Here is a 121,896-nt window from a genome sequence, read left to right as displayed (position 1 = left end):
CTTTTATTTTTTCTAACTGAAATTACATGTGTATTTGTAAAAATGTACACATTCATTCACAAACCTTACATATATAGTACAAATTTATTTCTTAAAGAAATGATAATCTTTTAATGGGTAAAAGACTTAATTAACATATGAGAGAATTTTTTATAGTAACTTATAGCGTCATACATTTTGAATGCTCGCCGGAATTAGTAGCAAAATGCTCGTGTCGAACTTGATGAAAATATTCTCAGGTGGAACTGAATTTTACAGTATGCATGACATGGCTGCACGTGCAGTAATTATATACTTCAAACATTCTGATGACTTTCGTTCCGATTAGCCGACTCTTTTACCTCAGACACAGTACCGTATTTTTGCCAGTATTGGGGTTGAGGGGGGGGGGGTGATGGTTGTACCGTAGTGGCGGGGGGAGGGGGGGAGTCTAATTTAATGTATATGGAATTTTTTTTTCCAAAATAACCCAGACTGATGTAGTCACTTTATTATTTTTTTTTCTTTTTTACAATTAACTTTATTATCATTCTCCCATGCAGAGTTGCATACCGTTCGTTCCTCTCTCAGACACCTCTACAAAGGGCTAATGTCTAGGTTTTGACATAACGAAATTCCAAGTATTATTTTAAAGTTCGATGAACAGTACGATTCATAATCCTATAATAAAGCACTCTCTACCATCGGCTCATACATTAATTCTGCTCTGTCCTTGTCTAGCATATATATATCACAGTAATTGATATTATGGGGTGATGTAAATTTACCTTTACAAACTAATATCAATATTGTTGCTGCTGCATGTGTATAAATTTATTGATGAAACCTGTAGATTTTAAATTTCTATGTCATTTAACAGAATTTTCACTTGTATCAATTGTTAAATTTATATTTCTATGTACTGTAACTATTTCAATTGCTTGACTATTGTTATATTTAAGGTGAGGAACCAGTAAGTTAATTGTAAGAAGTTGTTTCCAATCCTTTTGATTCATTCAATAAAATATGTTCAAAACAAAACAGTAATTAGCATGATAAATACTGTGTATTCATCATTGTTCGTTGGGGAGTGGGGGGGGGGCAATGTGTGTGGATTAAATTTCCTGGGTCACGCTTACCCACGAATTTACATCCCCACGAAGGATTACTATTATATCAATGTACATGTGCTCATTGAATGTACTGTATAGGAGTTCACGTACGTGGAACCCCACGAAATGATTCCACATCAGTTCTTTCTTTCTTTTTTTAATTAGTCGTTGTAATTCATGCTTGCTTTAATGTTTGTCTTTTAATTAAATATTGTAGGGTTGAGTATATAACTAATAATGTTCATGCATCATATATCCAAAATACAAATCGATCATACACTTTATGAAAGTTGAAGGTTTTAAATTATATTTAAAAAAAGGTTTGCTATTTGTTTTACCATCCAAACACTGTCCAAATTATGATTACTTATTTCTTCATTAGAACAACATTTACTTGATTTTACCAATCAGATGACCATAAAATAATCACTGAAGCATGACATCAAATGAGACTTATAACCTCTAACTTGTGGGAAATATTTTCACTATTTTTACAAAGAGTTTTATAATTAATTCACGTAAACTGGTCTCTATATGTAGAAATGTGTAGTATTAGACTGATAAAAATAAAAAAAAATTGTTAGTAATTCCTGATATAAATGCCCAATTTAATATTCTTCATGTTAATTTCAAATTTCTTTTATTACTAATTTTTAAAAATTCTGGTAGAATTTAGCAGCACCCGAAAATGTTTGTGTACGAATTGTCTAGTACCGGAATTTGCATTATGCCGAAAATTTGTTCGGGAATCCTCTTGAAACATTATTGTAAGGTCTCACAAATAAACGAGGTTCCCCGCAATCCATAAATCACGTCATCTTCCACCATGCATTTCTGACATTGATTATGGAATTCGAAGCAGACGTTATGTGATATAAACTTGGACACGATCCACCGTTTTCAAAGAGTGCAAGGCAACACCCTTCCGTATTTCTAGTTCTTTAAACATTCCACTTGAAGATTTTCTCTGAAAATTCTTATTTTAAGTCAATTTGTTGTTGTTTTAAGAGGTCTTGTATGCGTTTGAATTATAATGATGAACCGAGTTTCCATCATATTGATGAGATCGATGCATAATTAGATTCATAAAAGACTCAGACTGCAACAATCGTCCTGGTGAAATATGACGACGCCGGCTGACGAATGTGGCATCAAAGTCGTCTGTCGTATCCGGCCTTTGAACTCCTCGGAAGAGAAGGCAGGGAGTAAATTCGTGGTTAAGTTCCCGACAGAAGACTCTATTAACTGTGGTGTAAGTACTCATTTCTGCAGAGAAGCATTTTGGTCATTAAAAAAAAAAATTAATGAGCATTTTCCGTAATAACCTGTAGGTGTGACTGTCTGGGAAAAAAAAGGGTGGGGGTGGGGCTTGTATAGTTACCTCTGATATATGTCTCTGATATACTCTTAAAGTGTTGCATGTCGTTTTGATTCTTTTATCAGTAGGTAGCATGAAACAATTTCCAATCACTTGATTATTTTTCTTAATATGTTGCTGGTGTGACAGTAGTGTAGATGTGTATTAGTTTGGATACCTAATCAGTTTTAAGTTAGACAGCTGTTAGATCAACCTCTTCAATCCTCACAAGACATTTGGAATATCTAAACTGTAACATCATGTGGCGTGATATATTTGGTGCATTACGAAAATGAAGTCTGAAAAGTGCAAATTTTAACAAAGAATGTTTAATCTACTATTAAGTTGCAATATCCATTAACATGTATGAAGGTGATTTTATTATTTTGGTGAACTTTTGCTGAGAATGTAGTTAGCAGCAAGATGTGCATTCTCGTTGTTGAGGGTCTAGAGGTTACTGTAGAAAAAAAAATCATTTGGATCAATGTGCATAGTCCGAATTTTCTCTTTGCCCAGGCATTCATGTCGCTCACTGTGCTCGCTATTAATGTTTAATAGTTGCATCTAGTATGATGTTAATCAATCATGAGATAGTTCAGGCGATTTTTTTCATTCAGTCATATATGTGCAATTAGAGTTGCATCTTATTTTGCTCAGTGAAAGTGCATGCATGCTGCTTAAACATTAATCAATGTTAACTAATTAATCAATGTTAGTAAACTTGATTGTTGGTTTTTTGTAGGGGAAGCTGTTTGTGTTTGACAGAGTTTTGAAACCCAATGTCACTCAAGAGCAGGTCTACGAGACAGCAGCTAAACCTATTGTAGCTGGTTTGTATTGATACAGAGTTAATGTAAACATACTTTTTTCATGTTTTTCCACAGGGTCATAATTAATTCAGCAGAATGACCATTTCTGTCCAATAAGTGGGTATAAAACTACACATTTATTTTTTTGGATTGCCATTTTGTGTCTTATATGCAATAAGTATGCTGTGACAAATTTTTGATCAGGTACATAGCAAAAAATGTATGTCTATAGCACTATAAATGTGATAATTCCTTTATGACCAATTTTTAATGAGTCCAGTTAATAAATAAGTTTACTGGTATTTGTTTCTTTTCTGTTAGCTAATTTCCATGAAGTTCAAAAGTTACACCAGTTCAAGGTGATTTGGATCAATTAGATCCTATTGTACTGTATTTTTCTATCTTACCCATGTAAATCTTTTTAGTTATTGAGATCTTTTCTTTCAGATGTATTGGGTGGGTACAATGGAACAATTTTTGCATATGGACAGACATCCTCTGGCAAAACTCATACAATGGAGGTGGGATTCTTAAATAGTTTAGAGTTATTGCCCTTGTCAGAACTCTTCTAGAAAGAAGATAATCATGTTTTTAAGCTCATGCAAGGGAGATAAATACATAGAAAAAGAACAGAGAGCACTGTTTTGATGGCTTTGAATTGAATAATTGTGTGCTTCAGTTTTAGGATTTTTATGAGAAACGTCCATTTAATATTTTCAAGACTATTTTATGCTCATGCAGTAGGAGAGAAGTATGTACTATGTAATATACAGAGTTCTAGTCCATAGACAAGCTAAAAGATACATGTACCACTGAAGGATTTCTTTCGAATGTATTGTGTATACACAAGTTGGAAATATGTAATTAATTCTTACTTTATGTTGACTATCTTAAGAATTTGCTATTTTCGTCTTGGACAGGGTGTTCTGGGAAATGACAAGATGCATGGAATTATTCCAAGGATCGTTCAGGACATCTTCAGTTACATTTATGGAATGGAGGAAAATCTGGAATTCCATATCAAAGTAGGTGTATAAAGCTAATTTAGGGGTGTAGTAGGGAATGGAATTCCACATCATTTAGGGGTGGTGTGTTGGTGAATTTATAATGGACGACTCATTTTCTCAACTTTTTTTTCTTTAAAATTTACATCCATGTTGACATTCGGAACTCTCTAGATTATTCCTAGTAGTGTAGATTAGAATTATCTGCCCCTGTTTATTTTGCTACCAGAAAGTAATTCGCTAAAGGCTTTTTGGTTACGATAAAAAGACAAAACTTTACGGGTATAATGAAACCAAAAAAAAAAAAACAATGGATTGTTAAAGCAGAAATTGATCGTAGATGCTGACCGGTGATATAGTGAATTGCCTCGGACATTTCAATTTTCTATTGGTTTTGCCGGTAGTACTGATGGTTTTCAGAAACTCTGTTGTAAGAACATGTACATGACTGATGATTTCTTTTATCTTCAGTTTTATTTTATTTTTTCTAGGTTTCATATTTTGAGATCTACATGGATAAAATCCGAGATTTGCTGGACAGTGAGTATGAGTGACCTATAGACATGATAGATTACTGTGAATGTGGATATTAATGTCTTAAGTAGGATAAACCAAACATGGGAAAGGGGAGGGGGTAATCTTGTGATACAAGCATAATTTACTTTTTTGGCTGGATTAAATAAATACATGTATACAAAGGCATTGGTTCTGATGGGGGATACTTACTTGAAATATTTTTTTCCAGGAGACAAAATTTACTTTACCTAGATTACCCCCAAACATAAATTGCCATATTTAAGCACTTATCCCTTTATGCACAAAGCAGTAGTAATGATCAATTCTGATGTCAGAAATTTATCATGATTTGTCTACCAAGAACTGTACAACAAGTCACAGTACTTAGAAGAATTGCAGCATGAGATAAGTTATGGCAATTGATGTAATTTGCATAATAAAGTACATGTATATTTCCATTGAAGAGGGAATTCAATCGTTAAAATTTTTGTTTTTACTAACACAGGTACTTAATACAAGTAACATGAGAGGTATAAATGTAATTATTGACTGTCATAAATTATTATAGTTTTGTTAAGTTTGTGATAGATGATTTATATTTTTTTTTGTAGTTTCCAAGGTGAATTTATCAGTACATGAAGACAAGAATAGAGTTCCCTATGTCAAGGTGGGTTATATTCCACTCTTCCGGTAGAATTGTGGTAAAAATGGTGAAACAAAATGTTTCCCCATCAGATATTTCAATTTTATAGAGGAAACTTGGACAAATGAGTGAGAGAAAAAAAAAGATGGAGTGGCACATTTATCAAGAGAGAGAAAAAGAGACAAAAATCATGAAGGAAAGAAATTTAGTCTCTTGTGGGAAGAAAGAGATCACATAGTCCTGACGTGAGAGAGAGAGAGAGAGAGAGAGAGAGAGAGGAGGTGATGCATAAAAGATGGAGTTGTGATGATGAGAGATATTGAGTTGTTATGTTGAGACACTGAGATTGAGTTTTAGTTTAATGAGATTTAAAAATGAGCTCATAATTGGAATCAATTGGAATAGGATCAGTTGACATGCATTTGTCATTGAACGTATATTTATGAAGGGAGCTACAGAGAGGTTTGTCATTTGTCATTGACTGTATATTTATACAGGGCGCCACAGAAAGATTCGTGTCGAGTCCTGAAGAAGTGATGGAAGCCATTGATGAAGGAAAAGCTAATCGTCATGTCGCTGTCACCAGTAAGTTTTTTATATCAATTTTCAAGTGTCATTTTACAACAGAAATTCATTTTATGATTGAGTGATTAAGTCTAAGACTGCTTCCTGATCCTGGGACCACCTTTAAAAGCTGCTCAAAATGCATTGGTTATATAAAGTCCCGGGCTGTATAAATCACTGTGAATGTTTTACACTATTACACCAGTAGAGCCATGATCTCTATGTATAATGTACTGTAAAAGCACAGGTATTTGTTGGGGATTAAATTTCATTTATTTCGTTGATAACAATTATCAACTAAATTATATCCCACTAGAATTTTTTACATGACTGTATAATTATTGAACAAGGTAGCTTCGGAAACATCGAAATTTAATGTGCACAAAACCATTTTAGATGACAAATCAATGAAATTTCATCCGCAGGAAAATTTGTGCTTCTACAGTAAATGTAGAGGGAATGGAGACTTAGATTTATACGGATGTGACTAAAAAGATTTATTTCTTAATTTCACCAACTCTGACAATACCTTGTACAGTGGAGCCTTGTTAAACTGTACACCAATAATCCAGATGCTTTATCTTCCAGACAAAATTTATGGAGAACAATTTATATTTATACTTTATAGATACCAAGTACATGTTTGTTTCATTAATCAGGACAATTTACTTGGGAACTCAAGCATCCAGATTAAGGAGGTGTGACTGTATATAAGCAACCCCTCCTAGACAATTCAGTGGTTTATGTACAGAATTTCCTCACCCCTAACAATATATGATTTATATTGTAGATATGAATGAGCATAGCTCTCGCTCACACAGTGTGTTCCTCATTAACGTGAAACAGGAAAATCTCGAGAACCAGAAGAAACTTAATGGCAAACTGTACTTGGTGGACTTGGCAGGAAGTGAAAAAGTAAGTTTCTAAAATGACATTAAATACTGTAAAATCACTGACTGTAAAATCACTTACTGTAAAATCATTTACTGTAAAATCATTACTGTAAAATCACTTACTTTAAAATCACTGTAAAATTACTTTAATACTGTGAAATCACTGTAAAATCATTACTGTAAAATCACTGACTGTAAAATCACTTACTGTAAAATCACTGTAAAGTCACTTACTGTAAAATCACTTATTTTTATGGGGCCAAATTTCCGTGGTTTTAGGAAAAAATATGGGTTCGAGGGGATTTGATTGCATGAGTGAAGAAGAAACATCAACTTGTAGTATTGAATTTAAACATTTCGTGGGGGATATAAATTTGAGGGTATCTCCATACCATGAAAACAACAAAAATTAAACCCCCATGAAGACTAATGATTTCACAGTATTTTTCTTGGGATTAAATTTTTGCGCTTTATGGAAAAAATACAGATTTGAGGGCATTTAATCTTGTGGTTGTTGGTCGTACACGATACTGTGTAATTTTAAAATTTCGTGGAGGACATGAATTTGTGGTTCTCTTCATACCACGAAATGAATGAAAATTAAACCCCTTAAGGAAATTTGAGATTTCACAGTAGTACGTGTATCTATGCTTAGGTCACCTGAGTCACTCAGGTGATTTATTAATATATGTTTTCGTCTGTCTTGTGTAACATTTTTTAAGTTAGCTTTTTCTCTGGAATGGCTGAACCAATTTCAACCAAAAAGTTAGAAATTAAGGTGGCCATAAATAGTATGAGAGACATTTTTTCTTTACGCTCCAAGAAAGTATTGAGGTGAATATGATAGACTAACCAATCCTATTCTAGGGTTTCTTTTGTCATTTATCAAAACAGTGTTTTAGTGGGACTGTGCAAATTTATTATCATCTCCTGTAAAACTTGTGATGGAAGAGAGAATTTTCCCCCAAATAAAACAAATTCTATTGTTTTTTTTTCTTCATAAAAAATTATTCATCAACTTTTTCAGGTCAGCAAAACAGGAGCTGAGGGCGCCGTGTTGGATGAAGCTAAAAATATCAACAAATCATTATCAGCTCTTGGGAATGTCATCGCTGCCCTGGCTGACGGGAATGTAAGCACACATATAAGCTTCTAAATATTGATATAAAAAGCTGTAAATACATGTGTAATCATTGCACAGAGTGGCGCAAGAATGATTTTGTAAATCTTGTTTACTTACTATAAATACTGTTTTTGATGATCAATATCAGTTTATTAGTGTATCATATAAAAGTTTATTTGCTAGGGTGTTTGTCATGTGGAGTTTATTAGTGTGTTTGTCATATAGAGTTTATTTGTGTGTCTGATCATGCTGAGTTAATTGGCGTAATGTTGTAATCTGCAGAAGAGCCATGTTCCATACCGAGACAGCAAACTGACTCGTATCCTCCAGGAAAGTTTGGGAGGAAACGCTCGAACGACCGTCGTCATCTGCTGTTCCCCAGCCTCCTTCAATGAAGCGGAAACCAAATCTACTCTGCTCTTTGGTCAGCGGTAGGTATTGTATTGTGAATCAGAAACCATTTCTGCTCTTTGGTCAGTGGTAATATAAATTATTTTATAGCCAATAAATAGTCTATAATTAAAAAAAAATACTTAAAGTCTAGAGAATTTTAGCATTCAGTATCTTGGTGTTTTCTTGAATGCTTAGTTAGTGATATGAGTATGCCCCGAAACATTCCAAATGCAAGCATTCAATATCGAATATGCCTTGAACAAAAAAATCTTGTCTGGTCAACAGCTTAACAGCAATATTTATGATGGGTAGTGGCAGCTAGGTAAGATATGTATATTTTCACATAAATTTGAAATTATTAATTAATAAATCAGTGCTCAATAAAAGCCTCAATAAGCAAATTGTAATACTTGATAGGATCATTGAAATGTTTAACACTTCCAGGACAGACGCTGATATTGCATATTTTGAATGTAAATACCGATTATGAATAATTCTCCTTAATTTTGAGTCATTTTATTTAGATAATCAATATAAATCATTTGAGAAAATGTTAAAGCTATACAATAAAGTAGGTTTTTTAAACTTTATTGGTGAGTATTGGCACTCGGCTGCACAGATGCACTTGCAGGCTTGTGCACTTATACAGCCAACTCCTGCCAATATTCTCCAATTATAAGTTTGATAACTCTATAGTATTGTAGCTCATAAAAATTGTATTACATTTAATTTATACAAATCAAGTGGGAAAAAATTTAAATTAAAAAAAAAACATCTTAAGAACAGTAAGACCGAGGTTATTCAGATGAGCATTGTGGCAATCAAGAACTTTGTGAATAAAGAACTGACATGTTAAGTCTAGCATGTTCTTTATTTTAATTTCTTTATTTTTTATAGAGCTAAGATGATTAAGAACTTTGTTTCTGTGAATGAAGAGCTGACATGTTAAGTCTAGCTTGTTCTTTATTTTGTTACAGAGCTAAGATGATTAAGAGCTTTGTTTCTGTGAATGAAGAGCTGACATGTTAAGTCTAGCATGTTCTTTATTTTGTTACAGAGCTAAGATGATTAAGAGCTTTGTTTCTGTGAATGAAGAGCTGACATGTTAAGTCTAGCATGTTCTTTATTTTGTTACAGAGCTAAGATGATTAAGAACATTGTGTCTGTGAATGAAGAGCTGACATGTTAAGTCTAGCGTGTTCTTTATTTTGTTACAGAGCTAAGACGATTAAGAACATTGTGTCTGTGAATGAAGAGCTGACATGTTAAGTCTAGCATGTTCTTTATTTTGTTATAGAGCCAAGACGATTAAGAACATTGTGTCTGTGAATGAAGAGCTGACATGTTAAGTCTAGCGTGTTCTTTATTTTGTTATAGAGCTAAGACGATTAAGAACATTGTATCTGTGAATGAAGAGCTGACATGTTAAATCTAGCTTGTTCTTTATTTTGTTATAGAGCTAAGACAATTAAGAACATTGTATCCGTGAATGAAGAACTGACAGCGGAAGAATGGAAGAAGAGATATGAGAAAGAGAAGGAGAAAGCGGCGCGGTACAAAGGGCTGTTGGAGAAATGTCAAGCTGAGCTCCAAAAGTGGCGCAGTGGTAAGTGCTTTTTCACTTCAGTGCACTGGTCAGTGTTTTCTCAGAGAAAGCTCAGTTGTAAGTGACTTTTTACCAGTGGTTTGGTGTTAAGTGGTTTCTCCCAAATGATGCCGTGGTGAGTAGTTTCTTACCTATGACAACTATGCATAAACTAAATGAGTACACCTCACATTGTGCACAGTCTGGCGGAAAAATGTATAAAAATTCCTGAAATGATTATCCTATAGAAATCAGCTACAGAGTTGGCATGATTGTAAGTGCTTGTATGCTTATATGGAACATGTATTCAAAGAAATAAAATTTTGATGTGATTTTTTTTTTATAAACTTTTGAAAAATAAATTAGAATAGTGAGTCTGTATTTAGAAGTCAAATTTAAAAGCTGTCTGGTACAATGCACGCATGTAATAACATGTACAGTCAAATCTCATTATCTCAAACTCAATGGGACTGCAAAAAAACTTTGAGATATCAGAGGATTCGAGATTTCAAGGGTAAAATACTTAAAGAATAAGCGGTTGGGTCTTCCAAATCACTTTGACATATCCATGGTATTCGAGCTATCAGTGTTCAGGATACTGCAGGTCAACTGTATTTTGATTCCATTCTTAGGTCAATCTGTTACGCTGGATGAACAAGTAGACATGAAGGCCAGCACCGCGTCCTTACAGGAGGAGGAGAAACAGCCCCCGCCCCCCGCCCTGACAGCCAGCGTCAGCTCCACACTGGACGAGAACACCAAGGCACAGCTGGAAGAGGAGAAAATGAAACTCTACGAACAGCTGGATGATAAGGTTAGTGTAGTAACAGTTGGATGATAAGGTCAGTGTGTTCACAGCTGGATGATAAGGTTAGTGTGTTCACAACTGGATGATAAGGTCAGTGTAGTAACAGCTGGATGATAAGGTCAGTGTAGTAATAGCTGGATGATAAGGTCAGTGTGTTCACAGCTGGATGATAAGGTCAGTGTAGTAACAGCTGGATGATAAGGTCATTGTTTACACAGCTGGATGATAAGGTCAATGTGTTCACAGCTGGATGATAAGGTCAGTGTAGTAACAGCTGGATGATAAGGTCATTGTTTACACAGCTGGATGATAAGGTCAGTGTAGTAATAGCTGGATGATAAGGTCATTGTGTTCACAGCTGGATGATAAGGTCAGTGTAGTAAAAGCTGGATGATAAGGTTATTGTGTTCACAGCTGGATGATAAGGTCAGTATGTTCACAGCTGGATGATAAGGTCAGTGTGTGCAAATTTAAAATGGGGCAAAATTCAAATATATGATAAAAATTTTGTTTCATTATCAAAATTATTTCCAAAGTTATATTGGTTTGAAATTTTGACTTAAGTCTGTTCTCAGTTTATGGTCTTGGGGCCAGGATGAGGAGATTAATAAACTGTCTCAGATGAAAGAGACATTGTTTATACTTGTATTATTGACCTTTTCTCTCTTTCTGATCAGGATGAGGAGATTAATGAACTGTCTGAGATGATAGAGACATTGTTTATACTTGTATTATTGACCTTTTCTCTGTTTATACTTGTATTATTGACCTTTTCTCTCTTTCCGGTCAGGATGAGGAAATTAATGAACTGTCTCAGATGATAGAGAGATTGAAGGAACAAATGCTGGAACAGGAAGACCTGATTACCATGGGAAAACGAGACTACGATTCCCTACAGCAGGAAATGACCCGGATACAAGCCGATAACGATTCCGCCAAGGACGAGGTAAAAAAGGGGCTTTTTTAGGTCACCTGAGTCACTCAGGTGACCTATTGCTATCTGTTTTCGTCAGTTGTCGTCCGTCGTGAGTCGTCCGTCGTGTGTAAACATTTGAACATTTTCAGCTTCTTCTCTGAAACCGCTGAACCAATTTCAGCCAATTTTTGCATATGGCATCTATGTGTGAAGGTGAACAAAATTTATGAATTTCATGGTCCCTGCCCCCCTGGGGCCTGAGGGGTGGGGCTAAAACCACCAAAATGAATGCAATCTTTAAAAATCTTTTTCTTTACTCCTGGACATCAAGCAGTCAAACTGTTGACATGATTGTAATAAGCATTGAGCCCTCTACCAAAATTGTGAAATTCATGGCCCCAGGGTCAGGGGTTCTGGTGCTAGGGCGGGGCTATATAGATCATATAGTGAAAGTGCATTATTTCTTTGAAAATCTTCTTCTCTACTCCTGGGTATTACTGAAACAAATTGAATACATAGTTATGATAAGCAAGAGTGACTCTACCAAAATTGTGAAATTCATAGCCCCAGGGTCAGGGATTCTGGTGCTGGGGGGGGGGGGGGGGGGCTATATAGATCATATAGTGAAAGTGCATTATTTCTTTGAAAATCGTCTTCTCTACTCCTGGGTATTATTGAAACAAATTGAATACATAGTTATGATAAGCAAGGATGAGTCTACCAAAATTATGAATTTCATGGCCCCTGGGTCAGGGGTTCTGGTGCTAGGGTGGGGCTATATAGATCATATAGTGAAAGTGCATTATTTCTTTGAAAATCTTCTTCTCTACTCCCCGGTATTATTTAAACAAATTAGATACATAGTTATGATAAGCAAGAGTGGCTCTTCCAAAATTGTGAAATTCATGGCCCCTGGGTCAGGGGTTCTGGTGCTTTGGGGGGGTGGGGGGGGGGGCTATATAGATCATATAGTGAAAGTGCATTATTTCTTTGAAAATCTTCTTCTCTACTCCTGGGTATTATTAAAACAAATTAAATACATTTGTACATAGTTGTGATAAGCAAGAGTGACTCTACCAAAATTGTGAAATTCATAGCCCCAGGGTCATTGGTTCTGGTACTGGGGGGGGGGGGGGGGGGGGGGCTATATAGATCATATAGTGAAAGTGCATTATTTCTTTCAAATTCTTCTTCTCTACTCCTGGGTATTATTTAAACAAATGAAATACATAGTTATGATAAGCAAGAGTGACTCTACCAAAATTGTGAATTTCATGGCCCCTGGGTCAGGGGTTCTGATGTTAGGACTGGGCTCTATTTATTATATAGTGAAAATGCATTAATGCTTTAAAAATCTTCTTCTCTGCTTCTGGGTATTATTTAAACAAACAAAGTACATTGTTATGATAAGCAAGGACGCCTCTTCCAAAATTGTGAATTTCATGGCCCCAGGGACAGGGGTTCTGGTGCTAGGTTGGGGCTATTTAGCTCCTATAGTGAAGGTGAATTATTTCTTTGAAAATCTTCTTCTCTGCCCCTGGGTACTATTTAAACAAACTAAGTACATTGTTATGATAAGCAAGGATGCCTCTTCTAAAATTATGAATTTCATGGCCCCAGGGTCAAGGGTTCTGGTGAAAAGGGGGGGGGGGGCTCTATTGATTATATAGTGAAAAAGCAAAATTTCTTTGAAAATATTCTTTTCTGCTTCTGGTTAAAAAGCAGAGAAGCTAAGTATATAGTTATGATGAGCAAGAGTGCTTCTTCCAGAGTAGTGAATTGCATGACCCCTGGGTCAGATGTGCTGGTGTAAGGGTGGGGCTGTTGATAATATAGTGAAAATGCATTAATTCTATTAAATAATCCCGTGAGCTCCTTAATGTGGAGAGCAAACTTCTGGTCCCAGGGTGAGAGGCTCTGGTGTTTCTCGGTGGTGAAGGGGGGGGGGGGGGGGGCTCTATTGATAAGATAGTGAATCTGTAGGAAAAATGCATTATTTCTTTAAAAATCTTCTCTACACTTGGGCATATCAGAGGCAAAAAGAGTAAAAGTTGTAATAAGGAAGGGTATTTTTACCAGATTTTTGAACATCTGGACCATTTGGTCAAGTGTTCTGGTGCTAGCCAGGGCTCAATTTGCATTCTACTGAGAGGAGTTATTCCCCTTTGCCGTTTACTTTTGATAATTAATCACTGTAAATAATGTACTTGAAAGGTTAATAGAATAAGAGAATTATGCAAGAATTTTTATTGTATAATACAAAAAGGATTTTCATAGTTTTAATGATCAGGTGGACTTGTAAGTAATAGATAAATAAAAATGAGACAAAAATAACTTGTCTTATTAAATGTTCATCAAAGACCAAGAGAGGCCAATGTAAGAGATTTCAACAAGGAATTAAAATAGTATAGAAGCACTGATATTTTTTTAATATACTTATGGTAATAGTGATAAATGGGGAAAAGATTAGAACCTAATCTATAAACTGTTAATGAATACTAGACTAATTATTTTGTTGATCCTGATCACCCTATTTTTCTTGCTTTTGGGCAACAAAGCTTCACCTTTCATTTTAATACTCTATGGATCCTCTAAATTGTTGTATTGTACTCAGGTGACCGTTAAGGCCCTTGGGCCTCTTGTTTATACAAGTGATGAATTTTTATAAATAGAATTTCTCAACATTAATCAACTTTTATTTCCATGCGTGAAATATCTCTAAAATGATATCTGCATTTAAGACAAGATTTATAGGAACTGTTTTATCTAAAAATGTGATAAAATGTCTTCATTGTTTCCAGTTAAAAAGATACACCTCTTAAAGTCCTATCCTAATGATGTATTTATTTACAGCCCTTCCTTATAAATTATCTTTTTTTGTCTACAGGAGTGTTCATTTGTATGTCCTATAATTTTATGTTTATATTTACAGGTGAAGGAAGTCCTGCAGGCGTTGGAGGAGTTGGCGATGAATTACGACCAGAAATCTCAGGAAGTCGAGAACAAGAACAAAGAAAACGAGACCATCGTGGAGGAACTGAACCAAAAACTGGTGCGTATGTACTAGTGTTGTATAGGTAGTAATCTGGTGCGTATGTACTGATGTTGTATAGGGTGTAAACTGGTGCATATGTACCAGTGTTGTATAGGGTGTAATCTGGTGCATAACTAAGTGTTCTTGTTTTATGCAGAGCATAAACAGGGTTAAGACAGTCAAGAAAATTACAATTTGCACAGTGAGAGTTTTCTGAATTATGAACAGTTCTTGTTTATAATTGCTGCAAGAGTAAAAAAAAAACCTGGAATCTTATGTCTGTAAATAATGTCATTACTAGGCTTGGTCAGTTCACTGTGAGGTGTCAATCAGTTACTAGTTAGCTTGAATTGTTCACTAGTAATTTGAACTCTTATAAAATGTTTTTCGACACTTTTAACAAAATATTGCATCTGTGTGCACTTAGGGTAAGCTTACATGTAACACCCTGTTAAATATACATTACATAGCTCCAGTTCAAAAGCTAGGATATAAAAATTAGAGGTTAAAACATGTCAAATGCTAATTTGATAAAAATGAATGGCATCTAAACTCAAAAAAAAACTTTTGTATTCTTCAAATGTAGTATCCCCTCAAAATGCTCACACATATAAACTGATTCATGTCTATATATATATATATATATATATATATATATATATATATATATATATATATATATATATATATATATATATATATATATGAATTGTATTCTGGTTCTGTTAAGACTTTTCTCACCTGTGATAACAATTTTATTTTTTCTGCAGAGTGAGCTGGATAACATCAAGGCAGAGTTTGAGAAGATGAAGGACTCATCTCTCCACCAAAGGAAGAAGATGACAGAGATTATGGGTAGTCTGATGAAGGATATGTCAGAGATAGGAAGTATTGTAGGAGGCAATGCTAACGAGTTCAAGGTAGGGGTCAATTGGAAAAATTGTATGGGCTTAAAGTGCATGCAGGGAGAAAAAAAAGGATCATTAAAATATTAAATGTAACAGTTGAAAACAAAGGTTGAGGCAATGACTTCAACATACACATGTATATAAAAAGTATGTGCACAGTCATTGGCAGTCATTTTTTTGGCCATAGATATTGTGTATCCAGTTTTTATTGGGCATTTTACAGGATTACTTGTAGTTCTGACATAAATGTTTATAAAGGAGAGGATTGCATTTCCAGTTTTATTTTAGTTGGAGAGATTCCCATTTGTCTATTTTTAGTTTAGCGGGGGTAGCCCTGACAAGCTGGAGGAGGATTACACAGTAGCCAGGATTTACATCACGAAGATCAAGAGTGACATCAAGACACTTGTGTCTCGATCTCAGCAGCTCGAGGTGACCGAGACGGAGGTCAAAGAGAAACTCAGCAGTGCCGAGAAAGATCTCAGTGACTGTAAACTCACAATACAACAGGTAAGTCATGTAAACTCAGCAGTGCTGAGAAAGATCTCAGTGACGTAAACTCACAATACAACAGGTAAGTCATGTAAACTCAGCAGTGCTGAGAAAGATCTCAGTGACGTAAACTCACAATACAACAGGTAAGTCATGTAAACTCAGCAGTGCTGAGAAAGATCTCAGTGACGTAAACTCACAATACAACAGGTAAGTCATGTAAACTCAGCAGTGCTGAGAAAGATCTCAGTGACGTAAACTCACAATACAACAGGTAAGTCATGTAAACTCAGCAATGTTGAGAAAGATCTCAGTGACGTAAACTCACAATACAACAGGTAAGTCATGTAAACTCAGCAGTGTTGAGAAAGATCTCAGTGACGTAAACTCACAATACAACAGGTAAGTCATGTAAACTCAGCAATGTTGAGAAAGATCTTAGTGACTGTAAACTCACAATACAACAGGTAAGTCATGTAAAGTTGGATTTTTTTTTTATGATAAACTTGTATTGTAATGTTAAATTGCACTTGAATGTCTTAATATAATAAAGTTGAATGTCTTATGATAAACTTATATGTCGTTGTATAATTTTTCATTGTGTATTGAGTTTCATTGTTTTATGACAACATTATATTAAATGTCTTATGATGGATTTGAATGGTGTTTGACAAGATTAAATTATATGCTGCAGGACATTCTTAAAGAAAATGACTTAAAACATAGAATGAATTTAGACTGATCCTTGATCAACAAATATGAAACAAACTCGTAAGAAAAAAAAATAGCTTAAGTTTTTTTTTTTTTTTTTTTTTTTTTTTTTTTTTATTATTATTATTTCAAAGAGTGACATATCAAATTACATAATGAAATTTTTCTCACATTCTCTCACACATTCACACTTCCCCTCTCTAGTTTTAACAAGAATGAAATAATAAATAAAAAATTTATCAATGAGCTATAGTATTCCATTTGAAAAATGGTTACTGTTGGTGTTTTAATAAATGTTTATAACTCAAAAATATTAATCCATGGTGACCATAAGTTTTCAAAATTGTTCATTGCAAATTTTTGAATTGATATGCGTTTTTCTACTTTGTACATAAGAGTTAAATGATGAAGCAGCCCAGTAATCATAGGTATTTTGTTCTGTTTCAAGCAGGAAAAGATATATTGCTTTGTATATAGAATAATAAAATTTATCACCCTATTATGATAAGATAATGGAGTTTCACCAAAAATAATATTACATATGTTAAACCCAATTCTTTTGGAAGTTTTTGTAAAAATGTGCATACTAAGGTTACTCCACAATAAAGAGATTTTTGTGCAATTCAAAAATATATGTTGCATAGTTTCTATCTCCTGTTTACAAAAAGTACAGTGGTCATCAGATAAAATATTTATTTTCTTCAAATAATATTTCACTGGAAGGATTCTATGAAGGATTCTATATTGTAACCATTGAACGGAAGTATCCATAGTTGTTCTAAAACAAACCTTAAAAACATCTTGAACACAAATATCAGATTCTAAAAACACTGATAGCTCCTGGTTCCATCGAAATATAGACGTAGGATTGACATTGTTACTATTCAAATATCTGTAAATTATTTTAGTGCACTTTTCATATACAATAATATTTTCATAGTAAAAAGGAATAAAAGGGGTACATTCCCTCTTAACAGATGATTTATCTATACACACTGTTTTTAAATACCTGGATATAGCACATAAAATACTATTGTATTGCATAATGCAAACTTTAGACAAATGAAATCTATTTTCAAAGTCAATGAGAGTTAAAAAATTTCCTTCATCGTTTAAGAAATCACAAACACTTTTAACACCATTTTTATACCAGGTCTTTACAAAAATTATTTTGTTTCCCATTTTTATATTGGGATTGTACCAGACAGGTAAATTTAGATACCTAGTTTTCATATATGAATTGTTATTGAGCATCTTCATGAAACATACCCATGAATTAAACACATCTTTCCAAAAATCATTATTTTTTAGAATAAGACAAGACACAAACTCTTCACCAAAATCAAAAAGTTTACACAATACGTCATCACCATTTATTGCCAAAAAAATATCAAACCATGGTTGATTACTTTTTGTTAATCTTTTAATCCAAGAGCATTTAAGAGATATGATAAAGCTTTTTATATCCAACATTTTTAATCCTCCTTGTAAAAAATCTTGAGTAATAATTTTTCTTTTTACTTTATCACATTTTGATTTCCATATAAACTCAAAGATTTCTCTGTTCAATAATGATAAAATTTCTTTACTTGGATTTGGTAAAGATATAAAAAGATGGTTCAGTTTTGGTAAGATTAATGTTTTCAGAACTGTGACTCTTCCAATAGGAGTAAGAATCCTTCTTTTCCATTGTTGAATTAATGCTTTGATTTTTGGTATTTGAACATTATAGTTTATATCAGTAATTTTATCCAGTTCTACTGAAAAATTAATTCCAAGTAAATTAAAAGTTGTGCAACCCCATTCAAGTTTCCAACGAGAATGATGAAAAACTTGATTTGAGAATTTTTTTGAACCTATCCAAACAATTTTAGTTTTTGAGCTGTTAATTTTAAGTCCTGTAAACTTTGAAAAAAGATCAATTGTATCTAATGCTGCAAAAAGTGATTCAGGTGAACCATCAAGGGCAAGCCAGGTATCATCTGCATATTGGGATATTTTATGTTCTGTCTTGTTAATTACAATTCCTTTAATACTTTGATTTTGTTTAATCATAATTGCAAGAATTTCTGCACAAAGAAGAAACAGATATGGTGCCACGGGATCTCCCTGACGACATCCTCTTTGGATATTAAACTGTTCAGATAAAAATCCACATTGAAGTACAGATGCACAAAATTTTGTATTTAGAATTTTTACCCATTCAATAATGTTTTTACCAAACCCAAAAAATTTTAATACTTTATACACAAAGGTCCAGGATATTGAATCAAAAGCCTTTTCAAAGTCTATAAGTACAAGTAATCCAGGTATATTTCTAGATTCAGTAAAAGCCATAAGATCATAAAGAAATCTGGTATTTTCACCTATATATCTTCCTTTTAAAAATCCAAGCTGAGTATTTGATATAATATTGTCCAGGGTGAATCTTATTCTATAGCTAATACAACCCGATAAAAGTTTGTAAAACACATTTAAAAGAGTAATAGGCCGCCAATTTTTCAGAAATTCTATTGGCTTATCACCTTTTGGTAAACATGTAATTATTCCTAGTCTTTGAGAAATAGGAAGTTCTTTTTTCTGAAATATGTCATTTATGGCAAGTACTATGAAATGTTTCAAATCTGACCAAAAAAATTTAAAAAATTCAGCAGTGAAACCATCACTTCCTGGTGACTTATTGTTTTTCATGTTTCTTAACACCTGTAAGACTTCATTTTCTAATATATTTCCCTCAAGTGTATTGGCAACATGGCTTTCAAGTTTTGGAACCTCACTAATTGTAATAATATCTGCAAGATCTATATTGAGAAGTTCTGCATCTTCAGAAGTATAAAGAGATTTGTAATACATCCTGATTCTATTTAAAATTTCTGACTGATTGTAAATGATTTCATTTTCCTCTGTTTTGACTTTTTTGATAATCTTATTCAAATAATTGCGGGATTCCAGTTTGCAAAAATATTGAGATGGTTTTTCTCCATCTTCAACCCATCTGGCTCGAGACCTTATAACATGACCTTGTAACTTTTCTTTTCTCAAATTCTCAAGACTTGTTTTTTTCTCCTCTATTAATTGTAGATTCAATATATTCTCTGCCTCTAATTGTTCTATTTGTGCAATTAACAAGGCTTCTTCTTTATTTTTTTCTTTTTTTCTATATGACGAATATGAGATAGTTATTCCCCTAATCTCCATTAGAAGGACTTCAAAAAATGTACTGTAATTCATATCTTCTTTAAGCACATTATTCTTTTCATATTGGTTTCTAACAGACTCTATTGTTTCTTTAACCTTGCCAACATATGCATTGTCTGCAAGTAAAGAGTTGTTAAATTTCCAGACACCTTTCCCTTTTTTAAATGTATTAAATTTCATATCAAGAACCACCGAAGAGTGGTCTGATCTGTACCCTGGTTTAATTGCTAAATTTTCAACCAAATTACACATATTTTCAGAAATAAAAATATAGTCTAATCGTCCTTGTTTTACTGGATTTTTCTTTCGCCATGTAAACATTTTTAAATTTGGATTCAATATCCTGAAGTAGTCAATTATTTGTAGATCATTTATAATTTCTAAAAGTTTTTCTCTCGCCTTTGGATTGTTAATGTTACAATAATTTTCTGTGTCTATTGAAGGGTCAAGAGCCAGATTAAAATCACCACATAATATAAAATAATCATTGTCAAATTCTAAAAATGTCTTTCTTACCAACTCATAAAACTCTGGATTATCAGTGTTTGGTCCATAGATATTAATTAAAGTAACTTTATTATCCTCGATTGTCATATCGAGAGCTAATAGATTACCATTATCGTCCTGTTTCTCTCTGTGGATCTGAAATTCAAAATTGTTATTAAAGAGGATGCATACCCCTCTAGAGTTTGACTTGTACGAATTGAAAATACATTTATATGCCCATTGTGTTTCAACGTAAGGTTCTATTTCTTTTGTAAAGTGAGTATCTTGAATACAGAGAATTGAATAACCTTTTTTCTTATAATAATTTAAAACATCCTGTCTTTTGGTACCTGTTGCCAAGCCTTGACAATTCACCGTTGCTATTTTAATTGAGCCACTTATTTAGTTTGTAGGAATTTAGAAAAATCGGTAAAAAAAAAATCATAAACAGTGATGAGCACCATCTTTCTTGATAATCAAAACACATAATAGAAAACCGGGGGAACATGCACACACTCACCGACACACTTACACAAAAAGTAAACATGATATAAATAGAATAGCGAGCCCGATCTCACAGTCAGAAGGTTTCCCGATCTCGCAACAAAGTCCGCTCCGCTGCATATTCACAGTATTCAGTGTCTTTTCAATTTTTCGGACACATTGTCCAGAATATCAAATTTATGGCGATTTCCTTCTTCGTCTAGACCAAAGACTTTCCCATTATAGTACCAAGCACTGTGAATTCGCGGATCACCGTTCAAGTCGCGCACTAATTTGGCATTCATTTGCGTTAGGTGGTCGTACATGGTGAAGATGTCTTTTAGATTTTTATCAGATCTGTTTTTGATGACCATGAACTTGATGTCGTTGTTTCTAAATTTTGCGATCACAGGACGTGGTCCTTTTCCATCTCCCCCGGGAATCCGATGGATCTCCAGGACATCTGCGGGGTTAAGGTCAACGTCCACCACTTCCTTGAGTGTTGTGCACAGCCGTTGTTTAAGATTTTCATTTTTCTCCTCTGCCCAATTTATGAATTTTATGTTACTCTTTTGGGAGTACTGTTGATTTTGATTTGCGAGGGTTATTGCAGATCCAGCTATAAATTCACATTTTTTTAGTCGTTCCTTCATAGATCTCATTTCACTTGCCTGTACACTGAGTTTTTCTCGAAGAGTGTCGAAATCAAGATTAAATCCGTCTGAAATCTCTTTTGTTTGTGTTTGGATTTCTTTACATTTTTCTCTATTTTCTCCTCTAATTCTTCCTTTACTTTGCTTTTAATTTCTTTTTCAAAATCTTGTTTCATCTCTGAAATAATTTCTTTTTTTATCTCGCCTTTCAGCTCATTTTTCAGTTCTAACAAAATTTCTGAGACTATAAGTTTTACATCCGATTTCTTAACCATAGATTCTCTGATCTCAGTTAGACTGTCCTGAATTTGTTTCAGATCGTAAGCAATTTCATTTTGTTCTGATTGACTATTGTCTTGATTGGGGGGTTGATCTCCGCTACTAGTCCTTGGTTTTTTCGCCGCGGCCTTCTCAGAAACAATAGATTTTCTTATAGACATAGGTGCCGCTTTTAAATCTAGCTGCACTAATTTTTTTGTTTTTGTTTGTTCTTTGTCTGGAGTTTTTTTGCTGGATCCCGTTTTATCCATTGTGGGTGAATACGTGAGTGAATACGTGTTCACAATGACTGAACAATGAACAATGTCTTAATTTAAATAGTCCACTTGTATACGTTACAGTAAGCCAAAAGTTAATGTAAAACTCACCAGATTGAGTATTAAACTCCTTTACACAGCATTTGACACACTTAAAACCAAAGAGAAACAAGGTTTAGGAAATAAACAGCGGAGCCTAAAATTTTTGGTCAGTCATAGACCATCACGTGACCGGAACTCAAAAATAGCTTAAGTTTTCTTGTTCAGATAATTTCAACTTTAATCAATTTATCTGTATCAACAGTATGAAGCTAAGATGTCAACACTGAATGAAACAATTAAAGACATTGATAACAAGAAGAAGCAGCTCCAGGAAACAGTGGACTCCCTCAATGATCAAGTAGAGATGCTCAAAATGGAGGGTAAGGAGAAATACAGATATTTTATCTCGGCCTCATTTGTTTTACCCTCATGATTATGAGGGTTCTCTCGGAAAGTGTTTATATGGAGGCTCCTACTATAGGCACAGACAGGAATAGATTTAATTTGACACTTCTCTACACAGATTTTTGTTGAGTTCTGGTGTTACAGTACTTTAAGAGGGGCATGGCAGTATACAGTATTTAAATGTTAAATTGAATTATGTGGGATGTTTTAGTTAAACAATTTGACTAGGCATCTTTTCAAACAGATGAAGATGCAGAAAAATGTGTTTTTTCTTTTTGCCAGCCTGTATTATCTTTCATAAATTGTAGATTTTAACAAAAGATACGCAGTTTTACTCAAAAGTCAAACATTTACATGTACATTTATATTTTACAGAAAAAATGCATTTGAGCTCAGTCTCAGAGAGGGAAAAGGAAGCATCCGATCGAGTCCAAAATATATCAGCCATGAAGGAATCTCTGGAGAAACAGATGGAACAACACCGAGAACAGCACGCCAAACATCTCGCCGAGCTCAGAGAGGAGGTGGCTGAGAAGCAGAGTCTGATAGACCAGCTCAAAGAGTGAGTATCTCATAGATCAGTTTACAGAGTAAGTACAAACATCTCAGAGAGGTGGCCAAACATCTCGCTGAGCTCAGAGAGGAGGTGGCTGAAAAACAGAGTATGATAGACCAGCTCAAAGAGTGAGTATCTCATAGATCAGTTTACAGAGTAAGTACAAATATCTCAGAGAGGTGGCCAAACATCTCGCCGAGCTCAGAGAGGAAGTGGCTGAAAAACAGAGCCTAATAGATCAGCTCAAAGAGTATGTATCTCATACATCATATAAAAGAGTTGATACAAACTTCTCACCAAGTTCAGATAGGAGGTGGCTGAAAAACAGAGTCTGATAGACCAGCTCAAAGAGTATGTATCTCACAGATCAGCTTATAGAGTAAGTACAAACATCTCGCCGAGCTCCGAGAGGTGGCTAAACATCCCTGAACTCCGAGAGGAGGTGGCTGAAAAACAGAGCCTAATAGACCAGCTCAAAGAGAGGTTATCTCATAGATCAGATTAGAGAATGAAATTTACAAGAAAGAACATATTCACCTTGTTAAAACAGGATATTAATTATGCAGGTTCATCATTCTGTATTAAATTAAAGATTATCTTGAAAAAAAATATATATAAATTGTTTAGTACAATAAGTTACCATTTGTCTTCTTTACAGTACAAACCAAAAGTTGAGTCTGGCACTGGAGAAACTTCAGGCTGATTATGACAAACTGAAGACAGAGGAAACAGAAAAATCTCAGAAACTACAGGAACTCTCGCTAATGAATGACCGACGAGAGCAGGCCAAACAGGACCTCAAAGGCCTCGAGGAGACGGTGGTAAGTAAACTGTCACTGATGAATGACTTTGAGAATAGGCCAGTCAGTAAAATACAGGAAGTGTAAGGAAATACAACAGTAATGTAGGTTTGGCAGGACTTTGAGAAGACAATTAAGAAATGAATTTAATAATTTAAATTTGAATATTCATGAGGACATGAACTACGACGCTTCACGCCGGCATATTTCATGAAATGCATTGGCGTTTCATGATAAATATTCCGGCGTGAAGCGTTGTAATTCATGTACTTCATGAATTTTCAAAAATTAAATTCTTTTCTTATATTTACATTATTTTTCTGACGATTTGCCTCAAATAAAAATGTTCAACTGTCATTTTTAAAGCAAAACAGTTTGCACTTTAGTTTTGACGTCACATAAGGTATTATGACGTAACAATGGAGATATTCATGGTAGTTCATGAGAAAATGAACTGTATTCTATTTTGTAAGAATCATAGGGGAAATTTATTGGAAATGTAAATATTAGTTATTTAACAACAAAAAGTTGTTAATAATTATTGTAAATTATTGTTATTGTAACAACAAAAGGTGCACATGTCCTCATAAATCTTTAATTGTAATAGTGAAATCTTAGCTGGAAAGATATTCAAATACAGAGTGAATGAGTGCAATAAAACTTTACATGTTACAAATGTGCTTTGTTTTCCTTAATTCAGGCCAAAGAGTTACAGACTCTTCACAACTTGAGGAAACTGTTTGTACAAGACTTACAGAACAGAGTCAAAAAGGTCAGTATAGGCTAGAATTCTAATAGGCTAGGCTAGACCAAGTCTTCTAATCAGTATAGGCTAGAATTCTAATCAGTATAGGCTAGACTTCTAATCAGTATAGGCTAGGCTAGACTAAGTCTTCTAATCAGTATAGGGTAGGCTTCTAAAAGGAAAAGAAATTCTGTGTGTGTTTATTTTTAGTAATTTGTTGAGCAGAACTACTTTTATTTGTGTAGAAGATGTAGTTTTATTAAGAATTATTAACAATGATATGCACGATAAAGATGTATTGTCAAATTAATTGAAAAATAATCAGGCATAAATAATGCTTTTAGCTTGAATTTTGAAATCTTAAACACATGACCATTCCTTATACAGTGACTTTCATATTTCTTGTGAAATTCAGTAATTGAAAGGCAGTGCTTTTATTCTTGATTTTCAATCTACCAATAAAGAAGCCACCTGCTTATAGAATGTAAAAGAGTTATACTCTTTCTTTTGTAAGAGTCAACCAGTAGTAATGCTCCTTTCATTTATTTTATTGTCAACCAATGGCAATGTTTGTAACATTTATTTTGTTAGAATTAACCAATAGTACTGCTTGTTACATGTATTATGATCAGGCAATAGCAATTCTTGTTACAATGATTTTGTTACAATCAGACAATAGTAATTCTTGTTACAATGATTTTGTTACAGTCAGCCAATAATAATGCTTGTTACAATGATTCTGTTTACAGTCAGCCAATAGTAACACTTGTTACATTAAATCTTTTACAGTCAGCCAATAAGAAGGATGATGAGGAAGAGGATGATATAGGAGGAAGCATGGCACAGAAACAGAAAATATCATTCCTAGAGAACAATCTAGAACAACTGACCAAAGTCCACAAACAGGTGAGCAAAGGTTATTGTAGGCTTAGGCTAGGGTCAAAGTTCTCAGAAAATGAAAACAGGTGAAAAACAGTATAATTATAAAATTATGGAAGGACTGAGAAAATTATTGTAGAATCACATATTTTTGTGGTGTCAATTTTTATTGGTTTGAGGAAGAAATCTTTGGGGGGAGGAGTTGAATTTATGGTTGAAGAAGTGTTGAGTAGTTACGTATTTGAAATTTAAAATTTTGTGGAGGACAAGAATTCATGGGTCTCTACATACCACAAAAACAATGGAAATTAAACCCCCATAAAAATTGAGTGATTTCACTATAATAAAAGTAAGATTTCACACAGAAGGGTATGAATTTTTTGTTTGTTTTTTTAATTTCATAGAGATTTAGAAAAATTTATTTTACTGTATCAAAATGAAGACCAAAAAGTTTGATGTAAATCAAACAGAAATATGGCATATCAGGATGAAAGGTTCATTATTTAATTCCAGCTTGTGCGTGACAATGCTGATCTGAGATGTGAGCTGCCTAAACTGGAGAAGAGACTGAGGGCCACCATGGAGAGAACAAAGTCACTGGAGACAGCTCTAAAAGAGGCAAAGGAAGGAGCCATGAGAGACAGGAAGAGGTAGGGAATTGTGGGTAATAATGTTAGAGAATAAGGTGGGGAATTGTGGGTAATGGCAATGTTAGAGAATAAGGTGGGAAATTTTGGGTTTTGTCAATGTTGGAGAATAAGTTGGAAAGTGATGGATGAAGAGATGACATGCATTAATTGTAAATAGGAAAGACAGCTAGAAGGAGTTGGAAGGGAATTGTGGGAAATTTGAGGTTATATGTTAAAAGACAAGGTTTTATAGTAAATTTTAGGAGATGAAAAATGCATAGATAAGAGGTAGGTTAGTTTGGATTTAAGAAATCATGGAAAAACATTGGGGAAGTGTGGGAAAGGAAAAATTAACATTAGATGGGAAGACTAGTTAAATAAAGAGTTGGTGATAAAAGGTTGTGGTCAGAGGTTTGAGTAAAATTAGAGGAAGGAGAAGAAAGGATGTAAGCTTCTGTGGAGGGATAAAATGAAGAGACTGCAAGATGAACTCGTATGTTAGAAAATATAGAGAAATGAACTAAATCATCGGAAAGAGGAAGGTAGTTAGTTATCTAGGATAGGATGAAGTTAAATTTATTTATAAAGGTAAGTGTAGGTGATTAGTAATCTGTTTGATGTATATTAACAGAATTTGTTTGATGTATATTGACAGATATCAACATGAGGTAGACAGGATTAAGGAAGCTGTCCGCCAAAAGAACTTGGCCAGACGTGGTCACGCGGCACATGCACAGATTGGTGAGTTCATGTTTGATCACTTAGTACAAGCACTTAAAACTCAAATGAATGCATGTTAATCTAAATTAATTTTTCTTTTGCTGAAATATGTGAAAATTATAATTATTGTTTTTCAGTTTTATAGAATACTAAATAAAAGGGCAATTCCATAGTTTTTCCATATGAAAATATTTATATTTTAGTAGAGAAACTTCAAAAAGAAATGTTTGAATGATACCCAGGCATTATCTGTAGTATTTGAGTTGTGTTTTCATGTTTTCCAGCAAAACCTATACGCGCTGGTCATGCTCCAGCAGCTTCACCGGGATCAACAGGGATACGAGGGGGAGGTGGGGGCATGAACGGCCCCACCCCCATCAAACCAAAAATGGAGACGGAGTCACAGGCTTAATGTATGTAAGTGTTTTAGTTAATTATAGATTTTAACCTTACATTTGATACTGTCAACCAACTAATATTCATGACAACTTTTATTCGCGATTTGTCGGTTTGCAATATATTTCAAATGAAAGTTGGTTTATGGTATTTTACTCTCCTGTTATTTGTTTTTTATGGACTGGAAAAAGTTAAAGATACACAAAATATACCACTACTTTCTCTGTGAAGGATGATGTCTGTAAACCTTTGTTAATCATTTCATCTATCTTTTTCCAGGTGTTGACAATATTGTGTGATAAACTTTAGAAGAAGAAATTTCCTTTGTTGTGAACAAAAACATTCTATAAATACGGGGAAAATGGGCAAACTTCATGCTTAGATGTTGTTGCACACTGACCTTAGGTCAAAGGTCAAGGTCAATAACTAGACATCATATGCCTTGTTTTCAGTGTTCCGAGCATTGTGTTGTGTTATTTTCACCTCGGCTTCAGCATTATCAGTCAGTCTTAATACTAAACATTGTGCTGATTTGTAAGTGTTTACACAGAATTAGTTGTTTTCTGACTTAGAAATCCTTGTTAGATTGCATTATGTACTGTAGATGTCATCTGGTACATAAAAATGAAGAAAATATATATATATATAAAAATATGAATATATAAAAAAGGGGGTGAAAGGGAACTTTTTATGTTTAAGAAAGAAAAATTAGTTTCATCTAAAATTGTAAGTGGCATCATTACTTTTTAATTTATTAGTTTCTTACATTCAAGTAGAATGACGAGTCGATTATGTGGAAACAAACAGCATAAGTCTTACTTAGCAGAAACGCTTACTAAACATGTACATAACTGTGTTCAGTAGTTTTTGTTTTGTCATTCTTTTTGATAGTTCAGCCTAGCTGATGTTTGATTTTAACTTGATTTTGTAGAATCCTACATTGTAAGAGGCAAACAATGTATACCTTATTTATTGAATGTGTTAGTACTGTGGTACAGAAAAAAATTTGTATGTTTGATAATGTGAATATGTATCTACTTTTTTGAAGAGAGTGGAAATGGCATTTTCTGGTCTGTCAAGCAGAACTACCCAGGTTTGAAATTTGATAATTTTTTGTACATTTTAACAGGTAAATTTCAATGGGGGGGGGGTGCCATTTTTGCAACTTTATTTCTTTTACTCGTCCAAGCAAATTCAGTGACCGAAAAAAAAACTAATCCATGCAGTATATTATGATGCTGTAGGGTTGTTTGTGTCCTTTATCACAAGAATGTGAGGAGGACCATGGAGATAATAACAGTGTTTAATGTTAAAATTCTTTTGGCTGTGATGATTTGTGTGAGAATATTGGCTAGAAGTCAGAAAGTAGTGTTGTCCAAAACTCATAGTTTGTTAAGAGAGAGCAATGCCAGTTAAAGCATTGTACAGTTTTAGATGTAGAAATTAATGACTGAGTTTGAAGTCATTGAGTGTTAAATGTCAAAATTAGGTCTGTAGGCTAAAGGATTGTCTTAAGGTGCATTTACAAGATCTCATTAGCATGTCAAAATCTCCATTAGTATGTCAGAGACGATGAAGAAAAAAATGTTGGTTTGGTAGATCTCCTGAGTCATAATTAGTGTGTCAGAGACGATGAAGAAACAAATGTTGGTTTGGTAGATCTCCTGAGTCATAATTAGTGTGTCAGAGACGATGAAGAAACAAAGGAGGAATCAAGTGTGTAAAATGATGAAGTATAGAAATGATGGTGGTGGTTTTCCTGCAGCCATTTCTTCCTCTGGCTTTCCTTTTCTGATTTAGGGATGTGTCAGTGGTGAATTGTTTGATATTCCAACAGCTGGTGGGTGTGTCAACAAAGGGAGAATATGTATACTTTATAATGGAAGGGAAAAAAAGATCCCCTAAAGAAGGAAAGGTTAGGTGTTAATAAAGGGGAATGTACTGCCTGCAGCTATACTGTGTTTCGCTAGAAAGGCGGTAATAAAAGTATGAGATGTATGTGTTTATGACCAGATTTACAGGCTACTGGTTTAAAACTAGGTCGTCTACGTGGGGCTCTATACACCTAAGGTTCCTCGTCCTCTCTGTTCACTCATAGTAAATTTTGCTTCATTGCTAATGATTTTCCAAAAGAAATCTTATCTTAAGTAGAAATGCTCACAACTTCAGCATACCTTGAGGAACAAAATTTGATAGAAGTAGTCTTTAAACTTAACAATTTTATAAAGGAATAAATAGTCAAATATCCAGTGAGAGTTATCTCTCTTATCAGTTGGTAGATGTACCTTAAAGCTTAGGAATTTAAAGAGAGGGGTTAAAGTGACTTTTCCTGGTTTAAATTACAGTCTATCCCGAATATCTTGAATATGGTATCCCCCCCCCCCCCCCAAAAAAAAAAACTTGAAGGGATCAAGATATCAGTCATTTTGTAACATCTCTGAACTGAAGTGTTGAAGAGTCAATTTTGTATTCAATATATTGGTGTACAAGATAACTAAAGATGAATGGAATTATTGTCTTATCTTTACAATTATGTTTGAGCTGCATATCACCAAATGTCTGTCAAAAACAGTTGTCTGGGAAAAATGTTTTATATGCTATTTTCCAAAATAAAATTAATTTTGAATTGAGGATTGAAATGAGTTAGAGATGAAATTGATCAGCAAGGGAAATTTGAAGAGTGGTGTTTATGTTGTATTAAAATGTTTATTTCGTAGGTGGGATGTTTTGTTGTTACGTTTCTTCCAGTTTAATTTGCAAAAGTGAAGTCTTTCATTCTGTGTGTATATGTAGGTATAGATTTTGCTGTGGGTAGTCTGTGTGGAAAAAAGCTTTGCTGGAAAAGGGTGAAATGGATGTTTTGTGTTCAGGAGCTTCATTGTCTGTTCATCTGTCCGTCTAATCATAGGTGGAATATAGATTTTAATTCACATCTGCTAATTTATTGTAGTTTGAGCTGTAACTTACAAAAACCAATGCTATATGAAAAGTCTACATGGAATTTGAAACCAAGTTAAATGACCTAATTTTGAGATTGGTGGTTTTTGAAATTTTTTTGAATATTTTTTTTAGTTTTTATAGGAGATAATTTAATTGATTCATTAGATAAATTGATAGGAAGTGATACTATAAATACTTATTGCCTTGAAGTTTGGATAAGTTTAGAAAAAAATCATACGAAGCCATGGAGTATGTACAAGTTTCTATACTTGAATTAAGATATTGTATTGTATTGTAGAATAAAGTAATCTGTACTGTTTTACATCTAAAATTCATGTATTTTCAAGCTATACTGTATTGAATCCATTCCTTTTTGTGTTTTATGGTGTAATATTGTATGTTTAATACACAGGGACTGTAACATAGTATGTTTGAGTTTACTTGATCACTATACCTCTTGTAAGTATTTGTATGTATAGTGATGGCATAAAATCAAGCAGTAGAAGGTTACATGTCCTCGTGGTTTAGTGCTTGTTAATGCATTATATATAAGTGGATATCTAATGGAATACAAGAATTACATCAAGGAGCTTATTATTGATGATACTATAATATATGTAACATTGTATTTCTGAGGAACTCTACCCCATGCCTCTCATTAATGTATTGTGTATAGCTGATTATAATGCTTTGTAACACAGTTTTGTTATGACATTTGATTTTGATGTCAAAAAAAGTATTGTATTGTCACTGTATACTGACTTTATAGTTAGTGCAATAATTTATAATTCTCAGGATTGATGACGCGCTGCAAACCATGATCTGCTTTGATGCTCTGTTACAAAAGCTGGGTATGTAAACGGGAGAATGTCTTCATTCGTATATTTAGGTACACAGAAACATACACAAACACACACACACACATTGCAAAATCATATATGCACATGTACTTTGTTGGGACTTATTTATTTAAATAATTCTGTAGAAAAAAAATACAAAATAACTTGCGATAGATTCTTAATTAGACTCAAAATTAATAGATGTGAAGTAAATATATTTATTCAGTTAAAAAACATTGGTATTTGCCTGCTAAGATTTTTGATTCATTTTCATAGTGCTATCCAATTAATTATTTTGTTTTTGCCACTGATTTTTGCGGTCAGAATCACGCTTTTATGAACACCTATGATTGTCTCTGTTATTCTGAAGTAAAGGGTCTCCAACTGGATGTATTTGAACACTTAGTTAATCTATACAGTACTCCGTATCTGGCGTTTTTTTTATGCCAGTTTCTGCTTGCCAGCGTTATTTTTGTTTTGGAGATACGTGATGTAAATTTCTCTGCTAAGAACAATAAATTATTCACAGAAACGTGATTTAATTTTGGTTTTTAATGTGTATCATGCCATATGAACAGCTAAATATGTTTTTTACTCTCAAAAGCTTAGATGTACATGTTTTGTAACTGCATATTAGGACTGTGTTCAAGATCATAGAGGCCACGTACATGTAGCTCAAGCAGAACCATAATTGTGAACGGTGAGCTACTAACCGTTAGCCATTTACACTATCATACGGTGCATTCATTAGATTAGATGATTTAGTAGCTGCTACAATCTCCAACGCTGCCCCGAAGATCCACCATTACTGAGGTTATCGAAAGGAAAGAAAGTGTTTGGGGGGGGGGGGGGGAGGGGAGGTTTATCCGTTACATTTTGGTGTTAGAAGGTTAAATGTATCTCTTATCGGAAAAAAAATTGTACATATATTTATGTTAAAGAAACTCGATTTTTAAGGTAGATATTTACTAAGTAGATCTAGAACTATAAGTTTAATTGGAAATAATCCTTGGGATTTTTTTTTTTTTTACCTTACAATGTCAAATCTTGACGCAAGCCCATTGCAGAGGTTTTTGAGAAAGGAACGAACGACAACTGTGCAAGGGAAATTGGCTAGTTTTCCAGGAAGCCCCGAAGCCTGAGGCTCATTTGAATAACTCCACATTTTTATTCATTTTTTCCCCCTTCACTTCAAGAAATATGCCTGTATGAAGATTATCAGGTCATACCCTAATGAACTTTTTAAACTGAAATACACATTACTTAAAATAGACACTGTGAGGGAAAAAGGGGAAAATTGACAAAAAAAGAATTTTTGCATGACACATGCAAATTTTGTTCTATTCTTGAAGATACTAGGTTGCAGAAAATTACACGTTTCAGAACCTAAAAAATCAACTTTTATGGAGAAAAATAAAAGTAAAGATAATTTTTGTTTGCCCCCACACAAAAGTATTGCTTTACTTTTTCCTTTTTATTCTACGCATGCGCAGAAAAATTGAAGAATTTACCATGGTGCCAATTCCATAGATACAAATGTCGGATAACCGAGGATTTTCATACAATCTTCAATAAAGATGATCAGAACTTATTCCTCACCTTTGCTTGCTCCAGTTCAATGTTGTTTACAAGTTTCACGCTAAGAATAAAAGAACGCGTGACCTTGACATTGTTGATATTGACGATAACAACTAAGCGATAGATGCAACCTTTGTTTTTCCGACACTTGCATTTTGCAGTTCTTTTCTTGCTCTACAGTGCAATTGAGTTGTCAAGACTTCGCTTTGTTCATATTTCACATAAATCTTTTGTTTTATGATACAATTGTCTTCAAACAAACACATGATTTTGACTCATTATGTAACTTTAAATACAAACTTTTGATTAACTTAATTCAAACCTACAGAAATCGACCGTCTGACTATTTTCATACGGTACAAACTCAAATGTGTTGAAGTCATGACCCCAGGGACTAGGATCTGATTAGAAAGTGCAAAATGTAGAAAGACGGTGGGATCAATCTGATTAAAATCAGATCTTTGTTACGCACCGAAATTCTGATGGTTGCTGTACAAAGATCTGAAGACACCCCAATGAGGGTCACGTGTATAGAGACCATCAGAATTTCGGAGCGTAAAAAAGATCTGATTTTAAACAGATTGAAGGTTGGATGTGGTTGCAGTAAGAACAATAGTTCCGAATAGAAAAATATTTATTTTTCCGAACAATATGGTGAAGTTGCTTGCAAGCAATCATTATTGTATTTGATATTTGACTTAAATTTGAGGCCTTGTAGAAAGATTGTACAGTATGTTAGGTGAGTGGTGTAGCCCGCGAGCCTCTGAAGAAACAGTCAGTTCCTAACATTAATGATTCATAAACATAGCGACGGCATCGATACTTAAAAAATAAAACTTTAATGCACTTTTCACACATAAAAATTATTCAAAAATCGACTTAAAAACTGTAAAGGTCCATTAACATAGTATTCCAAATAGGTTTCTAAAGTCACGATTTATCGAAAAAAATCCCGTTCTTTGTGACTTAATTTAAAAGAACTCAATAGGCCATTACTAGAGTTGATGTCATTGATGTAAAACAAAAACGAAATGAGGAGAGATTTCAATAAAGCCATCAGAAGCTGACAGATGTCAAATCAATAACTTAAAGACAGAGAGGCCAGCTCTACTTCCTGTTGTTCTTCTTCGGAGACAAGAAACCATCACGCCAATTTTGATAATATGCCTTAAATGGACTTTCCGTGTCTTGGAATCCGTTTTTATCCGCACCAGCAAAACTTCTCTTTCCAAACAGAGTTCTCCAATCCATAAATTTGTTGTAACGGTCCATGTCTATGTCGAAGGCGCGGCTGTCCATGCTGAATGGCATTCGTTTGTTGTAAGTACTAAATAAGTTTTGAAGTCCCAGGTACTGTGCCGTAGATAACGGTTTATGGCGGAACCCTTGAGCCGAGGGATGGTCTCCAAAGTTGGTTTTGGTACCATACACAGCGGTATTCAACAACGTGCCAAGAACCACTGCGTACAACAGAGTCAGCGCCCACATTTTATCTGTCAAATAAAAGATTTCATGATGAAATAAAACATTCTGCGAGTATAATGTAGGGTCTCTGCAAAGAGTGTAAGTTAGGATTTTGGGTGTAAAAGGTTCGAGTGTTAAAGGTGCTTAGACACAGATCTGAACTTAATATTTGCTCAAATTTTCTATATAATATCCCGACTTATATATTGAAATAGCATTTCACACGAAAATATAATTAAAAACTTATTTTATCTGGAAATTATTGGAACTACGAATTCCGTGACGCGTTTGATTAACACATCTTTGCACCTACACAAATTTTAACTTTATCCTTAATATTTAAGAAAAGAAGCGATTTTGTTATGTATTAATGAAAAATATTGCATCTATAATCCAGAAAATTCAGAGAAGAAATGTTCGAAAGCAAAACCAACTTACCAGTATTGTCAGTCCGTGCTCTGTGATATGTACAGAGTTTAACAAATTGAACACACCCGTGAAACGTAAACTGTTTTTGTAACAGGGCACGAGCTCTGTTATTGTTAATGTTTACGATTCACCGGGTGTGTTCAATTGTTAAACTCTGCACACACCACTGAGCACGGATTTACAATACTGTGAGTGGGTTCTGCTTTCGAACATTTCTACTCTGAATTTTCTGGGTTATAGTTTTAATATTTTTCATTAATACACAACAAAATTGCCACTTTTCTTAAGTATTAAGAATTAAAATATGTGAAAGCGCAAGGATGTGTCAATCCAACGCGTCCAGAAATTAGAAGTTTTAATAACTTAATAACTTCGAGAAAAAATAAGATTTTTATTATATTTTAGTAAGAAATGCTATAGCAACATATAAGTCATGAAATTACAGAGAAAATTTGAGAAAATATTAACTTCAAATATGTGTCCAAGCACCTTTAAGGTGAGAAACACTTTTATATGTACTTAATTTTCTCTGAACAAAGTAGAAAATACTCAGAGCAGTTCACAGTGGAAAAACTAACATAGAAACCTTTGGTTAGTTTGCTTTATAGTCAAAGCCTATAAACTGTGGAGAATTTAACATTCAAATGTAGAATATTCTGATGGTTCGAAGGTCACAACCGGTTAACAAAACTGAATTGTACTGATAATCGCCATCTCTATACACGTTTCTATGTTGCATTCACTAGCCTTACCCACTGAGTAGTTTCATAGTGGACATTAATGGTGTTCAGACGCAGGCTACTCCTTTTTGGGGGAGTTTAAAAACTGCCCGGATGCAAGGCCTTTTTACTTCGCTTCACCTTTTTCCAGGTTACTTTTCTTGCACTACTTTATACAGAATTATTTTTGCCCCTTTTTTTTTTTGCCGTATTGCACTTGAGAACTATTTTGCCCCGTTTTATATTCGCCCCACTCAACTATTTTAAAAGAGATATCATGTTTCTGATGAATTCGATGACCCCCCTCCTTTGAACTGAATAGGCCATTGAAGAGGGCGGGCGAAAGTGGCGAAAAAAAAATCCTTCAAGTAGTATTTCAAAAGAAATGGATGAAATTGATTTTTAGTCCATATGGATCTAAGATCAAAAGAAAGCATCCTGATTTCTTCACTTTTTGACCAGTGGCTGTATGTACTTCTTTTTTTCAATATGCTACTCACCCTGTAGTTTTTTCCCTTTGCATTAAAAACGGAACAGTTGTAGGGCTACTGTCTCTTCAGAGACTTTTCGGTTAATACGGTAAGGGTCATTAAATTTGAACATGTACAGCATCCTGTATTTTGGTGTTTGAAATTAAATACTCCTAATTAACAGACTAGGCATTGCGTGAGTTTTAATTAAAAGCGGTTTTCTTTGAAACAATTTGGAAGCAGATTTTCCGAACAGGATGTTAGACAATGCCAATATGTCCTTTTTGCGTTTTACGTAATTACTGAAGAATGTACCTTATAATTAAAGCTTGACGGATTACCGGTGCTTCTTGAAAAGAATGCCCATTATAATATAATAATGTTAATGAAAACATCCATTTTTAATTAAAGAATCTTCTATTTTTACCTTACATGATTTTAACTCGGAGAACCAAATCGGGACCGATGATCCCGCTAGAAATTCATTTCTGTCAAATCATTTTCTGATATCAGGTATATTTATGTGAAGCAAGAACTGTTTTTCTCGCTCTGGTATGTGTTAACAAATCAAGTAGTACCAACTTTCCAGTGGACTGACGTAAAACAGAAATGCTTAAGCTCTGACAACTTGCATTATTGTTCTGTTTACAATTTTGAATTCAAATAACTCAAGTTCAATGATCTGAACTAACGTGAAATTCTCCTATATTCAATGACAACGGCATTCTTCATTGTAACCATGGTGTTGTTAATGTATTTTACGTTTTACTGGTGTGTTCGATTTGCTAACACTGCACTTGTTCTCTGAACACAAACAGACAACACTGGTGTGTTCAATTGGTTAACACTGCACTTATCTCTGAACATAAACAGACAACACTGGTGTGTTCAATTGGTTAACACTGCACTTAACTCTAAACGCAAACAGACAATACCGATGTGTTCGATTTGCTAACACTGCCCTTATCTCTGAACACAAACAGACAACACTGGTGTGTTCGATTTGCAAACACTGCACTTATCTCTGAACACAAACAGACAACACTGGTGTGTTCGATTTGCTAACACTGCATTTATCTCTGAACACAAACAGACAATACTGGTGTGTTCGATTTGCTAACACTGCACGTATCTCTGAACACAAACAGACAACACTGGTGTGTTCGATTTGCTATAACACTGCACTTATCTCTGAACACAAATAGACAACACCGCGGTGTGTTCAATTTGCTAACACTGCACTTATCTCTGAACACAATCAGACAACACCGATGTGTTCGATTTGCTAACAATGCACTTTTCTGATTCTCTTAACACAAAGAGGCAATACTTGTAGTTCCTTACATTCCTATTCTGACTTTTACTTTTAATATTTCTTCTTTACTTTTAATTTTTTTAATACACCACAGATGTTTCCTTTTTTAACTATTAAGGATAAGGATTTGTACAAACATGATAGTGTAAGGAAGAACGACAATTAAACACGCCCAAAATTCATAGTTAAAAGTTCCTTCTAAACACTCTTTTAAAACAGATCGGTCCGAAAAGCTCTGACAACATGAAAACCATAAAATTCTACCGAAAAATTTTGAAGAACATAAATTTTAAAGCAGTGTCCGTGTTCCTTTATTGGCTTTTAATTACAGTATTTGTGCATACTTTACTCTCAGGTAACCAGTATACAGATATAATTGGCTCTATATGTGATGACTTGTCATGATTTTCATCTTTATTCATCAGACATACCGGTAAATAAATTGAAAGAAAAACCTTTTATAACTTTTTTAAGGTTCATCTAAGCTAAACAGAGTTTACGTCACGGTTTGACTGTTGGATTTAACGCAAGTGTAAGGATGTCACTACATTTTAAAAAAAAAATCAATAAAATATCAATTTTAAGAGGTAGTGATGACATGTGTATATAGAATATTCAATTCACAATTTAAGGCCGAGGTATTTTTTTTTATTTTCCTGAAAATACGTGTGTGTCTAGTTAAACACATTATATACTACTTGTTAGGCTCTTAATTTTACCCGCTATACATCTCAGAAGCTAAAAGCTTGATCATCCAATGAAATCAATTAATGATAAAAAATTGTGGAATTTCTCTTATCTTGTTAATACTGATAGAGGAAGTTTTTTTATGTATGGACACTGCACGGAAAGCAAATTAATGCAAATAAATTCAATTAATGAAAAATAAGATAAAATATTTAAGTGTGTTTTTGCGAACAAAATTATCCACGCAATTACAAACATGGATATAAATCAACTTAATCCTTCTTATTCCCTTTTAACATTTCATTACTGGAGTTCAGTAATGTCATCGTCATACGGCAGCTAATACGCTTAATATCATAATGCGCTTAATGTGATAAATTATTGTGTTACTGTACATAACAAAATAAAAGGAGTCAAGTCAGTTCATTTCTCAAAAGAAACAATTAAATCTTCCATTTGCAGTAGATGTCCTCGGTAGATCATGATATGTTTTCTCTCTAAAAAAGGAAAGATAAAAGGGGGGATGTAGCACAGTGTTAAAATTAGCGAACAAAATAGATTTTCAAAAACAAATGCTAAATTAAAGGATAATTAGAAGTACCATATTTTGTTGCTGATGACAGAATGAATGCCCCCCCCCCCCTCTCCAGGAATTTAATTTATACATGAGATCCACACACCTATCCCCGTACAGTCCACAATATTTATGTAAACTTACTCTAAACATTTATGCTGCGATTAAACACCCACATACAAAGGTGATTGTGAACAAGCACAGGATGTAAGAGAGCATTAGATGAATTAACTACAATTATCTACCTCGGCGGACGCTGAAGTGAGAGTAAGACGTTCGCCAAACAAGACAATCTCCCCATAAACTGTAAAAATTATAATGTTTTAGAAAATTGGTCCCATTCATGAAAATGACCCCACATTATGCTTCAAGATTTGTACATCATATATAATTTCAGAAAAACAACATATCTTTTCTTCAAGATAATGTTTAACCAAGAAAAGTACTATGAATTACATGTAGGTACTTAGTACTTGACGGAGTCTGATATTTTATTGAGGAGTAATGGTAGGTACTAAATTAGTACTTGACGGAGTCTAATATTTTATTGAGGAGTAATGGTAGGTACTTATTACTTGACGGAGTCTGATATTTTATTGAGGAGTAATGGTACGTCTCTTCTTGATGAATTAAAAGCACCTGTACTTGTGCACTCCTCTTCAAACGTGAGAAAACAAACACGAATTTAATCCTTAACCTGTACTTAGATTCAATCTGGTTAGAATTTCATCATAGGATTACGATATCGCTGATTATAATTATTTGGAAGTAATTTAGAGTCTTCTATTATTAGACAAATGTTTAATTAGAGGAAGGGTTACATTTAGGTATATTGATCTTCATGTGAACTTCAATTCATGAAATGCAGTTAAAGCGTGGGTGCCTTAAATGATTATATATAGTTCTTGTGAGTATTGCAATGTTTCTAATCGAATAGGAATCGGGGGCTCGAATCTTCCGTCCTGTACTTCAACATCCCCTAATTGCCCCCCTTCAATTTATTGTTTTCATGTATATCATTTCATGTAAAAATCGAAGGAGGAGACGTAAGGTAATCACATGCACATTTATATCATACAGGCTACGCAAACTGTCCATCTTTATGTACAATCAGAGAATGCTTTTTATAGAATTATCGTGTTACAGTTTTATCTCATATTTTTTTTTGCATGAAATATGGAGATAACGAACGGTATTCAAGCTCAAAAGTCCATTCAAACAACACAAATCAGGAGCAAAGCAAACACGGATCTCTTCAACATCAGAGGTGGGGTCAGGTTTTTCATGGAGGAGTGAGCATTCCCTGCCGACAGGTCACGCCCGCCGTGTGCTCCTTGTCATGATCGGGAAAAAAGGAAAAATCCGAAGACAATTTAGTGTGTAAATATAACGGCGTAACAATTAGTATGAAAAACGTCACTCAGCATTTTACTTAATGATAGATTGTATTTGCTGACAAGGTCATTGTATCGACCATAGAACTTGCGAAATGATGACTTTAAACGAGACTGTTGATATTCTTGTTTCATCAACTTGTTTGTCAATAGATTGCCTCGTTTTAGAAATTGTTGGAACGTAGAGCATGCTCTTGCGTATCGAATCAACTGAGAGACATAAACCCCATATGCAGGTGATAAGGGTATATTGCTACATAAGTAAGGGAAGTTGACGATTGAAAGTTGAAGTCATCACGTTTATCATAAAAATTTGTTGTTAGGTTACCATTAAGGTCTTTTTCTAGTAAAATATCCAGATATGAAACTGATGTGTCAAACTCTGTGGTATCTTTTATTTAATAGTCAATGGGATATATCGAGTCGACATATGAATGGAAGTAACTGTTTATTGATAATACGTCGTCGATATATCTTAATGTCGAATCGAAGGCAACAGCAAGTGTTTTTTTTTTCTTCTCATGTATAAGATTTTGAATAAATTCTTTTTCTTCTCATGTATAAGATTTTGAATAAATTCTGATTCATATAAATACAAAAATAGGTCTACTATTAACGGAACGCAAGTGGTACCCATGGAGATTCCGACAGATTGTTGGATGGCCTGGTCTCCAAAAACTAAATAGATAGTGTCATTCAGAAAATCAAGCATCTTTTCAATGTTGACAACTTTAGAGTACTTGTGTGTACAATCAGAATGTTTTTTAACAAAATAATTTTGCTAATAACAAGGTAAGTCATTTATGAGTTCAATTTTTATTGAAAAAGCAGCTGTCAATGACATCAAAAAGCCTGGACTTTAATTTATCGTAGGGAATGGTTTTATAAAGTGTTGAAAAGTCGTACGTTTTGATGTTATTGATTTTGTTAAAATTTTGTGATTTCAAACTTTCAAAAAGTTCCTTGGAATTCTTAAGTATCCACATCTGATTAACACCACCTCTCGAATACATATGTATATTGTTGCACAGTACTCCTATAGTTTCTCCTTCATTGCTATTTATATGAATGTGTCTTTTGAAATAGATCATTCAAAGTTGTCGGTGTTTATTGTAACTGTGTTCTGTTCGAAATAAGTTTACTAGAAATTGAGCTCATCAGAAACCAACGTACCGCTACTCTTGTGTTTCAAAGCTTCAGATTTCGATTTACAGACTCAACAAGTAGCCGAATTTATACCTGAGATATATTTCTTAGAAATTAACAAGGCTCGGAACTTTTTCAACCTTGAAGCATTTTTTTCAGAGTTAGGATCCTAATTTTGAGATTGAAAGAGACTGAGAGGAAGGCGACTTTTAATTTGTTTATATGCAAAAATCTTAGTGCACGAAAGATAACGAATAAGACGTTAAGTGCGATATGTAAACATATCTAAACTGTCAATAACAAGGCCAGGTAAGTGTAAAAAAAGGTCCTGATAATTTAGACAGCAGGTGATAAATGCCTGAAAACAATGTATTTTTCTGAACTTTATCATATATAATTGTTATTGAAGACCAGCCAAGTTATTTTGTTGAGTTGAGATTTTTTTTCCCTTTATTCAATAAGGAAAGATGCTAAATTCACTCCAGCTATACAAAATACCGATATTCAAATGGGTAGTTTATTTTGATTCAAAGAAGTAGAGATGAAGAGCATATATGTCAGATTCTCTATGGTCAGTTTACATTATTCCATTACTTATATCACGTGATACAGATGACATTATTACGTCATTATAAAGATGTCCGTAAAGGACATTTAAGGCGATGTCCGTAATTTAAAGTTAACTTGCAAAGTTATTATCGTTAATTTTATTCAAAGCCTATGATTTCTTTTTCGTTACGCCACCAAAAAAATAGCCAAAAAAGACAGTATAGGGGTGGACACGTTTTGGCGGATCTAAGTTACGTTCAATTTTTAATGAAAATGATGACTAATATGGGTTTGATTCTTTATGAACCGTCAATAGAAGTTATTTCAATCAAAACCTGAGTTTAAAATATGATATACACTGTAAAAGAAATAAGTTGTGAGAAGTGATTCATAAACAGAATTGGCATGTATCCTTTTGCCAGCCTCCGATCTTAGTCTCAGAGCTTCTTATAGCATCAAACCCGAATTAAAAAAGAGCAGGCAATAAAAAAGATAATATTATGAATTTTTTTAAAAAATGTTGTTAATGGGCATGTGAATAATGGGATTAGATTTGATGTCTTTTGGTAATTAATTCATTTGAAAAATGTACATATTCCTTTTGTTCAATCCCAAAGGAGCATCATGGCAATGGACCCGAAGTAAAATATCAAATAATGAATATGACTTAGTTCAATTGTGTACAGTAAAGGCAGTGTACATACTTGCATTTTTATTCAAGCTTTACATATTTGTGCTTTAATTATACAATCAAAACAAAGCCCATTCTAAGTACTCTTACTTTCACAATCACCGAAGGATTTTGAACAAAGGTCAATTTGAAATATTTCTTCTTGCAAGAAGACTTCCATTAACTGACAGTAGAATCTATTAGGATATATTTGAACTGCTCTGTAACCAATGACAAAAATTCATTTGTTCGTGATTGTCCTCGTTTTCATCTAGTTTACTATATTCCGAGACAATCCGTAATTTGGCGTTACTTAGAGCCACCCCAGTATACGTACATGTATGTAACATGCATTCCATTGAGCTTTTATATTCAATATTTTAACATTGACTGGAGATTTCTAGCTAATTTATACTCAAGTTTATGATGCATTTTTATAAACATGTAGCCTCGATTTTTTTTAAAAAATTAATTTGTATGTGATTCGCGTGCATATAGTTCAAACAAAAGAGTACTATACCAAACTACAATTTACCTAGTTAACTATACGAGTAGTTTACTATATACTATAAATGTTTTCACGATAGTTACTATGCCAAACTATAATTTACTGAGTTAACTATAGTTTACAATACTATCAATGTTTTCACGATAGTTAATCAATGATTTAAGGTTTTTGATATAAAACAAAATAGAAGGTTTTCATTATATTGAATTCAAATTTAACAACATGTACAGTCAATGTACTATTTTTTTTTAAAATGGATTTCAAAATTTTATATTTCACTTTCACCAATATATTCTTACATATAGTTCTTTTTATATTAAAAGGAAATACTAATATTGCTCGTATCTTCGCATATTACTTCCAAAAATTTGCATCATTGATATGAAATTCAAGAGAAATCAAGTCTGTACCTTCAAATCCATTGCATTTTATTTGAATTTTAGATAATTAATTATAATTGCTGCTGAACGAACGACATGCAAGTATTAGGTGTTTTCCCTGTTCGCGGAATTTCGATAGGATACTGTTTCTTATTTTCCTGCAGATAATTCAGATAATTATGATGAATTATCTAAGTATTAAACAGACAAATCCTCACCGACCTGTGTATTACTCCCATAACACAAAAAAAGTGAAAAGTTTGGCTCTAACTGCAGGATGTCTATTTGTTAATTTAACCAGCTCAATATCTAAACTTAAATTTCCAGAAAAAAAAATTGAGAAAAATGTTAAACTTGAATTTAGAAGTCCTGAAATGAAATTTATAATTATGATTATATTTTTAACTATTTCAGAATGATGGATAAATGACTTACGCAGATATATCGATTTTTCCCGTGCTTTCACAACAGAAGATCACCTAAGAAACCTCCACACTGGGTGACAGACAATTTATACTAGACAGGCTTAAATAAGCGATAAATAGGACTCATCAAAGTAAGCGATAATGGTATTGGCCTCTATTAAAGATTTTATTCTCTCTCAATTGGCTTCTTGTAGAAGATGAATAAATAAAAAATGAAAGTCTTTTTTTATTTCCGAAAGACCGAATATAATTTCGGTTTGTGAAGGGGACGGGAATTTTTTTAGGTGGGGGGGGGGGTATGGTGGCTGAGGACAGAATTTTTTTTACCACCCCCCCCCCCCAATAATCAGTTATTGAGGGGCTCAATTGTAGATTTTTTAATTGTAAATCAAATAAATAAATTCTAGGTTTAAAGATACATTTAATATAAGACCCCCTCCCAAACTACTAGGTATATGAATGAAAAAGGCGAAGATAAAAATAGAAAAAAGAGTTAGAAATTATTTATACATAAGATGCATCTGATACTAGTGTATAAAATATATAAATTTGGTAGATAGGCAAGCTTGTGCTCTATGTTTTCTGAACCAAAATGAGCTGTAAAATCGATGAAAATTTGCATAAAAATGAGAAAATTCGGAAATTGACATATTTTCTGACCTTCCTGTGCTCCCTGTGTATCCCATAACTTAGAACCAATACTCATTTTTTTGGCAGTTGTGCTTTTAATTGATAAATTATTGCATCATTCTAAAAGACATCCCAAACCTGGGGCCAAAAGGGTCCTTAGCCCATCTTGTCTTTTCCAGAGCATCATGACAATGAATCCGAAGTAAAATATCAAATAATGAATATGACGTAGTTCAAATGTGTACAATAAAGGCAGTGTTCATCCTTGCATATTATTTAAGCTTTACACATTTCTGCTTTAATTAAATAATCAAAACAAAACTGTTTGTAAATACTCTTACTTTTATAATCACCACAGAATTTTGAACAAAAGTCAATTTGAAATTATTTATTTTAAAATTAATACATAAAATTAAACAAGTCAAAAATTTTAATTTTTTTTGTTCATAACATAAATGCATGCTTTAAAAAAATATCGAAAAAATAAAACGCCTCATTTCCCTATGTGCACTTCAAGTTAATACAACCAAATATAGATCAGCCGCTGTTACGGCTCTATACCTAAGTTGTGGAGGGACCAGGCAGTAGTGAGGGTTAAAGTGGGTAACGTAGATATTTTAAAACTTATTTTTCCTGCTGGACATCTAGCTAGCAGCTATACCACTAGCTTGGTACATGTAGCAATGATCTGTTCTTAGATGTCATTTAGAGCAGAGCTGCTTTATCAAAGATATTTTGTAAAACTACCGCTGACATGATCCATAAAAAAACGTTTGTCCTGCCTAGAACTCTGATTTAAAATATATACATATATCTAAGAATAAAGTATCATTTTTATACTTTTATCGTGATTTAAATACAGGATGGTCACGTGATCAAATTTCTTTATGGTAGATTTGATCTCGTACCAACCGTATTTACATCCCGATAAATGTTTTAAAATGATACCCTTTTACCTTTATCAATAGTTGTGACTCATTGATTTATAGCAAATGTTTGCGTAATATAGTTTTAATCCCTCAAATCTATACTGTATTTATAAATTGAATGAGTTGAGCACATCGACCACTTATGACGTCACTGTGAAATTACATCGATCGTTTATGATTTTAAAAAAATTACAAAAAATTCTGGTCATGTGACGAATCTGTGCAGTGGTCTAAATACGCCTTGTTCAAAGATTGTTATATATGACAAAACAATTTTGCAAATATAACAAGCATTCTGAGAGTTTTGCATCAGCAATACTAGTCCCCTACCGGCAAGTGTAATCTGGATCCCGTTAAAAATTGAAAATGCCAAAATTCCATCAAAAATCATTGAAGCGGAACGAAATGCAAACTTAATCTATAACTAATCAAGGTAAAGTCACATACAAAAATCAGCTCAATATCTGCAAGCGTGTAGAAAAAAAAATTGCGGAAAACCCTTAAGAATTGAAAAGGTCGTAATTCCGCAGAAAATCAATGAAGCGGAACGAAATGCAAACTTGATCTCATCTAGATACACTTACATAACAAAAAATCAGCTCAATATCTGCAAGCGTTTAGGAAAAAGTGCGGAAAACCAAATGGGACAGACTGACAGACAGCTAGAGGGACAGGCAGACGGACAGACGGATGGACAGACGCAGAGGAAAATAATATATTTTAAGCCTTATTCAACATGGTATGTTCTTGAAACCTTTGACATTGGCCTTTCTAAAAATGGCTGACAGATGTCAATAAGCACGGAGACGCATATATCATGTGATATTAGTATAAAGAGAAAAGTGCTTACCGATTTTATAAAATATATGGTGGATACAATAGATTACTTGAAATCATGATTTATTTTGACGCATTCTGATATAAAATCTCCACATTTGATTGAAGATTTTTAGTATACGAAAATTGACGCACGTCATAATCGCATTGGTTTACAGACAGCACGGAGTTTTTTTGTAAGTGATGGAAATAGGGTAGTGACGGAGTTTAAAGGTTAGTAAGCGACTGATATAAAATTAGTTTCACACTCACTGTGAACAGTTCCTAGAGATCAGGCCTTAGTCATACCGTGAGAAAATGATTCCCAGGTGACCCTCAAGACCTACAGCCCCCCCCCCCCCTTATTTTATAGATGGCGTATTTGTTTTGTTATAAACAGGGCATAACCTCAGATAGATTAGCAGAGATCAAGATTAGAGTAATTTATTACGAGAAACCTACTTACTTCGCATGACGATGTCGTATTCCTTTGCGTCTTTATATCACTTATAGGGACTCCTTGGCGTCATTAGTTACCGATTAATGTCCGAATAAAAAAAGATCTACTTATATCAAATGATTAGCAAAAGTGATTCAAACGCTATTTGTGATATTGTAGTTTACACCAGTTTTTTTTCCCTTTTCTTTCTCCCTCTCTTTCTACTCCTCTCTCTCTCCTTCAATCTCTCGTTCTCTCTCTCTCTCTCTCTCTCTCTCTCTCTCTGAGAAAGAAACACACATCTAATCAGATATCTTAGCAAAGTACACATTTATTACGGATGACATTCATTTTCTCTATTTTATCTTGTTGGTATTTATAATTATTCATTACAGCTGATTTTAAGATCAAGTCTCAATTGATTATTAATAAGGCTGATCTGTGGTTCCCGGTAACCCGTCAATTTTTTTTTATCTATATCAAAAGCCTTAAGAATTAAAATATCTTAAATGTTAAGTGAAATAGCTTGCAATTCTTAATATGTTAAAGATAATACGGCAAAATAAAACAAATAAAATATACAGTCGAACCTTGTTATCTTGAACTCAACGGGACTAAATTAAACTAAGAGTTATCCGAAGATTGGAGATGAGGAGTGTGAAAACATTTAAAAAAAAAACATGGTTGGGACTGCCAACTCATTTTGACAGGTGCCTGGTATTTGAGATATCGGTGTTCGAGAAAACGAATTTCAACTGTATATTGTTAACTGGCGATAAAGTATACGTTTGCACTTAAAAGTAAGCATATTATTTGAAATCAAAGTCATTAATGAAACAGACTTACTAATACTTAAAATATGAAGAACTGACTTATCGTGATTTATGAGTCATACGTTTTCCCCTAGTAAAGAACTTAAGGACGACTTAATATTGTAAGAATGATTGTGGTGTATGGAATCTGTATATTGTACTATTGATTGTGGTGTGTGATATCTGTATATTGTAATATTGATTGTGTTGTGTGATATCTGTATATTGTAATATTGATTGTGTTGTGTGATATCTGTATATTGTAATATTGATTGTGTTGTGTGATATCTGTATATTGTAATATTGATTGTGGTGTGTTATATCTCTATATTGTAATATTGATTGTGGTATGTGATATCTGTATATTGTAATATTGATTGTGGTGTGTGAAATCTGTATATTGTAATATTGATTGTGCTGTGTGAAATCTGTATATTGTAATGTTGATTGTATTGTGTGAAATCTGTATATTGAAATATTGATTGTGGTGTATGAAATCTGTATATTGTAATATTGATCGTGGTGTGTGGTATCTGTATACTGTAATAACGATTGTGTTCTATGGAATCTGTATATTGTAATATTGATTGTGCTGTATGGAATCTGTATATTGTAATATTGATTGTAGTGTGCGAAATCTGTATTTGTGATATTGATTGTGTTGTGTGGAATCTGTATATTGTAATATTGATTGTGGTGTGTGATATCTGTATATTGTAATGTTGATTCTGGTGTGTGATATCTGTATATTGTAATATTGATTATGCTGTGTGGAATCTGTATATTGTAGTATTGATTGTGCTGTGTGAAATCTGTATATTGTAATATTTATGGTGGTATGTGGAATGTGTTTATTGTAATATTGATTGCGGTGTGTGATATCTGTATATTGTAATATTGATTGTGGTCTGTGGACTCTGTATATTGTAATATTGATTGTGGTGTGTGGAATCTGTATATTGTGATATTGATTGTGGTGTGTGGAATCTGTATATTGTGATATTGATTGTGGTATGTGATATCTGTATGTTGTAATATTGATTGTGGTGCGTGAAATCTGTATATTGTAATCATGATTGTGCTATGTGAGATCTGTATGTTGTAATATTGATCCCACTGTGAGAATACCATGCTTTCACACTGTGTCAGAATATCACTTTTATTCAGTAAATAAATTACAGTATTTCACTGTTGAAAATGTAATTAATTGTAATATTGATTGTGCTGTGTGACATTTGTATACGTCTAAATATTGATATATTGATTGTACATACATATAGCAAAGGATAGGGCTTCAACCTATCAATTAGCTTCAACTTATTAATCGACATATTACGTAATTTTGTTAAAATGATCACTGAAATTAACGGTCTACAAGCCTTTGCTAGGATGACACAATAATTTACCTTGATGAAGCAATTTTAAAATCCTCTGATTGCGGAAGGCAGAGTATTTATTTTGTTATTTTTTTTAATTTTCATTACACATGTAATCTGCTCTTAGGATAAAAAAAAAACTCAAATTAATATACCCATTATCTAGGATATGTTTTTGAAATAAATTAAACGATGTAGATCATGTAGCCTTTGGGATTTTCTCATGATAATAACGAACACAAATGATTACAAATCTGCAAAACCTCTTTCTAAAGGACCCACTGCGTATTGTTGCTAAAAATAATTAGAGATTTCCCACAATTACGTCATGAATCAGGTTGTTTACTGAAAAGTATAAATACGACATCTAAAATTCGAAAGATAGAGTTGCTTATGCTACATGGCTCATCCGAGTGCTAATTCACTTACTGACATTTTATTTTAAAAAAATGCTGTCATTTTGAATGAAAGAATGAGGTATGATAAAGGTTTAAACTGGTCCCTTAATAGGAATCAAAATAGTTGTGTTAGTTTGGAAAAGAAAATGGTTTCCATGTTAATATCAATCTACATCATAGAAAAAGATCACAAGAACGAGGTATGCCAAAATAGAAAAGAAAGCGCAAATAAAATTATTTTCTTTATGTATATTTCACACGTCAAAGATACGTGAAATCGAATTCATATTTCACGTATCAAAGAGACGTGAAATTTACTCATCCTTAGGAGATAGGCTAGCTTGCTATCTGTGTTTTCTGAAGCAATATAATAATGCATGCAAGTTGTATGAAAAATAAGGGAAAAAATTTGAAATTTGTAAGTAAGATATATTCTGGACCTTCCAATAACTTTTGTATAAGCTGTGAGTTTAAATCTTGTCTGCTTTTATACATATTGCCAGTGATTGATTAAGAATTATTAGTTGTTAATGTATCTACATTGTGAAGAGAGGGAAAACAAAATTCAAAGGGACGCTAAGCAAAAAAAAAAGGCCCTCTCCGAATTTTATTCATTCCTATTTGTTATCTCCCTTGTAATGTGGTCCTTCATTTGAATTAATATCCCTTAGCGCAGATTTAAATGATATTAGTCTAGTAGTTCTGGAGAGAAACACGAAATGCGACAAGTTTACAGACACATTTTAATCAGAAAAGCTAACATGAGCCTTTATTACTGCCCAGGAGAGCTAGGAAGATATGTTTATAGCTGCCGGGAGATAAAATTCAAAGGTTGATTATTGAAAACAATAATCGGAAGATTGCTGTGTTGCTTACCCGAGAGAAGAAATCGGCGCCCGGCTTGAAATTAAAATCACTCAATCGGAATCGGGGTACATAAAATACCGAAACTCTCTCAGTACACAGCATTTAGAAACAATTTGTAATAGATTTTTTTCTCAGAATCAAATTGAGGATTTATACATTGCTACAAGATTGCTATCGGTGTTCATTTTAGTTCGAAAAAAAGGTCAAAATTGAGTCTCATTACATCATATACATGTACAACTGCATTTTTATAAACATTCGTTTTGATGTATAACTTGTCACTGATTTCTAGTTCTAAATACGATGATTTTTCCGAAGAAATGGATGTTCATGTTGATTATATACTCGAAATTCCTAGTCTGTACTGGCGATGTCTTTGTGTCCTCAGACTTCAAACATCAGCCTCGTTTTGACGATGTGTACTTACCCACAATTCATCTGATAACTGCATATTGCTCCGTTACTTTGTTGAAGTGTGCTGTGATCTGCAAAAACGTTCCCGGATGTTCATCTGTTCGTTATCACGTGACAGAAAGAGAGCGTCACTTGTTGAATTTTTGTCTGATTTGCAACGTTGGGAGAGTAGAGAGGGGCTGGAGATACTTCTGTCAAAGTCAGCCTCCAGCTACTTTACATGGTAAGTACACTTTAAGGTTCATTATCCATTTGTTCACGCATATAAAAGTTTGCTTTATCAATAAAAATTTTCCAAAAGAAATCTGAATTAAAATGGAAATTAATAAGAACAATTGCAGAGTACCTTGTGATGCAAAAATTGACAGAAATTGCCTTTCATCTGGCAATTTTTGAAGACGATTTCAAATCCTGTGAGAGCTATCTCTCTTGTAAGATAGAGGATGAATACCTTAATTTCAAAAATACAATCTTATACCTGCTTCCCAGATTTCATCAACATTTTGTAGAAGAGACTACGTAACTAAATATGTATATATGCTCCTTTTAATATTTTTTTTTACATGTATCCTCCATAAAAAGATTCATTTTCTTTAAACTTCTCAGACGCTCCTGAGGAGCAAATCGCCTTTCATACTCACTCAGGCGACTCAATGAAGGGGAACGGCGACCTTCTTATTTTTGACAAAATCCTCACTAATGTGGGTCAAGGTTACAATTCTACATCCGGGATCTTCACGTGTCCTAGCGACGGCCTTTACATCTTGTTATGGAGTCAACAAAGCAGAAACCATAATCAGTACACCGCAACATATCTCTTTGTCAGAGGTCAACCCGTGAGAAAACTGCGGAGTCGTTTAGGAAACCTTGCCTCTGACTTTGTTATGATTCAGCTTCAGACTGGGGACTCGGTGTATGTATGTAGCGATTATAGGAGCGATTCTATTGGCAGTTCCTCCCAGTTCTCAGGATGGGCTTATAAAGAACCAGAGGTAATGAACTTGTATTTTGATTGCTAACTTTGTGAAATGTATTTTAACGTGTCAAATTACTGGGTTCTTCAAGGGACAATGGTATGATATATTATACATTTTGATTTATTCAGTTAGGTCGATATGTCGTTATAAGGACCTATGTCAAGTGATATTGACCGAAGACAGAAAGTTATAGTGACCGAGCTTGTGAGATCGCTAATATTTTCTGTGTATGAGGTCAAGACATGTATCACTTGACATGGGTCCTTATAACCAATTGCAAATATTGACCGTTCACTGAAGTCCATAAAAGTTACATTATGTTAATAATCTGACACAACAGATTTGGCTGTCAGTACGTTACAATGGTAAAACATGCTTCTTATATTATGACATCATGTTCTATGTATCTTTGGTGCAGTCGAACGGTAAGTCGCACAATATCATATTCTGCGGTCGCGCTTTCGCGTCAATATCACAAAAGGACGAATATCACGTGACGTCCTTTCAACCAATGAAAATTACGAAAATAATCTACTTACATAATATTAATTCTTATCACATGTTTACTCCTTTATAGCTCATAGAATATCGTTTTCATATCCACGGTTGTGACGTCACAATGGTTTTTGTGTGAATTTGATCAAGTCAAATATTGTGGATTTACATAAAACAGTGTAAAACATGAAATAACTGTGTAAAACAATCTCCCATGGTTTGTGGTTGGATATGATTTTTTATCCATCTCGTTTGTTTTTATCCCCTCGTTAACGCTCGGGGATAAAAACACACAACTCGTTGGATTAAAAGTCATCCAACCACAAACCATGGGGGATCCTATATTTCTTCTGACTCTATCTAAGTTATTGATTGGAACAATGTACAAAAGTCAAAATGGTACACAGTGGTTTATGAGCAAGGTAGCCTGCACTGTGTTTCTGAACAACCAGAGTTCCTTTTGTTTCTTGAAGTACCAGGTTCTTATACCCTTATTTAGCTAGGATTATTATCCACCAGTGCCTCACCATAATTCCTCTAGAATTCTCTTCTGACACTAGTGCTATACATCCAACCTTCGCTCTCTATGGAAGATTTATACCTCTTTTTCTTCTGCCTTCGTCTATCGACTTCTAAGATTCAGTCAGTACGGCCTAGCGGGTTCCAGAGTCTCCTTTCGATACATAAGGCCCAGTCTACCTATTAAAAGGGTGATCAGCTCTTTTGGAGTCTAGATGATCCCAATCCCCTTATATTCCAAGACAAATAAGATTGGTCGATCCACTAACCATTACAAAATTTCAAATTTGAAATCCAACGCAGGTATGGCCGGACTAATTTTCCTCCAGGAATATTTCGTGTTAAACTTTTATTTCATAAACAAATATTCATTTATTTTTAAATATCAAACACCCAGCAAACAAAAAGTGCCTTCGGTTCACTTCCACATTATATCGATAAGTAGTACCTACTGAATTCAATATCACTCCGCATCAGTTGTAGTTCATAATGATATATAGAATATCCTTCAATAGAATCTTCAAGTCTTGGAAATATGATTATTTTAAGTGGCAACGCTAGAAGTAGATTAGACAAAGGGTAAATTTTGTATATTGGATAATGATTATAACATCTCAACCCTCTGTCAGCGATAATGTCGACATTCAAACAACGGAATAGTCGTGACCTTTCTGTACTGACAAAAAAATTATGAAGTAGACAATATTTGGCCCTAAAATATCTTTATAATCAGTATTATAAACAGAGACAAAAATAATCACTGCATGTTTCATGTGGTAGGTCTATGATTATGGCGTTACAATATTTACACTTATTTCATAAATCTGCTTTACTAATATAACTGAAGATACTAATTCCATGGTCGATACAATGACCTTGTTACAAACACAATTTATCGTTAAGTCGAAAGTTGCCTGAGGTTTTTCATACAGATTGTTAAGCCATTATTTTCACACTGAATTGTCTTCGGATTTTTCCGTTTGCCCGATCATGACAAGGAGCACACGACGGGCGTGACCGGTCGACAGGGGATGCTTACTCCCTGATCCCACTCTGATGTTTTTTTTAGCTCTGCTCCCAATGGACTTTTGATTTTGATTTCTGATCGTTTTCTTCATATTTCATACTGGCGTTATCATTTAATTTTTACTGTTTATTGAAATATATCAATATAAACGATTACGTTGCTACATATAAACAAATTATCCACAGTACATGATTAAAGACTTGCAAGTACGGTATATGTGTATTGACTGAACATTCTAAATTTTTAATATTGATTGAAGGATATCTATTTACTGGTACACAAACAATGGGAAAGTTTCGGAACTTTATACAGTCAAACCTCGTTATCTCAAACTCAATGGTACGGAGAAGAAAGTTCGTGACCTCCGAGGATTCGAGATATCGAGGGTTAAATACTTAAAAAATAAGTGTTTGGGACTTCATATCACTTCGATATATCCATGGTATTCGAGATGTCAGTGTTAGAGATACCGAAGTTCAACTGTATTTGAATTTGTGATGAGAGGCATTTGTCCGTCTGGTTAAAGATTTGAAAATTCCCTTTACTTCAGTAACTATTGATAAATAGTTACGAAGCTGATAAGTCATAAAAAACAAGAGGCCCATGGGCCACATCGCTCACCTGAGCACATTGGCTAGGCAAAAGCACAAATCAGTTCAGTATTGAAATGATTACCGGGGGGGGGGGGGGTTGAATTTTAAACTACCTGATGATGCTTCCATGTCAATATAACAAATGGCTTTGTTGTACTTGAGATTTTAAAAAAATTTTCCCATATATTCCTTTGTAAAAATTTGATCCCCCATTGTGGCTCCTCCCTATCCCAGGGGTCATCATTTGATCTTAAATCTACACTACCTGAGGATGCTTCCATATCAATACGACTAAACATAGCTTTCCTGTTCTTGAGAAGACATATTTTTTCTATATGTTCTTATGTAAAACTTTCGATCCCCCAATGGGTCCCACCCAACCCCTGGGGGTCATCATTTGAACAAAATTGAATTTACATTACCTGAGGATGCTTCCATATCAAAATGACTAATCATGGTTTGCAGTTCTTCAGAAGATGAAATTTTCCTATATATTTCTATTTAAGACTTTGATCCTCCATAGTGGCCCCATCCTACCCACGGGGGTCATGATTTCAACAAAATAGTATCTACACTACCTGAGGATGCTTCCACATAAATATGATCAATCAGGGCTTTGCTGTTCCTGAGAAGAAGATTTTTAAAGATTTTTCCTATACATTTCTATTTAAAACTTTGATCCTCCATTGTGGCCCCACCCTACCCCAGGGGGTCATGATTTGAATAAATTTAAATCTACACTACCTGTGGATGTTCCCATATAAATATGAACAATCTGGGCTTTGCTGTTCCTGAGAAAAAGATTTTTCCTATATATTTCTATGTACAACTTTGATAGTCCATTGCAGCCCCGCCCTACCCCCGGTGGTCATGATTTTAACAAACTTGAATCTACACTACCTGAAGATGCTTCCATATAAATATGACTCATCATGGCTTTTCTGTTCTTGAGAAGATTTTTAAAGATTTTTCCTATATATTTCTATGTAAAATTTTGATCCTCCATTGTGGCCCCACCCTACCCCCGGGGGTCATGGTTTGAACAAACTTGAATCTACACTACCTGAAGATGCTCCCATATAAATATGACTCATCATGACTTTGCTGTTCTTGAGAAGAAGATTTTTAAAGATTTTTATTATATATTTCTATGTAAAACTTTGATCCTCCACTGTGGCCCCGCCCTACCCCCGGAGGTCATGATTTTAACAAACTTGAATCTACACTATCTGAAGATGCTCCCATATAAATATGACTCATCATGACTTTGCTGTTCTTGAGAAGAAGATTTTTAAAGATTTTTCCTATATATTTCTATGTAAAACTTTGATCCTCCATTGTGGCCCCACCCTACCCCGGGGGTCATGATTTGAACAAACTTAAATCTACACTACCTGAAGATGCTCCCATATAAATATGACTCATCATGGCTTTGCTGTTCTTCATCAGAAGATTTTTAAAGATTTTTATTATATATTTCTATGTAAAACTTTGATCCTCCACTGTGGCCCCGCCCTACCCCCGGGGGTCATGATTTTAACAAATTTGAATCTACACTATCTGAAGATGCTCCCATATAAATATGACTCATCATGACTTTGCTGTTCTTGAGAAGAAGATTTTTAAAGATTTTTCCTATATATTTCTATGTAAAACTTTGATCCTCCATTGTGGCCCCGCCCTACCCCCGGGGGTCATGATTTGAACAAACTTGAATCTACACTACCTGAGGATGTTTTCACATAAGTTTCATCTTTCCTGGCCCAGTGGTTCTTGAGAAGAAGATTTTTAAATGATGCCATTATTTTTTCACTAATTCCTAATTATTTCCCCTTGAAAGAGGGTGTGGCCCTTCATTTGAACAAACTTGAATCCCCTTTACCCAAGGATACTTTGTGGCAAGTTTGGTTGAATTTGGCCCAGTGGTTTTTGAGAAGAAGTCGAAAATGTGAAAAGTTTACAGACGGACAGACGGACAGACAGACAGACGGACGGACGGACAGACGGACGACGGACAAAATGTGATCAGAAAAGCTCACTTGAGCCTTCGGCTCAGGTGAGCTAATAATCAAAATCTACAAAAGATTGATTGTATGTTGTTTAACGTTCCTATCGAGAATTTTTCACTCATATGGAGACGCCACCATTACAGGTGGAGAGCTGCAAATTTGTCCTATGCTCGGCACTTTCGGCCATTGAGCAGTGAGGGATCTTTTTCGTGCCAGCACCTACTGCGACACGGGACCTCGGTTTATACGGTCTCATCCGAAGGACCGGTCTTCACGTCCCATAGTGGGATTCGAACCCGCGACGTAAGGATCATCTCCTTACTTCGCGACTCTAGAGCAGACGCTCTAACCACTGCGCCACGCGGGCGACATCTACAAAAGAAGGTGCTGTAATACTTATTCTAATCTTTATGTCAAAGGATAACAAGTTCAAGATAATTTGTTCGTCTTGTTTGAAATTCATACTTCAGTGTCCATTACAGCACACAAAACGGATGGAGGTTTACTGAACATGAGAGAGCCTCTTGGCAAACTTTTGAAATACTAAATAATAAATCTATAAGCAGGTGAAAACCTCTTTATTTGTGTTTGTGATCGAGCATTGCCTGTTCTATTTTTAGATTCCTGTGATGTTCTGTTTCATGGCATTGCAAAAAATGTCAACAAAAATGCAACCCTTTTCTATGAATCAACCTTGAATCCCGGAAAAATATATTCCACGGTGACAACGGAGTCAAACGGCATGTGTGTACTTATGTCACAGACGGGTGCAAACAGGGGAAAATTGATGGCAGGCCTGACAATGACGTCGATGTTTCCTTGGTAACTGTACAAAAAATTATCAAGAACACCACAGTTGAGGTTAGAAACGACAGAACGCGCTTTTATGATTGGAATTCCTTAACAGCGTTTTGTCTTTCGAAAGGTTTGTAACCTGTGAGAATTTTATGTTCATTTCTTCAATGCCGAGAATTTTATACAAAATTTCCATAAGTGTTTGAGTGTTGTTTCTTAACGAAATACTTGATTTGCAAACTTTTCTACATATAACAACTCACTGCTTTAAATACGAAAAAAAGTATATATTTTCCCCCTCTCTACCAAAATCTGCATTTTGATTAATATATTCAGTTGACACTTCGTAATCTGTCCTTTTCAACAAGTATCCAACCTGATTGAAATTATTTAAGGAATAAAAGGTTCAAAGTTACACTGTATAACCTGGGTTCGGGCAGTTTACGCTTAATAAACCTCGAAGCGGTTTATTAAAAAAGTGTAAACTGTTCACACCTAAATGTATAACTTGTGTACGTAGCTGTTAAAGTTACTCCTTATAATTTAATTTTCTATCATTAGGTGTAAAATTTCGCCTTCAAAAATGTCTTCAAAATCTGCAAAAATCAAAAATATAATGTTAATTCTAAAATCCAATTATTAACCGTTTCGACACATATTTCCTTCTCGAAAAACTTCATTTACACAACGCGAACTAATGATACATGTACTTGATATAGCTACTGCTGAACATACCGTGTAGCTAGGCAATCATAAACAAGTTATTTTTAGAATGTCTATATGCTTTGATCGACTCTGGATGTTTGCATTTAAAGAGAAACGTGTATTTTTATAAACATGTCAACACCACAAAAAATAACTAAACAGATAACTTTGTTCATATCCCGATCATTTAAGGAATGTTTTTAAGTTTTGTGTGAGTTATTGGTGTGTAAATCACACAGTCTTGTCACGTAGGCATATTTCATGAAGCGCGCTAGCGTGCTTAAATGCACCAAAAACATACTCAGTGTTTGAATTTCTCGCTGCCCTATTTCGTCATATTTTTATTAACGTCACTGTAGCCTCATTGTGACGTCACTTTAGCTCGAGTTTCGACGTCTATATTTCTACGCGTGAGTATACACAAAAATGACTTTCAAATCAATATCACAGTTGGCTTAGCAGAAAAACACAGCAAATGTAAATATTTTTTTTAATACGTCAAACAAACATTTTCATAAACAAATATTTTTCATATTTACATAGAGTAATTATGTGTTATTTTCATGTTCACACTTCCTGTTGAACGCTGTGGAATTGAAATATGAAGATAGCGAAAAACGATTGTGAAGAGTGCAAGCTTATATGTTACAAAGTACTATGATGATCGGCGAAAAATTGACAGTTTAAGATTTAATATGTGTTTAGATGTTTAACATCAATGATACACGTGTCACTGGGTGGTCTAGTGATCCTCTAAACATGTAGGCTTATAACAGTACTTACGGACAGTTCAATGATCCCTCAATTAAGGAGGTGAAGGACCTTTGGGCTAAAAATATCCCGTCATTCAATTTTTCTCATATTTTGTATATTTCTAATTAAGTATGTCCCACATATCTTAAAGCAATTAAATCATTAGGTTTCTTACCTTATTTTAGAGATATTGATCGACAAATACTATGCCTTAGAGTATCTAAGTGGAGTTTTAATTCTCCGTGTTTTCCGGTCCATTATTCTGTCCATGATTGGATTTTTTAAGCATAGATAAAATATATTTAAGGGGACATGTATCTTTTAAAATATTTCAGAGTATGAATAGGGTTTAAAATTTGAAAAATCAAATTTCTTCTGTCACACTGCATCTAGATAGGGAAAATTACGTACTTTTTAAGACAACTTAAACAACAAAAAACTAGATTTGCAAAATATTCTATCATTCAATATTTTTAAATTTACGTTGAAATGCAAGTCCTTCACATTATTGATTAACTGTAAAAATTTCAAATGGTGAAGCTGACCTCAATATTGCACAGGACATCGTTAAAGAAGACATAAGCATGACAAAAACGTGTCATGTTTACATTTCTCGAGTACGGGAAAAACCAACTATGACGTCACACGTAAGCTGAATAAGCAAAATTAGATATACCTACATAAGATTTCGTCATCAGCCATGCAAAAATAATTTTTGTGTTCCCCGTTTCTCAAAATATTTCATCATATACTGATTATGATTATTTTTACATAATAATACCGCCCCTGTATTCACCGAGTATGATCTAGCTGTACTAACAGATCGTGTATGACGTCACCGACATGTTGGATGTGCAGTTTAGAGAAACAGAGGAGTGGATCAAACAATTTTATAATTTGCTAATGTTTACAAGAATGTTAATTTTTTTTTATTTTTCTATATAGGTTGGTAATTAAAGTAAAAACAAATTGTCAAAATTTATACAAGAACTTATGGTTTACACGTTTTGCACTTATATAAACAGAGACTATGACGTAGTTAAACAGTCATGTGACCATGTGTCCTTCATCCCCTTAAATCATTAACTCTCAAAGAAGAAGCAGCGTTGCAGAAAATGATTCCATCATATGACGTTAAAATATGACGTCTACTTTACCGCTTGATTTCTCGATAACGTCACAATGCACTTAAGGTAGGTCGCGGGTTTGCTTTTGTCATCAATTTCGGTACACAATTTCGACGATTCGAGCGGTTGTTTTGTGCACATTTGATTATGACGTCAGTTACGTCACAAAGGCGACGTTGCATTGCTTCCCGTTTATTTCTCTGAAAATTACTTTAGCAATAGCATCTAGTCCAAACGAAGCGTAGAAAGTACATATTATTTCCGTAATTGTACTGTCGTAAATTGAAAGGCTGTATGTATATGCACGTAATTTGCGATGAAGGGTAGGTGCGTAATGCACTATGTTTGCTCATCACAATCAGAAAAAAAAACAAATTTGTTATTTTTTAGGATAAAATAAATCCTCAACACTAAAAACGGATGAAATTTAATTACATGCATTTTCCTCTTTTAAATAATTTATTTAGCTTATCATCAGATTTGAAAATCCTGTTAAAATAAAAAGAAATAAAAACGAGAAAGAACAAATGTTTGAGAGTTCGGACTATATACTGAATTGCGATATAAAAAGAACATTGCCGGTAAACCCCCCCCCCCCCTCCTCAGTATTGGGGTGTGTTTTTTTTCTTTACCGAATTCGGATGAAGTGATAAAATTCACGTGTTATACTTGAAATCTTATAATAATGAACTTAAACATCCTAACATTACTTGAATTAATCGCAGTGTTGTCGCTGCATATTAATTCTAATGCTTGAAGACTGTTTATATCAATATAGTTTTACCGTTCATTCTGACTTCGTGGGCAGAATATGAATTTCATAATACTAGAGTAGATAAGATTGCTTTTCTTCCTAACACGTTTCTGCAATAAGTGAATGCTAATTAAAATTACAGTGTGCATCTATGTCACCTTTTAGATCTTGTATATTCCAAATATAAAGATATATGTAAACGCGATTACGCTCAATATATGACGTTTTAGTCATAAATAACGCCATAAACGCAACATTTTGGCAATATAAAAGCAAACTTTAAAATTATTTAGCAAAAAAACTAGCGAGAAGACATATTGATTTTTTTACCTCAATAGTTTTAATTTTACCTCATCTTGATATTTTGAAATTTCTGAGTAATTCGTCTACGTCTTTAAAAAGTTATCCGACCTTTTCTAAAGAAACTCTTTCGGTAAAATTGTTTTAAAAACGTCATTTTCCTATATATTTCTATAGTAAAGCGTAAAAATAGTACCGAAAACTATACCGCGTTTACAGTTATACAGCATTAAAACCACGTACGTAAGCAAATTTAATAAAAATTTCAGATAATATGCCGCAAATTCTAAGGAACATTATATCAAATTTTCAGGATATGTTTTCGCGTAAGATTTTTTATGCAGTAAACCCGCGACCTACCTTAATTAAGCCTGGTTTTCGCTTGACGGTCATCATATTTTAAATGTATCGTCAAGAAGATTGATACGTGTTTGACGTGATATATAGACAACACAGGTTATGCGATTTAAACGAACTTTTCTATCCAACCAAATGGCGCCTTACAATCAGAATTGAATTATTTTAATAAAGTTAATAAAGTATGTTTCACGGTACCAATGTCATCCTTTTTTGCATCTCATTTAAATACATAAACCTAAGTTCAAACAATGACTTTTCTTCTTTTTCTTTCTTTCATATATTTGCATTTTAATCTTTTCTCCCAAACTTTTTTCTTTGACACAATCCCTCGAGTTCTTCATATTTCATGACACAGCAGAGAATTCACTTCTACAGGAATTGAACATTATGAAAATGGTCGCCACTTCGGAGAGAGATTCAACAATATTTGTGCTTTCTGTTGCTTCAATAACGTATGACATAGTAGAAGTTTGGAATCTGTTTGGGAGCTCTCGCTCACACGATCTTTTGAAATAACAACTACTCCCTTGTACGTTTTACAGTAATGGCCGAAATAAAGCATAGCAAATTTTGTTGCACTTTTGAAAATCGTGCATGTTATACTAGCTGATTTGTTTAAAGGTGTGTGTATCCAGTCTGACTACAGAAAAAAAGTTCAATAATATTTTCTAGACCTCGATAACTCGATCGAATACCCGGATTTCTCAGTCCCATCTAGGCCTATACGTGTATTATGCTTGTGTACTTTTATATGCACACTCAGCTAGTTTTAATTCTTTAAAATTTGAAAAACTGAGTATAAATGTAATTTTAAAAAATTCATTTACGATTTGAAGTCATAAATCATTGCGCATGATGGTACACAGTTTTGAAAATTATTCTGTATTAGTATTTTGATATACAGGCGATCCAGCATTCAGTGTTTGGGCAGCAGGACAGACAGTTCACGAGACAGTGAATTTCGAAAAAGCATCGGTCAACGACGGGAATATCTTTAATGAATCTGACGGGACGGTTTATGCTCAGCGGAACGGAGTATATTTTGTGAGCTGGACTGTTCACTCCTTCAACGACTGTTTTGTTATCTCTGGTTTCCGGTGATGCTATAATCGGTAACCTGACTACCACGTCACTTCCGGATCATCACTTCTGCTATTCTTCAATTAGAGAAAGCAGAGACTTTGAAAATTAAAATTTAAAAGGCGAAATCGGATGCTTTGGACTGTACTTTTCCGGATTTATAATTAGATCTATCGACTGAACTATAAAAGATCTAGAGAGATAAAAGTGATCAAATAATTAAGTGAAAATGCAGGCAGTGATAAATGAGATAGTGTAGGTTATGAGTAATGTAACTATGTTATATTTATATGACTGTGTTATATTTAAGCGTGTTATACTAGTCTTGTACGTGTTCTAAATAATATATTATGTATTTTCTGTCTTGATATTGCAAATTTTGATCGGTTGATGTTGATGTAAATACCGTGTATCTATTGTTTTCATAAAGAAAAAATATGATTGCTGTGTCAGAAATGATAAAAAGCATTTTCATAAAGATGAAAAATAAATAAATTACTTCGTGGGGTTTTGTTTCCAAAAAAAGATGTGTGTCTCTTAAATGTGTTTTTTGCATACTATTTAATACTAGCCAGGGAATTTATACTCAACTTTCTCTTAACTTACAGTCAAGGACAATAGAATACTCCATAACAACATTATCTGTTCTTATGTTCTGGGATATAAAAAATACTCTTACTTTGGGAAGCTGCATATGTAATTCACCGATTGTTAAATAAATGCAATCAAAGATTTTCCTCAATAAACATGTTTCAGGAATAGAAATCATGCTCGAAAGTCCAATCAAACAATACAAATCGAGAGCAGAGTAAAACCCAGAAAATATCAGAGGTGGGATTAGGTGCCAAAGAGGAGTACATATCCCCCTTCGTGCCTTAGCTTTGCCTAATATTCTTTGTTTTGTCCTCAGTTCCCTGTAAGAATACGTATGGCTTTTAAATTTCAATATTTTACATTTGAAGCAGGTTTCTTCCTTTATCGCCCCAATGCATATTTTAGGTTATTTAAGTTAAAAAATCTAGATCTAATAATTGTTTAGGTTCCTTAAAACTGACAGAATGTGTCCCTGTTCTTTCTAAAATATGGATATTTTTATAAATTTTCACTATATCGTACATGTCTAGGAAATCACATAGATGTCAAACAAAGTCTTTAGGTTATTTCTCGACATATAATGCTAAAACAACATAAAAAAAATTCAACAAAACATTTTATTTATAAAATTTCATTCAGAGAAATATTTGACGACGCTCAGAAAAAAAAATTCATCAGATTCTTAGCTGATTTTAATTTGAATCTTCAGTCAGAACAATTATATTTCTGGTGAGATCAGATTTCAAACTAAATCTGGTGTATGAAGAGCAAATTACTCGAAAATTAATAAAAATTAAAATCTATGCATTTTCGATTTCAAACATGTTCTTTTCATTGAAAAACAGTTTTTAAAAAAAAGTTTTGGTATATTTCTTTTTATAATTTTATATAGGAGTATTGATTACTGTAAACCAACTATTCATCTAGAAACCCAAACAGATAAAATTATATAGTAAGAAATATATAACAATATGCAAAGACACTAATTAGTCTTTATCAAAACTATAAATTAAGTACATAAAATATTTTACCAAGTTTTTCTGTACCTAGTACTCTTAATAACCCCTTCTATACTCCTACCTCTGAAAAAAAAATTCTACACATATACATGTACCAGTTTTATTAAAAACAACCACTTCTTGGAACCCAATAAGGAAACGAGATGCGTCCCTGTTCCTGAAAAAGTATCTACACATATAGCATTAAAAAAAAATCACTTCAACTAATAAGATACAAAATGCATCACTGATTTATTGAAAATTAAATATATCACTTTTTTCGTTTCATATAATAAGATTAATGTGTTCTCTTAGCAACGTAAAGCTCGGACAAAAATCCCAAATTGAATTATTTATGGTTCATTTGTCTCGAGGGGTTTGTACTCGTGCTTCCGTGACGTCACGCGATGACGTTTGATGAAAACGATGACAAACACAATAAGGCCTACCACCATTACAAACGCACCTGTTCCGAATCCTGCCAAAGCCACAGGTGCCGACCGTATGTCAACAAAACCACTCTGTCAAATACAAATTTATACGTTTTTATATAAAAAAAATAATAAACATTTTGAAAATTATAAACCCCCCCCCCCCAAAAAAAAAAAGAATCCAAAGAAATTTGAAGTAGTTCAGAACAAAAAAATGATGTATTTCAACGAAACTAGATCCCTAAATATTTAATATCTAAATTCATATTTCTTTGTCATATCTATATGCATTCTAAATAATGTGATAATGTGATACACGGCATGAAATAAATCCTATGATATGAGTAGTGGATGGATTTTCATTTTAACCAAAAAAGATTGAGTATCAGACTTACCCCCTGGGACTCGTAAGTGTCAGTCTGTGCCGTGGGAGGTGTGGGGATTGGGAGTGGTTCATCATCAATCATGAAAACCATGTCACGTGATACACAAGTATTATTCTCGTAATGACACGTGACCTTTAATGTATCTACGTCATCAATAAACCATAACCATGGTCTAAAGCTGAAACAGATAATATTAGTCATGGATCTAAGCCTAAACAATCATACTTTCGTTGTTTACTGGAAAAATATTTCTAATAGCTTAGAACGTAAGTTTAAGGAAGCTCTAAACACTAACAAAAATGTTTTTGGTCTTTGAGAAATGTTCATCATATAAAGATGTACATACTGAATTTTTCTAGTTCATTTTCAACATAGGGTACCTGCCATATTTCTCCAGGAAAAATGTTCATATTAATGAACTGAAATAACTTTTTTAATTAAATATTGGGAAAATACATTCAAAAAATCTTTTCAGTTACTTTATCTTGATCTAATATGATATTAAGAATGCTTTAATGAATTTTAAATTATCTCATTTACTGTAGAGTTCCATTTATTCCATTTTACATCAAAGGGCAGATCACTCTAACTGCAAAAAACTACCATGGAATTTGGACTCTTTAGTGAGCAGTGTTTTGAGCTTCCTCAAGAAATAACATTCTATTTTTTGAGAATTTATGAGGTTATATATACATGTATACACTGGGACAAATGGTATTTATGTAATTTCTGCATATTACAACATGCCAAAGTATATTTACCATTATGGTCATAACCAGAGAAAGTTATTTCTTAATATACAAGTTTTTTTTATATATATGTAAAACTAATCCACTCAACTTTGATCGAAATCAAACTTTGATAAACAGAATTATAGTTTCATATAGTCCACAATTTAATTTATTCATAGTCTTTTTATAGTCCTTTTATAATTTATAGTCCTTACATAATCTACACCAATTCAAAAGGTTATAAGTTTTCATATTGACCGGCTTTAAAGTCGTATTCACTGGAGGGTCATGCAAGTGGAGAAACAACTTAAGGATATCCGCTCCTCAGCCAGGAAGGATAACTCTTTAAATTATCATTTAATTAAAAAAGTCTCAAAATGAAGCTTGAAATTGAAATCATTTTGTGCAACAATTTTCATTTCATGCATCTCAATACGATTCATGGTTCTTTGAAGTCTACGAAACTGTACTGTAAAAAATTGACATTTGTACCCCATAAAAGTACAACAAAAAATACATCTTTCGAGAAAACAAATTTCCTTTAATCTAGCCTTACAGTGTACATACCAATGTTTATTAGCCATGATGTAAAATTATCAGTAATCTGTGATGTCTAACAATGATACCACAAGATTTTAAACTATGTGTTAGACAGAACTGAAGAAAATACAAGAACTAAAATACCACGTAAGTATGAAAAACATGCAAATTCTCTCAAGCCTGGATACCTATAATTTTTTCCCCTAAAATATATTTGATAATCAATCTAAAATTAGAAAATGCAAAGCTGGTGCTTTCATTCACATTCCCTGAAAATATATTTGATATTGTAATATTTCCATTTCTATTTTTTTCTCTGTGATAACTCTTTGAAAGTTAGGAGAGTTGATTTCTTGATCATTCTAACGGAATGCAAATTTTGCCAGGCGAAAGGTCAGTAGCTAAGAAAGCATAATATGCACGTAATTCTCGTGCGGCTGTCTTTGTGTCTGACTCTAAGGAGGTCTAATATGCATGTAATTTTCGTGCGGCTGTCTTTGCGTTTGACGTCAGTGGGCGGGGACTATTGAAATTGACATGTGAGGCCTCGTGTAATTTAAATCTATTAGTCTACATTTTTAAAATCTAAATTTACAATTTTATTTCAAAATGATATGGAAATATAAGGAATCACTGTCTAGTTAGTAGAGCATGCCAGGGACATCAACGATAGTTGGAAACGTGGGATAATTTATGCATAACGGGCTTCGCCCGTTATGCAAATTATCCCACGTTTCCAACTGTCGTTGATGCCCTGGCATACTCTACTAACTAGACAGTGATTCCTTAAATAATTTCCCCTATATAATATGATTAACAGTGATTATACTTTGAACTTTGAAGAAATATCATGGGTAAATACACATAACTTTGTGAATTTTTGTGAGCATTTTCGATTACTTAACTGCTGATTTTCTGAACCAGAGGATCGGAGTACCTTAATGTTATTGGTCCCGGAAGCATGGTTATATACTAATAATTTAATTTTGGTTGTAACGCGTCATTTGAATGGATAAAAAAATAATAGTTTATATCGATATAACTGTCCCAGTTGCCTACGTCACAATGACTTACGTCAAAAATGTATCAATACGCATGACGTAGCAATTAAAAAACGTACAATTTGAACGCATTTTTGAAGGAGAAAATGTTTATTTTCTATATACTTAAATGATGGAAAATTAAATTATAAGAAATAAATTCAATAGCTACTCAAGTTATACTGGTATTACCTGCGTTGGAACAGTTTACGCTTTTTATGAATTGCTTCGAGGTTTGTAAAGCATAAACTTCCCCAACTTAGGTTATACAGTATAAATTGGGTGGCTATTAAATTCATTCCTTAAAGGGAGTTCTAAAACTAAGAAAAAAATCTACTATTTTTTTTTGTAAATAGAGTTTACCTTGATAGCATCCCATTTACAGTATCAATACATTTACTACAGGTACACAGGTAAGTTCTCGTCATCTGAAAAATAAAAATAAATTGAAACGAAATAAATAAATGAATAAACAAATAATGTGTTATTCTGAAAAAGGTGAAAATAACGAACAGTTACCGATCTCAATAAATCTGCGATGTATTAAAAAAACTATTTTTTAAAAAGAATAAAAACATAGCTTACCAACGCTTCTGTTGTTCGACATTTATCATTTTCAAAAGCAGTATTCAAATCCTGTACAAAACAAAATTAAATAAGCATTAAAAAATCATTTTATAAATTGCAGTTATTATAATATTTTTTTTAAAGAAAAGAAACATGCCAACATATATCCATGACAGGGTGTCTAATGATTAATGTTATAAGTTAATTTCTAAGGGCGATCGTTTAATTTTCCAATTTTATTTAATTTAACTGAAACCGACCAAGAAGCATGAAAAATACCTGTTTATTGTTTTCTTTTCTCAAAATATCCATTAATGTGACGTGTAAAGCAGCAAGAATTTGTGACGTACACTGTATATCCGATGATGACGTCACGTCCCTTACAGAGCACATCAATCTTACACTCTCAAGCATAAAGCTCAGTCTCTAAAGGGAAGAAAGACTTTTGAGGTTTATAAAAGCATGGAAATGCGTTTTATTTCTGAAAAGAATTATGAATTACCAATTACCCCCAAAAAATGAACCAATCTGTTTATTCTTATTTGTAAAGAAAGTAACTTACCGGTCCAAAGGAGCATGACTCAAGGTGTTGGACGGCACTTTGTAGACATTCCAAGGAGACTTGACCGCAAGCCTCGGAAAACATGGCTGAATTCATAACCATATCGGCTTTCTCCGCCATCTTTGCACGAAATATATCAAATTCATCGCGAATACACCATTCACCACTTGCACAGTTTAGCAATAGCTCGTTCATCACGTCATCAGAAAATAAAACGTAATAAACGTCCCAGATGTTGGCAATTTTCACCAAACTTGGCAGGTCGTCAGTACAAAGAGACTGTAAAATGTCTCTTGCTGCACAATTCTGAGTAACGTCTGTTGATTTGAGTGTTGTGGTTGATAAGGTATTGATGTTTGGTGTGCTGTTGCCGGGGGTCTTAGAAAAAATATCTTGAATTTGACCTTGTAATGAAGCGCCAGTATCATTGGTTTGAGATCTATCTGAGTTATTTAGAAAGGATATCAAGGACTGTATGGCGTCATCATTTGAATCATTTCCTCCTGTTCTTTGTGTTGTCATGGAGACGGTCAAATTGTGGAATATTTGGGACGGTGAAGTTGAGCTGGGTGTATTGAAAGTGAAAGTAGCGTTCGAAGTTCTCGTTGTTGATGGAGTCTGTGGCGGATCTTGTGTGGTAGAAGTACTTGAAGAATCCACATTTTGTTCGTTCCGTAAATCGTTTAAGATTTCCTGTAACAAACTTTGACCTTCGGGCTCTTCATCACAAGCAACATTGGGCGGATCCAATATAAACACTCCTATCATGTAAATTATCCACATTCTTATCCAATGTATGTGAGACGTCTTTGAGTATTAGGGATTAAAAGGACAAGGCATCATAGATCCTTACACAAAATATATCTTGTTTGTGCGACTTTATCTATAACTATATGCGTGACATCTAAACACACTTGGAACAGCAGTAGCAATTAAATCAACTTGAGATATCTATACAATTTTTATGGGCATGACTGATCAATAAATGATAAAAACAATCTATTGATTTGATTCTTTATACTTATAGCATTATGTACGTGTAAACAAAGCAAAATAAGATTACTTCAAGTGATTCTTACATACCTTCAGTTAAAATAATTCACAAATGTTTGAAGTCATTAATATTTATTCATATTTGCAGAAAAGAAACTATTCTAATTTTGAAATGTTCCGTACATGGAAAAATTAATCTTTAATATTTTCTCTTTTTAAGTCGGAGGATATTGATTTCACCTTGACTTTGTGAGAGATAAAGAGCGTTCGAAAAGAAAACGTGTCGCCTTAATCAATTCCACGAACACTCAGACACAGTGTTGACATTGTAGAGTCATTGTGGAGATTTCACGCGTGGTAACATATGGTTAAATCACAAACCCTGCACATTGAAGAACAATGTTAGAAGCTTTGGCTTTTATATGGGTTTATGTTATATCTATATCAGCTTGAATTGTTTGTTGTTTATATGTACGAATATGTCTTATATTTTACGGTGGAAGATAAACCATATTAAATGTATTAGATTTTTAATGCATTTAGATAGAAAATTAAAATATAATTATCAAAAACTGTCCCAAAATGTTTTAAATTGACAAGATATTTTATTTTCAATGCTAAAAAATACATGTTCTAAGTTTTTATGCTGTGTTGTGGAGTAGGTTTTCCCCATAGCCAACTTTTCTCCCGGAATGTCTTAAATCTTAAGTATAGGAACCTCCCCCCCCCCCCCGGGAAATCTCACACTAAAGTAACATTTACCCCCTATATATCCTATTCAATTAATGCTAAAATAATATCGAAAATATTTTGGCTAGAAGTTTACATGAAAGTCAACTGATTTTTTAATGAAAATGTGAGTGTTTCGACTTAAGACTTGTTCAAAATTAGAACGAAATCTTAAAATATTTATTTTAAATCATTGAGTCTCAACCCCAAAATTTAAACGCACAGGAAATCGTAAAATTAGTCACCCAAAGACATTGTAAGACTCGACGTCTCAACAACCCCTTCTCTCGGTGCAGGGGTACCTGTTTGTTTTAGATAAACGAATTTAAAACAGAATATCAGGCCATCTTCAGAGATTAATTTGTTTAATCAGAGAGCAAATACTCTCTTAAAGGGTTGCAAAATTTATTTTTTTTTAAATTGACCCATTTTTAGTTCCATGGCAACGGCAGCTATTTTGGATAAAATATAGACTACTCGGCTCGACACACCTTTCAATATTTTCCGGGTCAAGAATATTTTTTTTGTTGTTGTTGAAATGAAAAATGGCAAAGCTTTCTCATTTGTGAACCATTTCATGTGAAACATGTTTTGAATTTTTTTTTTAAACTGCATTGTGTTCTCGAAGTAACATTGCAAAATTACATTCTGAAAAGTCTCCATTATAACATCTCAAGACATTTCTAGAAATCGTTTCTTGAATATATTACAATATTTTGTTTTATTATAAATCATGTCTATCTTACCATTCTTCAATATTTTCTAACGACGTTAAAAATGTTTATGCAACAATGAAAGAAATGTTTCCTTTTCTTAAAACTACCAATTTCTAACGCATTTCCAACATATTGCAAAATGTTCTTACAAAATTTTCAAAACATTACCCATCTCCCAAGCAGTGTTGTCATTCGTTCCTCTCTCAAAGAGCATTTATATTAGACGCAGGTAGAGGGAGGAAATTTTTATATCATTTAAAGGTGCTTAGACACAGATTTGAAGTTTATATTTTCTCAAATTTTCTGTATAATGTCACGACTTATATATTGCAATAGAATTTCACACGAAAATAAAATCAAAAACTTATTTAATCTGGAATTGAAACTACGAATTTCGGGAGGCGTTTGATCAACACATCCTTGCACTTTCACAAATCTTAACTCTATCCTTAATACTTAAGAAAAGTAGCAATTTTGTTGTGTATTAATGAATAATATTACATCTATAATTCAGAAATTTCAGAGTAAAAATGTGCCAAAGCAAAACCCACTCACTTAAGTATTGTCAGCCCGTGCTCAGTGTTGTGTAGTTGTGTACAGAGTTTAACAAATTGAATACAACCGCGAAACGTAAACTGTAAACAGGGCACGAGCTCTGTTGTTGTTAATGTTTACGTTTCACCGGGTGTGTTCAATTGTTAAACTCTGCACACACCACTGAGCACGGACTGACAATACTGGTGAGAGTATTTTGCTTTCTACATTTCTACTCTGGAATTTCTGCATTATAGTTTTAATATTTTTCATTAATAAACAACAAAATTGCTACTTTTCTGAAGTAATAAGGATGAAGATAAAATTTTTGAAAGTGCAAGGAGTGTCTATCAAACGCGTCCAGAAATTCGAAGTTTCAATAACTTCCAGATAACAGGGCGGAGAAACTACGTCATATAGGGTTATCGCTTAAGTTTTCAATGGCGGACTTTTCGAGCGCCTCGAGGTAAGTTTTTCTTTCAATTTATCTAATTTTAAGTGAAGAGGTCAAAATAATTTCAGGCAAAGTACTTCAACTACTTTATGAGATGTGTTAACATATTTAAATGACTGAAAAAACCAGTATTTATCGTAACAACCCCTGGCAAACTTGAAAAGATGTGAGGTTATCGCCAACAATAACGTGTCGTTTTTGACAAATGCAGGTGATAGCATAGTTATTCAGAATTATGTTCAAAATATTTATCGAGATTTTAGTTAAAAATACAATTACCTTGAACGTATGATTACTTTCCTCTAAAATTAACATGCAACTGTTGGCAAACAATTAAAATTTTAAAAAGGTTGTCGCTCACATAGGTATGATTTGGGGTTGTCGCTCACATAGGCCTAATCATTTCATTGATGTTTACAGAATATTAGAGACAAATCATGCCAATTCAGTAACATGTATATAATCAAAATATTTTCGTATTTTTTTTTCATTCATATAATTTTTTCTTTCAATTTCAGAAATATGCGGACTCCTTTTTTCCCCTTATCCAAGAAGATTTCATATTTTACCAAATCACAATAAACATATAAAGCGGACTATAAATTTCTAAGGTTCGACCATTTTCTTAGGGTGTTATACAATGTAATTTTAGAAAAGGCTACTCTCACTGTTTTGAGTACAATTTTATATACAAATGAAATTGAAATCAATAAATTTTTACCACTCCTATAATTTTCAGAGTTATTAATCTATAGAAAAGTACTAGTAACCAAAAATCGAGATTGGACTACCTTTCCTAAACACCCCCCCCCCCCCATTTACTAGAAAATGGTAAAAATTGTTTTCTTTAAAACAATACAATACATGATGCAATGCAATACTTGATGCCAAAATATGCTGGGGTAAGTACACAGCATATAAATAAGACTTGAAAGAAAGCAATATGTTATACCCCCCCCCCCCCGTTCACCCCAACACCACAAGATAGAAGTGTTTCGGAGATTCGAAACAAATTTTCGTTATTTCTACTTTAAAATTTAATTTTACTTGTTTAAAGATTTCTGAGTCTTGATCTTGGCATGTCTAATATTAAAATTATATCATTATACATGAAATCCATATTTATTACTCTTCAACTTTGCAATGAATTATCTGTAGTTTACAGTTTCATTACATAATAGCATTTTAATAATAATTTAAGTTATATTTAATAATTAAATTAAGTAACTCATCACTGTTAACTAGTGTTGTCAAATCGGACGATTTTTAGTAACCGGTTACTCGCTTAGTTTTCCGATCGAGTAACCGGTTACTCGGATGGTCTTTCTTTAGACATCAAACATTTTTGTTAGCGATATATACTCGGCTGTATCGTATGTAATGTTGTTACCATTTCTATATTTATCTTATCATTTGTATATCGGTATACACAAAACACAAATAAACTGCATATGAACTTCATTTAAAATCACAAACACACAATATCTTCTAAATAAATTTGTTCTCGAACACTCCGTAATCATTGGCTGTTTTGCGCTTTGTATATTACTGGATTTACAGTTAAACTTCAGTCTGAGGTGGTTTAGAATATTAGTTGTCCCATCCGTGCATGTTAATTCCACTTCACATGATTCACACCTCATAGAGTTAAATTCAGCTATTCTTTAAAAAATATTTCGATGCATGTGAAAGCATCTTCTTTAATCTTGTACTGAGGACTAGCAGAGGTTTACGGTTTATGTGAGGTAATTATAATTAAATGTGGTTTATTTGATGTAATCATAATCATATCAAGCCATCGAAACTTGTATACCCCTTGGCAATCAAAGCCATCAATTAGATAAACTGTGAAATACTAATTAAAATAAATCGATCGCATTTGTAAAACCCTAGGTCGAGACTTACGTTAAATAACGGTAAATAAAATGGGGACATCATAGACAAAAATACATTATTCCTAATGATTTACTTTATAAAATTCAATATATCCGAGTAACCGAGTAGCAGTTTTATTAACCGATACTCGCATTGTCCGACGATTAACCGGTTAACCAGGTACTCGTTGACAACACTACTGTTAACAGAAGTGGGGTCTGTTTACATTTGCGATGTTTAAGACGAAAAAAACGCTATTTATTCAAAGTCATTCATTAAAAAAAATATTTTTAAGAAGAAATTATGAAAAATATTTTTTGAAATGTTTAAAACGATTCATGTATTAAACAATCTGGACGAGTTGCCTTTAAGGGACACCAGAATTTTGTTTAAGATGGTTTGGCCAAAATTTAAAATATAATTTCTCTAAAATTTCGCATTTCATTTCAATTTCCTTTTGAAGTATGATTGTCTAACATATCATTTGTAGCTGTGACTTGTTTTTTTAAAAATATATTATCCATGGGTTTTGAAAATATTCACAAATGATGTGTTTTATTTTCATAAATAATTTGTTAGTAAAAAAAAAAAAAAATTAAAATGACTATCTGGCTTTTCTTAACATATTTCATTAGATATTCATATTATGCAATTATTAACAGCAAATTTTTAACTCTAAAGTATTTGCAAATAATACTTTTTTTCATTTTCTATGAAAAATTGGGGAAAAAATCTTATAAAATAATTAGGAGCTAATATCGGCCTATCAATGCTGAAACAATAACTTAACAGGGATGTCTTAAAGATCTATTAAATAACATTCTGGTGTGGCATTCCTCCTTATTAAATCGAAAAGAAAGGGGTGATTTTTTGGTCATCAAATTAAACAGTTAAATAAAGTACCTTGTACATCCATTTGCAAAGCAAAATAGAAAGATTGAAAAGGGCGACGAACATGTATCAAATCCGTCCGATTTTCATGAATCTATAGTTGTGCTTTTATAAAACCGGCGAATAATATAAAACAGTAATTCGAACTTTCACAAAAAGCACTTGTTTATTAACATTTTCAATGATATTTCGGACAAGGATATAATTAAGAAAAAGAGGGGGTATACACCCCAGGTCCAACATGTTGCATTCATCCAGGGCACATTTGATTTTTCGTCAATATCTTTAAATACGAACTGTTTTATTTTTACACCATTTGTACAACATGCAGGCCTCTAAGTGGCCTCTAAAATTTAGGCCCCTCATCAAAAAAATTTAGTCGCCATTGCAAATTTTTAGTCGCCAGGCAATTTTTTAAGGCGCCAACTTAAAAGTTAATGGAACATAGGGACCCATGACGTGCCTGAGAAAATATGACATGTATATTGCTAAAAATAATTTCCTCTTCTTTTAAATTTCTTTTCGCTTTTTCAGAAAAATTGTTAAAAATGTGAAAATTTCCGAAATTCGACGATCGCCAAGTCTGTTTAAAATGGTCGCCAATTTGGCGATTTATGGAAAATTTTTAGGCGCCAATCAAAATTTTAGGCGCCATGGCGACTAAATTAGTCGCCAATTAAAGCCCTGCGTACATGTATATTTATATAGATAACATGTATTTAACAGTAATATGAAAGTGATGATAAAGCAAACTTTGTTCTGATATTTGATCATAAACACAATGTAGCGTCAACCTTGCGCTGTTCCTCGGAATTGTGTTGAGGTGTTTGATAAAACTAGAAAGTGTACAGTGGATTCATAGGTATCCATATACTCACTAGATGATGATTTTGCTTTCCGGCGAAATTATCAATAAATAGAGAAACTGGACAAAAACATACCCTTGACCAGCTTTCTATCGCTTCGAAAGCACACACACCGTGCACAACATAGCATTCACCCCGTATGTTGGGATAAACACGGTGAGAATGTTTTTCTGTTTTAGAATGTCTGTCTTCATACTGTTTCAGAGACGATGGTGTGGCTAAAATTTTCCTGCAGCACTTACAAAGGAAACTGGATCTAGTGAGAAATAAAACAATGTTACTCAAAATATTGATTTATTCTGAAGTATCAATCAAACAAATAAATTTTCCAAGACACAGCAATGCTATAAATGATGCGAATAATTATGTGCGCGATAACCTCAAATCAAACCTATGTGAGCGACAACCTTTTTAAAATTTTAAGTGTTTGCCAACAGTTGCATGTTAATTTTAGAAGAAAATAATCATACGTTCAAGGTAATTGTATTTTTAACTAAAATCTCGATAAATATTTTGAACATAATTCTGAATAACTATGCTATCACCTGCATTTGTCAAAAACGGCACGTTATTGTTGGCGATAACCTCGCATCTTTCCAAGTTTGCCAGGGGTTGTTACGATAAATACTGGCTTTTTCAGTCATTTAAATATGTTAACACATCTCATAAAGTAGTTGAAGTACTTTGCCTGAAATTATTTTGACCTCTTCACTTAAAATTAGATAAATTGAAAGAAAAACTTACCTCGAGGCGCTCGAAAAGTCCGCCATTGAAAACTTAAGCGATAACCCTATATGACGTAGTTTCTCCGCCCTGAGATAAAATAAGATTTTTATCAAATTTTCATATGAAATGCTAAAGCAACATATAAGTCATGAAATTATACAGAAAATTTGAGTAAATATTAACTTCAAATCTGTGTCTAAGCACCTTTAAGGCTTACCTATTTTTTTTTCAGACCAAGTTTCCGAATAAAGCTAGGAAAAAGCAAAAACTTTTTATAAAATATGAGGCCCAAGGGCCTTAACGGTCTTCTGAGTATAATACAACACTGTAAAGAATCCATAAAATGACAATAAATGTTATAATTACATTAAAAAAAAACAAAATAAACTGATAAATCAAGATATGCTGCTCAAATAAAGAGGAGATCAACAAAATGACTAGTCTGGTCATCATCAACAACCAAAAACATAGATTTATATACTTGTCTGAATGTATCAGGGCTACCTACACGCTATCACCTTTTCCCTTGTATCATACATTACAATTTCTTCTCAAAGTTCTTCGATACTCTGATAAGAGAGATAACTCTTCATAACATAAATGTCTATTATTCCTTTACAAATTTATCAAGTTGAAGTGTCATTTTTGTCCAATTTTGACCCACAAGCCATGCTATAATTGTTTGTGTTTTACTTAAAAAATACATTTCTTTTGCAAAATCATAAGAGTTAAAGAAATATTTTATATGAGTGAGCAGAGGGTTTATGAACCTTAACTCTTTTGACAGTGGCATTACGGCTTTTTTGGAAGAAGCTTGCGTATCAAACTATGCACTTAGTTTTTCTGCTAAATACCAGGAGCAGAGAGGAAGGCTTTTAAAGAATTCATGCATTTTGACTACTTAATCAACTGAGCCCCGCCCTAACATCAGAACCCCTGACCTTGGGAGCATGAATTTCACAATTTCGGAAGCGACTCAAGTGACCTTAAAATACAGAAATATCTTGAAAGATCATTGGCAAAACATGGATGCAATACAAAATCACTAAAACAAAACGAAGTCGTGATACAAATAGGCGTTTTGGAAGTTCTCGTTATAGCCTTAAGTACGAAACGCGTCATTACAGAGATAGTAATCGTCTTTAATCGATGACTTTTCAACGTTAAAAATATATCATATATCTGTGTTGATTATTTGTATATATATCATAATGTGACAAATTTCTTAGGTTAAAAGATTTTTTACGTGAAATAAATGGAATATCGTTTTTAGCACCAAATTAGAAATTATGGGAAAGAGTTAATTCTACGAAGATAACAAATATTATCGTTGTATAATAGCATCGTATTGTTATGTAAAGGACTTTGTTCGCTCATATTGATATCACAATTCAACACAAAAATCACGACGTCTCTTTTTTTTTTTAGATCTCAAATTAATTTCGCTATTCATGTATGTTTACCATTTTTCAACAGAGTCTCTGAAAAAATATCATTCTACATTAATATATTTTTGAAAAAAAAAATCATTCTACATTAATATATTTTGTGAATAGGTATATCCCCCCCCCCCAAGTTTTTTTTTTCCTATATAAGGAAGGCAATAGGAAAATCGCTAGGATAATCAAAGTAATGAAAGTACTGAATGGAGTGAATACACCCAAAATAAGATTCCATTCAGTGATCACCCGCGATCCCGCAAACACAAATCCACAATGAAACAAGTTTCATATCACGTTTAAAAACATTTATAGTCCCTATTTAAAATAACTTTGAGTTTGTGTGGATTGTCGTGACAAAGGGCTAGAGATTCCAAAGAGAAATCCTATGAAATAGACTGTCAGATAAAATTATTTTAATCTTTAAAAAAAACAAGGTTTGACTGAAATTTGACTTCTACATGTATTAAATGTTTTGTTGTTTTATTTAGAGTACTCTTTTGTACGTTTATTTCAAAATTCAGAAGAAAGATAAGAAAGAAAAAATAAATAAAAGAAATTAAAATCTTCAGTTTAATGTTGAGATTTTTTTTAATCAATTTTTTTAACAAACTTCAATTTGAAAAAAAAAATCCCTCCCTCCCTTCTGGGTCTGAAAACCCTCAGGCGGGAATTCCAAACAAACCTTTTTTTAAGGATAGCCTTACATTTTAAATTTGTGCATTTATAATCCATGGATCATAAAATAAACATTTACACTCTATAAATAATATTTAATATATTATTCTCTATAAGTAATACTTAATATATTATTCTCTATAAGTAATATTTAATATATTATTCTCTATAAGTAATATTTAATATATTATTCTCTATAAGTAATATTTAATATATTATTCTCTATAAGTAATATTTAATATATTATTCTCTATAAGTAATATTTAATATATTATTCTCTATAAGTAATATTTAATATATTATTCTCTATAAGTAATATTTAATATATTATTCTCTATAAGTAATATTTAATATATTATTCTCTATAAGTAATATTTAATATATTATTCTCTATAAGTAATATTTAATATATTACATACATAACAAAATCATATCTCATATGATAAAGATTTTATAATCATTTATCAAATTACAAACCACTTTCATGCTACTATTGGCAAAAATAATGACAAAAAAATATATCCTAAAAATGAAAGGAAGCAGAAAATTTTATAAATGATGCATTACAGACACTACAACACACTGTCAAGTGTTTTTATCCCACATAAACAATGAGTGTTTTAAATAAGTAAATAAAATGTTGCAATAGTGTAAATATCACAAGTCATGTGAATGCAGTTAATGTGAAGGACACAAGAAAAATTTTGAACGAAATGTAGACAAGAAAAAAATCTTAAATGACCCAGACTTGCCAATAACCTGATCTCGAGTCAGGAATCGAATAAAATATTGTCACAATTGGAGTTTTATATATAATTATAAAAATATGATTGTTTTTAATTGAGTTAACATGATAAAAGAGCAACAAAAATATTAGAAGAAAAATGAAACACTGATTGAAATATACCTGAAAAAACAAACAGAAAAGAAAAAAAATTGATATGTTTGCTGACAATGATTTCAGACATTGTGAAAATATAAATAATCTGGTTTTTCCATATAATACAGGCAATGCTACTCTCTGTTTGCGCACACATATGAAATACAAAACAAATGAGAGGAAAAAACCATCCTCAAAAACCACAGGAAAATGACCCTCTGCTAAAGAGAAGAACTTTTGTTAAAGTGGATAAAACTCTAACAGAAAACAAGAATAAGAATAAAATAGATACAAGAAAATATGGAGCAACATTTTAGAAAACGCGATGATTTATCAGATTTAAGAGTTATCTTTCTTTTCTAGCAGAGGGTTATTCCACCTTAAATATTTTGTAATGAATAAATGACACCATTGTGACTTTAAATTTCCCTGTGTGTACAGATGTAAGTGTACTTACATGTACACAAATAGTCATATGAAATACAAGTACAAATAGCCATATACATTATATGTACAAATTATCACATACAGACTAGTAAAAGTTAAACTATTCAAAGATGAAAAAAAAATTGTCTTCATAATATCAAAATTACTACAAAATATGAGACATCTATAAATTCATTCATCTATACTGCATATTTTAAATTTAGATTTAAAAATGGCAAAAAAAAAAACCTAAAGTAATCAAAGCATAATTTTCTTGTATAAAATTCAACGGACAAAATAAATTTTCCAAAAGGTAGTTAACGTTATAATCAATGAGCAGTTAAAGTGGCTTTGTACATTAAACAAAACGGAATTCAATGATCACAAGAACAAACGATCACAACATGTTTGTGTTGTAAAAGGAAATAGATGAGTTACCTCCCCCCTTCATTACTCCTAGCGGTGTTTGTGTTGTAAAAGGAAACAGACGAGTTACCTCCCCCTTCATTACTCTAGCGGTGTTTGTGTTGTAAAAGGAAATAGATGAGTTACCTCCCCCTTCATTACTCTAGCGGTGTTTGTGTTGTAAAAGGAAATAGATGAGTTACCTCCCCCTTCATTACTCCTAGCAGTGTTTGTGTTGTAAAAGGAAATAGATGAGTTACCTCCCCCTTCATTACTCTAGCAGTTTTTGTGTTGTGAAAAGGAGATACACAGAGGTTCCTCCTCCTCCAGGGTCAACAATAAATTACTTGAAAAGGAAACTATTTCATCAGCAGGTAAAGTCTAACAAACACTTGGACTACAGTGAACTTACAAAGATATTGCTGTCTAAAATCAAATTTAGATTGAAACAGAGTTATTGCATAAGACTTTCGTTACAAAAATGCAATATACAAATTATAGAAGTGAGAAATGCAAACTAAGATGTTAAAAGAACAAATTCAGATCTGAAATCACAACTTCACTAAGGCAAAATGCAGGTTAAAATGTGAAGACTGTCTTAACAATTCTATATTTGCTGTAGTTTGGAGAAATGATTTACAAACAAGTAGCATCCAAAATCACGAAAATCTTGAAACCATTGCTATAAATTATCTTTCCTTTGAGAAATACAATCATAAAAATGCACCCTTTTCAACAATTAACATCAACATTTATGAAACATTCCATAATCAATTTAAAGTTATTTCTAATTTAAAAAGTACAAAATCAGAAACAGTTTGACTTTGGTTAATCTCTACTGTAATCTTACGAAATCTTATTTCATGAATGACTGAAATAAACATTCTGCGCTATGAAGATTTTTTTTAAGTGTAGTTTTTTTTAATATCCACTATGAACCTTAAAATGAATTTTAAATATGATGTTAGTTTTCTTTTTAAGTCGTTAACAACATGTAAATGATTCAAAACATTATATTCTTCAAACTATAATTGTATTGTAAAAAATAATACAAAATCAAAATAACTTTAAGTACTACAGAGAAATATCAAAATAATACATCTATGTATATATTTGCATATATTAACTGCTCATGTAATTTCTGGTACCCAGACAATTCTAGTTACTGACCATAATAAACAAATAAAGGGATAAACATCAAAAAAGTCCCAGAGTTTGGATTAATTGCCCCCCCCCCCCCCCCCCAAAAAAAAGTGTAGTGAAATAATTTTATTAAAATAACCTTTACAATGTATTGAAAACTTTTAATTTAATTACAAATCAAGAATATTTAATGTGCAATCCCCAAAATATTATCTTTTTGTAACTCATAAGGCTTAATTTTCCAAAACCTCACTAAACAGAGACAAAAACCTTTATATCAGGAAAATTAAAAAAAAGCACCCAATAAATAAAATTCAAATTCAAGAAGAGGGCTAAAATAGGCTGAGCTTGCTGCCCAATCCCATTCAATTTTGCGAATAAAAATTATTTCAATTAAACTAAATACAATTCAAATTTATGATGAGCTTACTTGCGTAGTTAGAGGACTGTTCAAAGGATTTACAGATCTACATATATATATATACAGGTACACAGAATAAACACTCCCATAATCTTACATACATGTACGTATGAATAATTATAAAATATCTATAGTTTGTGCCCAGTGTATACAAAATGTTTATAAGATAATCAAGCCCACTAAGCAATTAGAAGTTGCTTTTTCTAAAATCATCTATAAACTTTATTTCTGATTCTGACAAAAATGCATAGTTTTGCTTGTCTTGGGAAATAATTTCTATTTTGACAATTCTATCATAAAAAAGATGTTGACTTTGAAAACATTTGCTATAATAATGTATGTTTTATTGTATAAATGAGTGAGTATCACAAAAAGGATCATTAATTCCTGCCTTTCATATTGTCCTACTTTGCTTGCGGCCAGCGCTAGCACACTAATAACTAATTCCATACAAGGTTTCACCTTAACTATGATCTGACACTCTACATGTAACTTCACACTGCAAAACTATCATAATAAAATGTTTAACAGGCAATGCGGAAAATCAGCAGTTTTCCCCAAACAGCTCCAGTATAATGATTAATGCCTAAAACTTATTTATGTAAGACATAAACCACATAAAATTATCTTGAAATAGTTCAAGTTGTATGTATATATCATCTAATACTTGATGGCTATGCACTAATGAGGGCGATAGAACTTGCGAGAAAGGTGATCTCATTCAACACTCAATGGCGAGTAAATATTTTAGCATCTGTTCAATTGACTTACTCCTAAATCTGAAATTACAACATTCACTGGGTTGCTCAAAATCTTGGTCAGTATTAATCACTCGTTAATTCCCCAATCCAGTGGAAAACTTTTAAGCATTGGTTAAATTTTGTTGCTAGAAATTTATCCGTTGGTTCCCTTACATGCAGCTACCCATTGGTTATCAAATTTGACCAATTGCTAGCTTAACCTGTGGAAAAGTTTAATAGTTTTTTTTTTTTGAGCAACTTAGTCCTGGACATCACATTAAACTTGACTTACAATTTATCACACAGATGGAAGTTATACAGACTTCTCTGTTTTATTGTTATAGCCAAAAGCTGGTTATCAAAATAAGTCTAATAACTCTTTTGTTTACATATTTGATAATTATCTAGAATTCTGTTTTTGCTAGATATACATGTATTGCCTAAATTTATATGAACTTTTTCCATTTATTTTCCAGATTTAATGTAAAAAATTTTAATGTAAAATATTATATACTTAATTACCTAAAGCCTTTTCTGTAAATATTTCCAATATCTGATATAATTATTAAGCATTAATTCTAGAAATTATCTTTTGTCAAAATTATTGATACTTCTTTCCATTACCATTAACCATATGCATTGCCTAAATAACACTGAATCATAATACAAGTAGAGTTATCTATACTGAACTTAAAGCATTGTCTAGATAATGTTTAAAAAAGAGTTACGCTACTATAATTTATAATTATTTGGATTTTACCTTATGGATTAAGTAGATAATGTTCAAACATAAGATAAATTATAATTATCTTGATTTAACCTTGTGCATCATTTGATAATATTCATACTGTAACAAAAGATAATTCATAATTATCTGGATTTAACCCTATGCTTATCCAGATAATGTTGGATTTAACCCTATGTATTATCCAGATTATGATGGTTTTAACCCTATGCATTATCCAGATTATGATGGATTTAACCCTATACATTATCTAGATAATTTTCAAACATATGATAATTATCTAGATTTAACCCTATGCATTATCTAGGTAATATTGGATTTAACCCTATACATTATCTACATATTTTCAAACATAAAATAATTATCTCTAATTATCTGGATTTATCCCTATGCATTATCTAGATAATGTTCAAATGTCCACTTCTGAGAGTCTTTGTCATTACACTTCTCTGTGAACACCAGGCCATTGTTCTTTGCGTCTTTTTTATCCAGACACAAAACATCGCCACTAGAAGAAGTCCCTGTTATTATCATCTTGTCCTACAAGATAAAGGTTTCCTGGGTCCAAACACTTATCATATCGACACATTAAAACAGAGTAAACATAAGAGAGACACAGGAGAAGGTGTATTTCACATGTTTACATAAAAGATTTTTAGTAAACATGAACTAATAAATTTTTTCAAATTGAATTACACATATTGAATTAAAAATGTATATATTGGAGGTTTGTGGTTTGGGGTGATTTTTAAAGAAATCACACCTTTTGCTTATCATTTCTATAATTATGTGTAATTTACTATAAAATGCATATAGAAATAGGTATATGGGCCTTTATCCCATGTTTACCCCTTTATCCCATGGATATGACTCATTGGATAATTTTTTCATAATCCACAGTTGTGACGTCACAATGGTTTTTGCGTTAGCGCGATGAAGTAAAATAAAGTGGAGTCCTATATAAAACAGTGTAAAACATTGGTTGTGAAGTATTAAACATGGGATAAAAAGAATCTCCCATGATTTGTAGTTGGATATGACTTTTATCCAACTCGTTGTGTGTTTTTATCCCCTCGCCAAGGCTCGGGGATAAAAAACACACAACTCGTTGGATAAAAATCATATCCAACTACAAATCATGGGAGATCCTATATTTATATGGTAGCACCACTATTTTTACAGCATTCACCATAAAAGCATAATGTTCAAGTATTGTATCAAGTCTAAATTTTGAAATATGTTTCTGAATATAACAATTAAAGAAGAAATTTCTTAAATGTCTTTGCCAAATATAGGATACTTTACATATTAATAAATTTTATTTTTTACCTAAATTTCTAGTTAACAAGTCAGTATCAAGTCTGTTGAAAGTTTGACCTTGGTTAACCTTTCACCTTTGACCCCTACCTTATCATGTTTCCATTTCTGATTGGCTGACCCTGTACAGGGTTCCAATGGCACATGACCTCCCTCTGATATAACACTCAGACAGGCCTCTTCTCGCCGGAGCTCATCATTTATGCTCAAAGAAAAAACCTGAGGAAATTCAAAGTACTATGGGCCTGAAAAAACTAAACTTAGGAGTGCCTAGACAGCATTATTTGATGCATGTTCTTTCCACCAATCAGAAAATGTACCTCATTAGCACTAGCTCCATTCTGACAGCTGTACAACCCCATATCAAACACCGTCTTCTCGTCCTTTTGTAAGGTGTCCAGACAAAGGTTACTGGATGGATTTCTCACCTGTTCATTAGAAACACTCTTTAATAAGAAATAATATTACAAATTTCACATTATCTTCACTATCTTTTCACCTTTAAAAAAGATTAATCAAACAATCAAAACAATTTTAAAAATATGATTGTATATCTATCGCTTAAAAGAAACCCAGACAATTATTCAATTTATTAATTTGAAGTATATACTAAATCCTGATATCTTTTCCAAATTCCCTTTAGTTATAATTTTACATATTTTTAAAGATATTTTTTCCCTTTAAATTTACATCTCAATGAATGATGCAAAAAAAAAATCTTTTTAAATTTACATCTCTGAGGATGATGCATGTAAAAATTCCTGCATTAATTTAATATTGAAGAAAAGGATATAATCTTTGTATTTTTACCATTCCCCAGGCGTGGACATTCTCGTCGGGTATAAATTTTTCTGGGTACACATTGTCCAGGTACCACTTGAAGCTCTTACATTTCAGCCTCTTTCTGAGTTCAACACGTTCAGAAATATCTCCGTAATCCTGACCCTATAACATATTCTGCGCCGTCTTAAACATATCACATCAAATAGAATTTAATTCACTTATCAATATGGTGGAATAGAATGTAACCTATAATTCTGGCTCTAATTTTTATCCCTTACTGCCTTGTGGAAACAAGAGATGTTTGTGAAACACCTATGCTCGTACATGTACCCAAAAAACTTGATCTAGATATTTTTATGATAAATCTGTATACCAAATTTCATTTCAGTATGTGCAACCTCTGTGAAGAAAGTGCAAATAATTGTAATTTTTCTAAGTCCAAGGGGCATAACTGTCAAAAATTGCTCGATTGTACCCAAAACAGAACTTGACCTAGATATTCTTATGATAAATCTGTATATTAAATTTCATTTCATTATGTGCAACCTCTGCAAAGAAAATGAACGGAAACTGTTGGTGGACCGACCGACAGACAGACAGCAGCAAAGCAATATGCCCTCCCTTCTTCGCAGGGGGGACATAATAACAATTATAATTTTTACATAATTATAAACCTTCTGCTACTTTACAAAGCTCAATCTTGTTCTTACTTTACATGCGTATGGATTGCCACCATTAAAGCCTGCATTAGTCTCGTCCTGTACAACTTATCAATTGATTAATTAGGATCTGCCTTGTTAATTATATTATCTCACCAGTAAGTCTTTTCTGTGAGTATAAAACAGCCTTTTATATTCATCCATCCAGACTTCCGCCAGTCTCATAGAATTTATACCATGTGTGTCCTTATTGCCTGTGATAACAAGGAAACTGTCAATGACAATATGAGCCTCGTGATACACTAACAGTTGAAATTTAGTGTCTCCATCATCACCAGTGATAAAAGAAAGTGATTCTGCACAACTACAGTCAAACCTTATCATCCTGAACTTGTTGGGACTGAGAAAAAAATTCTCAATATCAGAGAATTCAAGATATCAAGGTTTAAATACATAGAAGTTGGAACTTATAACTCTTTTTGACATACATTCATGGTTTTCAAGATATCAGTGTTTGAAATACCGAAGTTCAACTGTATTAGTTTTCTTCATATTGTTTAAATTTTGCTTGCAATTGCGCAACTAGCAAATTCTGGCCAACTTCAAATCACTGGTCTCTGTTTTATCTACAGGTTACATGCATATTTTAGAGTATACCTGGAAATGTATATGGATGACTTGCTCTGAAGATGTGACCCACTCTGGAACAAGGAATAAATTCTAATTTTCCACCGCACATCCACGTCTGAAACAGATTGAAATAAATACATAAAGATATATTTTACAAAAATAATTTTTTAAATAGATGTAATATATCAAAAAAGGGTTGAAAGCATGAATTCATAAAAAAAATTTATAATGACATAGTACAAAAAGTATTAAGTCACAAGTAACTATGTAATATTAATCAATAATTTCTTCCTTAAGTAATCAGTTAATTCTTACTTAAGTTACCAGAAACTTGTTCTAAGTTACCAGTACCTTTTCCCTTAAGTTACCAGTAGCTTCTTCCCTAAGTTACAAGTAACTTCTTACTGATCTGATAAGATACCAGTAACTTCTAACTTACGATACCAGTAACTTCTAACTTACGATACCAGTAACTTCTTAAGTTACCAGTAATTTCTTTCTTAAGTTACTTCTTACTTAAGTTACCAGAAACTTCTTCCCTAAGTTTCCAGAAACTTCTTAGTATGTAAGTAACCATTAATTTCTTACCCTGAATGAAATTTCCAGATTTTCGCCGCCCCAAACATCCATTCCGGGGTCATAGGCTCCGATTTCAAAGAAATACTTCCTGTCCGCAGCAAACAGGCCTCCCGCCATTGTGGGTGATCTAATCAGTGAGAAAGACATAAAAACCTGATACTTAATATAACTTAAAAATGCATATATATTATACAGATTAGTTTCAAGACTGGTAGTTAAACTGAAAATTGAAATGACAGCTACATTTTGGAAATTAATTTACACAGTTATATAGCAATATTATAGTACTAGTTTACCATCAGTTACAGTAATCAGACTTTGTGTATGGACTTACAGTATCTATTTTGTTTTTTATAGCTTTTACATAAAGGTTAATCCTAATCATACAGTGGAAATTAAAAAAATTAAAATGAAATTAAAAAAATCATTAACTTATAACAAGCTATAAAGAATTTTGTACACTGTGAAGTTTTCTACGTTTATTAGTGATGGTTATATATTCTATACAAGGAAAGAAGAATATCTGAGATCAAACCAGGTTTTATTTTTATCAATATCAGCATAAAAAGAAACAAATAGTTACAGAAATATTGCATATAGTGTAATAAAACAGCTAAAACTGAAGCCAACTGATTGGTAACAAAACCATTACTGTTGTATTTAAAGACTCTTGCATTCTCTGTATGTGAACTCTATCAGAAATCCAGAACAAACATTATATTTAATTTAAATGGCATGATTCAACAATAACACATATAGAAAGAAAAAACTTAGTTCCAGGAAGGCTACCTGGTAGTAAGACTATGATCAAGCTACTGACTAAACCCCTCATTACATATTACATTGTTTTAAAAATGTATTAGATGAAATGTAACCTTGACCACTGCACATGCTCCATGACCTCTATGACCTTACTAACCCTACAGGGTCTGTGTACTTCCTGTGAATTTTGTCTCGGATTGGAACATCCCTCCAAGTAAAGTGCAGGCTCCAGGAGAATCCACCAACCTGGTAACCCCCATTTTTGGAATATTCCAAAGTGCCTGCATCAATGGCATCCACAATGGGACAGATGACACTGTTGGGAGATACCTTGATTCTGTGTAGGATTGGCTCAATCCTGAAGAGTTCACCAAAGGGACATAAATCTTACACATCAGGGTTATGTATAACAACTCTAGTGCGCCATGATCTCTGACTCTGTACTGTTTGTTTCCTGTATTTAATCTCCTCAACAAAAGTTGAAAGACCATATGTATTTACACATTAAGATGTTTTCATCTAATACAATAGTTTCCTGTTTTGGACCCCCCCCCCCCCCCTCACACACACAATAACTTCTCATTTTGGACCTCAGAAAACGAACACTAAAGGCACTCGGAGAAAAAAACCAAATCCATTTAACAGTCCTATGACTTAATTTTCTGGTTTTTAAAACTCATAAAATCAAACATCTGAAAAGCCAAGTGTGTATTTTAATGAATTTCCCATGATAAAAGTTTGACATGTCAAATTTACATGAAACATTTCACATGACTTCACGTATGTTCTTTTCATGTGAAAATTAATGTGGAAGAATTTTGGTGATTTCTCACTTTTAATCTCTCTTCACATGAATTTCCTGTGAAAATTTAAAATGAAATTTCATGAGCCATATTTGCATGTGACAATTAGAGCTTCAAATCTGATTTCTATTGTTCCTAATTTAAGCGTAACTTGTGTAAAACTGACCCATTAAAAATGTCTGTGCCTGACATTCAAAGAACATTCTGTGAAAAAAAAATTAAAAATAAATCTTCTCATTCCAACCTTGTTTTTAAACCACCTGCTGAAATGAAACTTTTAATTTATAACTGGAAAGAAGAAGAATTATAGTTGTTCCAGGAATTGAACCCAGTACCTCTTGACTACTAGTCAGTTGCTCTACCCACTAGCTGTCACCTACATATATGCAGGTCGACCAAAACATTACATTTAAAACAAATATTCCATAACACCTATCTCAAACTATTAAACAAGGACATGTTGTTTAATTATGCAAATGTCCTAATTTCAAGAATTAAATTTAGGGCAGAAATGAAAAGACTGGTTTATACAAGGGCATTAATACACATCACTCCAAAACGTCAGACTCTGTCAAAAGTTAAATTTTGTTCCCTCATCAAGACAACTGACATTAATGTAACAAATGTGTCAACAGAAAAGTTGGTTGTATATAATTACTGATGTAATAATCTCACATGATGTGGTAGTCGGGGGTCTTCAATATATATAATTTACAAAGTCATTAATTCCAAGATCTAAGTTCCCTTACTTAGATGTTATAATCAATAGAAAATCAAGTACTTAACAAAATCCAATACTGACTCATTAAGACAATGGCAGGTGCTTCCTCTGGAAGAATCTAGAAATATGATACATATGTATAAACACCCAAAAGTATGATGTAGATTTGTCTTTAACCATCAGCAGGCAACATATAGAAATATAATTATATAAATATGTGTTTCTATAATAAGACAAATCACCCCATAATATGTGCCCCGGGGCATAATGACTCAATACATTGATATTATTTACCTATCATGATATTTTTGGAATTTTTTCATTTGAAAAGCTTTTAACCTTAAATAAATGTACAGTACATTTAATTACATGATCTTTTCAGGCAGAAGTCATTATGATCATTTTTTTTAAATCTTTAATTGTTGCACTTAATTAATTTATCAGGCACTAACCACTAAGAATAACAAGAGATCCCCCAAGAAACACCCAAACCCCTGACCCTGGAACCATCAGTTTTAATAATTTTGTAAGAAGCACCCTTGCTCATCACAACTATGCACTCTGTTTATCTGCTCAATACAAAGGAGCAGACAAGATTATTAAATAGAATTAATGCATTTCCACTATATTATCAATAGAGCTCCACCCTTACACCAGAACATCTGGTCCAGGGGTCATGAAACTCACAATTCTGGAAGAAACACCCTTGCTCACCATAACTACACTCTTAGTTTCTTTGCTTTATAACCAAGAGCAGAAAGAATATTTTCAAAGAAATTATGCTTTCTCAAAATAGAATCAATAGAGCCTCCTCCCTCCCCCTTCACCAGAACCCTGACCCTTGGCCCATGAATTTCAAAATTTTGAAAGAGGCATCTTTGCTACTCATAACCATGTACTTAGTTTGTTTAAATAATACCCAGGAGCAGAGAAGAAGATTTTCAAAGATTTAATACATTTTCGCTATATAATCAATAGAGCCACACCCTAACACCAGAACCCCAAACCCAGGGCTAGGGGCCATGAAATTCACAATTTTGAAAGAAGCATCCTTGCTCATCATAACTATGTACTTAGTTTTTTTTAATACCCAGGAGAAGAGAAGAAGGTTTTCAAAGAAATAATGCACTTGAAATTCACTATATGATCTATATAGCCCCACCCTAGCACCAGAACCCCTGACCCTGGGGCCATGAACAGATGGCAACAGGTCACCTGAGTGAGTGACTCAGGTGAGCTAAAAATTGGAAAATATCAAGTTAGTGCCGGTTTGAGATCATCCAATTTACATCGGAAACTACCTTAATCAAGTTACAATCATAGTTAAATTTTTACAGACTTATATTTCAGTAGGTATTTTAAATCTCTAAAGTCAATCAAATCAATGTTAGTAAAATATAGCAAATTGTCAAAAAGCGCATGCTAGGTTTGCTGAGGCTATAGTTTTACAATACACCACCAATACAGAAATGTGTTTATGTACAGATAATCACACATGCTCAATATACTCAAAGCTCCATTGATTGAATCAGATTTTTTTTACATACTCACGAAATGCATAGAGTGCAGAAAATGCATATTTTAAAATCATAATTGAATTCTGAATTCAATTATCTGTACTGTAATTCAAATATTCAGGAATTAAAATACATGTAAAAAAAAAAATAATAATTTTATCAATCATTGATTAAAATCTTTTTAACTGTAAGTCAGATGATTTTCAGTGGACATTGTAAGAGCCCTTGAGTATATTGTAATATATGGTTACTGCATTCTGATGGATTTTAGTGGAGCTACATGCATGGATACCTAATGGGTGCTATGGCCGAAGACCGTCGATCTTGCTCATGCTTCGGAATCGGTCTCCAGGAGAAGTGGAGGGACCACCAAAACCCTCCCACGGAGAACGACCCCGTCCCACCGTACTGGAGCGTGTTCTTGTCGATGAGATCAATCTCCGGACACAGGACGGCTGTGTGATCCTCTTTGATTCGAGCCAATAGCGGCTCTAGCCTGTCAGAACAAAATTAACCACCCGCTCAATGACGATGCATGCCAATGCATTAGATCATCACCAGTAACCATGGTAACATAATATAAATATGAATGATAAAAACATTGAGACCCAATTGAAGCCCCACTGCTAAGTGAAAATATTGTCCCAAATCCACAAGTAATACCGTATAAGGGGTATTTTCTGTGGTTGGAAATTTTTGCGATTTGACCCCTGAAAAGAAACAAATTAATTTGTGCATTTTCAATTTCTGTGGTTGCTTTATACTGCAAAAATTTATTTACGGAATATGAACACCAAATTCTAATTATAAGTATTTGGCAGAACATTGCTTGTTGAATAAAGGTGCATGAAGAAGTGGTACAAAGCTCTTCTATATTCAAGTTAGTCTTCATAAACTATTTTAAAAATATTTTTATTTCAAACACCCGTAAGCATAATTCTTTTTCTTAAAATGAAGATATAAAATAACATTAATTTAAAACCAGGTTAACTGACATTCGCACCCTTTATCAAACTTGCACGTATAAAATATCTGAATATTAAAGAAATATTTTGGGATTGTAATTTTTGCAGATTTATCCTATCTGCAAAATTCGGCAAAAATTAGACCGCAGAAAATACCCATTATACGGTATATATAAACGTATACCTAAATGAAAAAGTGACAATTATGTGCCACGTACTAATGCCAAATACATGTAATAAGAAATTATGCCTGCTGTCTACATGTTCCAGGACATTGAGAAACCCAATAAAACATGAGCCACAATGTCTGACTGAGTACAAATAATACAACAACTTTCTGATACAAGGTACACATGACTGCTGAATTTGATACAGTGAATTTAATAGCTGTAGCAAATACTACTGTAACTTGGAAGGCTAAGGGTGCCATCAAGTCAGTGGTGACATCATCAGCCAATTGATTTGGAATGTGTCTGCAGCAACCATCATAAAAGAAATGCCATGTTCTGTATTTACAATGGCAGAATAGTGGAGCTTTGAGAAGAGTTCAGGACTTGCATGGTACATGGTTTAAATCTTGACTAAGTTATTTTGGTATCATGGTACATGCTACACACTGCAATTTTGATAACTGTCAATCTCAAGACTGAACATCATAAACCAGTTTTGTTTTTTTTTAACAAGAAAACAATTTAAAGAGTTCTATTGTAGCCATTTTTATATCCAAAATAGTCAATATGGCTTCACTTTTTTTTTGATTCATTAATTATTTGATAATTGACTATGTCTCTAGCATGACTACGGGTAAAACACAGCTACATAATCATGACATTTATTCTCTTGTTCATGTCAAACTGTGACACATAACCATAATATTAACCACAAAGTAAAGCTTTCAATTTGACAGAGAGCAGGTCTGTTTACAAACAATTCACAGACATCAGAGACCATGGGCAAAAAACTCAAAACACAGCACACAATGATTTTTTTGTATCTCTTAGCTGAAAATTTTCTTGTGTATGGAACTTACCATCCAGGGCCCGCTTCACAGTGCGAATCCAGGAAAATCAGCACGTCCCCCGTAGCAGCTTTGGCCCCCGCTAGACGAGCTCGGATCAGTCCACTACGCTCCGTCGTACGGATGATCTTCACAATCCCATCAGGCCAGGTGTGGGCTACATACTCCCTCAGCTTACTGCCAAGTTCAGCTGTAAACAGAGAGGAGAAATATATATATGTATATAGCTCAGCTGTAAACAGAGAGGAGAAATACAGTATATATGTATATAGCTCAGCTGTAAACAGAGAGGAGAAATACAGTATATATGTATATAGCTCAGCTGTAAACATAGACAGTATATATGTATATAGCTCAGCTGTAAACGGAGAGGAGAAATACAGTATATATGTATATAGCTCAGCTGTAAACAGAGAGGAGAAATACAGTATATATGTATATAGCTCAGCTGTAAACAGAGAGGAGAAATACAGTATATATGTATATAGCTCAGCTGTAAACATAGACAGTATATATGTATATAGCTCAGCTGTAAACGGAGAGGAGAAATACAGTATATATGTATATAGCTCAGCTGTAAACAGAGAGGAGAAATACAGTATATATGTATATAGCTCAGCTGTAAACATAGACAGTATATATGTATATAGCTCAGCTGTAAACGGAGAGGAGAAATACAGTATATATGTATATAGCTCAGCTGTAAACAGAGAGGAGAAATACAGTATATATGTATATAGCTCAGCTGTAAACAGAGAGGAGAAATACAGCATATATGTATATAGCTCAGCTGTAAACATAGACAGTATATATGTATATAGCTCAGCTGTAAACGGAGAGGAGAAATACAGTATATATGTATATAGCTCAGCTGTAAACGGAGAGGAGAAATACAGTATATATGTATATAGCTCAGCTGTAAACAGAGAGGAGAAATACAGTATATATGTATATAGCTCAGCTGTAAACAGAGAGGAGAAATACAGTATATATGCATATAGCTCAGCTGTAAACAGAGAGGAGAAATACAGTATATATGTATATAGCTCAGCTGTAAACAGAGAGGAGAAATACAGTATATATGTATATAGCTCAGCTGTAAATAGGAGAAATACAGTATATATATATATGTGTATAGCTAAGCTGTAAACAGAGAGGAGAAATACAGTATATATGTATATAGTTCAGCTGTAAACAGAGAGGAGAAATACAGTATATATGTATATAGTTCAGCTGTAAACAGAGAGGAGAAATACAGTATATATGTATATAGCTCAGCTGTAAACAGAGAGGAGAAATACAGCATATATGTATATAGCTCAGCTGTAAACATGTGAAAGGAAAATGAGTTCAGTAAATAGCTAAAAATATATAAGAGAAATACTGTATAATAATAATTATGTATATAGTTCAACCATAAACATGTGAAAAGGAAAATATGTTCAGTAAATAGCTGAAAATATATAGGAGAAATTCAGTTACTGTATATGTATATACATGTAGTTTAGCTGTAAACATTTGGAAAGGAAAATATGTTCAGTAAATAGTCAAGGTGTAAAATTGTAGATAAGAAAGTAAGCTCAGATAAGAAACAGCTGCTGTAAAAGACTGTGAAAGAGAATACAGTACTTGAGTTCATGTAAACATATAGTAACTTACAATTAAGTTGTTAACATGTAGACAATAGTGCACAGGATATGGCTCAGCTGTTAATATTTTAATCAACTGTAAACATTGGTTATAGAATGCAATGTTATAGAGATTCCCTGTAAAACATGTACTGTACACAAGACGATGGAGTTCAGCTCAGTCGTAAACACTGGACAAGAGAATACGTAAACAGGATAAAAGTTCAGAAGAGCCTAAAAATATGAACAATATAATACTATAAGGCTCAGCTGTATTATGTGATTGACAGAACAAAATAACATTGTACAAATAACGCTGTACAGCTCAGCTGTAAACACATGATTGACACTAACAGAACAAAATAACCCTGAATAGCTCAGCTGTAAACATGATTGACAGGGAAAAAAAACACTGTACAACTCAGTTTTAAACATATGATTGACTGGTGAAGAAAATGCTATATAGCTGATGAAATATGTAATGATTCCAATACTCCCCCAACACATTTAACCCCCATTTTCCCTCCCCCATCATTTCCCCACAAAGCACAAATTCTTTTATAACTGAAACAGCTTGAATGATACACTGATTTAATCTTTAAGGAGAGACACACAATGTGATATCATATGCATTTTACAAAATGGAAATTTTATCAAGATGTCTTTTGTCTCCCCAGTCAGAACTTTGTGTAAATTTTTCAGCTGTAGACATCACGACTTATTTTGATTCTGAGCAGGTACATGAACTAACTATACAGATGCATTATGTTGACAAAATCTGCCAAATATTTGCATGGTGACAGAGGTGTTTTCACATAGAAAGAAAAAATTATGCAAAATTTTGTAGAAACTAGGTGCATCCATGTCTTGATATGGTAATACGCATTAATGCCAGTTCATTTCTGAAAACCGAAATCTTAAAGCTGAGAAAGAAAAAAAATTGATAATCATGAATATATAGTGATGACTTTGACATTATTTCACTGATAGAATCATTAGGATAAGATAAACCATGCTTTAACTAGCATGGCCAGGGGAACTGTTTCTACCTGTTGTAACTTATAAGATACAGGAATCTCACTGCTGTAGTAAGAAATAAGTCTGGGAGTCTAATTATACAGTAAAAACTGTGTACCAGGTAATCCAACACCTGTGCAATCTGTTTCACTGTGAATTCCACCCCCTTATAATGTAAATCCCCATCTTACTGTTTTCTATGGTCTTTACATTGTGTTATTATCTGACCCCTATTTTAATCTCCATCTTAATGTATTCTATGGTCTTTACACTGTGTTATTATCTGATACCCTGTCTATTCCGACTCAAAATTTGTCTCCCAGTGCCTGTCAGATTAAACAGGTTTCACTTAACACTGCAACCAGGCCACTAACCAAGTGTGCCAGATGTTAAAATAAATTTGATTTCAACATGAAATAATATTGAATTCTACAGCAAGTAAAACAGAAAATATTCGGACAAGGGAAATAAAATGATAGGACACCAACAGGATCAACAAAATTCTAATTTTTCTATTTAATATAAAAAAAAAGAAAGATGACACTAAGAAGCCTATGTTTACATTTATCTATCCATTACTTATATATTCAGTGTCCTTTCAAACATAGGAAACAGTACAGGTTTCTGTCCCTTAGGTACTACGGTTCAATGTTGACAGCTTGGATAATCTTATTCAACAGTATGTACCAACAGTCCATCAATAACCTGTGTAGATCTATTATTCATTAATTAAACATTGATATCACTTCCTTATCTATGTGTATCTATGTGTACCTATGTGTATCTATGTGTATCTATGTGTACCTATGTGCACCTATGTGTATCTATGTGTATCTATGTGTACCTATGTGTACCTATGTGTATCTATGTGTATCTCTGTGTATCTATGTGTATCTACGTGTATCTATGTGTATCTATGTGTACCTATGTGTATCTATGTGTATCTATGTGTACCTATGTGTATCTATGTGTATCTACGTGTATCTATGTGTATCTATGTGTACCTACGTGTATCTATGTGTATCTATGTGTATCTATGTGTATCTACGTGTATCTACGTGTATCTATGTGTACCTATGTGTATCTATGTGTATCTATGTGTATCTCTGTGTATCTATGTGTATCTATGTATATCTATGTGTATCTATGTGTATCTATGTGTATCTATGTATATCTATGTGTATCTATGTGTATCTATTTGTATCTATGTGTGTCTATGTGTATCTACGTGTATCTACGTGTATCTATGTGTATCTATGTGTACCTATGTGTACCTATGTGTATCTATGTGTATCTATGTGTGTCTATGTGTATCTATGTGTATCTATGTGTATCTATGTGTACCTATGTGTATCTATGTGTATCTCTGTGTATCTACGTGTATCTATGTGTATCTATGTGTACCTATGTGTACCTATGTGTATCTATGTGTATCTATGTGTGTCTATGTGTATCTATGTGTATCTCTGTGTATCTATGTGTATCTATGTGTATCTATGTGACTTGCAAATATTCTCTGAATGGTAGAACAAAAATATAGCAATTAACCAGTTTATTAGGCCACAGAACAGTTGAAGCAGGGAAAAGGGGGGGGGGGGTGGTATCCATTTCAGGGATGGAAACTTGTACATTAATTTGAACCATAGTTCATGGAACAAAGAGCCATTTATTTTATCAATTATATATTTTTTAAGATCTGCCCTGTCAATATAGCCTCTATAGATTCAACTTACGTCTGTCCGAGTAATCGTCCAATAAGATGACCTCATGTAGATACTCTGGAGGTGACCGATTGACCACACTGTGAGCTGTTCGGAGTAAAGGGGACCAGGCCTCATTATGGAAGATGATGACAACACTAGCTGTGGGTAGGTCCCGAGGGTATCTCACACTGTGACACCTATATATATATAGAAAAAATGTAGGCCATATAAAATATCTATATAAATATCCAGGGTAGGGGTACACACACTGCCTGTGGGTAGGTCCCTAGTGAACCCTCACACTGTGACACCTATATATATATAGAAAAAATAAAGGCCATATAAAATATCTATATAAATATCCAGGGTGGGGGTACACACACTGCCTGTGGGTAGGTCCCTAGTAAACCCTCACACTGTGGCACCTATATATTATGGAAAAAATATCAGCCATGTCAAACATGTTAAATATCTATATCTACATTTGCAAATGTTTTCTATTATATAACACTATTGAAATCAAAGCGTATCTATATCTGTATAAACAAAGGTTCCTCGTGTCAATGTTCAACGTAATTTCTCAACGACATCATAAAGGGTCGATGCACAATCAATAGATCAAACTCATGCTGTTGAGTTTGAAAAATAAAACATTTCACGCATTAAAAGATTATAATCAGGCAAATATAAAATATGAATAAGTCACAAATGTAAATATAAGTAATAAGGTATCATTTTAAAACATCTATCGAGATATAAATATGGGTTGGTACGAGATCAAATATGTAACATAAAGCCCTTCGGGATTTATGGAATTTGATCTTGTGACGAACCCGAATCTATATCCCGATAGTTGTTTAAAAATGATACCTTATTTCTTAAATAAAAATATCCAGGGTAGGGGTACAAACACCGCCTGTGGGTCCCTAATGAACTTCACACTGTGACACCTACAGAAGGAGCAAAAATAAGTTTCTTACAAATACATGTATCAGGAGTTACTTCCCTTGAGTGTGCTCTTGTTTGTTGAAATTTGATATAGTCCCAAATCTTGCAACATATTTAGGTACAACAACATGAACAAGAGTTAAAAAAATAAAGCCATACTCAAACAACACTCACTCACAAGACATCTTAATTGCCAGTGTAATTAATTTTCTACTTATATCCCCTAACTTCATCTCTTTATTCTGAAGAAATCTACTGTACTGAAATCTTAAGCTTCTCTGCATCAATTGTCACAGCATTGTTCCCAGCTTAAAGACTGCAGACTTTCATTTAACAAGTCTCCAATATATAAAAGTTTCTCCCTATAATCATGATAATGACTATTGATACAGAATAAATGACTGAAGAAGCAGCTTGCTGAAGACTGCATTTATCAGTGTTTATATGTTATAAATTCCAAAAACATATATGTGTACTCAATTGCAATGTTCAAAATGTGTGGGTTTTTTTTTATGTAAACAAATACACTGTGAGTTATCACAAATAAATACAAGTACATCTTGATTAATATATGCATCACTGAACAGAAAAGATACATTCAACATGATATGATTTAGATGCAGAGGCATTTCCTTCTCTAACAAACATTTTACTTATATCTACAAACAGAAACTTGGAAAGAGCTGGGGACTGAATGATCGAGGGATCAGGAGTTCTAAAAAAATATATCCATATGAATCGTTTAATATCAAATTATCAATTTTTCAAATATTTTCTTATAGTCGACGTCGTCATGATCATACTGTTATAAACATAATGTTTACATGATTTTATGTTTAAGAAGCCAATTAAATTGAAAAACAGCTTTTTATCATATTTATAAGCTTAGGAGATTAACTAGTACTATATACCTGTTAGTACAGAAGGTTGATTAAACAAGAGTCTGTCTGTCATAACATGCAAATCCTGCCAGCTTTCATTAATTTATTCCTTCTTGTAAGTGCATTAATTAAATAAGTCGTAAAAAGACATCAAGTAAAATTAACATACATGAAACTCAACCATCACTTCAGAATAATGTTTTGCTTAAATCCACATTTACCCCAAAAAATATATAAATCTGAAATTGTATCACTTAAATCTAAAGTAACAAGTTGACATTTGTCACTTTGAGCTATAAGCATAAATATATGACATCATGTTAAATATCTCTGCCAAAACTAAAACACTGTTTATTACTGTTATTATAACATCATCATCTTCATTAGCATTTCTTTTATAGCAATGGCTTAATTATGTTAATAATTTACATCTTTAATTAACACATCTGGATGCATCTGTCACTGACACAATATTAAAAATGTGTATTTCTTTTATTTACATTCACTTTTCAAATCTAGTTAATTACATTTTCAACTTGATAATTAACTGTGTACAAAATGGGGTCTTGGGGGATTTTTTAATGAGCAGTTAATTAAACAAGTTAAAATGCCTGAAAACCTTATTTGATGACATTTTCATCGAGCAAAGAGTTTCAATAATCTACACTGCATGCTTTCAAGTTCTTTATGAGAATTTCACAAGAAAATTATTTAAAAGAATTTTAACAAATACTTTATCTACCAGAAATGTTTCTAGAAAAGCAAAGAGAAAACCTTACACAACAACAACAACAACAACAACAACAACAAAAGTTTCAAAAGTTTCAAAAGAAAGAGTGAAACATGGCAAGATAAAATTCTTTACCTTGAGTCCCTAACGTCGGGTATAGATCTGTCTAATGCAATCTTATCACTCGCTATAATATTAAACGCTTCTTTTTTAAACAGAGAATCTGCTAATGTCTTCTCCTCTCCCTCCAGAATCACCGCCCGCCCTTTCTCCCCCGGACCCTTACGTTTATCCTCCTTGGCGCGGTATTCCACGAATCTTTTCCTCCTGACCTTCAGAATTTCTTCATCGTTCACGGAGATTTTGGAGAAGCTGTAATAGAAATATGACGTCACAATGACCAGTGCCAGCACTGTCAGGATTTTCCAATCTAAACGTTTTCTCCTACCACAGAGACGTGGCATCTTGTGTTTATCGTTTTGTTAAAGTGAAAGTAAGTCCTAAGATTTAAAACCGGATACGTAGTAGGGATACTTTTTTTCCGGATTTGTCATCATTTCTTTCTGTTTCAAGTTAAATGTGCAAGTGTTGAGGAATTATTTCCTCTCCTGAAACATCAAAGGATCAAAATCCAGTTCCTGTTAATACAGCAATAAAATCTGTTCTTCATTTTATATGAACAGTATGATGCCCAATCTAACCATGCAACTGATCTAAAAAAAAAAAAAAAAAAAAAAAAAAGAAGGAAAATTCTAAACTGTCAAAACTCGAAAATCCTTTTTTGGGGTGGGGGTTGGGGGATTGGACCTTTCTCTTACTTTTTGGTGCATTTTATATCAAATACTGCAATTTGCAAGTGTTCGACTTTAAAGCAACAAAAAGTAGAAAGGGGGGGGGGGGCAGTATCTAACTGAAAATTTACTTATTAAAACTAGAGCAAAAGTATATATTTATAAAAAAAAATGTTGGGGGGGGGGGGTCTACGGTTCTGCATGTATATATATCATAATTATGGTGATCCTAATTGTATTGTAATTAAACCAAGGGAAATAACTCTAAAATTTGTAAAACAGAATGGACAGCTTTCCTTTTCAGATTGTTTTGGTGTCGGTTAAATATAGATATAACGTGTAGGAATAGCCAAATACACTCATCCCGTTGTTTTTCCTAATGGCCCTACGCAGGTGAGTTAAGGCTAAGTTAAGGCATTTCTATGCAAATAAACTAATTAAAATGCCTAAGGACTATATCTATTATACAGAGAAAGTTAAAACTTAATAATTTAATTTTGTTCGTATTCAAGCCTCTGATTGGTTAATATCCAAAAAGGAACACAAATTATTTCTGTATAACCTGGTTTGGTATGGGGACACACCCCCCTGACAACCAGCTGAATCATCTGTATCCATACAATCCTCTCATTTCCAGTCCTCGGGATTCATGGAAAATTCCAGATATAATAAATGTACCTTTAACTTCAAACAATAATTCGATCTTACCACATGTAAACAAACAACAAGGCTGCTAGGCCCATGTATCAGTTTTTACCTCCCCTCGCTTCCCATCACCTCCGTTACTTCCGTTACTACGGTTGTATTATTGAGCGGCAAATTTGAACTAATAAAAAGCAACGAAATTTTACACCCAAAGTTATTTAATGATTTTAAAATTAAATTATAAGGAATGACTCTAATTCTTGGCCAAATTATTCGAGTATAACCTGGTTTGGGTCAGTTTACGCTGTTTTATAATCCGCTTCGCGGATTATAAAGCGTAAACTGACCCAAACCAGGTTATACTCGAATAATTTGGCCAAGAATTAGAGTCATTCCTAAATTGTGTAATACAAACTTGGTACCCACGACATGAAATAGCCAGTACACATTATGACGTCATATTATGACGTCATTGTTCTTTACTACACAAGATTATAATGGACATCAACAAAAATGCTTCGGCGCAAGGGCATGCTCTATTTTATTTAACTGAATCAAGGTGTATTAAGAAGCAATATATTCCAAAGTTTGCTGGTATTGCTGCACAAATATCAACAGCTCAGTTGTATAATTTCTATTCGTAAAGTTTTCAGTTGAATAAGGGTAAAAATGTACCGTCCGGTATAAGTTTCTTCAAATTCTGATCAAATGAGAAAATGCCAAGGATTTGTGCAGCAGTTTTATTAATCAATAGAATATTCTCCTTAGCATTATACAATTTTTATATAAAAATAAATAGGGTAATCCCTTGCGCCGAAACTGTTTTGTTGATGTGTGATTTATTACCTCAGTAGGTTAGATCAGTGACGTCATAATATGACGTCATAATGTATACTGACTATAACATATCGTGGGTACTAAGTATTCATAAGAAAATAAATCAAAACTTTCTCTGAATAATAAATATACCTCTTATGCGTTTTTATTAAGCTCATTTGCATAGAAACGCCTATACCTAGCCTTAACTCACATGCGTAATGTTAATACGAACTGAAATTACATCAATTTGTGACCCTCTATCATAATAAAAACTAAAGTGTCAATAACCGAACCACATTCATCATTAAATTAGATGTTATGAGTGATGATTCAAGAAAAAAAATGAAATAGAAACCCCTTTAAAATTCTTCCTTTATCCATGGTATTTTTTGGTTATCAAGGATTTGTTAAAATCTGTTCTCTAATTTTTATGTAAACGTGTGGACCGTTAGTCAACCAGAGGAACAGGTAGACAGACAGACAGACAGACAGACAGACAGAACGAAGGACAGACAGACAACTAGATAGACAGACAGAATGACTGACGGACGGAGAGACAGACAAATCCATCTTCAACTTTCTTAGCTTGTGTTTCAATTATTCAGTTTTATTTTAAGAAAGTGATATTCAAGGCAGAATGCCTATGAAGGATTAATGTAAAAATAAAATCCTGTAATTCATAGTTTTTGGGTATATGAAATGCCTTTTTATCAGGTCAGAGCCATTGCTAAAGGTGATACACAATGTTGTCATTGGTACTTTCCACTTTAATTATTAATTTTCTAATAATAATTAGTCTTGATAAGTAGGGTCACACTAACAACTATATACTAACAAAATTCCTAAAGCACCATCATAGTAAATCTACCTTTTCAAAACTTGTTAAAGAAGTATCTGATATATAGATTTACTTTAGATAAAAGCAATGCGAAACTGATAAGTTTCTAAAAAAAAATAACGAAGCATATAACCATTTCATAGAAATGCATAAAATCATGCTCACATTTTAGAAAAATAGGTTTACAGTTTCTTTTTGTAATTGTGTTTTTTATGCTTGCATTCATTAAATACCCAGAAAAAAAACAAGACTGGATCCGCAGCGTTTGACTATAAAAGAGCTTGCTTGGGCAGTTAGTATGATTTGTTTGGATAGTTTTTTTTAATTAAATAATCCCAAAATTGTTGTTTCGTAAATAATTCTTCAAAAGGACAGATTTATAGAATCTTTAAACAAAACTTTGGATCTGAACATTATATTGATAAGTTATCTCCTAAATTTAGAAAAATATTTATAAAATTTCGAACTGCAAATCATCATCTGCCAGTAGAGACTGGAAGATGGTTCGGTATACCACTGTGTGATAGAATCTGTACACTTTGTAATAATAATCAAACTGCTGATGAATTTCATTATATCTTAGAATGTAAAACTTTAGCTGATGTAAGAAAAAATTACCTGGGCAATTATTATTCCCACAGACCTAAAGTTATTAAATTCGTGGAACTAATGTCAACCAAAAACGAAAAAATGCTGAAAAAACTATGTATGTTTATTTTAAAAATTTATGATGCTGTCTGTCCTCCTTGATATATTTTCCCCTCTCTTATTTATTTATTTTCTTTTTCAATCATATGTCATGTTTTTTGTACCTCTGACCAGATTGTATATAATGTATATATGTTGTTAATGAACCCCATGTACCAATAGTTTGGTTTGGGTGAATAAATTGAACTTGAACTTGAACTATTGGCTGAAATATCCTTAAGGAGAGGGATGTCACAGCTCTAGGTGACTACTAGAGAACATGTTAGGCACATATCACTTGATATCATTTGAAAGACACTGTTTTTGTGGCCTTTGCAGCTTTTCTTAATGCTTTCGATTAAAAAAAATGGAGTATATACATGTATTTTCCATAACGGCATCATTTTTGGGGGTGGGGGATATTGACGTGGAGGTGCAAAAAACTGTTTGCGGAAGGCAATTTTAATGATCTTTTCATTCTTTTAAGTAGATTGATTTTAAATTAAAGGTCGCCTGAGGGTTTATAACATTTTCTTTTAATATTTGTCAGCCTTTTTAACAGTAAAACTCTTTGCGTTGCCGAGTACAATTTTAGGCATATTGAATGGTCTTCGCCGACCAGGAATTTAATTAAAAAAATACCGGTATGTGTTTTTATGCCTCCATGTACTTTTTGTCCTTTGCCTTTTTGTACATGTACAGACAAAATGTAAGAGTACGAAGTGTGCATTGTCATTGAAATGTATATTTTAGATGTACACATTTCAATACCAGTCAGAATATGTACAGGCTGATATCGGCCATCGTAGAAATCAAGACATCGGCAAACTTGACTGCAGTAGACGAGACGACATGATAATCAGATTTACTAGAGCCGCCGACAAGGAATTGCTATCCACATTTTAGAAATTAAAAAAAAAACTTATTTTTTGTTATACCTGTAGAATTTAAGAGAGTGATTATCATGAAACTTTTTAGAAGAATAAGTAAGAACTCTGGTGCACCCGTTTCGGAGTTTATTTGCAAAATTCATTAATTTATAAGTATAGATGTAAATTTATATCATAGTTGGTAAAGATAGCAAGTTTTATCTCCAAGTGCTCATGAATTCTGAATTTTCCATTAAATATTGACATTATATTACAGGGAAAGAATACTGTAATGTGGGCCAACAGGATGGACAGTGAATTATAAGTCTTAATGACTGTCATGACTATGGAAAAATGCTGTAACCTTAAAGCTGATGGAAGATGATCTGATTGCATGGAATTAGAAATTCCTTGTGTTTCTACTGACCAAGATCTTCTTATGAGTGCATGGGGACTGCTGTGGACCTTCTCCTTGGAGCATGACACTTTATTCATAAACGGTACTCTTCAATATCATTTCTATGATTTTTTGTTCTTTCTATTAATAATCTAGTAATTAATTCCAGTGTTATGTCTCCTTCCATCACTTTTAATTTGTATGCTCCCAAGATCTTAGATCTGTCCATATATTGTTTTCAGCCTATCTCTTTGTTTGTCTGAATACAAATACCCTGGCCCAATCTTTTGAAGTAAACAACATGGAGACTTCACATCTGACACAAAAGGTATCACAATCTTGACCAAAGGTAATTTTAACAAGGTCAAAGTCACAGCAAATAGGAGTGGGAACTTTTGTTAGAATACATAATTTTGTAATAAACAAACACAGGAAACTCACTGTCATAATGAGCCGTAATGTCTTCCAAGACTTCAGTTTGGACTTCCTTTATTAATCCTTGTATCTTCTCCAATGGTTCTGTGGATTTAAAATCCTGTGTCTTTTACAGCCTTTTTTCTGACAACTGTTTTCTCTTATCATCTATAAACTTAACTTTTTCTCTAGGTAATCCAGGTAATCCTTACCCTCTTTTGGTAATAAATGGCTATATTCTTCATTGACCTCTTCTTCAGTCAAGGGTCTCTCAATGTAATCTCTCACATCATTAGGATCACCCTTTTTTGGGGCATAATTGGTAATATTCTTCATGAGAAATGATCTCAATAGTATCATCTCTTTTTATTTTAATTGGTATACCTCTGTCTACATCTTTCTCTCTAGGAACTCTCTTTTCAAACTGAATTTTATTCATTCCTTAACTCTTATTCTTTTCTTTACTGGAGGTGTTACCCTTGGTTATGAAAGGCAATAACTGATGTTACACCTTGGATTTATACCTTTTTGTCTATATTTAGAATTCTATTAAGCTTATATTTCATAAAATTTTCAATAAAGACATTATTTTTTTCAGTCAAGCATTCTCTATGGAGAGCTTTTTGAAATGGTGTATATCTACTCTCAGAATGGAGAACGTCTAACAGATTATGCAGAGACTAACCTCTCCTAGAACACCTATACAAGAAAATAAAACAGGAGGTGGATGGAGGATTAAGAAGCACATAATTAAATATGATTTCCAAAGAATTCAGCCAGTATGATCATGAATTGTAGTTTACAGGATGAAAAGGAAAGGACCCAGGATTGTACATCTTTCTAGATCTGCTCCCCTTCGTATCCTTCACATACTGTCAGACACCAACTATGGAAAGAGATTGTCTCGTTTAACATAATGCATTGGTACACAAAAATATCTTTAAATTTCTAACAGGGTTCATTTTCCTTTATATGGAAAGCTAAGTTCTGTTGATTTCAATTTTTTTGGAACAAAGACATACTAGTATAGTATTAAAAGTATGATGTGTTAGAATAGTATATGGAGTCCTGTATGACTTTATTATTTCTGTTCTAATCAAATTATGAGAGTTACATCTTCGTTACATTGTAATACTTCCGAAATAGGACACACACCAGAAATTCTTGAAACTTTCTGTACTGTTCAGAAAATATCTGAGTATCAGGGTTTAACATAAAAATTCCAAATAATTTTTAAAAAGACAGAACATGCATTTACTTCTGTGTGAAGGTTTGTTTACAGATATTCCAAAAGAAAACAAGCACAAAGAGATGATTTGTTATGTTCTGTATGTGCTTCAGGTAAACAATTTTTTTTAAAAGTTAACCCTAACATTTATTTTTACATTTTTATGGGAAAATTTTTCACAACTTTGAAAAAGTAGTTGTACTGTGTGATATGGTTTGTTTAAAATCTTGTAGACTTTATAGTTGTACATGACGTGTTATGCATCTTACATATGTAACCATTTCAATACAGGGGTGTTCAGCATTTATTAGGGTATTTGATTATGTAATCAAGAATTTGATAATACTCAATTTAGAATATGTTTGAGCGAATGAGAAAGGAAATCATGTTTTAAAAAATGGTTTTTACTATGAAGGAGTTAATCTATATATTTAATCTACAAGAGCATTAAATCTGTATATTTACGGTATTTCTGTATGAAATAAACTTGCATTTGAGCATTTTTAGACACTTGTAAACATTACTTTAACCAGTTTGGAAAAAAAATTGATTATCTTTATGTCAGCATATTATTTCTTGTAAACATTTTGAATAAATGAGAGAAAAAACAATTTTATTTGAGTCACAGTTTTTTTTAAATGCAAATAAGAAATATTGGCAGTTGGAAATATTTCACAATGTAGATTATGACAGTTGGAGCATAATGATTTTACCCTTAAAGAAACGATTTCAAATTTCAATATACAAAGCATGTTTAGTCATGCAATATATAGTTCACTCTACACTTGCCAAAAAGTAAATTGTATTACTTTGCGGGGTCAATCCAAAGGTCAAAAAGGAATGAAATAATATTTCTCTTTATGCATCAAACATGTAGGTATTGTTGCAAATAAATTCACTGTGTTCAGTTTTTGTTCTTTTTCTATGTATGGATAGGCCTAATCTGGGAAATCAAAATACGGAAGCAAATGAATGATGTCAAATGATTAAGGTACACACCAGAAAGTTACAAGGATAGAGAATTCTGAGTCCCCCCCCCCCAATATGTGCGCCGAGGGATATAACATTGAAAAATGTGGATTTATCTTTTATGAGTGAGACTATTATGAATCATGTGCTCTATGACATTTATGATTAAGTATGGCATTAAAAATATTTTGATACAATTATATGAGCAGTTCTCAATCTATGCAGCCAAAATGGAGGAAATATTTTCTTTATTGACATAAAGTAACAAAGAATCCCTCAACCCATCAAAATTTTGCCCTTTGAAATAAAGGAACCTAACTTGCTTTGTTGAACTGACATTCATTTTTTGTGTTTGGTAGGTAGATCAATGATTTGTGACTAGTATATTTAGAAATTTTTATTTGAGAGTCTTCAGATTGTCCCGATATATTGGTCAAGATAACTGCATGACATCAATTAAATTGTTCATACAAACCTTACCCCCCAGGCGTTAACTGTCCAAAGTGAAAATTCTTGTGGGGGTGGGGGCTGGTGAGTGAAAGTGGATGGGTAGAGAGCAACCAGCATCTGAATCAAAATTTACAGCAAAGAACTTTACTCAGAACTCCCCCCCCCCCCTCCGCGGTCTAAAGGCCTAAGAAGAATACATGTTACTTACTTTTATAAAAATAAATTTATGAATTTGAAAATGAAGATTTGTTAAATATTTCTAAATCTATGGATTAAGTCATCAAGAAACATTTTGTATATGTAATAAAAAAAAATAATATATTTGTACTCTAAAGAGAAATTGAAACAGAATTGCGAAATTTAAGAAAAAATGATACTTTTGAAATTTGAACCTCTCGCAATCTAATATAAACCATTTCAAATGATACATAAAAAGGTGTATCAGTCTTAAATGATATTTATTGAAACAAAAGAATTACATTATCGATATAACATATAGTGCATATTAGAATACAAAAATAGGAAAAAGGTGTGTCAATCCCAGATTTAAAAAGAAAAAATGGAAAGGGGGGGGGGGTTCCATCCCCCAGATGCATGTGAATTTCATAAAAATAATAGATAACTTGCCTTACTACTTAAGCCTCTACAAACTTTTATTTAGAATGGGTATTCGCGGATTTCTGCATAGGCTACGTAAATTACATCATTCTCAATGTAGCTTGTACACAGTGCAATATTAATATACAGGAATGAGCTTGAATGCCAATATTTTTTTTTTTTAATTTTTTTACTGTATATGAAAAAAGCTGAGTTTTGACAGAATCCACAAAATCTCTTTCTCCAAAAGCATTTCCGTCAGTACGAAAACATTTCTTTTTCAACAGTGAAATATTGCAGATCATACTTGTCACAGGTGTTGTTTTTACATTCAGAAATGCAAAGTACTACGTGGCAGCACAATTAAGTTCATCTTTTTTTAGAAATCAATTTACAAAAAATATCAAATTTGTCATATTTGAACGTTCAAAATACCATTAATGTTTAATTTTAACTAAGTTGGCTATTTTTCAAATGTAATGAGCCATTTATTCCATTTTAATATGTTTTCATTTCAAATGCACCTTTATGTACCTTCATTGCCATATCGTTTTGAATATTAATAGAGAAAAAGTTAGCAGAGAATAGAAAAAAATGAAATAAACAAAAAAATCAATGTTTGATGTGAAATATATTTCACAAGAGAGTTCTCTTTTATAAATATTTATTAGTGCGATATCCAACTTCAAACATCGAATACCCATTTAAAATGCTATTACATTTTCAATTTGTCAGCCAATTAATAAGATGTTTGTATCTTTTTAAAAAGTTTATCAATTCCCAGTGATCATATAGATATTTAGTTATAATTCCTGGAATGTCATCAGAATATAACAACGTACTTAAAATAACGAAAGTTTTTAAGATTAGTCCAAAATATTCAAAAAGAGCTGAGAACTAGAACCGAAAGGTAAGAAAAGTCCGAAAAATAAGAGTCGAAAAATGATTCCCAAATGATAGTCAAACGAATAAAAGAACCAAAGATGCCGTTTTCCGGCAAACAGGGTATTTTATGCTCAGAGGGTATTCATGGTCCCAGATATAAACGGACTTTTTATTGGCTGTCTTACCATTGCCTTGCCATAAGCTCGGCCCGTAGGTCTGTACGTTGACCAATGAACCCCAAAATGGCACCACCCTCCAATCAAGGTATACCTTCATTAGTATTATTTATGGGCTCAGTCCCCATCTCTGCACCACAGGAGTTCTAGCCCTAAGCTCTTTTACTTATCTACTTCAAAGTTCCCAATTTTATTGTTCTTAGTCAAGAATCTTAACAGTAACTTTGTATTTCCGTTCAAATTTTTTCCCTTAGTATCGATGGACTTGATTGGTCCATTCTGATAAGTTCCATTACAAAAGAATTTACAAAATTATAGCTCATTGTACCAACATCAAAATCCAATTTCTTCTAACAAGATAATTATAGTTCATGATGTTAAAGTCTCTTTTCCAATTATAATATCACTGCATGTGGTACACTATTAATGTCCATCCTTATTTAATAAACTTTCATTTTATTTTACTGTCACTTATAAGTTCACTATTAATAACTAAAATGATTGTTTACGAGGTTCAAATAAAATGTCCGTTCTAAACCCTATAGGTTTACAAAATATTGTTTTTAAAATAAAGTTTTCATGCAAGGCAGTAAATTTGTATTTTAAATTACTTTGGTGATGGATAGTTTATATAATTGCTCTAAATTTAAGTTTTTACAAGTAATAGCTTTTGAAAAAGCTTGCCCGTCTTAATCAATCAATATCTATGGAACGTATAAGCAAGAGAAGTGCTAAACTTTTCCGTCATCAAGGAACGACATAGTTGCGATACTTCAATTGACTTTCTCAAATACCATAACCAGATATTACAGATTAACGAATAGTTAAGACATACTACTGTATGATTATTTATTAGTTAGCCCACGGGCTGACTAGTTACATAAGGATGAAACTGCAAGTGCGCTTGCGTAGATTGGAATTCTGGGGAAAATAGTTAGAAGAGTCGCTCTAAAGAAATTCATATTATTCTATTACCAGAGGGCTAGCTTCTTCATGCACACTCTCTGGTCAGTGATAGTTTTATGAAACGGCTTCTATTTATAGACTTGTCTGTTCTCCGTCCTTCACGACGACGAAGTAAATTGTGAACAGTTTTAACAAGAAAAGTTGTCTTGAAGTGTTTGAGACAAAAATGCTCCAATGCTGCTCTAGGACGCAAAGTATATAAATGGCCTATACACTTCATAGCTAGAGCAAAATAGGATATTAATACCCCCCCCCCCCCCCCCCAAATGTAGAGTTTTAAAATCGTTTAAAGTTTTTCTTTTCAATCGATATCAGGACCTTTCTCATATCTTCTATTAATAATAACGTGTTTTTAATTACATGAAAACCAGTACATATCATGATGTCTTCTTCATTTTGCCAATTCTTTACTTAGAATCTTACGGGAGTGAAGCCCATTCCTCTACAGGTACTGGCCTACACTCTTGTCACTGTATTAAAAGGAAACCCTTGTTCATCACAAAGCATTAAATAATACGCTACTGCCTGACTTTCTAAGCTTTTTAAAAAAACTAACCTTGTAATGTACGTTATTTAGATTGTTGATTGATTGATTGTATGTTGTTTTACGTCCCATTCGAGAATTTTTCACTCATATAGAGACGTCACCATATACCGGTGAAGGGCTTCAAATTTTGACCTTTACTCGGCACTCAGGGCCATTGAGCAGTGAGGGATCTTTATCGTGCCAACGCCTGCCGTGACACGGGGCCTCGGTTTTTCAGGTCTCATCCGAAAGACCCGCAACTTTCACTCCAAAGTGCCGAGCGCATGGCAAAGGAACAGTTGCTACCTATTTTTTATCGACTTAGGTCTGTCGCGGCCGAGATTCGAACTCACGACCTTCCGATCACGGAGCGAGCGCTCTACCGTTATTTAGAAAAGGTGGACAAGAAGGGATGTCCCATTTACTAGGTGGAGGGAGATTTTTTATGATTGGACTAGTCCACTTATGGGATAACTGGGAAATAAAATAGCAAGAATAATCAGCAAACCCATTGCCTAGTGTTGCCTGTCCATATAGACCCCACAATGTGTTTTTTTTAAAGAGATGAAATTTGCTGTTAATAAAAAATCTGAAGCTTAAGAATCAGGTTTAAAGAACAAACATTTATTTCCATATAAGTTAGCACACCCATTCAATAGAACAATCCAAAAAAAAAGGCACGAAGATAATTGTCTTGTGACATTTGGCGCGAAATGATTGTGTCAACCTTTCGTAGAACAGTCATTCTACAAAAACATGACCAATTAAGAATTTTTTATGTCGCTTACAAATTTTCCGTTGTAATATTTTTACTATAAATTTAAAGGTCGATTTCAACTCTAAGACTTAACATACACACATGGTTTAGTAAATATTCACCGATATATATGCAGTTAAAGTTTTGATATGAACGTAATGTAATGTTGAAAAACGTTTTCCACTGCAACTCATTTATTTACAAATTCCAAGATGAAATTTTCAGCCGTAAAATCGTTCCGAATAGATTGCAATGCATGTAAAAAAAATTTCTTTTATCCCATATAAAAAGAAATCAAACCACATCTCGCAAAGAAATGCATGGATCTCCTTTCATGTGAAATCATAAGCATGTCGCTTAAAATCGATTAACTTCCGTAACGATTTTATTTTAAATTTCACGCATAGATCTAGAATGCAGGTTTCAAAAAGAACTGCAACTTATCTGAAACTGACCACGGAACCATATATCATCGATTCTAGTTGCGAGTCAGCTATTTTAGACGATTACATTTTCGACATAACAAAATGAATTAGACAAAAACAGTTGTCTCTCTTAAAAATTTAACTTCCATAACGGTAATTCAGGAAAGTTTTTGCATTAAAGGTATAAATTGTTTTATTATTTTGGGAGCGAAATGCTTCAAACTTTTGTTTAATATCCTAAAACAAACTTTGATTTTAACTATTGAAGAAATTTTAACTTTTATTGCTGGGAATTAACTTCCGTAACGATATTTTTCCCGAAAATTTAATTTAAATTCGGATTCATGCAAGACTTCAAGAATCATACTTTAGCGTTCTTTACTGAACATCAGAAACGAAAAATTGTTCAAATTCAGCTTTATTTTAAAAATAGTAAGGCTTGATCAAGCATTTACTTCCGTAACATTACCTTAAAATCAATGGTATCTTGAAATTGTTGTAAAAAGTTAACGATAGCAGATTTGTGGACAATTCTTTGTTTTCAAGTTCACTGATATGTCCTTAAGAGAATTATGATATTCATTTTGCTATTTGAAACAATTATTTTTTTCATGTTTTATACTCTGAATTGGTCCATTTATCATAAAATGACTGAGAAGACAAATGGACTGATCCAGTAGTTTAGAAACGCAGAAAAAATGTTACACGGACATGTAAAAAGAATCGCAAAGAATAAACAGGTCATTATTTTGTATCAGTAATATGATTCTTTCTTCTGCATACTGTATTTGTTTAAATGCAGGTAACAAATTCTGATGTAAATCAGCTTGCAAAAAATCTAGTTCACTAAGTATGATCGCTTAGTTTCGGATTATGAAAATATTAATCCTTATACTGCCTGACGCATGTGGTGTCAGGCAATAAGAACAATTAAAATTCGAAAAAATAAATAAATAAGTAAGATAAAAGGAGAAGGAAACTGTATCAAATTTCCTTTAAAAAGTTAAAAATTGTAAGGTTAATATGTATGTAACAAATAAATCTTGAAAGCCTCAGTCTTTTTTTTTTCCTCAAAATTCATATACCGCATGTGTACATAAATTAACGTATTCAAAATTTAGCGCAATCACCGGGTATGGAGTGGTTGGCGTAGTCATGATTAGCACTACACATGTAGCGCTAAAAATAAAAATTAAAAATGCTGTAAATTTAAAATGCTGTACTTACTGTCTATGAGTTATTGTAAAATTTTAATATCCTACTCTAAATAATTTTTAAACATCGTATTAGATTAATGATATTCAATTATCGTGTCCACTTGGCTGAAAATGAGCCTTACGGTATTTATTGTGCGGTCATAGTTTTATCATTGAGCAATTAATTACCATTTACTATTAATTATACACAATTCACTTAAGATTTTCTAATCCAGAAGGATCAATTATGTGTAATTATATATGTTAGAATAGCATTGTGTAACTAATACCGTACGTGCATGACGAATATACATTGTCGATGTTCACATACAGAGTATGCGGGTCGACAAGGTTGAACTGAATGGTCCAAGAGACAAAAACCAAACCCATTTTATATAAAAATTAATTTAATTAAAAGTGAATTTGGGAAAAATCACATTATACATAGATATATATATTTACATACATTAATATATGCCTATTGCCTGGTGAAATAGATGACGACTAAATCGAGTCGATGTTCGAGGCCTGATAAAATGGCAGTTCGAAGCAAGTAATGAAAAAAAATCATATCGTATTCATTTATTAACGGTAATCATGAATTAGCGCATCGCTGTCTGCGCCAAAACCGCTAAATTTGAATCCCAGTTTTTTAAGTACACATAGAGTATATTTTTTGAAAATTTATCTCTAGTTGAACTTTCGAAATCATTTGTTGTTGAAAATCTGTGTATTCATTTGCGTTATTGCGTAAAGGGCGCAACGCCACTGACGTATATGTTCTCTTAGTCGTACTAATTTACGCCCGAATCTACGACTTTTTGAGCTCTGGGATTCATTAGTCTTATCTCAGCTAGAGTGCACAACATTCTCAAATTCGCAATTCGCTCTACGGCTACCTTTTTATTACATTGCGGTTTAAGGTCCGTCCTGCCTCTCTCCCTAGTTTTTATGCTACAAAAATAAACCCTATTCAAAATTTTCGCTTATCTGAAATACAGAGGGCGGACCTTTTATTAGCTGCGTTTTAAGGTCCGCCCTGCAATTTTGTCTAGTTTTTGTGTTTCGGAAATAAACCTTGTCCATAATTTTTGCTTTCTAACAGTAAAATATCTGAAATACAGAGGGTGGACCTTTTATTATTCTGCGTTTTAAGGTCCGCCCTGTCATTTTGACTAGTTTTTATGTTACGGGAATAATCCCTGCTCCATCATTTTTGCTTTCTAACAGTAAAATATCTGTAAAACAACCGTTTTTTCTTTAACCTCCAATATGCCAACAAAAGAATCGACGCGGCTCATATAAGTAATATTCTTAATCACAGAAAAGTCCAGTCTTGTATTCCACCATATTTCAAGTTGAAGACTACACCTTGTATTCCCTACAAATATACATCGACTATTGCTTCTAAAATTTTTAATTCCAAGAAAACTTTACAGAGCCTGGATATCGAATATCTGAAACATAATCCTTCATCGTGTTCATGTTCATCTTCACCCTATAACTATAGTCCTGCTGGACACGTATGGATTTTATAGAGGATTACGCCAGGCGTTGGGTCAGGCATGAAAAAGAAGACCTTGACACTTTGTCGGAATGAATTAAATGTATCAGATATATTTTTTAAAATCTCGCATTAAACGATTGAGGGGCAATATGAAAAACCACCTATCCTTTTGTATTCAATAATTCAGAAGTGAAAAAAAGAATTTTAATAACATAAGAAGAAAACACTTTCTGTGGCCTTCAACTCGATATTTAGATATATCGACGACGTATTGTCAATTAACAATGGTTATTTCCATTCTTATGTCGACACAATATATTCCGGTGAGCTTGAGATAAAAGATACTACAGAATCTGACACAGCTGTTTCATATTTTTATATTGTATTAGAAAAAGACGTTAATGGTAATATAACAACAAAGCTTTAATAAACGTTCAATCGTCTACTTCCCTTACTTATGCAGCAATATACCCTGATCACCTGCATACGGGGTTTATATCTCTCAGTTGATTCGATACGCCAGAGCATGCTCTACGTATGAACAATTTCTAAAACGAGCTAAGTTATTGACAAACAAGTTGATGAAACAAGAATATCAGCAATCTCGTTAAAAGTCATCATTTCGTAAGTTCTGTGGTCGATACAATGACCTTGTCAGCAAATACAATCTATCATATAGTCAAATGCTGACTGACTTTTTTCATAATAATTGTTAGGTCATTATTTACACACTGAATTGTCGACGGATTTTTCCGTTATTTCCCGATCATGACAAGGAGCACACGGCGGGTATGACCGGTCGGCATAGCACTTTATCCCACCTATGATGTCTTAGAGGTCCGTGTTTGCTCTACTCCAATTTTTAATGTTTAATGGACTTTTAAGCTCGAAACTGTTCGTAATCTCCACATATTTCATCTGAAATACAGAGGGCGGACCTATTATATTATACTGCGTTTTAAGGTCCACCCTGCCTTTTCTCTACTTTTTATACTACGAAAATAAACCCCTAGTTTTATGTTACGAAAATAAACCCCGTTCATGATTTTTTTCTTTTTAAAATATCTGAAATAAAGAGGGCGGACCTTTTATTATACTGCGGATTAAGGTACGACCTGCCATTTTGACTAGTGTTTACGTTAAGGAAATAATCCCTGTCCATAATTTTTGCTTTCTAACAGTAAAATATCTGAAATACAGAGGGCGGACCTTTTATTATACTGCATTTTAAGGTCCACTCTGCCTCTTTCTCTACTTTTTAATAAACCTTAATCAAAATTTTGCCTTGAAAGAGTGGGATATCTGAAATACAGAGGGCGGACCTTTATGAGCTGCGTTTAAAGGTCCGCCCTGCCATTTTAACTAGTTTTTATGTTACGGAAGTAAACACTGACCAAAATTTCTGCTTTCTGACAGTAAGATATCTTAGATACAGAGGGTTGACCTTTTATTATACTGCGTTTTAAGGTCCGTCCTGCCAATTTTCTAGTGTTTATGCTTAAAAAATAAACCCGGTCTATAATTTTTAATTTGTAACAGGAAGATATCTGATACACGGAGTGCAGACCTCATTCGTTGCATTTCATTTCCGGAATTTTGCATTGCTTTTTCGACAAATTTTATTTCAATTTCCGACAATTTTTATTTTCATTTCTGAAATTATTATTATTATTTTTTTACATTTCAGGATTTTTTATGATACCTTTCAAGCAATTTTGTGTTTACCAAGTAGGTGGGAATAACATTTAACAGCATATAAATATTACACTTATTTTAATCCACATTTTCCGAATAAAAATATTACAATACACCTTATGTAAATGTAGCACTAAGTCCAATTAAAAGATTTGCGTTAGATAATTAATTAATTATGCAAAGGCAAATCACATAAATGGATTGGACATTAGACATAGCTTATATAAGTCCTCTCCAAGAAGGTCAAGGTTACAAAGGAATTGACAATAATTAGGTGTAATGGTTTACAATTGATGATGAAATTGTTCATAATAAGTTATATTAATTTCCAATGTAAACTAGAAAAGGAAGAAATGAAGAAGATAAATTATACACAAGAGTTATTACTTAGCAATATTCTCATTATAAAATATAATGAAAAGAAAATAAAAGAGTGCAACAAACAATAAAAATGAAAAAAGTAAAAAAAAAAAAAAAGCAAGAGACAAATATGCATGGAAAGATACAAGAAAAAAAAATAATGAAATAAATAAATAAAATTGGAATAAAAAAACAAAACTGAATAGGTAAATAAAGAAAGTGCAAAAGACAAATAGGCAAGAAAAATACACTCATATACATTGAAAAAAAATTGAATGCTGAGATTTGAAGTAAGTATAAGTATCAAAATATTCAGAAATTTAATAAAACTTAAAATGAAATAAAATCAAAATCTCTTTGAAGACCTAATACACAGTTGGACTGCTTCAAAAATTGAATAATTCGTTTTATTTGGTAATTGCCTATAACCAAACAGCAAAGTATGCAAAATTTGATCGCGAGAGAGGGTTTTTAATTCTATTATACTCTGAAGACTTTCAAAAAGTATCATTCTCTGATTAATATAGGCAGGGCATCCTAAGAAAAAATGATAGTTATCCTGGCTTTGATATCCGCACTTATTACAAGATGCTATTTCACTTAAGTACTGATTAAACAGATGAGCATTTAAGTTACGAGATCCATTTCTTAGTTGACAGTGTATAATGTTTTCCTTGCGATTACCATAATTAAAGATCTTGACATTCTTCATTCTATCTATACAGTAGGTCTCTTTAGGACATTCTTAAAACTTGAAAAGGAATCAATACATTTTATTTCTAATGGTAACAACTGTTGAAATATGAGACTGTTCTTGATTGGGATATGACAAAAATCAAAATTTCCAATATTTCTAAGATTTTAATCATACTTTAGTGGTATTAAAGGTAGGACCATTTCCTGCAAGTAGAGGGGGCTATACCATATACAAGTTTATAAAATAACAAGAGTTTTTGTCTTTCTCTTCTCTTATTTAATGATTCCCAACCTAATTATAAATACAGAGCATTTCTGGATGAGTTTTTCCTAAGTCCTTTTATTATTCGGGCTGCCTCTACTTGAATATTTTCTAAAAGATTTGAAAGTTCCTGTGAGCAATTATCCCAGACAATACTACCATATTCTAAAATGGGTCGAATAAAAGGAAAATAGATTTTTAAAAATGCATTCCTATCTAGCAAATGTTTCAACATTCTTAATAGATTTAACCGAGAACAAGCTTTTTCATGCAAATTATTTATATAAGACGATCATTTGGCATCATTTTGGAAAAGAAGCCCAAGATGACAATGTGTTCTAGATTCGATAATATTACTACCATTAAACCAAAATGGACTTGGGGATGGTTATTTGAACTTCTTGAAAAATTTATGTTACAGGTTTTGCTACGATTAAAGTTCACAGCCAATGTCGAAGCCCATTTATTAATTTTATCTAAGTCAGATGTAAGTGTTATGGCTGCTGCATTAACATGATTATCTACAACTATAAACAGGGATGTATCATCTGCAAATAGCCTTGTATTGTTAACTACGGGTAGATTATCAGTTATGTCATTAATATACAGGAGGAATAGGAAAGGACCTCGAACAGAACCTTGAGGAACACCTGCAGATATAGGTTTGAAATTTAAATAGAACCCATTTAAAGCCACTTTTTGCACTCTGTCATCTAAATAATTCTCAAACCATTTCAATAATGTACATTGAATCCCATAAGATTCTAATTTAAAAAGAAGACCTTTATGCCAAACTTTATCAAAAGCCTTTGAAATATCACAGAAGATAAATCTGACATTTTTGTCTTTGTCTAGGTTAAATAAAATTGTATTATAAATTTCAACTAATTGGTTGATAGTTGAATCATTTGGTTGAAATCCTGACTGGTATTTTGTTAAAATATTGTTTTCTAGTATAAAATTGTACAAACATTTAAAAATAATTTTTCCCACATAGGCGTCGGAGCAAATTGAAAGTGGAGTGGCTAATTGAAAGGGGGGGGGGGGGGCTAAACCAACGAAAAAAGGTAAGCCTAAATTTTCAATGCCTATATTATATCTATCTTTGCGAAAAAGTGGGGGGGGGGCTAAGCCCCCCTAGCCCCCCCCCCCCCCCCCGGTTCCGACGCCTATGTCCCATAATCATGCAAACTGTACTAGTAAGTGAAATTGGCCTATAGTTATTAACTATGTCAGGACTACCTGTACCCTTAAAGACTAATATTAGCTTGCTTCCATATATTTGGTAAACGTTTTCAAGCGACTTATTATAAAGTTTTACTAGTGGTTTACAAATGAAGGAGGATAATTGTTTAAGAATCTTTGGTGCTATTCCATCTGGATCAGGGGGTTTGCTTACATTTAAATTACTCAATTGATATGCCACATCTTGTTCAGTGATAAATATGTTTTCAATGGTTACTAGGGGATGACCAGGACCATGCTCAGACAAGGTTTTACTTTCGTCAACTCTAGAAATACTTGTCTGAGTAGAAATTATTTAATGCTTCTTTCTTTTCTAATGGATGAAGTAAAATTTGACCATTTGATTTTAAGCATAGGAGGCATAGGTTTATGTTTGTTTGAAAATTTTGCAATCGATTTTGTTATTCGCCACCATATACCTGGGGGTATATCTTCATTAAAATCTGAGATGTAAGTTTTTGCTTATATTTTTCTTCAGCATTTCTGACCATAGAGATTACCTCATTTCGCAATTCTCTGAAACGATGTCATAGATATGGGCAATTCTTATGCTTTGCTTTTCTGTGTATACGATTTCTTTGCCTTATTTAAGATGTATGCTATTATTCATGAATGGATTATCTCGTGGCCTAATTGTGACTACCTCTTTAGGTATATGTTCATCCAAAATAGCATCATACGTGTGTAAGAAATTATCATATATTCATTTATGTTTGTTGAATTAAAGACTGAGGAGTCCCAATTGACTTTGTTAATATCATTTTCAATATTTTTGAAATTAGCACCATCATAGTTTCTTATGGTTTTATTACCTATACACACCGCCAAATTTCACACTTTTAATCGTCCTAATCTACACAGAGCAAATCTTGGAGTAAAAAAGGAGCTCAATAAATGTGACACATTTTTTTTGTGGAAATCATTGCCCTAAACGGCACTGCTAAAAGGAGTAACAAATCTTGCCCTAGAGATGTATTGTAAAAAAAATTAACAACAGGGTTAACCTCTCTTTCTTCATATGATACGACATACGTCGTATAAACAAACTCTCTAATTTTATGTGTTTTCAAAAGTCAAGATTAAAACATTTTGCATCACCTGGACCTTTAAACGTAGGCGGGCCTTTTCTTATACGGATCAGACCTTTTCTTACATAAGGCGGACCTGACATGTTATCGTATTAGGTCGCCCGGACCTTTAAACGAGGCGGACCAAATATTATGCGACACCGGGCATGGTAGCCCTTTGCAGCAAAACCTATTACCTGGAAAATAATCTAGAACTTAAAAAGAGTAAATTCAGCTGTAAAGGTTTAAATAAAAACAATTTCAGCCACCCTCTGTCTTTATATATGTATTGTTCAATAATACCACGGCCAGTGAGACGAACCGCGGTTTCCGCGCCCGAAATAACACGATCTTTACTTACACTAAACGACGACAGGGACTGACTTCTTTTTATCCTAAGCGCAAGGTCTTGTCTGACGGAGTGTCGACAACCTGTCTTGAAATGGAACTCTGCCCATTGGACTAGTCCATTGTTTGTGTATATCCCCCCTTTGTTTTAGTCCTTAGAATATAGCCCTTCGGATGAGTCCATTATGGGGGGTCTAACTTCTATGTTAATTTGTTATGTCTCTATATATTTACTTAAATCTTATATTGTATGTTAAAGACAATGATAACAAAGATATTATTCATTGTAAAAGAAATTTTTTCCCTATATATATATATATATATATATATATATATATATATATATATATATATATATATATATATATATATATATATATATATATATATATATATATATATATGAAGGTTATAACCCGGCGTCCTTCCCACCCCTTCTTTTTCCCATCACCCTTAGTTTTTAGGTTTCTTGTGTTTTATTGAGGAGGATGGCGATGTTAATGATTCTGCTTAGTTTAGTGTTTGTGGTTCAAGGAGATTTTTCGAAATCTTGCCTATCTAAGGGAAAAAGTACTCCTCTGTGAGAAGGTTGAGGGTAATGTAACGTGTCAGAATGCCGCAGTCAAACTGCTAAATGCTGAGAGACTTGTAATGAAAAATCCCAAGATTGAGAAAGTGGACATCACCTGCCAGTGAATCTCCAAGCTGCGGGCAGTTGAAATCGTGAGATCAGGAATAATGAATTGTTCCGATTTTGCAAGGTTTTCGCTAGTCATCATCAACAGGAGAGTTTGTGTATACACTGTAAGTTCTTTTTTTCCGAGACTCGATGTAATTATTATATTTTTTTGTATTTATTTTTACTATTATTTTTTTTTTTGTAAAACTCATATTTATAAGACATAATATTTCATGAAGACATCCAGCACACCACGGATCGTAAAATCTCCAGCAGACTCGAAGCACTCGTCTTCAACAACTGCAGTGACTTCCACGACCGGACTCCATACAATGTGACGGTCTGACGCTTGTATTGGCTGGCAAGTTTAAAAAGACACAGTTCTGACGAAGGCGGTCACTCATGTTTTTCTCATGTAAACGATCAATAGGTCACCCGGAAATAATCCCTGTGCGCAGCGCATAATCTCTGCGTCCGCTCACGGATAGGTCCACCAAAAAATAGGAATAAGGTTTTGTGTCGCCTTTTCATAGGCGTCGAGAAAATACGACTTGTTTTGCGGATAGAGTTGGGTAACTAAGAATTGAACTTGAAAATTGTCTCTGGGTTTTTTAAAAAGAACGAGGCATTGACAATTTAATGAAATGACTCGACTGTACTTGCCTTGGGGAAACAAATTTTGAGAAATAAATATGACAAATATTATACACTTATTTCATGACTACGAGGGGAACAGTCAAACTGTTGTCCCGAGGTAATGGGGAAGACCTGGAAACTGTTGCCCGAGGCCGAAGGCCGATGGCAACAGTTTCAAAGGTCTTCCCAATTATCGAGGGACAACAGTTTGACTGTTTCCCGAGTTGTCATGAAAAGTATTGATATCGACATAATAATCAATAACTTTTAAAATACATCGACAAAAGTTTGTATTATTTTTTAAAACCAAACAAAACAAGATGAATATTTATCAAATTCTCACACCGATTGGTGTAAAATCCGAAAAATTAATGGGTGTGGTATTTTCATGCACAAATAAATTGAAAAAAACATGTAGTAAACAACATAATGATGTCTTGAAGATCTGAATATTACACGTTTATGGCAAAGATTTATACTGAGTGAAAGGGGCCCATATTTTCCCCAAATTACCCTCAGAAAAGGTGTTCATGGCCTCTTCTTTGAAATGATATTAAATTGAATATATATTTATATTGGTATCAGGATTACTTTTCAGATGATAATTTCAAATTGAATGAAAATGTTTCAATTTATATATTATTCAATATTATAGATGTAAAGTACGGGGAATTAATTATGACGTCATGCATAATGGAACAGTTCAGCCATGCAACAGTTCATTCTGTGACCGGGTAAACAGTTTGACTGTTTCATGATTTGCAAAAACATTAAAAAGAATCATGAAACAGTTTAAAATGCCTAACTACAATTTATATAGTAGGTTAGGTAATAAATTCATATGATGCACGTGAATAGTAAATAACTCCATATAATCAAAGGACTGAATGGCTCGGTATACTAGGTCTTCCAAAACGAGTAAGAAATTCCTCCAGGTCTTGTTTTCAGGGTAAACCCC

General features: G+C 33.1%; 4 protein-coding genes and 1 long non-coding RNA gene across 9 annotated transcripts; 2 read left to right on the top strand and 3 right to left on the bottom strand.

The window, feature by feature from the left end:
• Nucleotides 1-1,877: 1,877 nt before the first annotated feature.
• Nucleotides 1,878-31,691, top strand: LOC133201960 (kinesin heavy chain-like). 4 transcript variants are annotated; one of them, XM_061337748.1, is made up of 28 exons: nucleotides 1,878-2,343; nucleotides 3,191-3,278; nucleotides 3,705-3,778; nucleotides 4,178-4,282; nucleotides 4,753-4,801; nucleotides 5,389-5,444; nucleotides 5,869-5,882; nucleotides 5,932-6,005; nucleotides 6,775-6,899; nucleotides 7,905-8,009; nucleotides 8,283-8,431; nucleotides 9,771-9,817; nucleotides 9,898-9,999; nucleotides 10,611-10,792; nucleotides 11,577-11,732; nucleotides 14,635-14,754; nucleotides 15,507-15,656; nucleotides 15,963-16,154; nucleotides 22,508-22,625; nucleotides 23,026-23,174; nucleotides 23,520-23,557; nucleotides 23,865-24,027; nucleotides 24,707-24,778; nucleotides 25,541-25,657; nucleotides 26,144-26,280; nucleotides 26,915-27,000; nucleotides 27,264-27,392; nucleotides 27,655-31,691. In XM_061337748.1, exons 1-27 carry the CDS (start codon nucleotides 2,215-2,217, stop codon nucleotides 27,389-27,391), a joined length of 2,925 nt encoding a protein of 974 aa, XP_061193732.1. In that variant the 5' UTR covers nucleotides 1,878-2,214; the 3' UTR covers nucleotide 27,392; nucleotides 27,655-31,691. The 4 variants fall into 4 exon arrangements, with proteins under 4 accessions (XP_061193732.1, XP_061193730.1, XP_061193731.1 ...); XM_061337746.1 differs by lacking the exon at nucleotides 5,869-5,882 and having other exon boundaries at nucleotides 5,918-6,005; XM_061337747.1 differs by lacking the exons at nucleotides 5,869-5,882; nucleotides 9,771-9,817 and adding an exon at nucleotides 9,611-9,657 and having other exon boundaries at nucleotides 5,918-6,005.
• A 1,657-nt stretch (nucleotides 31,692-33,348) lies between these two features.
• Nucleotides 33,349-38,694, bottom strand: LOC133202120 (uncharacterized). Its single transcript, XR_009723198.1, has 2 exons — nucleotides 38,636-38,694; nucleotides 33,349-34,225 (listed from the first exon to the last, which is right to left on the bottom strand). It is a non-coding gene; the product is annotated as an uncharacterized LOC133202120 (long non-coding RNA).
• Nucleotides 38,695-50,032: 11,338 nt separating this feature from the next.
• On the top strand, nucleotides 50,033-61,585 carry LOC133202028 (cerebellin-3-like). The gene is made up of 3 exons (XM_061337805.1): nucleotides 50,033-50,366; nucleotides 50,750-51,135; nucleotides 61,462-61,585. The coding sequence occupies exons 1-3, from the start codon at nucleotides 50,033-50,035 to the stop codon at nucleotides 61,513-61,515; spliced, it is 774 nt and encodes a 257-aa protein (XP_061193789.1). The 3' UTR covers nucleotides 61,516-61,585.
• A 1,877-nt stretch (nucleotides 61,586-63,462) lies between these two features.
• LOC133202140 (uncharacterized) lies at nucleotides 63,463-68,341 on the bottom strand. The gene is made up of 6 exons (XM_061337915.1): nucleotides 67,487-68,341; nucleotides 67,204-67,350; nucleotides 66,943-66,993; nucleotides 66,721-66,785; nucleotides 64,056-64,224; nucleotides 63,463-63,750 (listed from the first exon to the last, which is right to left on the bottom strand). The coding sequence occupies exons 1-6, from the start codon at nucleotides 68,267-68,269 to the stop codon at nucleotides 63,583-63,585; spliced, it is 1,383 nt and encodes a 460-aa protein (XP_061193899.1). The 5' UTR covers nucleotides 68,270-68,341; the 3' UTR covers nucleotides 63,463-63,582.
• A 12,002-nt stretch (nucleotides 68,342-80,343) lies between these two features.
• Nucleotides 80,344-99,300, bottom strand: LOC133202048 (probable N-acetylgalactosaminyltransferase 9). 2 transcript variants are annotated; one of them, XM_061337823.1, is made up of 11 exons: nucleotides 98,944-99,300; nucleotides 96,280-96,446; nucleotides 91,914-92,091; nucleotides 90,211-90,414; nucleotides 86,125-86,242; nucleotides 85,564-85,651; nucleotides 85,063-85,160; nucleotides 84,275-84,409; nucleotides 83,785-83,892; nucleotides 83,555-83,683; nucleotides 80,344-82,687 (listed from the first exon to the last, which is right to left on the bottom strand). In XM_061337823.1, the coding sequence occupies exons 1-11, from the start codon at nucleotides 99,270-99,272 to the stop codon at nucleotides 82,535-82,537; spliced, it is 1,707 nt and encodes a 568-aa protein (XP_061193807.1). In that variant the 5' UTR covers nucleotides 99,273-99,300; the 3' UTR covers nucleotides 80,344-82,534. The 2 variants fall into 2 exon arrangements, with proteins under 2 accessions (XP_061193807.1, XP_061193808.1); XM_061337824.1 differs by lacking the exon at nucleotides 90,211-90,414 and adding an exon at nucleotides 87,035-87,235.
• Nucleotides 99,301-121,896: the final 22,596 nt, after the last annotated feature.

The sequence above is a fragment of the Saccostrea echinata genome, unplaced genomic scaffold (genome assembly GCF_033153115.1).
Source record: "Saccostrea echinata isolate AGI-Se365-2 ecotype Australia unplaced genomic scaffold, CSIRO_AGI_Sech_v1 ptg000046l, whole genome shotgun sequence".
Lineage (NCBI taxonomy): Eukaryota > Metazoa > Mollusca > Bivalvia > Ostreida > Ostreidae > Saccostrea > Saccostrea echinata.
This window is presented reverse-complemented; position numbering and strand designations above follow the sequence as displayed.

Bases quoted from the DNA above. Each gene is read 5' to 3' on its own strand.
- LOC133202048 (XM_061337823.1), bottom strand. From the start codon at position 99,272: ATGCCACGTCTCTGTGGTAGGAGAAAACGTTTAGATTGGAAAATCCTG. The intron at 96,447-98,943 runs GTAAAGAATTTT...ATATATATATAG, and splicing joins CCCGACGTTAGGGACTCAAG to GTGTCACAGTGTGAGATACC. The intron at 83,684-83,784 runs GTACATTTTCTG...GAATTTCCTCAG, and splicing joins ATGGAGCTAGTGCTAATGAG to GTTTTTTCTTTGAGCATAAA.
- LOC133201960 (XM_061337745.1), top strand. From the start codon at position 2,215: ATGACGACGCCGGCTGACGAATGTGGCATCAAAGTCGTCTGTCGTATC. The intron at 4,283-4,752 runs GTAGGTGTATAA...TATTTTTTCTAG, and splicing joins ATCTGGAATTCCATATCAAA to GTTTCATATTTTGAGATCTA. The intron at 26,281-26,914 runs GTAGGGAATTGT...GTATATTGACAG, and splicing joins GCCATGAGAGACAGGAAGAG to ATATCAACATGAGGTAGACA.
- LOC133202028 (XM_061337805.1), top strand. From the start codon at position 50,033: ATGATTTTTCCGAAGAAATGGATGTTCATGTTGATTATATACTCGAAA. The intron at 50,367-50,749 runs GTAAGTACACTT...TAAACTTCTCAG, and splicing joins GCCTCCAGCTACTTTACATG to ACGCTCCTGAGGAGCAAATC. The intron at 51,136-61,461 runs GTAATGAACTTG...TTTGATATACAG, and splicing joins GGGCTTATAAAGAACCAGAG to GCGATCCAGCATTCAGTGTT.
- LOC133202140 (XM_061337915.1), bottom strand. From the start codon at position 68,269: ATGTGGATAATTTACATGATAGGAGTGTTTATATTGGATCCGCCCAAT. The intron at 67,351-67,486 runs GTAAGTTACTTT...TCTTCCCTTTAG, and splicing joins AGTCATGCTCCTTTGGACCG to AGACTGAGCTTTATGCTTGA. The intron at 66,994-67,203 runs GTATTTTTCATG...TGTTTTGTACAG, and splicing joins GAAAAGAAAACAATAAACAG to GATTTGAATACTGCTTTTGA.